Below are 142,492 nucleotides of genomic sequence, written 5' to 3' on the forward strand. Positions count from 1 at the left end.
AATAAAAATCTAAATAAGAATAAAAACAAGTTGGATTATGAGCTCACTCGACTCACTTCAATTTCAACACATTTACACATTTAGCCTATCGAGTTAGGTGAGTCGAGCCAAATAACTCATAAATATGAACCTCTATTTTCCAACCCGACCGACCCTAAAAGTGGTTTGAGCCAAGCTTGCTCATAGGCCAGAGCCTATTTTAACAAACCTACTAGGAGGTAGTTGTAGTAATTATAGTAGTGTTTTTAGTGAAGACCGTGTAAAACAAGCCAACCCAACCAGTTTCACCCGACTACCAACCCGCATGAAACAAGGCAGGACAAATTGACCTACTAATAAAATATAAATCGACTCGCCCCGTTTTGAGGTGTTGACTTGCGGCTAACCCGCTTCGCTCCGTTTTCAGCCCATTTCCTTGTTTGGTCATGCAAAATGAATTGCTGGGTTCCAAACTCTAAGTCGCCCGTCTCATTTGGTAGATTGGTAGATTAAGAGAGTTTTGACCCGACGAGTCAAACTCATTTTCCCCTGCTAAAGAAGCCAAGTATCTGCAATCCTACATCCTCACTAATGGAAAGCTCTCCTTTTGGTTTTCACGAGTACTTTGCAGATGTCGCAAATAAAAGACAAACATAAAGCACATATATAATCAACAATTTTCTAATATGATTAAGATTAAATATACAAGACAATGTTCTTCAGCAAAGCACGAATGACTTTGCACTACCATTAATTTCCCAGGCTCTACTTCTAGTCCCCACTTAAAAAAAAGGCCTAAATGCAATCCTTCAGTTATTTTTTGAACACACTAGCCACTTCACCTTTTTCATACATGGAGGTCAATATATCACAACCCCCAACCAGTTCACCATCCACAAATATCTGGGGGAATGTGGGCCAGTTGCTGTACTTTTTAAGTGTCTCCCTCAATCCGTAGTTGTAATCCTCGTCGAGCACATTTACACTCTCATAATCCACTCCTTCACTTTCAAGAATGCCTATGACCCTCTGTGAGAATCCACACATTGGTGCACTTCTAGAGCCCTTAATGAATGCAACTACCTTGTTATCTTTTACCAACTTGTCGATGAGGTCCTCTAGAGGGACAGTTAATTGCACATGCCGACCAGGCGTTAACCGAAGATCAGGCTTCTTCTTAGGCTGCTGCCGAACCCAAGTGGTGTTTCCTGATTCATTACCGGGTGGAACTTTTCCATTAACTTTGATGTATTCTTCCATCCAAGACTTCCATGCTTGGGTTAGAGCTTCTCTGTCAGGTTCATCCACTATCCCAACCTATAACAGACAATTTCATCATGAAAAAACAACAATAGGAAAGTAGTATCACGGGAAACAGTGTGAGTAACAGAGGATACTACTATGATATATTTAAAGAGGAGGGGGGGGGGGGGGGGGTGAGCAAAAAACTTCTCAGCAGACTACAATATTACTTCTAATACTGTTTGTTTGCACATTACATCTGTGCTTTTAAATTACTTGATTGTTTTAAATCATTTCAAGAGCATGATAAAGGAAAATCCGTTGGGTTACTATGACTAGGAAGATTACTCAGTCAACTTGATAGATTCAAGAGTGAAAAAGTAAATTGTATCGTATTATTTACAAACTAAAAGAGAAGAACCCCTCTAACAGAAGGAAATTCCCTGGGTTAGAGCTGCACAAAAAGGAAGCACAACCAGAGGAATAAACCTCCTACCCAGAGTAATAAGCTCCGAATTCCCAAAACAACAAGCAAAACATAAAAATAAGTGCCATATATACAGTTTTTCTTTTCCTATTTTGTCAAAGTTCTCAAGACTGTCTTTTAACTAACACTAATGTTTAAAACAAAATTTTAAGAATTTCAATTTTCATCCATCAAGAATAAGAAGGTAACAACTAACAAGTTAAGAGTCATTTGCAAAAGCTCTTACCTTTCTACTCTGTTATTATGTTCCTAAAACCACAAGTCTTATCTTTCCTTCCCTCATGGAATACCATCTAAGAAAGGATCAACAAATCATTATACTTCCCATTTGTTCCTTGGTACTGCCATTTTGACCATCATATTTTCTTTAGGGTGAAGTTTGATTTCAATGCTAGCATACCACCCTTGGTGGGAAGTTACCACTTACCACAGATAATCAATGTCCACCGCAGCACGTTGATTCCCTCTTACTAGCAAGGCCCTTAACTACTCTTTCTTCACTTAGTTAAACTTGAGCATCATCATAAATGAGCCTAATTCACCCCCCATTGTTATGTTCTAGGCATGGGAAACTCAAGGCACCCCACTATAATTTATTTGTATCAAGCAGAAGTCCAAAACTTCTTTGTAGATCAAAAGTCCTATCCAAACATTCTCTCCATGACTTCAACCTTAAAAATATAGATTCCCTTAGTTGTAGTCCAAACCTTCAATTATGCTTTGAGAAGACAGTGATCCATATTCCATACCATAAGGCTTAACAATTGAAACCAGATAAAATCAACCATTCTCTAAACTATTTTTTCCCCAATCAAAACCATATAAAACAATGAGAATAAACAATTCAAATTTCAATGAATCCAATTGTAAAATTGCATTTAATTTAGCCATCTATATCTCAACACTTCAATTCAAAGCTCAGAGTATTGATTGAGCCTCACCTTAAAGGAGCCACATAGCTCCGGCACCGATTTCCGGTGCGTCGAAACGCTCGCCGCAACATTGCGCGATATACCGATGAACTGAAGCTCACCATCCTTGTCATACACGGCGTAGACACCGGCGCCCGGATGAAATTCTCCGGCGGGCCCATCGTTTTCCGGCGACACCGCCACCGCCTCCGTCTCACCGAGGGTTTTCACGGCGAGAGACACCGTCCATTTACGAGGGTTGTCTGAATTGTAGGGTTTTAGGGAAATTGGGCGTGGGTTGAAAGAGGGCTTGGAGTGTAAATTGAACGAAAGGGTACGGGTATTTTGGGGGTGAGAAGAGGATAAACGATGAAAGGAGAGAGCTTGCATTGAAGAGAGGTTGATGGTAGCCATGGCTCACAAATGTGTATGATAACTCTGAGAAGAACAGGATTAGAAGCATATGCTATCTGTTTTTTTTAACATGTTTTTGCCAATTAATGAAATATTCAGTTTGCCCCTAAAAAAAAAAGACCACTGTGGACATGATCTGTGATTTTAGGGTCACGTTTGGGAAAACAACTTATTTAAGGACTTATGGTTATAAGCGCTTATGACATAAGCTCATATTCATAAGCTATTTTTAAAAAATTATTGAAATAAATTGAAAATAAGCTATATATAAGTATAAACTCTTTATCATAGGTCATAAGTTATTTGCATAAGCTCTCTGAAACGGAACCTAATTCCAACCTGTGACCTTGTATGGATAGACTTTCAAATATTTGGATGCTCTGAATTTAAATAAAGTAAGTTATCACGATTATTAATAGTGATTACTTGCTTTAAATAGTAGATATGACTTATTTTACTCTCACTTTAGAGAACTCTGACCTTACTTTCAACATACATGAACACCCTTCAATGCGAAAAATTCATTTTTTAAAGAAACAAAATAATTCAATTGAACGAAATGACATTTACATCTAACTTAACTTTAATATAAACATATTGTTGGCCCAAGAATGTTTGGCCCAAAACGCAATGGCTTGTCGAAAATAAGACCAGGAAAATCAAGGAAAAGGCTAAGTTCAAACGCTAGCAAAAGTCGACAAAAGATGTCGTTGCTACTAACACGGGCATATTTACCACGTGCGGCTTTGAATGAATCAGTTGAAGGAACGTGTGCCTCCCCCCACGATGGCCACCCACGTGGCAAGTGAACGGTTAGGAGGCACCACCCTCCCCACTACGCATGAAGGTACCAGTGCATGCAGGAGATCGTGGAAGAGCCAAGCCCACTAACTCACCCAGCAAAGGGAAAAAACCGTCAAAGACATGCGAGACAGTGGAGTGCTATAAATAGGAGAAGATTATGCAGAAGAAAAGGTTCCCAACTCAACTCTTAAAAACTCACTAAAAGCTCACATGTCCGCATCAAAGAGACTCAACGAGCCTAACGTGATCATGGAGGAGTATGTTGCTGAACCAGCCGTTTATGTTTCATGCCTTTGAGCGCTTCAAGCTTGTTATTTTGTTACTTTGTATTTCTGTTGATTTCTTTTCAGTTGATGTAATTACGCGTTTTCGACTTATTTGATGTACTTTTCAGTTTGTTCAGAGTAATTCGAATTTCAGCACCTTTAAACTTGCAGTTTATTCACTTATTGGGTTTACCCTTGGCACGTGGGTGTCGAGATTTCTAAGTTGCACACACAACGTTTTGGCAAGACATTTTCCCAAAAGAACCCTTAATTCGCAAAATTCTTAATTTCTTAAACTTTTTCCAGTCGAATTTGGAGAATGTTTGTTTACTAAATATCACTGTAAACAAATTGGCACGCCCAGTGGGACCATTTTTGTGAAAACTAAGTTATATAGAAGTGTTTTGTGTGTTGTGTTTATCGTATGCTACCTGCTACTTGTTCTTTAGTTACGTGACTTGGTTTTATGCACTTGAGAAGTGGTAGAACAGTAAGTATGACGAACAATCGAGGCAGAACCTCCCCCCAGGGATCCAACGTGGTGAATCAAGGAAGTCCTGGTGGAAGTAGTGGTAACAGCCATGAGGAACCACCTCATGGAACGAGTTCTGGCGTCCCTACGCCACCTCAGGGAGTGGTAGTGTCTACTGTGGCGGAAATGCCTATTTCCACGACGGTTCAGGCAGTTACGCTGCCTACGGTAACGAGAGGGGTGGCCAACGTAGGCCAGGCCTCATTTATGCCAAACTTCTCCTTGCGTGCAAGGGATATGCCATTTGGCATGCCTACATCGTTGATGCAAGGCTTGCATGGCAATTATTCGACGTTCTTTGAAAACGTCCCACCGTTTGGGATGCCCCCTTTTGGGGCAAATGGGACCATGTTGAACTTGGGAAGTCGTATGAGCCCACCAGTCTTTACCGCAGGCCAGAGATCGCAATTGTATTTGCCAACGGGTATCAACTCATGCTCACTTCAGGCCATTAGACAACAAGTCGATGACAGTAATCACGAAATGGTCAACATGTTATCTCGACAGATGGGGAAATCATAAATCCCTTGATCCAAAATACTAATGCCAATAATCAACAATTGGCCCATCAAATGGGACGTTTGGCCACAGTGTTAGGAGGCCAAGTCGAAGTTGCGCCATTACCAGGGATTGAACCGATCCCGCCAGTCGCGGTCCCTGCTCGTAGGCCTGCACAATTTCACCCGAATATGGAGCAAAATCCTTTGTTCGAAGAAAATAGAGGGGTACAACCTGCACCACAGAATCCATATGTGGTAAATAGGAATGAGCATGCTGATGGGATATTGGAGAGAATTCGACACCAGAATCCTGAGGGGCAACAAAATGTTGCTGCCGTTGTTGAACAATTGTTGAACCAACATGGCTTTAATGTGGGTTTTGCGAACAGGCCCCATTTTATCTCAGCCTTCACTGAGGAAGTTCTCGAAGCAGAGCTCCCTCGAGGTTGGAAAGTCCCAAAGTTTACTAAGTTTTCCGGGGACTCAGGAGAGTCCAATGTAGAACACGTGGCGAGATACCAGATTGAAGCTGGAGACTTGGCCATCAATGAAAATTTGAAAATGAAGTATTTTCCTAGCTCTTTGACGAAAAATGCATTTACATGGTTCACGACTCTTGCCCCAAGGTCAGTCCATACTTGGACGCAATTGGAAAGGATTTTTCATGAACAGTTCTTTAGAGGGGAATGTAAGGTGAGCTTGAAGGACTTAGCTAGCGTCACAAGAAAGAACGCAGAGTCCATCGATGATTACTTGAACAGGTTCAGGATGTTGAAATCTCGATGTTTCACCCATGTCCCAGAACATGAGTTGGTTATTTTGGCCGCAAGTGGTTTAGAGTACTCGATCAGGAAGAAACTCGACACACAGTATATTCGAGATATGTCACAGCTCGCGGATAAAGTAAGACATGTCGAATTACTCAAAGCGGAAAAGAACGACGAGAAAGCTAAGACAACCCACAGGTGGCCTAAAAAAGAGAAAGTGACCTACATAGATACGGAATCTGTATGTCCAACCCAGTGTGTGTATCATGAGGTCACCCCCGAGGTCGACATTAACGACATCAACTTGGCTGAACTTCAGCCAGGGGACCCTTATGTTTGCAAGGCGCTAAAGCCTTATGAAAACAAGGCGGGGGAAGAATCTTCCAAAGACAGTGTTCCTACTGTTAAAACTTATACGTTTGATGTGACTAAATGTGATGCAATTTATGATATACTCGTGTCTGATGGCTTAATTGTGGTCCCTAAAGACCAAAAATTTCCTTCTCCTGAACAGAAGAAAGGCAAGAAATACTGTAAGTATCATAACTTTTTTGGCCATTGGACCTCACAGTGTGTTCGTTTCAGGGACCTTGTTCAAGGAGCGCTGGATTCTGGCAGGCTCAAGTATGGCGAAAAGACTAAAGGTCAAGCGAAAGTCGACTCAGATCCATTGAAGAAAGTCGAAGCCAATTACGTGGAGCCCCTCCACATTTGCATGGTGAATATTGCTGAGAAACTCGATTTGGGTTTGACTCTTGGAGAGTCAGAGGCCAAAGAAGCAGCAGTCGAAGAGTCCGCTGAAAATGTAAGTCTGGAGGAAGTTTACCCCAAGGCCGGAGAAACCCTTGTCGAATTCCTATCTCAAAGCCAAGACGGAGAGAAGGAAGTTATGTTGTGCCTTAGATGCAGCGCTGTCTTTGACAAGTCAACCGCAAAGGCCTATCAAGACTCTGAAATGAAGAAGCATTACCAACAGAAGGCACCTGTAGCCAGAAGATTGACTTATCCTCATGAAGAGATGGCCAGCCAGGAGCACTATGGTCGTAGGGGCCAAGACCAAAAAGGGAAAAGCAAGACTTACCTCCCCAATGTTGAAGTACCCAAAAACCAATGGTTTAGGTCAGCACCCCCTAAACCAAAGCCAAGGCAGAGGTGGCAGAAAATCGACTTAGGCCAAGGATCCTCGTATGTTAACAACTCTCAGGTATCGAGGAGCTATTCCTATGGTTCGAGGAACTACTATGGGCCAGAGCAGATGACCCGGACCCAGTTTCGACGGTTCTTAAGGAAAAGGAAAGCGGAACGAGAAAGAGGTGGCAAATTTCGATCTCTGTGGGATATCAAGCCATCAGATGCTCCAGAAGACAAGCCAAGCGTGGCTTCCATCATCAATCATCTGGACCAAGCCATGAAACAAGGAATGACCCTGCCGAACCCCACCAAGGAAAAGGTAAAGGTGGCTGCTGAGGATGAAGATGAAGATGAAGACATGCTAGAAGACTTCGACGAGAGTGATGAAGAAGACCTCAACATCTTCTGCATAGTATCCTTTCTCCCGACAGATTTCGACAGAATATCCGAGGTCACCGAAGGCGACGAAGATTATTATGTCGAAGAAGAGGCTGATGATAACCCTTTATGTTATTATGTCATGCAGAGAGGAGTTGTTGAAGATGAGAGGGCCATTTTCCAAAGGCCTTTAGAGCATATGAAAAGCCACTTAAAGCCCTTTTTTGTGTGGGCCAAAGTGGAAGAAAAAGGAGTCAACAAGGTGCTAGTCGATGGTGGTGCTGCGATTAACCTAATGCCTAGGTTCATGTTGAAGAAGTTGGGCAAGACGGAGGCAGATCTAATTCCCCATGACATGGTCCTGTCGGACTATGAAGGCAAGACCAACACCTCCATGGGTGCAATCATGTTGAATATAACTGTGGGAACAGTGAGCAGATCTACACTGTTCATTGTTGTGCCCTCGAAGGCCAACTATAATTTGCTATTGGGAAGAGAGTGGATCCATGGAGTAGGGGCAGTGCCTTCTACCTTACATAAGAGAATATCCATTTGGAAAGTAGATGGAGTTGTCGAGAATGTACAAGCTGATCAAAGCTACTACTTGGCAGAAGCGGGCTATGTCGACAAAAAAAACTTTGAGAAGAATTTGGCTACAATCGCTCCACTTGATACGGTAGCAAATCAGTATTTCAACCCTTACTCAGAATACTCAATGACACTAGACCCAGTTCGAGGATTGCATCTCAATGAGTCCTGCAAAGTGGATGCCATGAGCGGTTGGCATAGTGAAGAAGACGAGTGTGCCGCCAAGGAAGTGGCAAGTGATGAAACTGCCACCAATGTGGCAACACCACATAATGATGATTCATTCAAGCTTGGCTCGAATTTCGGCTTACGTAGCCGAAAACAAGATAAGAACGGCTCTAAAGGCCGACGAAGTGGCCGAAAACCTGGCCATCAAAGGAGAAATTGAAGCTTCAGTTTTTCCTGTCGAAATGTCAGCTCGAAACGAAAAAGATAGCTCGTGATTAGATGAGCCAAGCGAGAAGGCAATAGAGGACGTGTGTGATTTGAGGGTAGATTGCATCTATGATGATGGCCCTCTAGGATTCGAAAAACCCCTAAAGGATGCTAAGAAGATGGAGGCTCAAGACCCTTTGGAGGAAGTAGACCTGGGAGATGGATCGAAGAAGATGCCAACCTACATAAGTTCCTTGATCGACCAAGAACTTAGAGGCAAAATGATAGAGTTACTGAAAGAATTCAAAGATTGTTTCGCTTGGGATTACGACGAGATGCCTGGTTTAAGTCGAGACTTGGTGGAGTTACAATTGCCCATCAAAGAAGATAAAAAAACCCGTGAAACAATTGCCCAGGAGATTCCATCCAGACGTCCTGGTAAAGATCAAAGAAGAAATCGAAAGATTACTAAGATGCAAGTTCATTAGAACGGCCAGATATGTCGAGTGGCTAGCTAATGTGGTCCCAGTAATCAAGAAAAATGGTAAGATGAGAGTATGCATAGATTTTCGAGACCTAAATGCTGCCACACCCAAAGACGAGTACCACATGCCCATAGCCGAAATGATGGTGGATTCAGCAGCGGGTCACGAATACCTAAGTTTACTGGATGGATATTCTGGCTATAATCAGATTTTCATTTCCAAGGAAGATGTGTCAAAAACAGCTTTTCGATGTCCTGGCGCCTTAGGGACATATGAATGGGTGGTCATGCTATTTGGTTTGAAAAACGCTGGCGCGACCTATCAAAGGGTAATGAACACCATCTTCCATGACTTTATTGAAACTTTCATGCAGGTTTATATCGATGACATAGTGGTGAAGTCCCCGTCCAGGGAAGAACACCTGTCGCATTTGAGGAAGTCATTTGAAAGAATGAGAATGCATGGCTTAAAAATGAACCCCTTTAGTTTGGTGTGATTGCAGGTGATTTTTTGGGTTTTGTCGTGCACAAGAAAGGCATCAAAATTAACAAGAACAAATCCAAAGCTATTCTCGACACAAGTCCACCAGCTAGCAAGAAACAACTGCAGTCGCTATTGGGAAAGGTCAATTTCCTTAGAAGATGTATCGCTAATCTTAGTGACAAAACAAATCCCTTCTCATCACTTCTTCGACTAAAGAAAGAAGACACTTTTCACTGGGAAGCAGAACACCAAAAAGCATTTGAGGAGCTCAAAGATTATTTGGCAAGTCCCCCAGTGATGATTCTTCCCATAAAAGGAAAACCAATGAGGTTGTACATTTCAGCAATAGACGAAACCATTGGAAGCATGTTGGCACAGTAAGATGAAGATGGCGTCGAAAGAGCCATATTTTATTTGAGCCGCGTGTTAAACGATGCTGAAACTCGATACACTATGATCGAGAAACTGTGTTTATGTTTATATTTCTCTTGTACCAAGCTGAAATATTATATAAAGTCAATTGATGTAATGGTTTTCTCTCATTTTGATATAATAAAACACATGTTATCCAAGCCTATTTTGCATAGTCGAATTGGTAAATGGTCTTTAGCCTTAACCAAATATTTGCTCACGTATGCCCCATTGAAAGCAATTAAGGGGCAAACAGTAGCTGATTTCTTAGCAGATCATACTTTGCCTAAAGAAATAAATTATGTAGGATTACAGCCTTGGAAGTTGTTTTTCGATGGCTCAAACCATAAGGAAGGATCAGGAATTGGAATGTTTATAGTATCCCCACAAGGCATCCCAACCAAATTCATGTTTCGAATTCAAGAAAGTTGTTCTAATAACGAAACTGAATATGAAGCCTTAGTCTCTGGCCTCGAGATACTGTTGGCCTTGGGGGCAAAAAGCGTCGAGATTAAAGGCGATTCAGAATTGGTAGTAAAACAGCTTACCAAAGAGTATAAATGCGTTAGTGAAAACTTGGCAAAATATTACGTGAAAGCTATGGGTTTACTAGCCAATTTCGACAAAGCAGGAGTCAGCTACGTACCTAGGGTGAGCAATCAAGAGGCCAATGAGTTAGCACAAATCGCTTCTGGGTACATGGTAGATAAGAAGAAGTTGAAGGAATTGATCAAGATCAAGGAAAAACTGAGTCCTTTGGATCTCGACATTATGGCTATCGATAGCCTCACGCCTGTTGATTGGAGGAAACCTATTGTCGAGTATTTGCAAAACCCCGTAGGATCAACCGACAGAAAAATTAAGTACAGGGCCCTAAATTACACCATCATAGGCAATGAATTGTTTAAGAAGAATGTCGATGGAACATTACTAAAATGCTTAAGCGAGGATGATGCGTTTGTAGCCATTTATGCTGTGCATGATGGTTTATGTGGGGCACACCAAGCGGGAGTAAAAATGAAATGGATTATTTTCAGACAAGGAATGTACTGGCCAACCATTATGAAGGGCTGCATCGAATATGTAAAAGGTTGCCAGGATTGCCATAAGCACTCAGGAATCCAACATGTGCTAGCTAGTGAATTACACTCCATTATCAAGCCATGGCCATTTAGGGGTTGGGCTATAGATCTAATTGGCGAGATACATCCTGCCTCATCGAGGCAACACAAGTATATAATTGTGGCAATAGATTATTTTACCAAATGGGTCGAAGCCATTCCACTGCAAAATGTGACCCAGGAAACAGTAATCGAATTCGTACAAAATCACATTGTGTATCGATTTGGGTTGCCTGAATCGCTTACAACATACCAAGGGACGGTGTTCGTAGGACGAAAAGTAGCAGCTTTCGCAGAATCTTGGGGCATAAAGCTTCTAACCTCGACTCCCTACTACGCACAAGCAAACGGTCAAGTGGAGGCTGCCAACAAGACCTTGATCAGCTTGATCAAAAAACATGTAGGTCGGAAACCGAAAAGTTGGCATGAGTCTTTAAGCCAAGTCATATGGGCCTACAGGAATTCACCAAAAGAAGCTACGGGAGCGACACCTTTTCGACTAGCGTACGGCCAAGAAGCAGTGTTTCCGGCAGAAGTATACTTGCAATCATGTAGGATTCAAAGACAGGAAGAGATTCCTACTGAAGACTACTGGAACATAATGCTTGACGAACTGGTGAATCTCGACGAAGAAAGAATCCTAGCGTTAGACGTTTTGATCAGACAAAGGGATCGCATAGTCAAAGCCTACAATAAGAAGGTTAGAAATCGATCTTTTGTCACGGGAGATTACGTTTGGAAGGTTATTTTGCCAATGGATAAAAAAGATAGAGCTTACGGAAAGTGGGCTCCCAATTGGGAAGGACCATTCGAAGTCGAAAGGCCGCTATCTAATAATGCTTATTTGATTAAAGAATTAAGCGGTCAATGTCAACATGTGACAATAAATGGCAAATACCTAAAAGCGTATAAACCAATGTTGCATGAAGTCGAAATCAAATGAGCAAAAAAGATAAAAGATGGCCAAATCAAATGTTTTAATAATTATGATGGGACATTACAATCATGGCGAAAAACAAAAAAATACAAAGAGGTCGAAACTCAAAAAGGGAGATTGGCCCTATAGGCATCATATCTAGCCTGTAGAGGACCTATTTGGCCCACTAGCGCCACCATTTGGCCCTCAAGCCGAGCCTTCTCCTGACGAGCGCGGAGATCTTCAGAAGAGACTGCAACAATCTCGACAGCCAGTCTAACAAGACCTGTCGGATCTTGCTGGTCCAAGGAGGCCTGGAGGGAGTCAAACCTCTCCTTCAACTCACCAATCTAGTGCTCTTGAAAGAACGCCATCAAGGAAAGCTCCCTATACTCCTCGTACAAAGGTTTGGCTTCGACGAGTAGCTCTTGGAACTCCTGGAGAGGAACCCTGACGCGCGTGATTATTGGCCTTTGAAGTAGTTGGTGGATGAGCCCCAAAAGGTCATCGAGGCCAGCGGGGGACGCAAACATGTCATCAAAGAGATCATGCTGGAAGGCCAGGTTGCGGATACGTTGGAGAATGACTCTACTATCCATGAGTGGGGATTGGATGAACAAAGCCGGGAAGAAGGTTACTAGCAAAAGAAGAAGTTACTAATGAAAAGAGTAAAAACGTCTTTATTTCTAATGAAGTGAAACAAACAGTTGCATTAATGCATGGCAAACAGTTACTGATGGTTACCCAAGCGCGGTCAGCCACGTAAGCCACTATCGTAAGTGGAGGGAGTTGTTTCGTCAGAACAAGAACGTGGTAAAAGAACATCATAAATTACTCTATTTTCAAGACATTGAGTAATGGCGTGGAAGATAGAAGGTTAGATCGCCGTGAAAGTTACCAAGTTAAATGGTATGGAAATCAAAAGGCAATGCAAGAGGGAGTAAACTGACAAATCGTGTTAATTCGACAATAAAAGGACGCCAGACAAATTATGTCGACATCATCAACACGAATTAATCAATAAAGTCATTGTCGAGACAGGTACTTAAAGGGTAAAAGTACAAACATTGGCAACAAAGGCCATACAGGTACAGAGTTATTACAAACCCAAGATAATGAATGAAGTAAGCATAAAAGTCCTAAAACCTCGACTTAAAGGTTTCGAGTTGAGCGCCGGCAGCAACGATCCTAGCATCCAAGTCTTGCTTAACACGCTGTTCTGCCGCAACCTCTTTGGACAGCTGAGATGTCGACAACATCACACTTGTGCATTCAGCAGCTAGAGTAGTCAGCCGTGCATTCACAACATGACCTTCTTCGACCAACGTTGTCTTCTCCTTCTCAAGCTTTGCCATCTCCCTCCGAAGCTCGTCCAGCCGAGTGTTAACACTCGACAGGTCAGTTGCTATAAGAGTCTTTCTGGCAGTCAACTTAAGAACCTCATCCTTCAAAGTTAAGAGCCCTTGGGTTCTAGAAGTCACATGCGCCTCCTTAGTCTTGATGAGCTGCTCCACAGTGTTGGCTTTATCAAGCGTGGCCAAAAGATCAACCAGGAAAGTCTGGAACTCAACAAGAGCATCGGCCTGAACTTGGTCGAGACGCTGGCCCAGCAGGAAAGTGAGCAACTCCTTGACATCATGGCCTGATTGAGGGTTATCCTGGACTTTATCGACGAATCCTTCATCGAAAACTAGGCCCTTCAATTTAGCCAAGGCTTCTTCAATCTGGCCAGAACTGGCTACCCCGCTAGACTGAGCAGTCTCAATAGTTTCAGCATGATGTGGCGGAGAGTCAAGGTTCAGAGTGCCATCGAGAAAACTTTGAATAGTGGCAAGCAGATCTTGGACCAAAAGGGAATTAAGCCTTTCACCGGAAGCATGAAATGAAGTTGTTGTCCTTGAAGAAGCAGAACCTCCTTTGGCATGCGGAGAAAGCAAAGCAGCTCCAAAATCTTGTTGAGGCTTGGGAGAAGGGCCAGCTTGTGTCGAGTTTAGAGCATCAGCACTAGCGTCCACAAGATGCTTTGGAGGAGGCATGACACCAATCACTTGTTCAGGCTGAGTGACTGGGGACATTTGGTATTCGCCATGTTGAACATCGACATGTGGCATGCTTTGTTCATCGGCTAGAGGAGAAGTGTTTGGAGTATCCTGCGGGGGGAAATTAGAAAGATTATCTCGACACTCCTTGGTATAATAAGGTGCACATCCAGGATGTTGCCAAGCAATTAGTTTCGAATTGAAATAGAAGTTCAACTTATCCCATATAGGGTCTAACTCGCTAGAATCTAAACTCGAACTCGAGGACCCCAGACTGCTCAAAGGACTCGACAGAACAACTCGTGGAGGATTACGAGGTAACAATTTGGCTCGGGGCACAACCATTTTAGACATGACAACCCTCTGAAGAATGAAAAGCAAAATATTTGAGGGAGGAAAAGGAAAGCAAATCAGATTAAGCCATAGCTAATGATAAGTTACCTTGGGAGCAGACTTTTTGTGAGGACTTGAACTTGCCGAACTCTTGGAAAGAGGAGAAGAATGGTTGCCAGATTTGCGACCAGACTTAGATCTCTTCTTGGAAATCTTCTTGGCTGAGGCCTTCTCATCAGTCGTGTGCTTGGCAGGGTCAGGGATAGGCACGTCCTCGTGAGAAGGAGGGCTGGAAGTAGAATGTTCTTGTGTTCCTACCTGAGCAAGAGATAAAACAACAGTAAATCTGCAAAACATATGGAAAGGTTGAACGCAAGCAGGGGATTTCGAACCTGATCAACAGCCTGGGCTCCACCTCCTTTGACCTCCTCAGGACGACTAGTAGACTTAGCCGGGGAAGGTTTGCTAACGGCTGAACCACCGACCCCTTTTACCTTCTTCTGGGTTGCAGAGGTAGTAGGCGTAGCCCCTCGTTTTCGACTCTGAAATGAAAACAAAGGATTACGCAATACATATATACCAAGGAAAGAACAAAGTTTCACCGCCTAGATATTAGCTTCAGTGCTTTAAGCTTGTCGGCCAAGATAACATTGTCATCATCATCATCATCAATCTCAATGGTAGTAGAGGTCACTCGAGGAGAGGCTTGAGGAGTTGGTCGAGGAATTGGTTCAGCTGTAAGGAGAAAAGAAAGGAGAGTTAAGCCATAAATATCACGAGAAAGCCAGGTCGAAATAATTACCTTGACCAATAAGCGTTCTTATCGATATGTGGTTGAAGATTTCGACCGGCACATGGAAAGGAAGATTCAATAGATAGTATTTATTCCAGGTCACCCGCTTCCGAAGAGGCAACACACTTTGGTAAAAGTTCTTGATACTTACGTGGTCAACCCATTTAGGAAGGACCAATGGAAGAGCCAAAGCATACTTACAAGTAGGCAACGGTGGGAATTTAAAGCCAGTTTTTCAAATAATAAAAGAGAGACCATCCTCATCAGGAGGGACGATCAACCGAGTTTTCTCGGCTTTAGACTCCCACATTTGCCTAAGAACTTGAGCTGCTTTAGCAACAGTTTCTCGAAGTCGAGGACCCGGAAAATACACTACACCGAAGAATTGCTGGAAAGCGTTGATCTCGGACGAATGCATACCTTTGGTCTTCATATGCGCTGAAAACAATCTTCGATCGGCACCGAGATGTCGCTCCAATAAGTAGACCACGAAGTCTTAAATTCCTTGGTGACCTAAAAAGACGGGACAAAGTGAAAAGGATTGAGGTTAATCAGCTATTTGTTGTAGTAGTCAACGGTGGTGTCGAAAACGCTGAGTTTGGTCACGGCGCCAGGATAGAGAACAAGAGAGTGGTCGAACAATGTGTTAGGCAAACCCTGACTTAGCCCAAATTGTCGAGAAACCATATGGGGGTTATAACCACACAGGGTATAGTCATTACTGACAAAACCTATGGTCAACACTCGAGGGGATAATATGGTTTGCCAGAGTTCAAGCTGATGTGGCGAGAGATCTTATGAACCGGGAAGGTTGGGGTAGGAAGTTTTCAGCCAACGCGGGCCATAAGTGGGCTTGCAGTATGGGGCAAAACTGGAGCGGTAATATTTCAGTTCAAAGAGCATGGTGAAATACTTCTTGAAATCAGCCTCAAAGTTAGAAGAACTATAAGGAGGGGTTAAAGCCTCGAGCCTATGAGCATCAATCCTTGTGTTAGACACCGCAGGAGGGGTTTGTTTAGCCGGAAGAAAAGATTCGAAAACTGCATTCAACCAAAGTTGAAGCAGCCATAACGGACTGGCTGCATTTAAAGACATGACCTTGGGATCTCGAATATCGGTCACTGCTTCATTAATCATCTGACAAAGGTTACCAAGAACGAGCCTGGCCAAAGCGATTCTTCGGCCCTCATGAAGCAAATTGGCCAAAGGAAGAAGCTTGGCGGGGATCCTCAGAGATTTAGTGCAAAATACGTAAGCAGAAAGCCAATACAAGAGAAATGCAACATGCTCAGCATCAGAAACTTCACCGTCTTCGACATAGTGATCCTTGATAAATCGGCTAAAGGTTGCATTGTCTGTCGAAATGGCGATAGGTTTAACTGGGGCAGCAGTAGAATGATAATCATCACCCATGACCCAGAGGCCAGTAATTGCAGCGACGTCGAGAAGTGTAGGGGTAATCATGCCAAAGGGAACATGGAAGTTGTTGGTAGATCTCTCCCAGAAATAGAATGAGCTCAAAAGCATAGCAGGATGATAGGAGATAGGTGATCTCGACAGCTGAATTAAGTAAAAAATTCCAATGACCTTCCAATGCCCAGACTTACTGGCTTCTACCCTATCAAGCCATTTCAAATAAGCTCTGTCACTAGCGGTCGGATTGGGTGGGGCAGATCGAAACGCCCTCTTAGGGTCATTCAAAAAGGGTAAGCGGTAAGAGGATCGAAAAGCAAGGATAAGCTCTTCCCCTCGAATACTAGGGTGAAATGTCTCATGACCATCAGGAAGGCTAGTAAGTCTACCCTTTCTCGCTTTCTTCAGAGGTCCTAAAATGGCGCGCAATGTACCATTAACAGAGATAGGAATGAGTACCTGAGATTTCCAGATAGCCCTCTTTTCCGCTTCATACGGTGGGTCTGGAATGGGAACGCGTTTGGCTTCCCCCATTTCAAGACCAGCAGCCAGTGGTATAACGTTGTCGGAATCATAAGCCATGAAAGTGATCGGAGGGCGCACCAGAGAAAAATGAAGAAACAAAGGGTTAAGCAATTTCAAATGAAACTTGGAAGATTTGAAAAGTGTAAAGCTTACAAGGAAGTAACAATGGTGTATTTATAGACGGAAGGGGAAACGGACGTGAAGCTGCATTGCACAGCATTGCATAAAATTTGAAATCCCAACGGTTATTTGATTATTATAACCGTAGCTTCCTAGTATATAGGATGAAAAGGAGCAATGATGACTCTAGTGAGGAGACTGCAAATTAGCAGGCGGAAGTCAGACGCTATGACTTCTAATTGGACCTGAAGATGAAAGGTTGAAATTGCAATAACGTTGGAAAGGATGGTAGTTCCACTCGAAATTTCAGGCTCAAAAAATGCTTGCTCTCTCCAAGGTCTGGTAGTAGAGAATCAACATTTTTGGGGGGCATTTGTTGGCCCAAGAATGTTTGGCCCAAAACACATGGGCTTGTCGAAAATAAGACCAGGAAAATCAAGGAAAAGGCTAAGTTCAAACGCTAGCAAAAGTCGACAAAAGATGTCGTTGCTATTAACACGGGCATATTTACCACGTGCGGCTTTGAATGAATCAGTTGAAGGAACGTGTGCCTCCCCCCACGGTGGCCACCCACGTGGCAAGTGAATGGTTAAGAGGCACCACCCTCCCCACTACGCATGAAGGTACCAGTGCAAGCAGGAGATCGTGGAGGAGCCAAGCCCACTAACTCACCCAGCAAAGGGAAAAAACCGTCAAAGACATGCGAGACAATGGAGTGCTATAAATAGGAGAAGATTATGCAGAAGGAAAGGTTCCCAACTCAACTCTTAAAAACTCACTAAAAGCTCACATGTCCGCATCAAAGAGACTCAACGAGCCTAACGTGATCATGGAGGAGTATGTTGCTGAACCAGCCGTTTATGTTTCATGCCTTTGAGCGCTTCAAGCTTGTTATTTTGTTACTTTGTATTTCTGTTGATTTCTTTTCTGTTGATGTAATTACGCGTTTTCGACTTATTTAATGTACTTTTCAGTTTGTTCAGAGTAATTCGAATTTCAGCACCTTTAAACTTGCAGTTTATTCACTTATTGGGTTTACCCTTGGCACGTGGGTGTCGAGATTTCTAAGTTGCACACACAACGCTTTGGCAAGACGTTTTCCCAAAAGAACCCTTAATTCGCAAAATTCTTAATTTCTTAAACTTTTTCCAGTCAAATTTGGAGAATGTTTGTTTACTAAATATCACTGTAAACACATACCCTTACTGTGTTGATTAATACATTTGAAATTTGAAAACGATAAAAATATAGGCAGAGACTATTCGCGCCTCCTATTTTGCTAAGTGAGCCACCCCCAAAACTGCAAAAAGACCAAAATACCCTTCAGTAATTTTAATTTAAAAAAAAACTACCTTATCTCTACAAACCATCCCCCCTCTTTCAACCGTATAACCCCTCTTCCTCTCCAACCCAATTTCAAAATTTTAAACCCTCACAAAATCAAGTCTCTCAAACCCACATTAACCCACAACCAAGTCAAGAAGAGGAAGAGAAAGGAGGACAACCAGTAAGAAGAAGAAGTTGAAGTAGAAGAGGAAGAAGGAGACCAAGTCAAGAAGGAGAAACCCACAAAATACAACAACAACCCATAACCCACAAGAAGAACAACAATGTAAGTTATTTCTTACAAGTTTTCGAGGCTTAGGTTGTATTTTGTATCTTCATTAAGTCCCTCTATTTGATTCTGCCATGGGAGGATGTATCGTGACTTGCCCGCACTCTAAACCGCGGACAGGTTTTATGACTACCGCATGTTTAAGTGTGGTTAGCCTGTCAAATTTTTTATGACTACCGCATGTTTAAGTGCGGTTTGCCTGTCAAATTTTTTATGACTACCGCATGTTTAAGTGCGGTTTGCCTGTCAAATTTTTTATGACTACCGCATGTTTAGCCTGTCAAATTTTTTTAATTCTCTCTGAATTCTCTCTGAATGTTTATAAATTCTTTTTTATGTTAACAAACTGTTGTTTATGTTAATAAACTGTTGTTTATGTTAATAAATTGTTGTGTATGAGTATAAATTTTTGTATTTTTAATTTTCAGGCCTCCTAGGAAAACTGCCCGTGTTGTTGGTCCTTCTGCTGAACCTACTGCTTCACGGGATCGTAGCTCCACTCATGCTTCTAACCGCAAACGATCAGAAGAGGCTAATAGAGGAAGGGGTAGGAATGCTGAACAAGAGCCTGCTGTACAGGATCAGCAGGATGATGAGATTATGGCTGATCAGCAGGAAGATGACATTGAGGCGGAGGAGACTAGTGGTGAGGAGGAGGAAGAGGAGGCTGAGGAGGATGTCGGTGCTGACATTGAGGCGGAGTTTGAGGAGGAGTCTGGTGATGAGGACGATGAGAACAGGTTGTGGTATCAGGGAGGTCCGTTTGACCTTTGCTTGTTGACTAAGTATGGCGAACATATAGCTCGTGACATATGGAGGTCATACAAACGGCGAAATTATGAGACTAGAGGCGTGCTCAAGACCTATAATCATGGGAGGATGTGTCATCATGTAGTTCATCATGCTCGGTACATAAGGGGGGCGGTGCATGATGCAGGTTTGCGGTGGGTGATGAAATGCACAAGCCTAAGTGTTGACCAGAGCATTATTTCTGCTTTTGTTGAGCGATGGCATCCTGAGACGTCGTCTTTCCACTTACCCTGGGGGAAATGACGATCACACTTGAAGATGTCTCAACATTACTCTACTTGCCTGTAGAGGGTGAGTTCTTCTCGTTTGGTAACCCGACTAGGGAAGAGGCGGCTCCTGAGGTTGCTCAGTTACTTGATGTGGACATTGAGCTTGTGATGGAGGAGTTTGATGCTTGTAGAGGTCCATCTCTTCGCTTTAGCTTTCTCCATGATATTGTGGAGAAACACGTAGCGGCCAACAATGAAGTTCCTGCATGCCGAGCTTACATGCTGCGGTTGATTGGCATGACCATTTTCTGTGACAAGAGCAACATATATATTGGTGCTGTGTATTTGTCTCTGTTTGAAGATGTTAAGAATGCATCAAGATGGAACTGGGGAGCTGCCACTTTGGCTTACTTGTATGGTCAGCTCGGGGAGGCCAGCAGGAACGGTGCTAAGTCTGTTGCTGGTTATTTATCTCTTCTGCAGGTATTGTTATTTCTTTGTAATTATCGTTAAAACGTTTGTTGTCATTGTTTTTTTAATAATTAGCATCATACTTTGGCATTTTCTCTTTTGCAGTCATGGGTGTTTGCCCACTTTCCCGGATCCTTGTTTGAGCGCAGGGACAACCCTGCCTACACGCCAGACAGGCTCGTTGCACTAACTTGGGAGGCGCTTCGAGGGACTACTGAGGTTGCGCAGAAGAGGATGAACCTGGACACGTTTCTGGCCAGTTCTGATATTTGGAGACCTAATGTAGAGCATTATGCTCACTGGCCCTTCCCTCAGGTTGCCTTGTATAGGGGATTTATCAGGCATGCCGGGATGATATTCTCATACCTCCCAGATCGAGTCATCAGGCAGTTTGGCAGGATCCAGTATGTGCCATATGCCCCACCATCGTCAGTTACGTGCCGGTAGTGTGATCGTCGATTTGCGCACTGGAATGATCACATTTGCCATCTGTCGGAAGAAGCTGCTTTCCCTTTTCAGACCACTGGCGAATACACTCCTTGGTATATCAAGGTCTCACACCCTTACATGGTCAAAGATGAGTACAAAGCCGACCGCTTCGCATTTCTAGAGGTACTGACACTTGTTTTCGCTATGTGGCTTACATTACGATTATGTGTATGTCTATGTGTATATTGACCTTATATATTGTCATTTCAGAGCCAGTTTGCGGAGCTTGCGTTGTACTCTGGCATTGCGGTTGATCCGACGACAGTTGGATCGCCCTCGCTGGGTTCACTGATGTGGGATGCGGTGCACAGTATGCATACCATCATCGAGGGAGCAGTGCACGGAAGGGGAAGAAAGATCAGGGGACGGGACTCGGGACTCGGGACCTAGGCCTTCAAATTCTGGGCGTTAGATTTAGGGACCTTTGTACTTTTATATTTATTTTGTTGGATAATGTTGTTTAATGTTGTTGGATAATTTCGGATCTTTTGTTATGTTTTGTTGGATAATGCAACTATGTGTGTTTGTTGGATAATTTCGGATCTTTTGTTATGTTTTGTTGGATAATTTGTTTAGCATCATACTTTCATGTTATATGAACCAAATGTTATGGTCAGAAATATAGTGAGATACATTCATGTTATATGAACCAAATGTTTTTCTGCCAAGAAATCACCTTCCTCACTTATAACTGCGGACAGGTTGAAAATTTAAACACATCCGCAGTTATAACTGTGGGAAATTGGTGCTATTAAAGAGGCTTACAGTAACCTCTTACACAGGGCTCATAACCTACCGCAGTTATAAGTGAGGAAACTATATTTTTTATGAACCTACCGCTGTTATATCTGCGGAAAGGTTGAAAATTATAACACATCCGTAGTTATAACTGTGGGAAATTGGTGCTATTAAAGAGGCTTACATTAACCTCTTACAGAAGCCTCATGTTTTATGAACCAACCGCTGTTATAACTGCGGACAGGTTGAAAAGTTTAACACATCCGCAGTTATAACTGTGGGAAATTGGTGCTATTAAAGAGGCTTACAGTAACCTCTTACAGATGTCTCATAACCTACCGCAGTTATAAGTGCGGACAAGTTAAATTTACTGGCAGTTATTACAGAGGCATGCACAGTCTAATTTCCTGTCAGTTATAATAATCCAGAGGCATCACAAGCTATTTAATGAGACAGTTATAAAGTTCAAAGTAATCATCCATTACACGCATATAAATTACAAGCAATTCGTTACAAAACAACTTAATGATCCAACATAATTAATCATCACTAAGGTCAATAATATCACTACATCCACCATTTTTTTGTTTTAGATAAGCCGCGTATTCTTCAATGCGCTCTTTGTAAGGCTCTTCCCATTTTTTTGCTTCCGGGTGACAGTTGCATGCCCACAAGTGAGCTGTGGTCGGCATTGGATGCCCTTCACGAAGAGTAACCTACAAACAAAGAAGAGTATAAGCATAAAGTATAAGGTTTTACATATACGTATTATGAAGGGCAATGTTGGAATTTTCAAAAAAGGAGATGGCAGACTTAGCAAAATGGGGAGGCGCAAATAGTCTCTGCCAAAAATATATTGAAGAAAAGTAAATGATAAGTAACTATTCATGTGATGATCCAAGATACCGAACTAGGGAGAGTTAGATTTGGCACCCAAGTCATTAGAAATGTCACCCCACTTTCGAAAACTTAGTTTCCGAAATATTTCGGAAATAAGGTTTCCGAAGTATTTTTTCACTCAAAAGTGGGGTGTTACATGTATTTTGCACTACAAATCATGAATTAATTTCAGAATATAAGATTCCGAAATAATTCAGAACCCGAAAATCCGAAAATTGGGGGTGTGAAATCTAAGGGTTGGGGTGCCAAATCCAGCTCTCCGAACTAGGTCAATCAAATACTTATCTTTTACTACAAAGATAAGCGTGCTTCACCTCTATCATTTTATACATCAAACTTGAGCTTATTCCATTAATAAGACATGAATTCTCCCCGCTTTTCTCCCTCATTCTTGTTATTATTTTCTTACCTTAAGAAAAGATTTCTTTCAAATATAACAAGGGATTTTAATAGATCATTGGACAAATAAGTATCTAATCCCAAAGAGTCTTTCTCAACCCATAGATTATCAAAAAATGAAAGTGCAAACTTTAACTTTAATATGAAATCAGCAGCCCAACTCCTCAAAACATTGAGAAATTCTTTGGTACATCTATAGTACCGAACACTCAATACTCCCTCCCCTAGTACCAAATTAGTGTTTACTGCCCATTTTGAAAAAAAAAATTAAAAGTATGAATAACTAACCATACATGGGTAGGTGACATTATTTGAATGATTTATATAATGATTTAAAGTTATAAATCTATTTAGAAATAAATATATGACATATTTAAATGCCTTAACATAAAGTATAATTTTAAATTGGCTCTCACTCTAAGAAATCAACATAATCTTGTTTAGTTTCATCTCTACCTAGTAGCGTATAATATTATAAGTATGATTGTTAAAAAAATTATTTTAGTGTAATTTAACCCGTTAGCTTATAAGGTTGATAGCTTCTTTACAAATAAGTTTGTGAAACAGACCTTTAAATAGGCTACCAGGCCAAGCCAGGCTCTCGGGAAGGTCATACCAGACTCGAAAAAAAGTCTTTGATAGGTCACAGGCCAGGCTCAGGCCTTAAGATTTTTAAACAGGTTATGTCTATTTACGCAAAGCCTACATGAGCCTTGCCTATTCCCAACCCTAACCTCGACATCCTCCATAGTTTTTCACTAGCCTCCCTGACACTTATTCTTAAAAGGTGAAGTATGCTTTTAAGTTGTATTCATCATCTTGGTAGATTTACATCAATCGACCCGTTGAGGAAATTAATTAATATGTTAAAATCACCATGCAACCTTGATGGTACTCAAAATTAAGTTTTTAAGGCTTGACTTTTTTTGCAAGCAGCATTAACTTGGTGTTAATGCTTGAAAGAAATTCACCCGTGCCTTCATCATCAGAAATAACACCATTTTAATTCTTGACTTCTTTTGTAATTCAAATTAACACCATTTTAATGCTTGAAATAACACCATTCCAATTGTAAAGCTGTTATATTTGACTTTTTTTTTTTCAATTTGAATTACAACATTTTTAATGAATATTAGGTTTTATTTTTTTTTATTTTCCACCCACGCAAATTATGTTTAATTATTTTGAGTTTTTAGACAGTTAATGGATGTAATTATGGAAATAAAACTTACTTGGATTACTTATTTTAGAATCATTAATCACCTTAATTTTTGATATTAAAATTGGAACCATTAATTCTAAATAAAGTTAATAACATAATTTTGGCTGTACATTAATTGCTTGACTATTTGAATTTTTGACCTAGTATTGATGTATAATAAAATATTTTTAGTTAAATTCAATTACATTTATGTTTAAAAAGGAAAATTAATAACGTATGTAATGAAGATTCAAATTCAAAATTTTTAAAATTTTGACAACTTTTTAATCAATAATTTATTAAACGTTAGTCACAAAATTTCATTACACCATTAAAAAATCATGAAATGGTGCAATGTAATTAGATCATTTGAGTTTTTAAAAAAAAAGTCATTTGAAAAACCTACGTATTTCAAAAAAAAATCATGATCGAGTCCATGGCCCGACATAATGAGTAATTATAGGAAATGACTAATTATAGCAAATGAATAAGTATTTCGAATTATTTTGAAAAATGATAATCAATGGTATATGCATTCAACCTTTATGTTAACAATTAATGAGAGGTTAAAAAAAATAAAAACAAAATCATCATTCAAATGGATTTGAATAATGAGCCTCCATAAAAAACTTGAAATCAAAATGGGCTTTGACTATTTTGGTCCAAAGCAATAAGAAGGTGACACTTGTCAGGCAAAGAAGGGGGGTGGGTGAGAGTCATTCTTGGAGTGTCAAATCATCGAGGTGAGGCTCATAACCTTCCTCTTTTCTAAAGTATATAGAATATAGATGATATTGAAGATCATGTAACCTTATGATATGATACACCTACTGTGAAGTCCCTTCTTGAAAATGAAAGTACATCGACCAGGCTCCCTAGGTATTCACGCAAGAACTTCACCCTTGTCAAATCATCTAATGATGAATTCCTCCGTTGTGTTTGCTGACCTAAAATGTGAGAAGATTTATCATAGCAATACACAGAACAAGTAGATTTTGTGGATAAAAGGATTTGGAGCCTTACACAACATTGATCTCAGTCAAGCACACCATTCTCGCGAATGTAAACTGGAAAATTGCCATATTCTTTCTTCAGTGACTTAAGTAACCCATTCAAAGACCAGGGGGTAATTGGAATCTACACCAATCAGATAGTTAGTAGAATACATGGAACCTTCACTGCCTAAATAATAAGAGAACATTCAAACTCTACTCTCACCTCATATGTAGACGTACCATTTTCATGAACGTCTACAACAAGAAAAAAACATAGTTAGATGAAAAATCTTCAAAGTTGGATGAAAAAGGATAACACACGAATATTAGAGTAAATATAAGAGTCAAGATGAGTGTTGTCAAAATTTGATACTGTTGGTGATGTTAGGAAAGTTGGACTTGGATCCTCTCATGTTACATGACGATGTCAAGTGAAACATTGTGCCCATCTATCTCTTCATAAATATATATAAGGAGAGAGATAGACTCAAAATTTCAACATGAAGAAACATGAGAGAGTTTTCACATGAAAGGATCTTGATCCTAGGAAAGTCAGAAGAATAAAAGGAAATGGTTGCAGTTTACAAAATTCAGTCTTCCAACAGTTTGGATTTCTATACTAACAATTATTTATGTATGAGATATGACATGTTTGCTTCTAAAGGAATTTCCTTCAGGGTGAGTCCATGAATGGCAAGAGATGGTCTATATGACTACGAAGTATTATCAAGTACCAACAGAGGCAAGAGGCATTATCAAGTACCCATACCTTGACCAAAATTAAAGAAAAAAAAATCATTAGTGTTGAAATACAATCTCATTAGATCTTCTGTTGCAACATGTAAAACAGTGCGAAAACATATCCATTAAAAAAAGAACTCAATTCATAAAATTGAGGATGAGATATCATAGAATAAAGAGATATTTATATGAAAATTACTTGTTTACGCTCAAACCACACATTTAACATAAACATAAATATAAATTTAAGCTCTGCAGCCATATCAGAACTAACACAGTAAATAAATGGTAACATAAACATACATTGAAGCTCTGCGGCAATATCTGCTGTGAAACTTTTATCCTCTGAGTGCAGGCTGTCTGGGTTGTTCTTAACTAGATATGTGAAGTAGATATTTATTCCTAGGAAGTCCATTGAGCCCTTGACTAAACTTGATTCCCTTTTGGTGAAGACAGGAAGTCTTGAGCCAACATTCTCTTTCATGCTGTCAGGATATTGTCCAAAAATAAAGGGGTTCAAAAACCTGCAAAAACAAACCATAAACGAAATCATCTCTAGTAATTCATTAGGGTATAAAGAAACAGCTAAGCCTGTCAAATTGTTAGTATCACTTACCACCCCGTATAGAAGTCTTTGGCCCTTTGAGTGGCATTTATATCTTCACTAGTATTTGTTAGAGGAACAAAACCATAGGTAAGAAGATTAAACCCAATAAATCCATGTTGTGTGTCCTGCATACACCAGAGGTAGTTTTCAAGACAAACTATAGTTCGATTATTGTCGTCAAAATGATATCCATAAGTCATAACTATCACCTTATACGACATCCTTCACAATTATGCTAATGTAAAAAGAAGTCCCAGATTACAAAGAAGAGAGGTTCACCGTGCATGTAACATAAATTGGTTTACCAGATACTTCTTCCGGTACAGTCTAGCAGCTGATGCATGTGCTAACAAAACATGATGGGCTACCAAATACGGCTCAGTTGAGGAATTTCCCCTGGAGCAGTTATATGTAGAGGAAGGAGAACAGTGTTGAGGTGGTACAAATCCTGCACTATAACCCCCAATTGCGAGCGCATTTCCCTCGTTTATTGTGGTCCAATATTTAACTCTATCGCCAAACTCTCTGAAGCACACATCAGCATATGCTGTGAAGTCTTTTCTGGAAGTGAACGTATATGAATAGGTAAACGTTAATCATAGAAAGACAATATTATTTTTATTGAGCTAAATGCAGTATGATTGAACTCCTATCTGCTAAAAGATTTTTTTTGGTACATCCTATCTGCTAAAAGATGGTCATGGTATTAGGCACTTAAAGTTTGGGAACCATACACTACTCTTCGGCTAACCCATCCTTCATATTCATCTTCAAGTGCTTGTGGTAGGTCCCAATGATGCAATGTAACATGTGGTTGAATTCCTACGAAGAAGAACAAATGTATAACTTGGAAAGGATTTCTTTGAAGTGTTAGTTAAACTTGAAAAAGTAATTCTAGTTTGCAAAAGAACCTTTGCTTGTTAGTTCATTGATGAGGTTGTTGTAATACTGCAACCCCTTGGGATTAATTGGTCCTTTCCCATCTGGTAATACAAGAGATCAAGGTCAGAATTACAAATAACATAACAGTTTCATACAAGAAACTATAGTTGCATACATGCTCATAGAGTAGCAAAATTCATTCATGGCACCAGAATCAAACCAAGTGTATGTCAATTACAGACAGCTTGGCTCTAGTCTTGATCATAATGCTAAAATAGTTACTTCTCTTACTCCATGATCATAATAGAATCTATCATTTGCAACATTTGCGTAATAATACCTGGAATAAGCCTTGACCAAGATATGAAAAATCTGTAGGCATCTAAGCTTGTTTTCACCATGAGCTGGACATCTTCCTACAAGATAAGATAGGCATGTATACTAATAAGATATGTATATGTGTATGGAGGATGCTTTATGGTACACTACAAATAATTTCTTAGGTAGGAAGGTTAATGTAAAACCGGTCTCTGGTGAGTTAAAGATGAGTGTGCTGCTAATCTCTTGGTGGAATATATATGCATTGCTTCTTGTGCATATATATGCCACATCTACTGACCTTATATTTGTGATATTGATTGCATCCAATGTCATCGTCTCCCCTGCTTATCCTTGCTGAAAATTTAAGAGAAATGAATAATTTCATTATTGTAAGTTTGTAACTAGGAAATTTTAACAAGATTCTATGGTTATGACTTTATTATCATCAAACATTACTAAATTAAATTATCCTATTAAAATCCAAAAAACAAGCACACAAAAATTGAAGTAATGAATTATATAAGAGAGCACTAATAATGAATTATCACCATTGTCATGTACGAAGGTATCCCATATGCTAGGCTTCCTGCCATCTTCATTTGCAGCATCTTCAACCTTCTTTGACATCCCTCTTTCTTTTTCCTTTGAACTGTTTTTGAAACATCAAGCATATTAGAATTAGATAACTTAATAAGAATCCGCCTCTCCCACGGCAGTGAAATAAGTCTCAGCCACATAAAATAACTTTGACAAATTGTGAAAAGATAATAGACATATAATTCATACGGTGTTGACTAAGGTGCAATATGCCTAGGTCTTGCACCGGTGCACGAGGCATTATTAGCCACAGAAATAGAATATGCTATAAAGATGCCTTATTGGTAACCTAGTGATACGTGTAATTTATTTTAGTTATTTTTTCCCTTTGACACTAATGCCCTCATCCCTTTCCCTCTCCTCCCTTCTCTGGAAGCCCATCACGACAAGCACATACTCAACCTCCACAACCACCACGACCTGCCGCCTCTGACGGCCGCAACCCCGTCGTCCAAGATCCACCATAATCTCAGGCAACAAAAACCCATGCCCATAGGTCTTGACCACCATCAATTCAGCCATTGATTTCATTTTCCCAAATACCAGATCTGCTGAAATCCACCCTCCCACCCCAAAAGTTAAAGAGCAGATCCCGTTCTCTCTGCTCCTCTCGTCAGAATCCAGAAAAAATTCAACCATGAACCCAGAAAAATTGAACTCAGGACCCAGAAAAAATTGCTGATTTCGTGAGTCTTTAAAATTGTTAATCGCAACCTGCAAGCATTAATCGATGATTAATTGAATTGATTCAATTGCAATTGAATTGGAAGGAAATGAGTGTGTGATGAGAGAGAGACTGACGGGAATGGAGCTCAGGCGAACTTTAAAGTGAGGCCTAAGTGATGCATTTTTGTCTAAAAAACTTTCTTTATTAAATTTTTTATTTAAATTTTATTTTTCAAGCTTTTTGAGATTCAAAATCATTTATTAAATTATCATAATCAATTTGTATTGCATCCAATTCCAATTTGTTAGTACTTTACGGTCCTTTTATATTGTAGAAAAAGAAATTTTTATTGTATCAAAACTCAACATAACCATGAAACCATCACAGCAAAGAGGTTAGAGCGTAACTACTTACAATAAAAGGGAGTTTTATCTTCCTATTGATCTTCTCTAGTTCTTCTCAATGGCTAATCAAAGAAAAAATAAATTATGGAAGAGGATTCTTTTATAAAGGATATGAGAGTTTGAGAGACAAAGGCTCTATTTTATCCCTTTGAGGCTTGGAGAGACTAAGAGAGTGGCAGGGAGTGTAGAAACGTTATTAGGATTTAATTGAGAGAAAATGGGAGGTTAGAGAATAAAAGGTGAAGAAAAAGAATAGGTAACATCAATTAATTGTTAATGAAGATTGCTAATTTCTAATAATTGTTAATTAAGATTTTTTGAGAAAAATTAGGGAAGAAACAACTAACAAAGTGGCAGGTAATGGTGAGTAATAGTATTTTTTTTATTTGAGGCCTTATTTGTAAAAATATGAGGTCTTTTTTACTTTGAAAAAAATATTTTTTTTTGAGGCCTAAAGCCCTTGCTTGGGTCGCTTGACCCTTGGGCCGGCCCTGATGGAGCCACCGCATTCGCCGGGGATTCGATCGAGGAAGGAGGAATCGACGCGAGCGACGTTGTCAACGAGTGCAGATGGTTGGAGTCCCAGAACGAAGGGAGCGGCGTCTTCACCTTGCTGTAGGTTCTCACCATCACACGGCGTTTTCGCTCCCATTCTCGCCGGAACAGAATCGGAGGAATTGAGTTCGGATTTCTTTTGTTCTGTTTCTGCTTGGCCTAAAATTTCTCTCACTCCGGCTCAAATGCACATTTTGAAGCAAAGATTGGTGCTTTAGGCTTTTGCAGGTTCATCTTTTGTTCTTGTTTGTTTTTCCCTTTTTGCTTTGTTCATTCAGATCAGGTGAGGGTTGAGCAAAAGTGAAAGCCTTTAATTTTATGATTCCATCCATGGAAGAAGCTCAAGACCTATTATTGTGAGTTGCCAGACGGGGATAAGATAATCATAGGTGGGAAGAGCAGAGAGAAAATAAAAGGATATTATTGTAATCTCAATTTTTTATTTTTTTTAATCAACAAGTCAACTTACCTATTATTATGGGTAATTTTTGCTCTTGCATGGTGCAAGACCTAAGATGCACTTGCACCCTAACCGCCACCAATTCATATATGTAGGTTTGAACCATTGGATTACACACTTACCCTACCTTTCCATCCAATTTTCACTTTTCCTTATAACATCATTTGTCATTGTCATGTCTCATATATCTCTTTTTTTCTATTTCTAACAATCTGGTGCAGGTGAAATTCAGGTGTTTATAAATTACTTTTCGTAAAGATATATCAAACTAGAAAAATTGTTTGTTTACACCCCCAAAACCCACACTTATAAGAGAGATATATGAATAAAATAGAGGAGTGAGAGATATGATAGATAATGTGAGGAAAAAAAAGAGAGACATGAAGAAAAAACAACATGGGTCTCTGGGCTCATATTCTCGGAAGCTCTTTATCGTAAATTCTTGACCATTAATTTTTATATTAAATGATTCAGATTAATTCGTACAATGTTTTTTTTAACGTAATTCGTACCATGTTAAATTTGTCAAAACTTTCTTCAAAATAATCTTTTTGTAAGAAAGGCTGGGATATCCGAATTCTATGAAAAAAAAGTTGTAGAAATGAGATGAGACAAAATATTAATATTAGGGCATGTTTGCTCTCAAAATATTTTGATACTAAATTGATGGGACTTAGAATTCGAATTGTTCAAAAAAAACAAAATTGCACCCCAAGCACTAGATATGCCACCCCACTTAATAGTGGGGAAATACTTAAATGCCCCTCCGTGTTTTTTTTTAGGATATACAATGTCGGACGGAGCTGGGTATGCGGTTAGACCGCCCCGCGTAGGCCCGCATTTAAACGGGCCTCTATTACGCTGGTCCGCCCCCGCCCCGCGGATAAGCGGGCTGGCCCGCGGGCCACAAGCCAAATTAAAAAATAATAAAAATGCAATTTAAAACTAAATTAAAAATATTTTTTTCATTAAAAACCTTATAAATGTAAGCAATGGAAAAGTTGAGTTCTAAACTAAGTTACAAGTAAACAGAAAGAATGTAAGCAACACAAGATATCAAATTTTCATTTCTCCATTGCAGTAATAGGTAAAATAATAAATAAATAAAAACACGATTGAAGATATAATCATAATTATACAAAACACTAGCAGAAAGTAAGGTTAATTGTGTGCTGTGTTATTAAAGTACCAAACAATACATAACATTGAAATTATAGGCTTTAGGTAGACAAGGGGAAAGAGATAAGAGAGGAGGAGCAAACCTGGCTGATGCGGCGGGAGGTGCGGTGGCGTGGTGGGCGAGTGGCTGCTGGCGCTGGGACTTGAGGAAGAGAGGGAGCGTACGTGTTTTTGAGAGAGAGAGGAACCAAAGTAATTTAGGGTTTGTTAATTTAGGAATGAAATCATATTTTAGAGAGAGGAATAGGTTGGACTTTTGTCTTTTGGTGTTTTAAACTTTTTTTTTTTTTTTCTGTTGGGTCAGTTCTTCAATTCAAGACTTATATTTTTTTTCTTTTGTAATGCGGTCCACCCGCAAAATTGCGGTTCAACCCGCCTGAACTCGTGGGTTGAGCGGGCCAGACCGCATAGACCCGATTTTAAACGGGCAGCCAATCACCGGGCCACAGCCCGCGTGGGCTACGGGTTAAGCGGGCCGGCCCACGGGCACGGGCCATTTCGCCCAGCTCGGACCGTTCCGAAAGTTAATTTCCCGAATCGTTTCATTATTAGAACATAACACGGGGTTCGCCCCCTTCACTTTCATTTTGAAACTCTCAAATTAAACTCTCGAACTGATTCGAAACTTAAAGTCTCGAACTAAGAGAATCAGAATCTCAGACCAAACTCTCATTTGAAACTCTCAAATTAAACTATTGAACTAATTCGATACTTAAACTCTCGAACTGATTCGAAACTTAAAATCTCAAACCAAGGGCACTTCAGACATTTTTTTAAAATGGTTGGGGTGCCAGTGGGGTGCGAGTTCTAAATCCCTAAATTGATGATTTTTGCTAAAACAAAGGAAAAAATACAACTCACCCCCTAAAATATTTTGATATTATATTGATGATTTTTGCCCCTAATTAAAACGAAAAAAGATGCGCTGCGTCCGTCTCACCATCCCTCTGCTTCATCTCTCTGCAGTTTCCAACGCTGCTAATAAGCTTCCATTGTTATCCTTTTTCCAACCTTATTCATACAACACACGGAAACGGTAATTCCTGTTTCTTCATATTTTTATTCATTCATTACAATAATATTTTCTTTCATTTACTGTTTGTTACTTTTATTACTTTAGAATGGATTCTCAGATGCATAAAAATCAACCAGGAGGAGCTTCATCAACATTTTGCACTATGAGCAACAAAGATCTGTCAACAAAGAAATGTGTACCTTGCAATACAAAGGACTTGCAACCAATGACTGAGGATGCAGCACATGCTCTAATTCCACAGGTTCATTTATCTTGTTTTTCTTAAAATTAAATAAATAATCAATATAATCACCTTTTTAATTTCTGTCTATTAAGGTTATGGAATTATATATTACTGAATGACAGGTTTCCGAGTGGAATTTGGTAAAAGAAGGCACTACACTGAAACTGAGGAGGTCATGGAAAGTAAAAACTTTTACTAAAGGATTGGAATTTTTCAAGATAATAGCTGAGATTGCTGAAGCAGAAGGTCATCATCCTGATCTTCACCTTGTTGGCTGGAATAATGTTACTATTGAGATTTGGACTCATTCTGCTGGTATGAATTATATTCATTATTCAATCAAAATGTAGATTTTATGAAGATTTCCTATTGATTTAATAAGTTTAACTATGATGGAAGAAATTGTATAACATTTCCAACTACTGTGTCAGGCCTCCTAGCTAATATGCATTTGTATTCAAATTATTTGCATTTGTTATAGTCGTAGTGTGTATATTGTATATTGTATAGTACATTTTACAAATACAGGTTTAACATACAATATGTCATGGACAAACCTTATTGCCTCTTTCCAAATTCCAACTATGTGTAATTTTATTTTTCTTCACTTATTTGCTTATATCACATTTGCGCATTCTTTGAAGTGATCCGTGTAACCGTGTTCGTGTAGGTGGGCTGACAGAGAATGACTTCATACTTGCTGCTAAGATCAATGAGCTGAATTTGCATGACTTACTAAGACGGAAAGCTTCTGACTGAATTATCGGGGTGAAGAGGACATCTTAGACATCCTAGTGTTAATTAAGACTTTTTTTTCTTAAACAAGTTTTGGCAAGACTTTATCATCTCTAGATTTGGTGATATTATTGTTTTTCATGCTAGTAGAACCTCATCACATGCATCCGTGTTAAGCAGAGTTTAAGTTTGTATAATAATCCACTGGAGTGAAAAGCCCACTGGATTAGAGAATGACTCTATATGTATTGTTTGGGATTTCGGGATATACGAAAGAAATGCATTCTTTGAACTTTTGAAACTTAATTTAAAGTAGTTCTGCATACATTGTTATATGCAAATGAAAAATGATATTATTAATAAATTAGTATGACATTAGCCATGAACTACCTGCGAGGATTAGCTTTTAAATGCAACAATTTAAATTACTCAATAGCTGCAAATTAGCTTTTAAATTGCTAGACTGGTTAGAACTATTTTTCTGCATTAGCTCCAAATTTTCCTAGTTAGAGAACGAGGTAAATGAAAATGTTGTAATGTTTTTTCTGCAGGTTAGTTCCTAAATAGCTGTGAATTTTTTAAAATGTGCTACCATGTTGTAGCCAAATATTTGAAAGCCAATCAGCCACGCATATCATGCAACAACATTTGAAAGCTAAATGGCAGTGCTTTATTAGCTAAACACGCTTTGCTAGGAATTTGCGCAAAGTTGCTAGCATATATTTGGAGGCTAATCTTCATTTTTCTTGTTCTGGAAATCGCCTCCAAAATGCAAGTTGCGAACAATGGCAGTATGGCAAATGAGTTGGTATTGATGTTGGATTACATTGGGACTGGGAGCAATTATATTGAACAGTGATTTGTTTTGTGGTTGCTTTTCCAAGTTGTCAACTTCCATACACTTGCTCAATCAGTTTTGTCAGCTTGATCAAGGATTATATAGCGGTATTTAATATTTGAATTAGTATTAATATAATGATTTTATTTTATAATTTTTCTCTTGAGTTGTTAGGTGGCTGTTTGTGAGTTGTTTAACAAGAAATGATGTATCAGAACCATTTCTCCTAACAAACATCTACCAGCTGGTCTGAACAGATTTACAATGATGCTGAATTTTGGTACATAATATTGAAAGCTTAGTGGTTGAATAACCAATGTATAGCTTCCATTACATGGACATAACCTTTTCAAGTCATTTCTTAACTTCCACTATCCTTTAGCATAGTTTATCCATAACAAAAGCATTCTATGCTTTCACTTCACTCATACTCACCCTCACTCAAAAAAAAAGGACTCACAAGTCACAACAATGTCATCAATCATCATCACTCTGTTGCTATGTGTGCATTAATTTATACTCTTTCTTCCCATCTGGCTACCTTTAAGCTTCTGCCACCTCCATACCCATGAACCCTTCAGGAACAATGAAGTTTCTCAGAGGAAAGCTTCCTCTGCCCATCATTATCACCACAACCTGTGCTCTATTCTTCATAGCAGTGTTGTATGCAGAGAGACTCAGCTTCCTATCTTCAAGCTCTATTTTCAAGTTCAAAACATGTCCTAGAAAGCACAATAAACCAAAATCTAGTAAGTTATAACTTCACCAATGCCATAACTATCGTTGTTTCTTACTAATTTGGCTCTAATGCAGTGATCTCCCATAATGTGGTTGACCAACAGATGAGAGAAAAGTAGAGGATGTGCTTGTAAATGCCTCATGGAATGATGATAGGTTTGATTTTGATCCAGAGGAGTGTAATCTTGCTAATGGAAAATGGGTTTTTAACCATTCAATAAGGCCTTTGTACTCAGATACTAGCTGTCCTTACATAGATAGACAATACTCTTGTGTCAAGAATGGAAGGGAAGATTCTGACTACCTCCATTGGGAGTGGCAGCCAGAAGATTGTACCTTTCCCCAGTGAGTCTCACCCTTCAACATGTTCTATTCATCTTTCTATTTTTACCATTGAGGTCTGTCTAAATTTACTATGTGCATGTTTGGTTCTCCAGTGGGAACCCCAGAATCAATTCTCAGTGAATAAAATCACTTTTGTATGACAATATAGATCCTTGAGAGTCATCTCTCATAGAAGCCGGAGAGAGTAGCTTATGTGTTAACATAATCAATTATGAGATTTTACAACTGGATTTCACAACATTATTCCTACAAAAATCACTTTTTTTCATAAATGTATCAAAACATAAACCACTTCACTTTTAACTCGTTTCAATTCATTTTGAGCATAATCAATTTTACCGAAATCAACTCTATTCAAAATCAATTCTCACAACACTGATGCAATCAAACACGCATTATATATTTGGTAGATTTAATCCAGAGCTAGCCCTCAAGAAGCTTCAAGGAAAGAGGCTGCTATTTGTAGGGGATTCACTGCAAAGAAACCAATGGGAATCTTTTGTCTGTTTGGTCCAAAGTATCATACCTGAAAAGGAAAAGTCAATGAAACGAGGGCGTATTCATTCAGTCTTCAAAGCCAAGGTAAATGATATATTGAGTAAATGGTCAAAATATTCAAGCATTTCAAACTCTAATAGATGCTCTTATGGTTCTGAATATAATTGCCAAAAAACACACAAGAATAGTTCCTAGGAACTTTTTTTTGAGTTGAACATATTGCTTAACTCTTTGATATCAGGACACTGAGCTGAAAAGCAAAGCTAATTCTTGTAGGAATATAATGCTACCATAGAATTCTATTGGGCCCCATTTCTTGTTGAGTCCAACACTGACATTCGTATCATAGGAGATCCCAAGAAGAGGATAATCAAAGTGGATGAAATCACTGAGCGTGCCAAAAACTGGACAGGAGTGGACATCCTTGTTTTCAACACCTATGTTTGGTGGATGAGTGGTCTCAGGGTTAACGCACTGTAAGTACTCTTTGAGTCTAGCATTACTTGAAAGAAATGATTCATAGACATTTGTATAGTGCAGACATCTAACAGGTATTCAAAGTGAGAAAAGAAAACAACCAAGAAATAATGGATGTGATAAGACGAGCAAAATAGAAAGAAAAATAGTGTGTTTGTGATTCTGTTGGTCATCTGCGCTATTTGGTGTCTAAGTATCATTACTCACTTTTTTTACAAGATTTGATCTTTAACCACAGGGTTGAAATGCTGTCTAATGTATAGTTTAATTGCAGATGGGGTTCATTTGCCAATGGAGAACAAGGGTATGAAGAACTGGATACACCAGTTGCTTACAAGCTAGGTTTGAGAACATGGGCCAATTGGGTAGACTCCACAATCAATCCAAACAAAACCCGGGTGTTCTTCACTACTATGTCCCCTGCACACACAAAGTATCTTTCTGTCTCTCTTTCTTTACCAAACTTCAAGTTTCAGCTTTCTATAACAACTTATGTTTTATTAGCATTTGGATCAATTTCTCTTTCTTCAGTCTTCAGAATCCATTCTGACACCTGAAGCTACTAACAAAAGCTTCTCACCAGAATTGATTTTAGCTTTAGAATCAATTCTACAAGTATTTACAAACATTCACTTGTCAAGCAAGATTAGAAAGAAAAAAACTGAAATTTAGTGAAATCTAGACATAAGAAGATGATGATTCTAATTTTCTAACAATTTAAATGTGATATGTTTTCAGAAGTGCAGACTGGGGCAACAAGGATGGTGTTAAATGTTTCAATGAGACAATGCCTGTAAAGAAGAAGAATCACTGGGGAAGTGGTTCTAATAAGGGTATGATGAGTGTGCTGGCCAAAGTGGTGAAGAAAATGAAAGTTCCTGTGACTGTCATCAACATCACACAAATCTCAGAGTACAGGATTGATGGTCATTCATCAGTTTACACTGAAACTGGGGGTAAGATGTTAACTCAGGAGGAAAGGGCTAACCCACTAAATGCAGATTGCATACACTGGTGTTTGCCTGGAGTTCCAGATACATGGAATCAAATATTTTTGGCAATGTTGTAATAAATATAAATGGACAAAGTCCAGTTCTTTTTATTTTTTTATTTTTTATGTGACATGAAGATGTCAAATATGTAAGTAAAGCTATGTGTCCAAGTTCATACTTCGGCATTTGTGTGATAAATATACATATAAATCACAAGTGCATGCGTGTAAATTCAATACAAGCAAATAAAAACGCCAAACCATCTATCAAAGAGATTGCACAGATAATGGACATTGCCCCTGCAACCACAAAAACTCCATTTCAGCATCCTTTATGATAGCACCAAATCCCCTGTCACTCTTTTTTTTTTTAGTTTAATTCTATGCACTAACCGTGTAAAATTTCAACTAATAAGATTTCAAGGATATGAAAAAATCTACTTTTTTATTTGATTTCATTAATTGACGTGACACATCTTACAATCTAATTGGTTAACGGTGTAAAAAACTTTACACAATCAGTACATCATCTTTTTATCTTCTTTTTTTCTTTAGAAATGTCTATTTTTATCATATTTTTATATTTTAGTTACCTTTGTTTATAGAACTTTATTATCCTTTAGAGCACAAGTTTTTTTTTTTTCCAATCTTGCACAAGGGTCATTTGAACTCCTACCACATGTTAACCGATTTTTAAAATTATTTAAAGCTTAAATATGATTTTAGTGTCAGATTCAGATTGTAAAGGGAATTAAATAGAATCTTTGGAAAAAATAATTTAAATTTTAATCCCTGAAATAATTTCAGTTGTGAGCCTAGTCAGCAGATGGTGTCCACGTGGATTTTTTTTTAAATCAATTTTGGTCCTTGTAAAAATTTTAAATTATATTTTCAGTCCCTCCTTCCCACCACTCTACCCAAAATTTTTCCAGACCACAACTTTTATCTCATAATTATTTTCCCGCACTCCTCAACCTAGCTCCTTCATTCCCTTCCTCTTCCTCCTCCTCCTCAGTCTATAACCAGCAATTTTTATCCTTTGCTTGACGAAGTACATGTATGATTACAATAATCATATAAATAAGGCTTAAAGGGTCAAATGACCCCTGAGATTACAAAGGGAATCAGTTTCAGGACCTAAAAAAAATTTGCATCAAATTGGGTCCCTAGAAAAAAAAGTTCATTCAATTAAGGCCAAATGTTACCAGCCTTCAATTTTTTCCTAGTCAGCAATTCCACGTAGCTTTTTAATTTTTTTTTTAATTAGAAAAAATATTAAAAATTATTTTTTAATTCCAACTCATGGATTAATTTCTTTTTCAATTTTTTTAATTCTCCTCCCACCACCACCACATCAAAACTGCAACTTCCAGTCTTCCACCACCTCTCTCATAACCATTGCTCCATCGATGGAAACTACTGCACCCACCACCCTGGTTCCAACAAGCTTCATCGAAGGCGATGATGTCGTGCTTCCACCGGGATCGGCGAGCTTCATCATTCTTCTCCTTTCCATTCGTCGTTTTCTTTCTCCGGTTCTCCCCTACCAGCGCCGTCGTCATGTCATAAGCCTATCACCGCGTCTGCACCCACTGTAACAACCACCACACTTCGCCGCCGCCGATCAAACCCACATGCAAAGCGCCGGACACAGATGTGTTTCAGATCTGAGCTATGGTGTTGTTGATCGGCTAAAAAGAGAAGAAAGGAAGAGGTGGAGGAGGTAAGATTCTCTTGAAACGAGAGGAAAAGAAAGTGAAGTGGCGGTGAAGAAGATTTAGTGGCGGCGGCGGGGTGGTGGAGGAGGAGGGATTGGGGGAAAGAAAGAGGAATAAGTGGGGAGAGGAAGGGATTAGTCTAATTCTGTTTTGGTTTGGGTTTGCAAGTCCATGATTGTGTTTTCTTTCATCTTCATTTTCTGATTAGGGAAGGTTTGATTGGGGGTGGAAGTGAAGTGGTTCTGATGGTGGAGAGGTGGCTATTTGGGTCGATGTGGTGGCTGGGGGTCATGGTGAAGGGTTGTAATTGTGGTGGTTTGAGTTGTTGGTAGGGAAGAAGAAGGTTGAGTTTATGGGAGGTGGTATTGTTGTTGAGTGTGGGTTCTGGTGGTGGTGTGGTTGGGTTCTACTTGTAGGAGAAGAAGGGGAAGAGAAAGAAGGGGCTTGCTGAAGAACAAGGTGAATTTCTGGTTTGGATTTGGGATTAGTATTGATTTGATTAGGGATTAGTATTGATTTGATTAGGTTTTTTTAGAGATTACATTAAAGTTATATTTTTAAGTTATGACTTGGAATAAAAAATTTAAGTTTTTGAATTAATTATTTAAAAAAAAATTAAATGTCATGTGGAAAAGCTGAGTAGGCTAAAATTGAAGCCACATCACCATCTGACACCATTTGTCCTAACTGAATTAAAAAAAAAAATTCTTAGGGACCCTATTTGATGTAAAAAAAAATTAGGTCTTGGAACTGATTCCCTTTGTAATTTCAGGGTCATTTGACCCTTTAAGCCTATAAATAAATTGTGTTTTAAGTCCATGGGAATTAAATTCCACTACAGTACATCAATTGATTTCTCAATCTTACTCTCATCATAATCTCTCATTTCTCGAGCATTCTCTCTTCCTATCACCACTATAGATTGTTCTTCTTTCCTCACAAAATAACAGCATCTACCATCATCTTGTTAAGTTCAAACGCTAGATACATCGTTTATCATATTTTGAGTAATAATAATTTTCAAGAGTATAAGTGTAATGATTAAAAACTCATATGAATTATATTTCAGGAAACAACACTTATGACTCACATCTCTTATCGTCTGATGTCCAAAGTGCAAGACAATGCAAGAAGATGTTCAATTTACAAGAAGAAAAGTTCAAGCTACAAGACAGACTGTACAAGCAAAAGAAAGTCAAATCTGCTAGATCGTCTAACGAAAGAGAAGACTACACTCAATGAAGATTCTCATCGTCTATCTCAAAGCTGATCAATGAAGACAATGTCTAGAGAAAAAGTGTCATGTTCAAATTGAAGATATCTCTCTGACATTCTTGAGGAGAAAGTCAAGTGCAAAGAATCACGTGATACTATACAAAGCACACTGATCAAGGAAACAAGTACAACGTTGTCAAAATCAAGTTTCCTCTTTCTCTCACAAAGGACTGGAACGATGTTGCATGTGCTACCAACCAACTAACAAGTTACATTTTGTAGCCACCTGCCTCAGCAAAAGGATACAGTGCATTTAATGCACCTGGCGAGAAGACCGTTTGATCCAATGCCTAGAACTCAAAGTGCTCTACACGCTCCAACGGCTATCAACAAACCCTAGAAGCACTTGAAGTATAAAAGGAGGACCTGGAGATTTTCAGAAGTAAGAAATTGAGTTTCACCGTTGATCAACTTTCTTTCTTTGAAGCAAACATCTTCATCAAGCAAGCAAGAAAGAAAAGCCCTCACATTGTCTGAGAGTAATTCCTAAGAGTCAAATCAATATACTCAAATCTCTCTAGATTTTGAACTCAAAGTATACACCAGAGTCAAATCCTATCAAACACTTTGTAGTTCTTGAGCTTAGCATTTTCTACTATCCCTCTTGTGATAAGAGAACCTTGTTGAGCCAAATGATCTTGACAAAGAACTTAGGAGAAGTCCCGAACAATACTTTGTAATGGAGGAGTCCTTAGAATACTTGTTTGGAAGAAGTCTTGTCTAACACTTGGTTAGGAGAAATTCTGCAGAATACTTGGTTGGGAGAAGTCTTGTCTAATACTTGGTGTTGGAGAAGTCGTTGATACTTGTTTAGTGAAATCTTAGTTAAGCCAAGAACTGGACGTAGCCCCATCGTTTATGAGTGAACCAGGATATATTTTTTGTATTTCATCGTTTATTATTTTACACACTTATCCGCTGCACCAAACGATTGCGAAAACATTTTGAATACTTATAATCGTTTGAAAACTCAAGTTTTACAAGAACAAAATCCAAACCTCCCCATTTCTTGTGTTGTATTATTGCATTTCACATCTTCCTCTCTCTGCTGGTTTCAAATATGAGCTCCATGAGCAGAGCCTTTGGCAACATTGTGAAGAAGGCAAGGAGGCTGCAAGTTCCAATCTTTTTCCCCATTTTTCCCGACGAGCACCGCATCTAGCCACCAGCCCACCGCCGCTATTCTCGAGCTAGACAGTCTACAAAACAATCGATCTCGAGCATGAAGGTGGAAGAGAAAGGAGATGGTGGTGAAAGAGGAAGACGATGGTGGTGGAAGAAGAGGGATTAGAAATATGATTTAAAATTTTTACAAGGACTAAAATTGATGCAAAAAAATTTCACGTGGACACCATCTACTGACTTGGCTCACCACTGGACTGTTAATTCGATCAAAGTGGAACAATTTTTTTTTTGGAAAGCAAAGTAGAACAAAATGACTTAATTTGATTAAAAAAATATTTCAGTAATTACATTTCAAAAAAAAATTATGACCCAATTTGATTCCCTTTACAATTTCAAGGACCAAAAATATACTGAGATCTTATTTAAATTTAAAAAATTAGTGTTTACATTGTTGGCCCAAATCTATCCTTTATAGTATTAGGACCTAACCCCACCACTTCTCTAATGTCAACCTCCTCCACCTCCACCTCCCCATACCATACCACCACTACCTCTCTCCATCCCTTGTGCTTGATTGCACACAAAAAAAAGTTGTGTTACTCCTCTACCCTTTATACTATTCGTTACTTATTCCAAAATGTGTTTTTTCACTTTCACATATTTTTAGCTAAAAATTGTTTTGCATTGGTTTGTAGGAATTCATTATTTTCATTAAAAAAAATGAATAACATTCACAACTTAAAATTTTGGAAGAAAAAAATTTACACTTCCATTTCCAGAAATGAAATAAATAGCACGAAATATTAAATAGTTTGTGAAACTTGAACTTTTGATAGCAAATATTTTACAATTTGTGAAATAAAAGTATTAGCTTTAGCAACTTAAACTTTTGAAAATATAATTATTTTTTATTTATTTTTTACATCGGAAAAATATATTATACCCTCCAGGAATTGATCTTTGAACCTTGCTCTCCCCTCCCCAACTCATATGTCCCCTAAATATATATTTTTTATTGATACACCTTTAGAAATTTAGGGCAAATTGCACTGACGTCCCCTGAAGTTTATCATTATTGCACTGACCTCCCTCTATTATTTAACAAGATATTAACCACCCTTATTTTATTAGAAACATTGCACTAACCTCCATTTAGGTTTATTATTATTGCGCTGACCTCCCCTAAGATTTATCATTATAACACTAACTGTCCCTCTATTATTCAAAATGATCTATAATTTCCCCTAGAATTTAACCTTCCAGCAACTAAAAGTTTACACTTTTGAAAATAACAATTAGCTTCCAAAACTCGAACTCTCAAAAGTGAAAAAAATCTAAAAAATTACTTTATCAATTTTTTTTTAAACTTTATCGAAACTTGAACTCACAACGACATAAATTTTACACTTCTAGAATTTGAAATTTGAAAACGAAAAAATTATAGCTACAAGGATTTGAAGTTCTAGAAACATTTTTTTAAAAAAATTTAAAAGTTGAAATTCTGAAAGTATAAAAACCAAATTTTTTTTTGAAAAAATTATAAGTTTAATTTTTTATAGAGTTGTATAGATATTTTGGAAAGAAATTTTTCAGGATGTGCAAATTCTTTTGGGTCTGAAGCAAATAATCCCAGCCCATGTAGCTCAACATATGGGCCTCTTTGAATCTTAAATTACTATTTTACCACCAGAACGAAACCCTCGATCTCCTTTCGATTCGCCTATTTAACCAAACAAATGCAACAGCAGCAGCTTCTCTTGTCGAAAGTTTTGTTTTCTCTTGTCTCTCACATAGTCACATTCATTCTTTATGCTTTTGTTCTTAAATTCATGTAATTCTGTTTCGTCAAATATTTTGCTTTTTCTATTGATTACTATTATCACGTTCAGGTTTATTTTGTTTCACATCCGTTTGATTTTGATGTTTAAGTTTATGTTCTGTTTGAATGTATTTAGTTTTAACTCTTATCAATGTGTCGTTATTCATCACATTTTTTATTTTATATTTTGTGAAATTTGATTTGGCCAATGATGATTAACGTAGGCTTGCAATGATCTCTGAAATGATTGGAAGGATTAACTTCCGAACAGAGTGTCTGAGGCTTTGTTTAATTTTACTATTACTCGGTTTTGGTTAAGGTTGTTTTTATTCCTTTCTATTGGGTTTTTGATAAAAATGTTTAACGCAAGTGAGTGCAGATACAGATTCGTAGCTAATGATAATGTTAACACTTAACACACATGCTATCAACCTACTTAACACTGTTCTTATTTGAGTTTTATCGTCCGAAAGCCAAAACATATCACCAATGGATCAAAAAATACCGGGTATAAATACTTGCGTTTCCGTTGCTCAGCTCAGGTCGTGGTTTCATTTATTCAATTCATTCACCCACACTTTTAATTTACGGGCCTTTGAGGTATGATTTTCATGTCTTGTAATATGAATAAAGTCTTAATTTTCTAATTGTAAATTCACTCCGATTCATTTAATATGAGGATTGTCAAATGGGTGGTTGCATTATGCACACATCGAGTTTACGATCATGAATTTAGGATTTTTCATGTTATAAGGAAAATTGATCTTAGATGAACGAAAATACTCATTTTTAAACAAAGGAAACCCAAGTGTAACACCAAGGACTAAAAATACAATTAAACCAATTTTATTAGATGATTAGTTTTCTTTTCATTCTATTCAACCAAAATTTTAAAAGAAACAATACCGAGGTAAAATAATGGGATATGATGGAGCTTGGGCCATTATTTACCATTGGGTTACACTTAGGTTTCCTTTGTTTAAAATGAGTATTTTCGTTCATCTAAGATCAATTTTTGCTGATTGGGTCCTATAATTAGGTTGTTGTCTAATTTGCACAAATTGTTTTTTTTTGGTTCAAAATTGCTTATTTTAAACAAAGACCCAAATAACATGAATGTGTTACATTATGGACTAAAAGTGAAATTAAGCTAACAAAATTTTAAAATATATTATATAATATTAACCTGATAGTATAAGGTCAGATAAAAATTTAATATTATGCGTTTGTCATACATTTTATAACTCATTATATCGTTTAAATTGGTACACATATTTGGTAGGCAATAGTGGTAGTAGTAGAGATGATGGTGGATGATGGAGGGTGGTCGTGGCAATAGTAGTGGTGGTGGTGGTAGAGAGTTTGTGGTGGAGGCGATGGTGAAGGTCGTGGTGGTGGTGGCTGCAGTGTTGTAGGGTGATAGTGGCGGTGGCGAAGGATGGTTGTGACAATGACCGGTGGTGATGATGGCAATGGAGTTAGTTGGTGGTGGTGGTGATGGCGACAACGACAATGGTAGTTGTGATGATGATGACAATAGCAATGGTAGAAGTGACCGTGATGATAGTGATGGAAGGTGGTGTTCAAGGATTAACACATTAAAAGGTGGGGGCAATTGCCCCCACTTAATTTTCCAAAAACATTATAAGACTAATATTATGCATGAGTAATATACATGTCTTTTCCCATGATTTATGCTCTGTTTGGATGCAGAGTTGAATATGAGAGGAATGGATATAAGAGGAAAGAATATAAAGGAAAAATGAAATGATTTTAAAGTTGTTTGGATTGAGAGAAAAAGGAGAGGGAATGAAATGAAAAGTGAGAGTCATAAAAGAGTGTATATATAGTTACTCTTTTGCCCTTTATATATATTTTCATAACTAATTCAAAAAAAATTAAAATGCAATAATATAAATTTTATATGAAACTATAATTAAATTATGACATTTTATATTAGAACGTTAATTTATTATTATTTTTTAAAACAAAATGAATCATTCCTTATTAAAGTAAAATGAGGGTTTCCCGAATCATAGATATGAGTTGGGAGGGGAAGGGGAAGATCCAGAGTTCAATCACTGGCGTGTACAATTTAAATTCCGATGTTAAAAAAAATGTAAAATGAGGGTATTATTTTAATTAAAACAACAAGAATTATCTATCTACCAAAAAAATTGAAACATTTTCCACTATACCCTCAATCACTCCTTTTTGGTATGGTAGAGTAATACCAAGATACGCTGTAATCGGTTACATATTTATCTTTGGAATATAATGATTATATTATATGGTATGGTATGCATAATTGGATTGGGACTGATTGGGTTTACATTAATTCGAATTGGTTTTCTGCATAAGAACCCTTGATTTTTGGAACAGTTTTCCTTCTGAGTCTAATGACTGCCAAAATCAGTGCATAAGGTCAGGTTAGCTAGGTCTACGCGTTACTCACGCCCTTTCTAAAACCTCAGGTTCTTCATCATCATTAGTATATAAAGGGTAGCAGTGACCCTCTCCTTACTCACCCATTACTCTATTATAAATTATAATACTGATTATCCATCAACGTTTACGTTAGTATTGCTACAATGGCCTCAGTTTCGACTTGGACGTCAAAGGAAAATAAAGATTTTGAGAATGCTTTGGCCATTTTTGACGAGAAAACCCCAGATCGGTGGGAGAAAATAGCCAGTGCAGTGGGAGGAGGGAAAACTGTGGACGAAATAAAAATTCACTATGAGAAGCTGGTGGAAGATTTGAAGATGATCGATGAAGGTCATGTTCCCCTTCCTAATTACAGAAATATTGTACGTAGTCGTAGGAGGAATCATCCCAGGTCACAATCACAGAGATGAAGAAAATAAGGTTCTGACTTTGATTTAATTTAATTTAATTAATCAATCATTACTGATTCTGCGTACGTGATTTACCATTTATGTTCATATTATTTAATTAATATGCAAACAATCATATATTTATTCATATTTCATACCTGTTGAAGTATATAATTAGTAATAAATATATTATCTTATTTTATTTGATTTTTGTTGTTGTGATTTCCGGCCTGAGTCTAATTTTATTTATCATCATAATGCAGGATGAAGGTTCTGAATCTTGAGGAATCACATAATCAGTGAAGAGTGATTCAGTCTTTTTTTTTCTTACATTTTTTTTTGTTACAAGAGTGATTCAGTCTGATTCTATCAAATGTTTTATTTGCATTTATTGTATTTGGATTTTGATTTTTTCATATTTTTCTTCCCTTCAGCTTTTCTTTTGCCATTTGTTTGGGGAAGATGAAGAATTACGGTGGTGTTAAAACCCACTGATTTCTTGATCCAATTTTTTTTTTCCAAAATCTGGGGAATGAAGAAGATGGATGATGAAGATGAATTTCTGGAAGTGAAGAATTGTTACCACACCCACTTAACTATAATCATTCACTATCTATTTCCCTAATTATACCATAATATATTAAATATTTGTATTTTAAAAAAATGGGAATTACCTGCAAAACCTGCTACCATAGGTCAAAAGTGCTTGGTGCAACCTTGCACAAGTTTTTAGATGACCATAATAAACTCCTCCCAAATAAAAAATACCCATTTTCTTGCAAATTTTACTTCGGATTTAATTTCGTGCGGATTTTTCTTGAAAATTTTACTTCAGATTTAATTTCATCGAATATAGTACTTTTCTGCGGATTTTCTTACAAACTTTTCTTTCGAATATTTCCAAAGAAAAATCCGGAGCAAAATGTGAAGGAAAATCCGCACAAAAGGTGTTTTTTTTATGTCCTTACTGTAGGAGTGTTTATGAATCATTATTTTGTAATTTCTGCAAAATCTAAAAGCCCTTAAAAGAAAGGAAATGGAATTAAGTTGCAGACTTGCAATTTTTCGATATATCAATAAAAGTTGCAGACTTGCAGTTTTATTCTAACATGGAATTAGGAAAACCTGTATAACTTTAGCTTCTAATTAAGATACCACTCATTCAATTAAAAAAATCTAATATGTTGCAACTATATATATGTTGCAGTTTTTCTAATTTGGAATCTGGAAAGTTGCTGTCAAATTTCAATTCATGGGATTTTGGGGATTAAAGGTCAATGCTTTTTAATTTATCATTGCTATTTCTTATTACACCTCAACTAAAACAAACCAACTCTATGTCATATAATGATTAATGGAGGCAATATAGTGGTGTACAAAATAACAGAACTATGACTCACAAAACACAACCCTAAAAACACAATCCTTGGGTGCCCAACGCACACTTAGCAACTAGTGTTAAGCCTTCTTAAATAGTCGTTCTTCAGGTCTTGATCTTCAATGAGCTTGCACGAAAATAGAGTCCACAAAACAGATTTGGAACAAATTTTTTAAACTAGTAACAAATCTGCTTATCAAATAAGATTTGAACAAAAGATAACCACTTTCACAATTTAAACAAATTAAATCCTCTTCAGCAGATTTGATTACACTTTAATATATTTCAGATAGCACACGGAAACTTTTTCAAAATCTCTAGCTTGTTGATCACGTAAAACAATCCAAAGCTTCTAGAATAAACACGCAACAGCTCCGCATGGACAAATGTTACATCCACAATGTTACAACATCTGGTCCCACATCTTGTCACAGACAAATATACCTTAACTAAAATGTAGACTACCATCAACAACAACACTTATTATTACCACAAGTGGAGAAAAAGATGCTGTGAGGGTGCTGGAGCTTGCCCAGCTAAGGGCTTGGAATTGGTTGAGGGCCAAGTCAAGCAAGTTTCAATTCTCAATGTGTGAATGGCATGCTAACCCAGTTTACTGCCTTGGCTGCCTATGAGAATCTTTTATGCAGGTATTTGTGGAGACTGGGTTTTAGTTGTGACTAGTGCCTGATGATTATCTCCAACCCGTTCTGGAGCAATACTAGCCGAGAGATACAGTCACACGTTTCTTTGTTGTACCCTTTTTTACCTTTGAGCATTAGATTATGTCTTTAAAGTTTGTCTTGTGTTGAGTATACTTTTGTGATCTTTGGATTGAGATACCCCTAGTATCTCTATAAATATGCTTATTTGCTTATCAAAAGAAAAGAAAAAAACCACAAGATGAATTGAAGACATTGCTTGGGAAGCTTGTTGAGAGTCTTATTACCACAAGCTCTGACCTAGAGAGTGATTCAGTTCTTGATAGAAGTTACAAGTTTGACAACTCTTATGCTTGGCATGGCATTATAAAAACAAGGGTACAAATATGAAAATGGTCCCTGAACTCTAAGTGAAAGTTGGTTTTGGTCCCTCGTCGGCGTAACTTCCAGAAATAGTCCCTCTTGTGAGGCAAACCATCGTGCCGGAAATGGCCGGACCAAATCTCAAGAACGGTGGTTCGCCTCACTAGAGCAATGTTAGTTAGTATCTAAGGGATTAGGTAAGAAATATAAGAATCTTAAAAGAAAAAGACGGATGGTTGCCTCAAATATGATGAAATTTCCCACCAATAATAGTAATTCGTTTGCATTTGTATATAAACTGTTCGAACCACCAAGCATTTTCCAAAATTAAAAGAAAAAGAAAAAAATGGAGTTATTTTTAAAAGAAAAATATGACACGGAATCTTGTAGCACACATTATCAAATTCATGTCATTGAACTCCACATAGGTTACCTGTTGGTAATTGGATAAAAAATTAACCGTTGGGCCCAATTTGCATGAATTAAAAATTCATGGGCTAAAATAACACGTTTTATACATTAGAGAGTCAAATCACATAATTATCATATTTCAGAGACTAAAAATACAATTAAGTCTTACATATTTCAATGATACCTTCGAACAACCCTAAATGATCATCAATTCATCATATTCTAACCTTATCTTCTTAATAATCCCCATAAATAAACCACTCAATATTAACAATCATACACTCATTTTTAAAACTACAATCATACACTTTATTTTTTTTTTATTTCTTTATTATAGATATTCAGCAAACACTTCTGTATTCTCTTAACGGCCGTCTTCTAAACAATATATATAGTTGTTGTTGAAATTCAAGGATCTAAAATTAAAGAGATCGTTTTATGTGTAGGCAAGATCGTCATCTGGCTTAATGCTAGCTAGGCATATAAAAACTTCAAAACTATGGTTTTGAGCATCTACTACATCTTATTCTTCAACTACTATTCATAAGAAACAGTAAATGAGCTTCCGCCATCTGGCTTTCTATTCATTATTTTTTTCACTAATCGACTTTGGGATACGACGTGGTTTTCGCTTACGCTTTCATCCCTTTCTCAAACCAACCCTAGCTGGCAATGGCGTGTTGGCTCTTCATCTCTACCCACTATGTTCCTCTCTCAAATCTACCCTAGCTGGCAATGGCGTGTTGCCTTACCCTCTCTCCCCTTGCTTGGATTTCCTTCTATTTTCCTTAGTCAGAACCCTAGATTTCTTCCCGTGTTGAACTTCGTTTTTACCCACTATTGACCAATCTATCACGTCATTTTTTCAGATTGATCTGATGATTCATTTATCTTCGCCGAAGTCTACTGTTCCTTCGCCATGCTTTCTCCTTAGTTGGACAAGTCTTGGGTTTGAATGCATCTTCAAAGGTTGATCTGTGTTCAAATGGTCAGTATCAATCCAATTCTCAATTAATTTTCGTACTACTTTTACACTTTTGTATTCTGATTACCTACATGTGCTATTGGTATGGTTCTGTCAATGTAGTTGATAATTTTTGCTATAAATACCCCCTTGCTGTGAACTTCCAATCACGACATTTCCTCTCTCAGTCTGTTTGAAAATATCTCCTTTATTATTTGCACTGATTTCACCGATCTCTCTGGTTTCATTGCACCATGTCTGGACTCATGAGTTCCATTCAAAGTTTATGCCCTGGTAGAGTAGCCTGGAAGATTAAAGCAGGGGTTATTAGGAAGTAGGAGATGTCCCCTACTGCTGAACCTTCCAAGCCATATCCAGGGAAGGTTTACAAAATCACATATTTTGCTTTTGTCACAACACTGGAAGTTTCAGAGCTTCTTCACATGAGTTTAAGATCCTTTTCACTAGAAGAAGGCAGATGTTGAGAAGTCTACTAAGCAATTAAGGTTATCCATGTTGAAGATTGAGCTATAGACATCATCTCTGAAGTGTATTTTGTATTAATCTATTATTATGTCTATTTGTAAGTCGTTTTGATGTATGAATTGGTATATGTTACTGTGCTCCTAACACTATCTATATATATATCAAATGGCTTTCATGCTCCTTCATCATCATCTTTTGTGATTCATTTCTCTTTCAGCTTTGGATTTAGGTGATAGAAATGAGCTCCTGTTATTATAAGTTGTAAGTTATGTTCTTCCTGCTGGTCTAAATAGCTGGATTTAGGACTCTTCTCTCAAATGTTGGGTGTCATATGCATGCTCAGTGTTTAAGAGGGGTGGGCTTCACCGCCTATTCTTCTTTTGAATTGTTTCTAATTTTTCACTGCATTTAATCTTTTATAGGCTACTTAGTTAAGCGATTTTCTCCTTCATTTTTCCCTTTTATTAAGTTATTTCTTTTTTAGACTGTTAAATATGTTGTGAAGTATGTTTCTTATTCCATATTAAGATGTTGGGCATTTATTCACCTATCTCTTATCAGTATCTAATCTGACTTTGGTTTAAGATTTTCTGACACTGTTATTAATTTTTCTTCTTTTGCAACTTAATAGGCAGTAAAAAGGTGAATGAACACGAGAGATTAAAAGCAATGCGTTGTGATGTTATCCATGAAGCTTGTGAACGCATGTAGTATGCTTTGGCTGTTCAAGATTATGGAAATGCTCTGGATGCTTGTGCTGTTTTTTTATGTTGATAGACATACTAATGAGTTGGTATATTATTGTCTTTTTAGGAAGCAAACAGCAATGCAGGTCATTTTTGCCAAGTCAGGGATTAAAATGATTTATCTTATTTGGGCTCTCTTTCAAGAGAGTGTTAAATTCAGATAGTATATTACTATTATGAGGGAAGGAAGTTGCACAGCTTTGACTCGCGGGTGCTGTCCTCTGGTTTTTATCATGGCTTGAGATGCTGTGGTGATGTGTGCTGTAGAGTTTTTTTTCGACTGGGATCGTGGTAACACAAGGAGTATATACTGCACACTGAACCTAGGCTTCTTAATCCATTTTGTCTCCTTTTCTTTTTCTGCTTTTCTTTTGTTCTATTCTGTTTTTGTTCAAGTACTGTATCTTTTTCATTTTTGTCATGTTGAACCTTTTAACTTACTTGGAGAGTTTGTACCCAAAATTTATTCCATATCAATGAATTTCTTTTCTTAAAAAAAAAGGTGAATGGTGAAGATTTTGTACATGATTATTACTTCAATTCCTCATAAATTGTTTACATCTAAACCATTTACTCTGCATGTTTACCTTTCCAACCTTATTTTTTTCACATGGTAAGTGATTTGAAACTTTATTTTTGTTTAGTTTCCGTTGCAGCCTTCCTAATCTACTTCTCTTCTTGTGAGGTTCTGCATTTAAAGAAACTCTTATATTTGATTGTTTGATTTTACAGCAATTTGCCTACTTTTCTCGGTGGTGACTGCACATGTTTTGAATATGGAGGTTGCCTTATGAGCGATCAGGGCCTTGGAAAAACAAGAACTTTTAGAAATGATTCAGGTTTGGCAGTACTGTGAAATAACACTTCTAATTTTCATTTTGTCAAGTGAAGTCTCCACCCACCAAGCCGTTATTAGCTTTAGTTACAACTTACAATTAGTGAGCAAGTTAGAAGTTTGTTATTGTAATTAGATGCTTAGGTACGTAGTTTGCCTCCTAACTCTGTTATTGCTCTCATTATCTATATATTTTACAGTTACCATTGAATCAATAAAAATCAGATTACAATCTACATTTCACCATCTCATTTCTATAATACATCTAGAAATAGTTGACAATGATTTCTCATCCTGATATTGTGAATACAATTAGGAATTAGAGTTCAAAAATAAAGTTTCAAACAATTGTAAATTTTCAAACTGCATACATTCCATTATCTGTTGCTACATCAATGAAAGGTTGCATAATTTTGACACTAACCAAAATCATGTTGCTATGGGGCACCTGTTGTGGTTAATTTTTCCAGTTTATTTGATTTTTTATTAGTATATTTGATTTTTGTATTACTATGGGGCACCTGTTGTGGGTAAATTCCACTGCCACAGACCCCATTGTTCCTGAGAGTTATGAGGAGCACATGATGCTAGCTATGACTGTCTCTTTAGCTGATGGTTGAACCATGTCAAGTGGACACATTGCTTCTTGGCAGTAGTTTTCGGTTGAGGGGTTGGTTTTATCTTCTTAAATAGGTGAAGCTTTTCTTGGCTGTTTGACTAGCCAAGTTCTGAGTTGGGAGTCTAAGCAAAATTCACATGTGTGCAATTTATTCAAGGATCAGGTAGTGATTCTCTTCTCACACGAATTTATATATATATATATATATATATATATATATATATATATATATGTCAAAGGAAAACATGATTCAAGTTAGTGAAAGGTTGTTGCTTAGTGCCATTTTTAGTCATGTTTGATGTCAAAAAAGAAGTTATTATGGTGGGTAAGTTCTGATGAGTTACATGAATAGTTATGGCACACTTCTGATTTATTGTTCGAACATGTGTTGCAACTGATTCAAAATAAGATGTATGTGAAACTGGAAAGTTTGGTTTGTTTTCAGTTATTGTGATGTAAAGACACCATTTTTGGACTGTTTGAAATTTGAAATAACTAATTGCTTATTTATTGTTGTTCTTGAAGTTATGTTGCTTAATGGCTGCAGGTATCTGAGTGGATGAATAAGAATGGTGTGTGCATATTTTCTCCTACTGAACATGCGGTGCACTTGGACCTCATTGGCAAGGTTCATGGGTTTTCTTCTGCAGAAAGCTATTTTAACAGCTTGAAGGAACAAGACAAAACTGAGAAGGCATATGGTGCTCTCTTTAATTGCTATGTTCCACAGTGCCTAATTGATAAGTCCCTCTCCCATTTTTCAGAAAATTAAGGAGCTGGTCTACACGTGCTTTTGAACAAGACAATTAACTGGGTGTAGAAAATAATGTTGTTTCTGCTATGTTGTTTGGGGAAATGGTCAGATGTAGATAGTGGATGTATAATAGGATCAAAAGAGAGAAAAGGCAGGGGGGTGGGGGTGTATTGAATTGGTCTTTAGCCATGGAACTGTCATTTATGTTTTGCTCTATTATTTTCCTATATTCAGAAATTGTTGCTTCTGGGCTTTGAGTTAGCTAAGTAGCTTGGTTGCTTTTTCTGCTTTTCCTATTTGTATTTGGGTTTAGCACATCTTATGCTCCTTATATGAATTGTTTGCCTTCCAAAAAAGAACTAACTGAGCTAATGAGACCTATAGTTCCTAATCAATTAGAAGAAAGCAGAAGTTTAGTACTTGCAAAGTATTGCAACTTAATGATATATTATTCTAGACTGAATAATTTGCATTATAGTGCAAGTGCAAACATTCAAGCTTATGTCTTTTTTTTTGGACAAATTCAAGCTTATGTCTTTAAATGATAAGTTTGTTTGTTGGCTTTTTTTGTTTTTTGGCCCAATGTAAATTCTGCAATCTCTATCCAAAAACCATCTCCTATCAGTCATCCCTAATCGGCCCAATAACTTTTATTTCATATGTTATATTTTTGTGTGACTTTACTTGTCATTTACATCCAATATTGTGCATACCAGCAATCATATAGAGGGTGTAGCCATTACAAACTGGAAAACTATCCAATTAATCTCCACACCGAAAATGATATGCATAAATATCAATAGAAAATAATTACAATTAGTAATTATGTCATTATAGTATTTCATATATATCAATACTCATATAAACTCAATCATAATAATTAATAGTTAATTCAAATGAAAATTCTCTGTGCATCGCACGGGTAAACGGGCTAAATACTAGTGACTCAAAATTGATAACATTTTACACAGAGAATATCTTATAAGAACTTATTAATTATTATCGAAAGGTAAATTAATATTGGCATAATTTCACCACTTATCCTTCCAAGTTAACAAATTATCATTTGCATGCAATAGCAATTAGCATTAGTGAGTGAAAGAACCGCGCTAGATATCTCACAACCGATCGCGCTGGTTCACTATGCAGTATGCACTACGTGTCATTTGGATAGTTCCGCAACCTGCGTGTCTTGTTTCTGCTTTGGCCGCGTCTGTGTTCCACGTGTCAGTGCATGGCCACACTTACTGTATCTCATTCACCTGTTGTCAGCTTCTGGTTATTTCTCAAATTTCACCACCCTATGGATATATGCATAATATCCCACATTTCACTCTCTATATAAAGACCCTAGCTCAAACCCTTTTCTTCCAGCATAGCATTGAGCAAACTCAAGTTAACTAACACTACAACAATCATCAAACATACGCGTAATTCTGCATCCGAAGAGAGAAAAGAGGTACAATGGCAACTCGTCAGCAAGAGCGACAAGAGCTTGATGAGAGGGCAAAGCAGGGAGAGACTGTTGTTCCTGGAGGCACTGGTGGCAAGAGCCTTCAAGCTCAGGAACATCTTGCTCAAGGTTATAAACATTATTACAGTTATGATACATAAACATTCAAACAGTGTGCAGACTACACATATACATATCATTTTTTTATTTGATACTCAGATAGATATACAAATAGTGTATATTTATATTTTATATTTAACTGACATTTCATTTTTAATAGATATTTCATTTTTCTTTCTTTATTTTTTTAATCATTTTTTTTATACTTTGGCTGTCTGCATTCTTGTGTGTGGTCTTTTGTGTTTGGATTACAAAATATAACACTGACTTTGTGTTTTGTATGATTTGGTTTGTTGAAGGGAGGAGCAAGGGAGGGCAGACAAGGAAGGAACAGCTGGGTGCAGAAGGGTACCAGGAAATGGGGCGCAAGGGAGGGCTGAGCACTATGGACAAGTCAGGAGGAGAGCGTGCTGAAGAGGAAGGTATTGAGATTGACGAGTCCAAGTTCGCCACTAAGAATCAGAACAAGTGATCAGTGATCATGTAACATGTGTGATGTGTGTACATATATGCTAGCTGAAATGTGTGTCAACTGTCAAGTGTACGTTCTATGAAGTTAGTGTTTCATCTAGTAGTTTAGAATAGGTCGCTGAGTGTCTTGTGTTTCTGTTCAGTTTGTCTAATAATTAGCTAGCATATGGTAGTAGTCTTAGTCTGATGTGTTTTAGGTTTAGTTATAGGGTGGGTGTCTTTTGTGGAAACGACTTTGGCAGTGCATGGATATAGAGGTCGTACCTCCATGCCTATGGAATATGCAACTGACAACGTTTAATATAATGCAAGTCATCCTATGTTAACTTAACCTTAATTACATGACTATCATCCTATGTTAACTTAACCTTAATTACATGACTAATCAGTTGGCAAATCAAACATCAATCAAGTATTTATGCAATTATCCTAATACAATTTCTAAAGTGGATGGTGGCTCGGGTATGAGTTAAGTTATGTTTTGCCAAGTACTTGTTTAATACTGATGCATTAAATAAACAAGGAGCTCCTAGAATTTGTAAGCATGACAGGTTTTTTAGCTCGAATTGCTCCATTAAATATCAAAACACGGTAATAGTGTAATTGATGTTTAATGATTTACTCCAGTTTTTTGTCCCCTTTTTTTTTGTTTTCATCTAAAATTTCTGAGTTTTACTTTTCTTTACTTGTCAAACCTCCTTCGATCACTTTGACTAATGATGTGAAGCGCGTGTAGGTTTTTATAGATGTGTTTTCTTTCCTCTCTTCTCTTTCACGCAAACTCTTACTCTCTCTTCTTCACTCCTTGGAAGAAGATGAAAAATGTGAACTTTATGTCTTGACATAGAGAGCTCTTAACACTCAAACCCCAATAATTGTGTGTGAACTGGAAACATAGGGTTATCCGAGACCAGAACACTTCCACCTAAACTCTTACTCTCTCTTGTTCACTCTTTGGAAGAGATGAAAAATGTGAACTTTGTGTTTATAAATTGTGACAATAGAGAGCTCTTAACACTCAAACCCCATAATTGTGTGTGAATTGGAAACATAATTGTTCGTGAATTGGAAACATAGGGTTAATCGGTTCTGTGATTGGTGTAATATGTATTGTTAAAAAAAAGGATGGGAAAGATAAATTTCTTAGTTTTAAAGGTTAGGCGCGCGACTAAGGATAGAAGATGATTAAGGAAAAAGAAGAATGATGATTTTTACTTTATATTTTAGCCTTTCTGTAGAGCATTATTATTAAAAAAAATTCTAGATCAGGTTAAGCTACATCTAAATTGAAAGGTTTAAGGAGTTAAACAGGCCCTTCAAGACGACAATGATGCAATCATGTGCATTAAAATCACCACTCTCACCTTATGATAATTTAAATGAACAATCATAATTGTTCATGTTTTCATAAAAGTAAATTCATTTGTGACCAGAGACATCATTACCGTATCCCGAGCCAAATTAGTCACGTGGGAGACTGGTGGCCAAAGAAGGAAAAAAAAAAAAAAAGTAAATTAATTTAGATATACATCCGATTTCTATCAACAATTGAAAGCCTTGTGAGAGATTCAAAAGTTATTAAAGCCATGCCAACCCTGATAATTTTATGATTCAATTTTGATGTTTGTCCATGTTATTTAGTGCCTAATTTCACAGTTTGCACCTAGAAGTGCCATGACATCTTGAACAAGCACGTAAAATTTAAAAGGGCTCCTCGTCTTTCAATTAAAAGGCACTATATTATAAGTCAAAATTTTGAGAGAATTTCTCTCCCTTATGTTCATTCTAGCAGCAACAGACATCACCGCATCAACAGTTGCTCAATGCATGCAATTATTGCTAACCTTCTCATTGAAATTCTGGCCCATATAAATAAAAGAAAACACTTTCTCAGGGCTAGGTTGATCTTCAACTGTAAACCTTGCTCAACGATAAGCTCTATGATCCTCTGAGTTCTGCATACTACTATGCATCGGATTCACAAAACCGAAGCAGCGTTATAATTTATAACATCTTCAGCTCATCTCTGATGCTGGATGGGTTTGAGGAATTAATATTACCTACATATGTACACGTCCAGTCAACATCAGAACAAGCCGGGTTTGCCAAAATTCTAATACGAAAACACGAACGAACACCACATATTACAAAAAAGGAAGAAGAGGAAATAAGAAAAAGAACCTATTCACAATCTCCCTGGTTCATGTATATTGAATTTGTGCATGCCCCCGACAATTTATCTCTCTATTTCATCAGGAATGATGGGTTTGCCCAAATAAACCTGTCGCATCTCCTCTCTCCAGATCTGCAAGGAGCAAAATATATTTAGGTTTACAGTAGATTTTGGTTCTAATAATATTTTGTTCGGTTCCTTAATCCTTTGCCTATTTAGTTTTAGGTCCAATACTTAATTGAAATCCGCAAACGTGTATACTCCTTAGAACAATGTTCAGGTATCAGTAATAAAAAGCACTATCAGTAGACATAGCATTTATATTTACTTGGTTAAGTAATTAAAATAATTTAATTAAAAGTAATATTTTTAACTCTGATTCCCTAACCATCCAAATTAATCCAGTATAAATTATCAAATACAGTACTAAAAGAAAAACTAACATTGACCAAGGAAAAAAAAACCAACAGAGAAAGCATATTGATCATTACTAGTAAACACATACCGTTTCACGGAATTCCAGCCTAATGTGAGGAACGTTTGTTTTGTGAATGTCATTTCCATCTGGTCCTCTCTTGTAGTATTCCTTACCAATCCAATGTGTCTGAAATAAGAAACCAATCAATTGAGCACAATGTAATGAAGTTTGCATCTATATATTGTAAACAGGAGTTATAGGGTGGACTAATTTTGAAGTTATCAATGTAACTTCTAAATTCCAAAAACATAGCTGTAACTTCTAAATTCCGACTACTTATAACTTATCAATATAATTTGTTAACCGCGCTGAATTTCACTCAATATTGGAGGAGGTTGCAGAAAATAATTTTTCTCTTTCCATACAAATGGTTGAGTTTGTGACAAAATTCTGAGTTCAAAATAATGAAAATATTGAACAAGAAAAATAAGGTAATTGATATTGCATAGGGTCATGCTCGTGTAAGGCAGCAACTCTGAGTACAAGGGGAGAGGCAGAAAAGAAATGTACCTTTAAGGCATGTGAGAAACCTGATTGATAAACTGAATTATGAGCAATCTCACATAAATCACATGAGCTCAACTTCCACACCTGTAAAGGAAGAATTTGTGTCCCCAAATGTAAGTGTTGTCTGTTTATATGCAAATTGCAGTGTGTGTATGTGCACAAGTGCCTGCTCACAGGCACACATGGAGAGAGAGAGAGAGAGAGAGAGAGAGAGAGAGATCTCACAGAAGCAGCTATGCTATATTCTTCAACCAATGGTTCCTTTGTTAAGTGAATTTGGAGCGGATCATCAGTAGAAAGTGATACATTCAAGCCCCTTAAGAAGAACACTGGAAAAGGATTCCGATGGTAGTCTAAGAATAGGGAGTTATTGCTCAAAGGAGACATCGCGAGACCAATCTGATAAATAAATAGTCCACGAGAGATAGTTAGCCACTGCATATATCACAACCAAGTAATAAGTTGATAAAAGGGCCATACCTGAGCCAGATAATACAAATATTGAAGCACAGGCGATTTTCTCAAATTGATTCCATGTGCGATATTATGAGTTGTAAGAAAGGTTGCAGCAAGGTGGTCAATATCACCAGCCTAAACCAATAATATGCATAAGGTTCCTGTTCCGCAATTATGAAATAGACAGAAAATACACTCCAATACATACCTCTCCAGCATGTGGACGGAATTTGATTGTAGTCATTCCCTTTGATTCGCGAAGCTGGGAAACATTTATACATATTAATGTCAGTGTCAAATCAAAGGAACTTCAAATGCTTGTGCAATATTCGTGAAGTTAAGGCAGAAAATCTTGACATGCATATCTAAGGTAGTGTTTAGTCACTAGAGAAAAGAATATGAATAGATCATATGGACAGTCTATGATTTGAGAAACATTTGAGCCCTAAATAAGCTATCTAGTCATTATTACAGACCAGAGGCCCTACCCTTGTTAATTCTCTTTCTTGTTCTTTCAAATTTATCAATAAAAACCTGATTGTTTTCTTTGTGATAGAGTGAATAGCTAAGCACCCAAAACTTGACACAAATCTAAAGTTATTCTGGAGTAAAATTACATACCTTGTTCAAGGTATAAAGGTTTGCATAACAGTAATACACATAGTACGAAAATGCCGGATTGAATACATTAGTCCATTGAGCAGGCGTAGGCATGTGTTTTGTTGGTCGTCTTTCAGGTTTGCTTTCATCGTCAACCAAATCCAGTCCTACAACCTAAAAATGTAAAAACAAGAAATAAATAAATAGCTGAAGAATTAATACTACAATATAAAAAGTAAATGTGTGCAATGCATAATTGAGTTCATTAAGATTCTTTTGGATATTTGATTAGTCTAAAGGTAATAGAACACAGTTCTACAATCAGCAGTCAATAAGCAACCATGAAGGCAGAATTCCTACAATATAAAAAGTAGATTTAACACCATTTCACTGCTCCAGAAATAGTGTCATCAGTTTGATCCTCGAATGATACAAAGAACAATATGGTCCTTCAATGTAAATCATTTACATCAAAATATCAAATTGGTCCCAACCAGAAGATCGATTTGATGTCAAAAGTGAAATGAAAGACCCTTTTAGAATATTAATGATTGGGGAACCAAACTGACGATGCTAGTATCTTTCACAGAACTAAAAAGTTTGAATGTTTACACTAAAAAGTAATTTTCAAATGTAAATAATACCGTACCTGTTTCAAGAAAACATGCAGCTGGGGATGTGAATCAGGATCAACAGTAACCTCAAAAAGTGGAATGAAGATATTGTCAAGCATGTTCTGGAATGAGGTCACAATTCCCATTTCTTTGTACACATTGTACAATCGTGGAAGCTGTAAAACAGATATCATAAGAACTCCCATCAATTGCCAACAATTACAAACTCTCGAGCAAAGTAAGCCATGAAATGGAAAGTTTCTGATATACTATTAGATACTTATGGTGTGTTCGATCACTGTTTTTAGTAATAAAAAAAAGATTATAAAAAAACTTGTCTGACATACTATTTTAGTATAATCTATTTTGAAAACACAGGACCAATTTATTGTTTTTCAAATAAGAAACACAGAGCAACATGGACTTATTTTTGTTCTCAGTTTCTAGTTTTTATTTTACAAATTCATAGAAACACAACTGCTTCGAAAAACACGGGTGAGATTGCACAAATTATAATATGAAGATTAAAACAGTGAAATATTTACAATATCCTTGCATGAAACAACTAGATAATACCTGAATCAACCAAACAACATTCTCACTGTACAATTCATTATTCACTATCCAACTGGCTAGTTGGTCCCACTCACTCTGCTTCCTTCCATATATTGATATTCTATATTCAGCCATCTGTGAATACATTAGATACAGAAAGACACAAGTTAAGAAACATCTAGGAGGGAATAAGTACAATATAAAAATCAGGCAATGGTAAATTATTGTTGACAACAAGAAGATTTATACCATTAGGTGGAGAATGGAAATCATTAACATTATAAAAACAAATATAAATGACTACCAAATTCTATAGCTTTTTAGTTGTACAAGCAAATAAAGTATGCCTAATCTGATTACTACTAGTTTCTTAAATGTTTAAAAACATGAATAAAATATTGTTATAATATGGACCTCCCAAAATTTTAAATGCTTCTGAATCTAACCAGAATAACATAACAACTAACAAGTATTAGGAGAACAAATTTTAAGCCGTAAGACAGGTTTCAACAATAACAATTGAAAAATAAAATGCAAATAGATATTTTCTTAATATAATTTAAACAAAATTGACTTTTGAAAATAATTGGACACACCCACCAAAAAAAATCTCTCCATCATGTGCCATAATTGGAACTGAACCAAAACAAAGATGTATAAATGCTAATGGTAAAGACAAGTTGAGGCGTTGAGTAAAATGGAAAAGTAACAAACTAGTATATATTGATTGATAACTTCTGAAGATAAGAAGCAAAAGATGGGACACAAACACCCTAAAAATATATATTTCTTAAGACACCAGTTAATCAAATGGATTTAATGTTTGTACACCATCAGTGTGTACATTCTTTACAGAGACACTCAATTGTTTTCTGCCACATCAGAAATTATAACTTAAATTTAATTTAAATAAAAATGAAATGTAACCGTTAGTCCTAAGTGGCACAAAGTTGTTGGATGTCAGTGACAGTGCAAATCCATTAAACTCTAATCAAATTATCTCTTAATTGGTTATTCAAATAAATTAATGGTTAATCAAATTATATTTTTTTCTTAAGACACATGTTATTAACTTAAAAAATCATTTAATACCATGAAACTTTTAAAATTAGAAAAATAGATAGCTAAAGAGAAGTGGTAAATATTGGTTTTTCTTTAACCTTAACATATGGCCTTCAAGAGTTCATTATAAAAATAAAATTTTCTATGTGAAATTACTTCTACACCTATCAAGTAACGTTATATCCTAAGTTAGTTTATTTAAACTACATTATAATCTTAATCTTAATAGTTTCTGGCCCCACAGAAATATATGTATCAGTACATAATTACACACATATATAGGCAAGGATTGAGGAAAGCACCTGATATTTACTGGCATCAAGATCAGAAAACACTTGCTTTGTCAGCTCACCAAGAAAACGACCTATTCAATATGAGAGCATAGTATGAGTATATGTAAGTAAAGATGCTTAGGAATTGAAGAAATCAACAAAACTCAGCAATTAGCTAAAAAAACTGTGCATCACGAATTTTCAATAACAACTAGAAGCTATTTGTAATAGAGATAATAAAGTGGTGACTCAAAGAAGTCCCACATTGCCTATATTAGCAAGTGCACAAGTGCATATATAATAAAGAACACACACATCCATTGCCTTAAGCCTAAGGTTTTGTGGTGTTGTGTGGTTCTAACTTAGGATTTCTAACATGGTATCAGAGCTGGTCTGATCCAAGCCATGACTTCCGCTTCAAAAAAAAAAAAACCGAAAAAAAAAGTAAAAAAAAAAAAAGCAAAAATGGCAGTCCCATTTGCGCAAGCCAAGACCTCAGACTCAGACGAAGGAGCACAAGTCCTAGGAACTCCGATGTTCCCGCTAGAGTACTAGCCCAGACAAAGAAAGTCGAAAGGCAGACTCAGACGAAGGAGCACAAGTCCGACGACCACTGAGTTCAAGGCACAGGCAAAAAAAAAAAAAATGGAGTCCCAATTGAGGGGGAGTAATAGAGATAATAAAGTGGTGACTCAAAGAAGTCCCACATTGCCTATATTAGCAAGGGCACAAGTGCATATATAATAAAGAACACACATCCATTGCCTTAAGCCTAAGGTTTTGTGGTGTTGTGTTGTTCTAACTTAGGATTTCTAACAATTTGTTTGAAGTCTTTTCATGTTTGCTTCTTTCACTACTTCATTAACCCACATGTGGCAGTTGCATTTGAAAAACCAAGTTAAAATTATTTCCCAAGGATGACCATGGTAGTTTGAAATTCAAATCCAGTTATTAAATACAACTTTCAAGCAATCTCACCCTCCTACAAGAGTAATCTATTATAACTGGATTCAGCCCGACTCAATCCCAAAAGCTAGCATGTAAGATAAGGATTGTCCAAGCCTTCATAAGGACTATTTTAGTGATATGCCCAAAACTAGACATTTAGAGGATAGAGATTATAGGACTTCTTTTCTGAAAAATCGCAAGGCCAGGTTGATGCAATCACCAATATCGAATATAGGATAGACTCTAATACCACCGCAGAATTTGGGTGAGTCTAACACAACCCTAAGAGATAACTTGTCATGTGAGGGTTGCCTCAGCCTTTACAGGATTATTTTCACCATATCTCTAGTAGATGTAACCCATCTCTATTCTCTGTTTCCTTCTACAAGAGCCATCCATCTATTCAAATTTGGCCATTTACGCCCTACTTTACACTTCATTTTACAAAAAACAAATGGAAGATATAATACAGCCGAACACAAAATTGATGTGCATCCACCTTAAGAAAAATCTAATGAGATATTATATGACCAATGACTACAGGTATAAATAGCATTATACAATCCAACCTTTTGTCATTAACAGCCAAAATAATGCAAATAAATACAGCAGATCATAGGTGATGGGATGTTATCATGAACCAACTATTCCAAAAGCTTCTGTTGAAGGAAAACACATTAATGGCTTTATATTATACTTCTAGCAGATCGTTTAACTTATGTAGCTGACCCGATTCTAGCAAAAAGAAGGCTATTTTTGTGACGATAGAATATCATATACACAGGGACCGAAAAATATATTCATCAAACTTGTAAGAACATAGAATATATAAAATAAATCATAAATCAATATTGTGACTTGAATATTTTAGACTATCTTAGGTGATCTCCTAGGACTGGCTTCCATTTTTTATATTATACATCATTTAATGTCAAGTAAATACCAATTAGGTACTTAGTCATTACTCTCCTTTTCACCCTCTATACCTAAAAGGCTAACTTTATAATTCCAAGTACGGTATCAAAGTTATCTTCCAACACTCCCTAAAGTTTAGATGTCAACTTTAATTACATGATTATTGTCCTCCTTATTAGCCATCTTTGTTGACATGTTATTTTTTAGGCATCCTCTTTCTAGTCTATATTTGTCAATAGGCCTTTGAGTCCACTACCACCATCCCGGTGTTGCCCCATGGTCTCAGGTGTATTGTTTAACAATTCTACCATGTCACCATCATGTATTAACTATTTGTTGGCCGTTCTGCGTCACTACCCATTGCAATCCAACAACTATCTCCAAGCAAGCTTTCTGAAAGATGATCAAGCCATCAGACTTGTCTCATCCAGATTGGTCCACCCATGGTGGTTTCAACCAAAACCAAGCTCATGTGGCCATCAAGCCATCATATCTGCCCTACTCTCTCGCAACCAGCAATGTTCAATAGTGGGCTGTTGATATCCTCCTTTAAGTCAACCTTGTTAACAACTTACACGTCACTTCCCCAAACGCATCTATCATACCTCTTGTGCCAGACTCTTCTACAACACCTATCTTAAATGTAGTCAAGCCCTAAATTTTCAAGCAAATGGAGTCCCCTTTCCCCTAAGCAAAAATCTGTCACATTTGACCCCCTCTTCCTTCATGAAATGTAGTTTGGCACCATCAGTTCAAACCTAAGTATCATCTCCATATCTCCATCCCCAAACAGACATTCCATGACTTCTTTCTTGATGAGTCCACAGAGATGAATTGGTAGGCTATTCATACCTATTTTGAATCATACTTGTGATTGTTCCTCCTTTCTCACTTCAGAGTCATGCTGGTAGTGATGCTGCTCTTGACAAGTTCGGTCTGTTATTGCCATAGATTATTCATTGAGCCCATATTCCCGACGAAATATTGTCTTTTTTAGTCATGCAACATTTTTTAGTCGTTTTTAGGTATGCAATATCATCTCTTCATGATGATGACATTCCAACTATATTGTTGAGTTGCCTATTTAAGTATCTAAGAAAGCTCATATTTTCAACACCTCCAATATCTCAGTTAGCTTTCCAAACATGTTTATGGGCCCAGATTATATCATTAGGATTATGAGCCTCATACAAATACAAACACGGATTTGTTATGTATCTCACAAATACAAACATATCATCTCATATGAAGTATCTATTCAGAGTATTTAATAACCATTCTTTCTTTTCCTCCTCTAAACCTAACCATCTAAAACCCTATAATTTCAAGATTGTATAGCAACACAAATGCAATCCATAAAACTAACATATAGCCATTGTTCAACAATATACATGATACGAGAAACCCCCTCCAAATTTGGGGTCATACGCAAAAATGTGCTTTGAAAGTTGAAACTGGCCAACAGAACTCCTTGAACCAAGTGCATGTTTATATTACTATTAATCAACAGCTTCATGGGAGATTTTGAAAAATGAGTGATTTTTTCCCAAAATAGTTGTTTCTCAAGTAGCAGTGCATATTGACCCCTTCATGTGTGTACATAAAACCCCTATAGGGAATTTATATGCACAGTTCAGTGTATTCAAGGAGTCATTATGATGAGTTTCAAAGCACACAGAATTTTCTACACATGAACCATAGTGGAGGTTTTTTGAATTTTAACCTGTGATAAAAAAACTCATTTGAATAATTTAAGTAGCCATACATCATATTTGGCACATTGGCTATGGTTAAAAGCAAACATATAGGTGTGATAGGACTTCAAATGTGTTATACTTGTAAAAAAAAATATACCTTGAATAAGATTATCCTGCTTCAAGAAAATCTCCCTGAGCCTACTTTGACCACAAGGATTGTATTTAAGATTGAACTTGTCAAAGCGATGAAATGTACTCTTGTCTGCGTGAACGTCCAAAAGGTCAACATTGAGATCATATCTGTTGAAAAAAGTTCAAAAACATTATTAATTACTCAATCTTATTGCTAGCAAATTTCAACTATAATTACAATTATAATAAAAATTACATATGTTCATTACCCAGTTAAATCCAGACTCTCAAAAACCTCTTTCAAGGTCAGATATGTCCCATCTCGAAATATTACAACCTGAAAAAAGTTAAAATACACATAGTAAGACTGTGCAGTACGTGTCACTTCCTAAAATATAATTCACATAATATCCGTGTGATATATATTTTTGCATTTAACGAAAGTAAACCAATCCTTTTAAGCATCCCTGTTACATTTCCCATTCTATTCATAGGTAATAATATACTATAAAGTGTCTGATGACATTCAACAACCTAAATAAATGCTTAATTCATGATAGTGTGCCAAGAAGATTCCAACAGCTCAATGACAACATCCAGGAAAGAAATTAGAGTTAAAGCAAAATATGACACAGCGTAGCGACAAATAGAATCAAAATATCACCTCATCTGGTTCTTTCCTTAGCTTTGACTTTATGAATCTTAAAAGATGTTTCTGATTCATGCATGCTGAATGGTGGACATGTGTATCAACTTTTCTAACATTATAGAAGTCTCGGTGTGGCGCACTTTTCTGGGCGAGAAATTCCCTATCCGCATTTAGCATCAAATGAAGATTGAATTTCTGAATACATACAAAATTGGTCAAACATGAAACAACTACTTGATTCTTATCTGTAACTAAAATACAAGCATAGACTGCAGTTTATTTTATATTCAGTGAAATTATTCAGCAATTTAGACTTGTATTTACTTGTTCTAGAAGATTAAGCCTATGATGGCATAAAGTTCTGATATTCCCTGCTGCTATAACTCTAAGTATCTGATGGAGGTCAGTGAAAAACGTAGTTGCATCGGCAACAGGAAAAAGCTCTTCTTTGGCTGCAAAGAGATAGGCAAACATAAGAAACGCCGCAGGAGTAGTAATTACAAAGTTTAAGATTTGTCCCTTAGTTACTTACAGCCTCTATTCGGATATACATGAATAACCCCGTCCTGCATTTCAAAGTAATGCTGCAGAACAACAAAGATAATACTCTTATAATCACATGAGGATAAAGTCGGGAGATCCAAGTTTTCACAAGTGGAAAAATATAAATAAAATAAAGATAACTCACATCAGACTTTTCTTCACGAGTGTAAAAGAATGGCTCTAGGTTAGGCTTTGGAGTACTGGGGTCAGATATAATTTCTTTCTCCCATGGAGCAACCGCTTCTCTAAAAATATATCTTTTCCTCAATTCAAGGCATTCTTGAAGAACAACAAAGGCTTCAACTTCATCAGGTGATGGAGTCTCTATACCGAAAAAATAACATTTAGAGTTTGATAAATGATTTTCAAGATTGTAACTGTTGTTAGCAAGTTTTTAAAGGAAGGGGAATCTATGCATGACATGAGAGAGCCCGTTTGGAGCAATTTATTGGCATTCAAGAGAATAAGCTATATTTCCTAGTTCATACCAATAGGCGTAATTTTCAATCGAGCAAAAGTTTCATGCTCTGGCTCTTTCCTCAAAATGTCAGCTGCTATTGGGTCGGGCTGAACACCATGCAGATCACCAGAAACACTATGAGAACGGATCATACTTGAAGCAGTGATTGCCATCTGCTCTCCATTAGTATTAACATGATTAGGCAAAGTCTCATATGGATTTTTACCTTCAGCCCCCTGCATGCATTTCAAAATCAATCTTAAAAGGTAATTCAATTTGTTTACCTTAGTGAATATAGAACACTGCATCATATTAGCACAGCTAAAAAGTATTGAGAGAAAAGCTAGAGTGATTGCAAGCCCAGCAGGAGAGGGAAGGGCAAGGAGGAAAAAAAAAGCGGAGAAACAAAGGCCAAGTTACTTATCATCTCAAAACTAAACTTTCTTCTTATATAGAAAATCAAACGAAAAGTAAACTTAATTGAACAAATGCATTGCTTACAACATCTCCATTCGAGTGCAGATATGTAGTATCTAAATTAGCGCTTTCTGATATAATATCTTCGTCATCTGATCCCTCTACGCTTTCAAAGGCACTAGCACTTGCAACTGGAGATTTGGGAGAAGTTGGTCTTAAAATATTCCTCTTTAAGGAACCAGAATTCGTAGATTTTCCTGCGAGACACATATCTTAGTCTGGATAAAAATGTTGAGACTAACCCAAATTATAGTCTTCTATAACATCTTCTATCATGTTAACATCATAGAACAGAACCGAAACAACAAAAAACAGAGCCAATAATAAAAATACAAAAGAAAAAACAACAGAATCAATTCATTCCAACCCGTTTGAAATTGACTTCAATGTCTCTAATTACACTAAAAATGTGAAGTGAAAAACCCACACTCCTTAAGTGAGAAATCACAACTTGATACACATTCCAAGCTGCGGAAACAGATCAAAAAGAGATTAACACACAGCTGAACCAATTGAACACCAAAAATTTGCCAGATTATAGCTCAAGCTCAATACACAGTCACTGAGATAATCATTGATTCAACTCAATATCATTATAAAAGCCTCAGCATAACCGTACCTTCACGGAGCGTGTGCAACCGCGGAAGCCCAGCCGGAATCCCCTCAACGTGCATCAGCCCGTTCCTCTTCTCCTCCCCATCCAGCCCGCCGTCGATCGTCGTAACATCCGGCAGCGACGCAGAGCTGCGCCGGTAACCGTTGCTCCCCCTCCTCCTCGCGCCGCCATGGCGCCTCTTCGAAACCAGCGGCGAATCTCCGCCGTCGGAGCCAGCATCCCGGTCGACCGCCCGAGCAAACTCCAGAAGCTGCGCCAGCGTCTTGCGGTGCATGTAGTACGCCGACACGGCCACAACGGAGGCTCCAACGAGCGCCGCCAAGGCCAAATGCGCCGTGCGCATCCATGATGATCGCTCTCACTCTCGCTCACACTCTCTCTCTCTAGATTACTTTCTCTCTCTATAACTGAAATCGGTTACTGTTGTTGTTGTTGTTGCGATGAAGATAAGAAGAGAGAAAGAGGAAGAAGAAGAAGAAAGGGGATAAAGAAAAACCCTACTAAACTGAAGAGTGAGAGAGAAGAAGAATAAAGTTAAATTAAAATTAAAATTATTATTATGATTAAAACACTGAGCTCTGTGTTAAAATGGAGACAAGGGTGGCTCGCTCTCTGCTATTTATACACAAACGACGCTGAGATAGATAGAGTACGTGTATTATTGGAATTTGGAATTATCTCTTATTATTATTGGCAATTTTTATAACTTGTATGTTTTCCTTTTGCTCTAAGCTTTCTCTATCAGCTTTTTGATGGTGTGGAAGTGGAAGGATAAAAAGGGGAGATGGGAAAATAAAATATAGATAAGGGAAGGATGACCTAACCTATAAACTAGTATTATTATTGGTTAGTCCTCTTTTTCGTAGGATTTAGCTCCTTTAAATACAAAATAGTGAAAAATCACTTTATAAATAAAATAAACCATCAAATGTGAAATTAATTATTACAAATTTTAAGACATATATAATTGTGTCTTCAAATGATAGCTAAATGGTAAAAGTTAGAGGACGTATAGTTGGGGAGGGGAATGTCTAGGATCAATTCCTAGAGAGTGTAATTATATTTTCAATGTACCAAAAAAGATACATAATTATTGCACAATATGTTTCAGGTTCCAAGTTCAACTCTCACGGCCTCCTCATAAGTCGAGGGTTTGAATCCTCCTAGGATCAGTAAAATCTCAGTTGGTCGATAAACCCTCCTTGGGAAGATTCTTCAACACTCCTACTTATGAGTGAGTTTTTCCTGGCCTTCCTAGCATGTCATTAGCGATTGTAAAACTTTCTAAACCATCTTTACTTTAGATAAGTCAAAAATTTATTTATTTATTATAACAAAAATTGTTGAGTGGAGAGAAAACATTTCTAAACTACCGAACAAAGCGTTGGGTGCATGTTTGAGAGACCAGTAGAGACTCTCTTCGAGAAAGGAGTGTCACGAGATCTTCCTAATAAGAGTTCCCACCTACTAAGATTTTACTTAACACGGGATTGTTTAATGAGTTGATTTTTTCGTACTAAACCTTTCAATACTTTTATTAGATATAAAATGAATTTGTTAACTTATTTCATACATTAATCCTCATCTAAAATAAATTAATGCAATTAAGATAAATATATGAAATGATTATATATATTTATATCTTTGTCAAGTGTGTGTTTAAAAATATGGTAAATTTTTTTATTTGACTTAGTAGGGATTTTAAAAGAAGTTATTAGAAGTGATTTTTATACGAAAGTATTGATCATGGAAAAATTAAAAGTGAATTGTAATATGCTATTCAATTTTTTTGGAAAATTATTAATTTACTTATAATGAAATTTTTTAATTTCTCAAGGATAAGTTGCCTGATTCAAAACGAAGTGAAAAGGAAAGAGAAGAGATAGAAAAATGTTTTAAATTATTTAAACTCGTAAAAGTGGGAAATGAGTAAGAAAAATGGGAAAAAAAATTGAAAAAGAAAAATGGGAAATTTGAGTTAGAAAAGAAAAGTGACGTATAAAAATATTCCTTTACTTTTATGAAATCATCATCGATATACTATTTCGTTTTTTAAAGAATATACGCTATGATAGCTTTCTCAGCTTATTCCCTTGGCATCGGAGCGAATATCTCATTTTATAGTGGGAAATTTTCATTTCATGGTGGCTCCCACTATCCACCTATTTTATTTTGCAACTCTTTATTTGCAATTTCCGTAAAAAAAACTTAATTTGCAATTTTAACTAGGGAAAATTTTACCACCAATGGATCTGCAACTCACTTAGTTTTATTTTAACTGCAACTCACTTTCAAAAAAAAAAACCTGCAACTCTGTTTAAAAAAAAACTAACTTAATGGATCAATAGAATTTTGTATAAGTAAATTAATAAATATAAAATATAGAAATTCTAACCCATTTATTTTTCAATGTAATTAGATGATTGATTATTTAACTTAAACTTTCTCATATGTCATTTAATAAATATTCATACCAACATGTTTAATTCCCCTTAAGTAAGGTATCGGATTTGAGTCTTGTGGGTGGAAAAAACTTCCACTAGAAAAGTTAGTTCCACCATAATGCACATATATAGAAATAAAAAGAAATAAAAATTAATATTATTTGTTTTCTTATTTCACCTTTTTGAAATGCATTTTACTTTTTCTCATTTATTATTTCTGCAACGGCATTTCTTGAAAAATATCATTTAATGTTTTCTTGAAATTAATCTTATTAAGATGTAAATGAATCGGGACCGAGTGGATTAACTATTAAGTGTCATTTTCATTATCCATGCGAATGCAAAACGTGCCAAAATGAATCGACAATTGACATTGCAATTTTTGCACCACATATTCAAAAGGTTGATTTTTCATTAATTTTTTTTTTGTACAAGGCTAAAAGAACAAAAAGAAAAACAAACAGAGCAAGAAAACAACAAAGGTACACAGCCAGATTTTTCATTAATCTAAATCAACTATTGTTCTTTACCCGTGCGTTGCACGACAATTAAATTTATTGTAAAGATGAATCAGTAGAAATATGTTTTAACTTAGTTTAGGCTTTTTTTAGTAAGTAGAATAGATATGGAACCGAACATATGTTACAAAGATGAAGATGAATGAACCACAATAAATATATTAATTTGATGAGGTTGTATAGACCTCACAATGACAATACTTGAATAGTAATAAGAACCCAGTTTTTAAGGAATACATTACATTGAAATTGAAATAAGTTAAACATAACAATGACAACAACATGAACCCTTATTAGAAGTTGTAGTCCATGATTAATGATAAAAACTTCATAACCAATCATGTTGTCAATCAAGCATATTTGAGCTATAGAACCTACAAAGGAAAAAATTTATATAAGAGTAATAATCAACAACCAATACAAATATAAATTGTGTATAATTTGAAAATGTTAAACAAACCTTATAGAAACGCCAATAACCTTCAAATTAGATGATCAATAAATTGCTTGAAATATTTTTATACTGTTAACAATAAAAAGAAGGTTTAAGGGTCATATTAGTCACTGTTTGGTAAAAGTGTTTGATTTTGGTCCCTTAGCCAAAAAATGATGTTTGACTTGTGAAAAAATGGAGAACATGTTAGGTGGAGTACGTTTTCCTTTGATTTCTCAACCTATGATTGGATCTCCATCCCAAGATACTGTTTAGAGCACCTTTGATTTCTTAGAGATTAGTTCCTTGTAGACTTGGTTTTGAATTCAATTAATGATTGGTGGTAGATTAATGTTGATCGAGGTTCTTTGACTATGCACGAGATGGTGGAGGGACACTAATTTAGAAAGGAAATTTGTAATTCCCTTTATCTTTGTAATTAAATATATTTATTATTTGGGTTGAAGTACTCATAGTGCTCTCTGTCAATATATTTTGCTAATTCAAAACAAAAAATATTTAAGAGCATACAAAATATATACGCAAATTTCAAGATACCGTCTATAATTAAGCGACATACTATGAGCGTGATATAAAGCCTAGTAAATTTTTATGTATTTCCATTCTGATTATTTTTGTGCACAAAAGTTCTGTTATCTTGTAGTTAATGATCATACTTTAAAAAAATATAAGAAAATAATTATTTTTTTTCATTTGTGTAGCCCATTAAGTTATTGAACGAAGAAAAAACATTCACCTAAATGTAAACCTGTATTTTTCCAATTGAACCCACCCCATAAGTGGGTTGTGCCGAGCACACTCAGAACCTGAGTCCATTTTGGTCGACCTAATTATTACTCCACCTCAATTATAAGATTTCTCATTACTACTTAAATTTCCATGCATTAAATTATTACTTAAATTTCTAAAAGTAACTTAACATCACAGAATTGATTATTGGAATTGGGTCACAACCTACCCAAAGAATTAACAAACAAAACAACTTTTCATAATATAAATGAAAAAGGAATTATGTCTTCCATATTTCAGACCATGCAACCTAAATATCTCCACAGATACTTCATGGAGATGATGCTACCGTGCATTTGTCGAGATTTATTAACAAAATAAGTGCAGTTATTTTGTTCATGTTCAGACGATAGCTATGAGCGTTACTTGATCATGAGAGGTTCTTCAAAGAGTTGGTGATACAAAATTCTAGTTGGGTCCATTCCAACACATATATATCTATTGGAATTTCCTACACCAGTAAAAAAAACAACATTACAAAATAGACTAAAAAAATTTCTCATAAAAAAAAATATTTTACCGTTGAACAATTTTAGTGGTCGAGGTACCTGGGTAATTTTACCCTGCTGCAGAAAGGTCGATCAATTCGGACGACCTTCTCAATCTTTCTAAGGATTGTGAACTCTTGTACTCGTCCAACCTTACTCAAAACACCGATTATATCTAAAATTTCCAGATATCAGAAATTGTTAATATAGTGTGAATAATATAACTACAAAATAATTAACAAAGACTCGCCGATAGTGGATGTATCCTCCCAGAAGTTGAGTTCAAAAAGATGAGTGTTTGATGTGTAATATTCAGAATTTTCAAAGCTAATAGTTGGTGGGAAAATGGAAGCACTGATAAAGTTGAAGAATAGCATGAGGTGATTTATATAGAAATTTCAGAATTAGGGTTACTTCTCAATGCAAGTTGAAAAAGGAAGGAAAATTAGGGTAATATTATGCTTGGTATTTGAAATTAGTCGGCGCTATTTATTTTTCAACCAAAATTTCAATCGTACGCTTATAGTGACTTTTACTACTCAAAAAAGGAAATTCAATTAATTTCAGGGTAATTTTTTCTTCATAAGAACGGAATGTATCAACTTAAAATATTACCCCGTGCGTTACAAATCATGATATTTGATAGTGATTCCATTTATTAAAATATTACAAACACACGGTTCACTTATAATTATTATGAATGATAGGACAATATTTCTCATTTATGGAAATGATTAATTCTAGGAAATGCGTTATTTAACTGAGAAACGCGTTGTCGACGGTCCTCGCACAAGTAATGAGTAATTATAGAAAATTCGAAACTATTCCAAATATTTTTGAAAAATGGTAATTCTATTTAAACACGTGGATCTTGTGGTGCAAAACAAAAATTATTTGTAATTAAATAGTTGAAATAGTCAAAATGTTAATTAGCCATTAATGTAGATATTTTTATGTTGGCAATTAATGAATGGCTAAAAAAAAAATCAGCATTCAATAATGGGCCTCCATTCAAAATTGAAATGAAAATGGGCTTTGTAATGTTTTGGTCCAAAACAATAAGACGGTGACACTTGTCAGGCAAAGAGGAAGGTTAGGTGAGAGTAATTTTTTGAGTGTCAAATCAGTAAAGTAAGTCTTATAACCTTCCTCTTTTTTAAAGTATATAGATAGATATAGATAGGACTAGACCATTGTGTTACCAGTACGACCTCTCTGGTGATATTAATAATGGAGAGATATTTTGGATGGCTCAAATCTCTTTAAGGATTATGTCAATTATGTTGGATGATAAAAAGAAAAAATTCAATTGTTATATTACTAGGGAGGATCCAATCGGGTATCAGTATGGACATGGATTCGGTATGAGACAATAAAGACATCTATATAAGATGGTTGATGATTTCGTGCATGTGTTTCTTTTTACATCGGAAAGATAAATTACATTTTCAAAAATTTATCATTGGATCTCCCCCACCTAATTTATATGTCATGCATGTAACTCTCTTACCACTTGAGCTATCATTCGAGAACTTCGTGCATGTATTGAAAATGAGAAGTGATAGTAAGTAGCAACACACTCTTTTAAATATACTTCTAGTAAGTTATAATATTCATTCAATAAAATATTAAAAATAATATGAATAGTTATTTGTCTAGCACGGCCTGGCCAACCAGACATAGTGATGGATATATATTGTGGAGTTGTGATTTCATGTGAGTTTTGGTTAGCGATAGAGAAATTATTATGTATAATCGACAAGTTCATTACCAGCTACAACTACAGATAAACAAATATATAGTTGCTAGAAAGGATAAGGGACCATATATCCTTATTATATTATATCTCATAGATCAAAAGATCTTCACCATTACAGATACAGTGCATGGTACGTGTAGCAATGAGATCTTAATTATTAGCCTAGCTATTCAGACTTTTTGAATTATTGTGGTTCCAGTTGTTTATTAACATGGAAATTTAAGAAGCATGAAAATGTGATAAAACGTTATGGTTGTTTATTTTGTGGAAAATAATGATTTAGAAAGCATAGACGACAGTATTTCCAACTATCGGATACTAATTTGGTTGTTTAAATACTATTTTGATGGACCTAAGCTGCACATATATAGAATTTAAGCAACTTATAAGTAATTTATGCAGATTTCACTTTAGTCACGTTTTCTTATTTTACTTTGGTTGAGTCTCACTATATATCTCATATATTTACATTATTTCAAGATATTCAAGGTTATGAATGGAAAATAAAACATAAATTTTTAGTCAAAACGTAAGCAGAAAGATAATAAGCCGTTACTTAAATAAGCAACGTTGCAACATGACATGTTGCTCTAATGATACTTCTAAATAAGCAACGTTGCTTAAGTGCTCCAACTGAATTAAACGACTTGTATTAAAAATGCTCTAAGGGATAGATGAGTAGGGCCGGAATGTTAATGACTAAGAACGTTCATAGGGGTCCGCCAAAGACAGACAAGCCTATGACTCGTTTGGTATGTTGTATTAGGCATGATTATATAAGCATATACAATACATTATAGGTTTATCCATTGTTTGGTGCTAACATTGCGTTGTATAAGCTTATCATCAACCCACCCTTATACATCAAAATGATGTATTATTTAATCCACCATGTTGGTGATGAATAAGGCTGGATAAGATTTGACGTATAAGCCACCATCATCACCACTCTCCACTGCATCCACCATCCACCCTCCACCACCATTACCGCGACCGCCACCATTCTCCACCGTCGCTGCCACCACCTTACGACCACCACAACCACTGCTCTCCACTACCACCACCATCGCCACTCTTCACCACCACTACCATCGTTGGCGCCACCACCGACACCTCCACCACCACCCAACCGTCACCACAACCACCGTCCTCCTCCACCGCTGACACCGCCACCATCACCAACGCCATCACCACCCTACTGCCACCGACACCACCATCACCACCCTACCGCCACCAACTACACTACCATCAACACCCTACTGCCACCACAACCATCGTCCACCTCCACTACCATCACCACCACCACCCTACCGTCGCCGTCACCACCACCAACACCACCGCCACCGACACCTTATCACCACCACAACCACCGTTCTCTTCCACCACCACCACCACCCTACCGACACCAACACCCTATTGTCACCACAACCACCGTCCTCCTCCCCTACCATCACGCCGTCGACACCATCACCACTACCCCACATTCAGTACTATCACTGTCACCACCGTTTAACTACATTTATTATCTATCATTATTGGATACTTCACCAAATATAAGATTGCATGAATTTAAACGATATGGTAAGTTATACAGTGTCTGAGCAAACGTTGTATAGTATAAGAAACTTATCGGGACTTATACTACCAGGTCTAATACTATCAGGCCTTATACTATACGCCACACCAAACAGGTCTCTAGTTAATAAAAAAATAAACAAGGAATTATGTTCTTCTAAAATGACTAAGCTCAAAGCACTAAAAAAAAAACTAGTAAACTTAATACGCTAACTCCTGGAAGGAGCGCCGAGGGATCTCCCCGAGGAGGGTTTCCCACCAACTGAGGTTTTACTGACCCTAGGGGGATTCGAACCCTCGACCTATGTGAAGGTGAGAGTTAAACCCGGAACCTAAAGCCAGTTGTGCCAACCCATGTTGGCTATGAAGTATGATTTTAAACACACACCCGGACTCTAAAAATCGACATAATCTAGTTTATTTTTGTCTTTACCTAGTAGCTTATAATCTCACTTGCATGTTCATAGAAAGATTTATTTTAGTATACTTTAACCACATTAGTATATGAGTTTATTAGTCTCTTTACAAGTAAATTTGTGGGCAGATGTAAAAATCTTATTATTTTTTTTGGTAGATTACGAAAATAACAACAAAAGAAGGAAGAAACTAGTCAAACTACCTCAACTGAGCAACCTCAGGAGGAGGGGAATCCCAAGTAGTCAAGTTTCACTTCTCTTTCAAACCAAGTTTAGTCAAATGATCCACAACCATATTATTCTCTCAACACATGCTAAAAAATCACCTCTCATTCTTGAATCAACAGACACCTTATATCTCGGTGAGTAACACAATGCAAGAATGAAGGTTGATAGACTTGTTTGTAGCCAAACTCTGGATCACACTTAAGTAATATGATTCACAAATCATCATGTCGAACCCATAGTACCAAGCTAGCTGGAGACCCCTAACAGCTCCGCCATGTAAGCACGCATCACAACACCCCTCAAAGCAAGAGAACCCGTGAAAAAAAAAACCTGATGATAACATCAGCTTAGAGTATCTCCAATGTTAGTTTTTATAGGTGAGTTCGTAAGCATTATTCATGTGGCTGATACTGCCACATGTGGTTAGCCAACTCTCAAACAATTTTTGCAGATTTCGCTTCAATCACGAGTTCTTAGTTCTTAACACTATTCATCTGGTCCCACAATACCACATTATTTATACTTTTTTATTTTCATAAAGCAATAAAATAAAACTCATAAAGTAATAAAGCAATTTGGATGAAAGAGAAAAATGTTTTTGTATGCTAAGAACTCATAAAACAAAATTGCTTATTTAGAGCATCCCAATGCTAGTTCTTAGATGTGAGTTCTTAAGTTAAGAACTAAGAACCAGCTTCTTAAGCATTGAAGATGGATGACGTAGAGTTCTTAGTTCTTAAAAATAAGAACTAATTCTTGTATGACCATATGAATAGTGCTAATAACTAAGAAATTGTGATTGGAGCGTAATCTACAAAAGATGCTTGAGAGTTGCTTAAGCACATGTGACAATACAGGCTCACATGCAAAGTGCTTAAGAACTCACCTATAAGAACTAACATTGGAGATGCTCTAAGAACTAATTCTTATTTTTAAGAACTAATTAAGAACTCTACGTCAGTCATCTCCAATGCTTAAGAACCTAGTTCTTAGTTCTTAACTTAAGAATTCACCTCTAAGAGCATCTCCAATGCAAGGTTCTTAGTTCTTATTTCTGAGTTAAGAACTGAGTTCTTAACCATTGGAGGGGGCTGACGTGGAGTTCTTAATTCTTAAAATAAGAACTAGTTCTTATATAAGAAGTTTTACTTTTTGAGGTCTTATTATTTAAAATTAATTTTTATTCTCTCATTCATCAACTCTTTTTTTTTTTTTCGTTACATTCATCAACTCATTTAATTCAACTATTGAAGTAACATTTAAATTGAAATCAAAATTATATGAAAATAAAAAATATCACTAATATAATGGTATTGTGAGACCAGATGAATATGACTAAGAATTAAAAACTCATGGTTGGAGTAAAATCTGCAAAGAGTTGCTTAAGCACATGTCGCAGTACGGGCCTACATGAATAGTGCTAAGAATTAAGAACTAAGAGCATTTCCAATGGTAGTATCTAATGTTAAATACATACTCATATGAGTATCTATTACCATTGGTGTACATATTCAATTCCAACATGGCAGAGATGATGAGTATGTGGGAATAGATACTCTACACTAAACTTAAAAAATGAACTTTTATTTATTACAAGCACTTACCATTAATATAGTTGTATATAAATAATAAAATATAGAAATGTGATGTTGATGATGGGATTCACTATAGAAACTTTTAAGATTTGAAATTTATTTTGTTGGGTCCTTTTGGAGGCTTTGTTTTAGACTTTAGACAAAATTGTACTCTTTTTCCTCACTAGGTTTTTACCCAAGGGGGTTTTTACTAGTAAGGTTTTAATGAGGCATTTTGTCTATAGTCTTGCTTTCAAGAGGGAGTTTATGGGGTTTGGTTGAGATGTAAACTTATATTGTATTAGTGTCTCTTATAATTTGTTTTCTTCTCACTTGTATTGGGTTGAAGTACCCCTTGTACTTCTATTTAATAAATTTCATTGCTTATCAAAAAAAAAACTATAGAAACTTTTAAGAGTTGTTGGGTTGAAGTAAAAAGTTAGTAAAGTGGTATAGATGATGTGACATTATGGAGAATTGTAAAAAATGAAGTGTAGATATTTTAGTGAGTATGATGGATGTAGATGCTCTTAGAGCATCTTCAATGAGAGTATGTAATGTCAAATACATATTCCCACCAATATCTATTACTTGGAGCATATTTTTAATTTCAACATGGCTAGTGAGGGTATGTGAGAGTAGATACTCAATTTAGTCATGAAAAGTGTGTTTGCATTTATTGTTACTTAATGTAAAATGTTTAAATAAAACTTGCAATTAATAAAATAATTTTTTATATAAACTTCTAAGAGTTGTTGGGTTGAAGTAAAAATTAATAAAATGATGTAGATGATGTGACATTATTGAAAGTTGTAAAAAGTAAAATTTAAATACTTTAGTAAATATCATGGTTAAAGATACTCTTAGGCTGTACCATTGCTTATAAAAAAAAAAAAAACTTAGGCTACACCTAAAAAATGTAGTCGGACCGCCGGATTTCCACCTTGTATATATATGACTGTCTCAAATTCCCAATTAATTCTTTTTTTTTTCTTTGATAGAATGTCTACGTGGGGTACTTAGCTAGTTAAATGGCGATGCACCAAAAAAAAAAATGTACCAAAAGCTAGTTAAATGGCACGTGAGATAAACATGACAGAAACCTAATTTTTTCAATTAAAGTATTTTTCTTATTCACAAAAAAAATTATTTTTCTTAGCAAAGAATTATACCGTAACAATCCCTTCAAAAGAGGGTTTTATTGCCAATTAACTCGAATAAGATCGAGTCTGATCATTGGTATATTCTTTTCACCAATCTCCAAAGTCCATTTGTTGGTTTGATCAGGATATCTATGGATGTCCTTAATTTGTGTGCAGTGGCCTCAAAGGTAGGAAAAGAAAGATTGTTGGTGGAGTCAGGAATTGAATCCCATTCTCTTCTTCAAAGAAAAGAACTACTAGGTCCGAGTATTTTACAGGAACGTTGGAGCATAATTCTTCTGCGGGGACAAGTGCACTTTCTAATACCATATGTTTGACGAATAATGATATATATATATTTCATTTTTTAAACACTCAATTTTCACCTCTTTTTATTTTTATATCTCTCCTCTTATCATCTATCACATCTCATATTTTCTCTCTTACTTTTTCTTTTTTTCCTATCTCTTTCATCATTCCACCTCTTTCCACCTCAAAAGAGGTGTGAATGAAACATTATTCTATATTTGACATCATAATTATGTAGTTTTTGAATTTCTTGAAGCTATCTATTCGAAATTGGTAATGATTTTAGGACTAAAGAGAGGAAATTATTTGAAGGAACTATGGAATTTGGAGAGATCTTAAAAGATAAAAAGAATATTATTTGGTAATCATGAAATCAATAAATAATAAACTACCCAAAATTCCTTTAATAGAACCTAGCTATCCAAAAAGAAAGTAAGGGTTAGTGGAATAAAGAAAAACTTTTCAAGGTTTGGTAGTGAGAAAGAGAGTCAAGAAAGTTAGAAAAGAGAGATGAGATGTAACCTTATTTGGTAGGGGTGAGAAGGGGAGGGAGAGAGGTTTTATGGTTGCTCCCACCATTTTTTTGGGTTTCGCCAAAATAAAGACAAACAAAACTTGCTTGACTTCTTTTTTTGAAGTTAACACTTTACCGGTGGTCATGGATGACAAGAAATGACTTTTTACCGCCAGTAATGCTTAAAATGAAAATAATAATTTTTTGTCTTTTTGTCACCTCATTCTTTCTCTTCTATCTCTTTTTTTTCTACCATGTCAAACAAACTACCAAATATACTATATTTCTCACTTATTTCTCTATACTCATTGGTCTGATATGGGCGCACCAGTTTATTTGACAACTGGGCTACCAAAACTATGTACCAAATGGGTCGGGCAACTCACGGTTCATTCGGACTAAAACCCAAGTTATAAATAACAGACACCACCCAAGCGATAGGGGAACCTATCATTTCACGCATTTTTACTTGTCTTGTTACTTTCGCTTGCTCTCAAACTAGTTAGCATAAGTCTGTCGGTTCTATATCGGAACATTGGCGCCCGTCGTGGGGCCCTCGAAAAATTTTCCTAGGCTTCATTTTCATCAGTGATGGTGACACGATCTGGGGCGAACGGAGAGAGGAATGTATTCCCTCCAGACAATGTTCCTCCCGACGTTCTTCAGCGGATCATGAACGATCTCAATGATCTTCGTCAACATAATCAGCAGTTACAAACTCAACTTACTGATCTCAATCAGACTCAAGGGCTACGAGAGGGCGATCGAAGAATGGCTGAGACGGTGGTGGATTTCCAACCCTTCACAGAGGAAATAGCAAACACTACCGTCCCGAACAAATTGAAAACACTTGTTTTGGATTATTACTACGGAGACACCGATCCAAAGGACCATTTGGTGTATTTTAATACAAAGATGGTTATTGTGGGCGCATCTGATGCACTCAAATGCAAAATGCTCTCATCAACTTTCAAGAAATCTGTTATGACTTGGTTCACAACATTACCTTCGCGTTCGATTGTCAATTTCACTGAATTGTCTATGAAGTTCCTATCATAATTTTCAGCAAGCCGCGCACAGAAGGTAACTCCAACAACGCTGTTCAATGTTCCCCAAGGACAATATGAGTCTTTGCGGTTATATATGGGGCGGTTCAATCAGTTGTCGGTGCATTTGGAAGACAAAATGCCAGAAATTTGCATAGCCGCTTTTGAATTAGGCTTGAGGCCTGGGAATTTGAATAGTAATTTAAGCTGGAAGTCGGTGACAACAATGGCGCAATTGCGCCTCAGAGTTCAGGGTTTCATCAGGGAGGAGCAAAGCGATCAAGTCAAGAAGAATCGCCCAAACGCGGCGGTTACTGGGCAGCAGTAGCAGTTCGAGTGGAAGAAAGGGGCGGTTAACGATCAACGTTCGAAGGGAGCGGTTGAACATGGAGACAAGGGGTACAATAATCAGAACCGTTATGACAATCGCTATGATAACCGTTCCAATTTCAAACATCGTGCTCAACTGTATGGCGCTCGTGGGTATGGACATTCTATGAGTGGACTCGAGACCAAAATGATCGTGCGATGCCTTTGGCGGTTAATTTAACTGAGGCTTTACACACGTGCTTGGAGGGGAATGTAATTTGTTTCCCAAGACAACCAAAACCGCCAACAGACCACGTGGATAAAACAAAGTGGTGTGAGTACCATAGGATTTCCGGACACAACACCGATGATTGTTTCACTTTGCGAAAGGAGATAGAAGCATTAATAAAGGCTGGATGCATGAAGCACTTATCGGGGAGAAATAATTCAGATGATGCTGAAACTTCAGTAAAGTGCAATGATGAAGGAAAAGAAATTGAGAATGAAGAGCAGAAGAAGCAGTCGGAAGGAAAAGCAAAAGGGCAGATCCATTCCATCTTTGGCGGATTCCGTGGTGGAGGAACAACTAATTCAGCTCGAAAGAGGTACATTCATTCTATTAATGCAGTTTATTCTAATGATTGGGGAAGTTGGGGAGTTAATCAGCCAGACATTACTTTCACTATGAGAGATTTTGAGGGGGTTCAACCTCATGAGGACGATCCAATTGTGGTAATGTTGAAGATTGCCGAGTATGAAATTGAGAGAGTATTGCTGGACCAAGGGAGTTCAACTGATTTGATTTATGGTGATGCTTTTGAGAAGTTGGGGCTAACCGAATAAGATTTACTACCTTACGACGGCTCATTAGTGGGTTTATCTGGGGAAAAAATGTTTGTCAGAGGATATGTAGAGCTTAACACTGTTTTTGGAGAAGGAAAAAATGCGGAGGCCTTCGCTATCAAGTTCTTGGTAGTGAAGTGTACTTCGCATTACAATGTGCTTATTGGGAGGTCGTCATTGAATAGGCTTGGGGCGATCATCTCCACAAGACATTTAACAGCTAAATATCCGTTAAGTAAGGGTGGCATTGGAATTTTGAAGGCCGATCAAATTGTGGCTCGAAAATGTTATTCAGAGAGCTTCAAACAATATGGTCATATGGGAAAGAAAGTTGTGAAGGAAGGACATCAAGTTTATGAGGTAAATGTGGATCAGGCAGAGATGAGTTTGGATCCTCGTGATGGATTTCTGGAGCATAAGATGACTTCATAGGAAGAAACTAAAGCAATGGCGATTGGCGAACGGACTTTGAAAGTGGGTATCAGTTTAACTGCAAGTCGGGACGACAGGTTAGTCAAGCTATTGTCTGAAAACATTGATTTGTTTGCATGGAGTGCAAAGGATCTTCCTGGGATTGATCCGGAGTTCATTTGTCATAAGTTAGCTCTCAATCCCGGGGCGAAACCAATTGTTCAGTTTAAAAGAAAAATGGGCGAAGAGAAAGCAGGAGTTGTGCGAGTGGAAACTAGTAAACTGTTAGAAGCTGGATTCATCAGAGAGGTCAAGTATCTGACTTGGTTGGCGAATGTAGTGATGGTGAAGAAGGCTAACGGAAAGTGGCAGATGTGCACTAACTACACATATTTGAATAAGCATTGTCCAAAAGACTCTTATCCTTTGCCAAACATTGATAAACTTGTGGATATGGCGTCTGGATTTGGTATGCTTAGTTTAATGGATGCATATTTAGGATATCATCATATCAGAATGTATCATCCCGATGAGGAGAAAAAAGCTTTCATGACAAATCAGGCGAACTATTGTTACCAAACCATGCCATTTGTGCTAAAAAATGCAGGAGCAGTCTATCAGAGACTGATGGACAAAGTGTTTGACAGGAAAGTGGGGCGAAATATGGAGATTTATGTGGATGACATGGTGGTCAAGTCAGAGGAAATGCTAGCACATTGTTCAGATTTGATGGAAGCTTTTGGTGAACTCAAAAAGCATAATATGCGACTCAATCCAGAGAAGTGCTCATTTGGAATTCAAAGTGGAAAGTTTTTGGACTTTATGATTACAAGGAAGAGAATTGAAGCAAATCCTGATAAGTGTAAGGCGATTCTTGAGATGCAAAGTCCCACTTCAGTAAAGGATGTGCAGAAATTGACTAGAAGAATAGCAGCTTTGTCAAGGTTCCTGCCATGTTCTGGAAATAAGTCAGCTCCATTTTTCCAATGCTTGAGGAAGAACAAAGCGTTTCATTGGACTGAAGAATGTGAGAAGGCGTTTCAAAGTTTGAAAGAACACTTATCCAGTCCACCAATTTTGTCAAAACCAATGCCAGGTATTTCATTGTCAATGTTTATTTCTGTATCTAATAATGTTGTTAGTTCAGTCTTATTGCAAGAAATTAAAGATGATTTGAGAATCGTATATTTTGTGAGCCATGCCCTTCAAGGGGCAGAGGTGAGATACCAGAAAATAGAAAAGGCTAGCTTAGCCTTGATCATATCCGCCAGGAAATTAAGACCTTATTTTCAAGGCTTTCCAGTTGTAGTCAAAACTGACTTACCACTTCTCCAAGTGTTGCAAAAGCCTGATCTGGCATGAAGAATGGATTCATGGGCTGTTGAGTTATCAAAATTTGGAATTACCTTTGAGAGAAAAGGGTTGATTAAAGCACAAGCTTTAGTGGACTTTGTTAATGAAATGTCTTCGGAAGAGAAAAGTGTTGAACCAGGTGAGTGGAGTTTGTCAGTTGATGGATCGTCTAATGTCAAGGGCAGTGGTGCTGGAATAATTTTAGAGGGGCCAGGAGGCGTAACAATTGAGCAGTCACTCAAGTTTGATTTTAAAGCAAGTAACAATCAAGCAGAATACGAGGCTATAATTGCAAGATTGAGATTGGCGATTGAAATGGGCGTCAAGAGCATTACGATAAAAACTAATTCACAGATAGTTTCCAGGTAGATTCAAGAGGAGTATCAGGCGAAGGATGCACAGTTGACTAAGTACTTGGTGAAGGCTCAAAATTTGATAAAGTAGGTGGACAAAGTGCAAATCAATTATGTTCAACGAGATGAAAATACAAGGGCTGATATATTGTCAAAGTTAGCAAGCACTAAAAAGCCAGGGAACAACAAATCAGTGATCCAGGAAGTTTTGAACAGCCCAAGTATTGAAGATGATGAGGTTATGATGGTCTCAACAGTAACAGATCAAAATTGGATGGGGCGAATCAAGATGTGTCTTGAAGCAGAGGGAACAGATTTGTTGATGTTTACCAAGGATCAGGTTCGTGAAGCAAGTCACTATACTTTTCTGGGCGATCAATTGTACAGAAGGGGAGTAGGGATTCCATTGTTGAGATGTGTTTCAAAGGAGGAAGCTGAAAGAATTATGTTCGAGGTACATGAAGGGGTTTGTGCAAGTCATGTGGGTGGAAGATCTTTGGCAGCAAAAGTGTTAAGAGCAGGGTATTATTGGCCAACGTTGAGGACATACTATATGGAGAATGCAAATAAGTGTGAAAAGTGTCAGATGTATGCAGACTTGCATAGAGCACCGCCTGAATTCTGAGTTCAATGAGTTCATCATGGCCATTTGCAATGTGGGGCGTGGATATCTTGGGACCGTTCACTCCAGCAGGATCGCAAATTAGATTCGTTCTGGTTGCAGTTGATTACTTTACTAAGTGGATTGAAGCAGAGTCAATGGCGAAGATAACTGCAGAGAAAGTCAAGAAGTTTTATGGAGAAAGTTGATTTGTAGGTTTGGCGTACCAGCTACAATCATCTCAGATAATGGAACACAATTCACTAGCAGGAGTGTGAAGAATTTTTGTGCTGAAATGGGTATTGAGATGTGTTTCGCCTCAGTTCAGCATCCACAGTCAAATGGACAAGTGGAATCTGCTAATAAAGTTATTCTCAATGGAATCAAGAAGCGGCTGGGCGAAGCGAAGGGGTTATGGGCTGATGAGTTGATCACAGTAATTTGGGCGTACTATACTACACCTCAGTCCACCACTGGCGAATCACCTTTCATGTTAACCTATGGAGTAGATGAAATGATTCCGATGGAATTGCAAGATGTGACCTTCAGAGTGGCAACTTACAGTGAAGAGCAGAATGACATGAATAGGTTGGTTGATTTGAACTTAGTAGCGGAAACACAAGCAGAGGTTCGTTTGAGACAAGCTATTGTGAAACAAAGATCCGAGAGGCGTTACAACTCAAGAATGGTACCAAGGCAGATGGAAGTTGGCGATCTGGTGCTGAAAAGGAAAGCAAAGGGACCTGATGATTCAAAGTTGTCACCAAATTGGGAAGGACCTTATAGAATTCTGCGAGAATTGGGCCAAGGGGCGTATCACTTGGAGGAACTGTCCGGGCGAAGGGTGCCAAGAGCTTGGAACGCACATCATCTCCGCTACTACTACAGTTGATTCGCCGCATGTCACTTTCAGTTTGTTGGTTGTTGTTTAAGTTTGTTGTAGTATCTGTGTTGAAGACTATGTTTATTCTCCATGTTGTTTAAGACTATGTTTAAGTATGTAAGACTTAATGTGATGCACTCTTTTCTCTACCCGAAAGGGAGAGTTTTTAACGAGGCATCACATACTAATGAATAACAGGTATGCACTCTTTTCTCTACCCCAGGCGGGAGAGTTTTTAACGAGGCATAACCTTTTAAAAATGTTCCAGTGTGCAACATTTTATTTTGTTTTCATGATTGGAAACATTTCAACTTAGGTCTATCAATTGGGTGATGTCAGACAATTGAGAAAGAGTAAGTCTCTTAAAACTAGAGCGTTTGGCCACGAATTCATAAGCACGGCCTTAAGTTGGATTAAGCTTGTCCAAATTAAGCACAAGTCTCCACGCGAGCAAATAATTGAATTGGATAGTGTGACTCTGATTCTACATATGACTAAGTTCAAAATGGAAATTTTGACTAAGTTAAATATTGCTTAGGCAACGTTCTACTATATACAGTAGTTTTTAGGCGAAACGAAATCGCAATATTTTCAAAGTGAAGGATCTACTATATACAGTAACCTTGGGACAAAATGAAATTGCAATGGTTTAAAGGTGAAGGTTAGTAAATTGCAATTTTGTTAGATATTCTGAAATGTTGATATTTGTCTTGAGAAGTATGCTAGATAGGTTAGGATATTTATATTTCCTTTACATACATTTGCTATGTTGGGCGAAACAGCTCAGAGAAAGATAGGAATTAATGTTTTAAGTTTAGACTTTGGTGAGAAATTTGGAATCTCTTACATAAATAGAGAAAACTTGAGGTTTTGATGGACAAAAGAAATTAGACATTTTTCATTCATAAAATGGAAATGCATTACATGATTGAAGCAAGGGGAAAGCAGGAAAACAAAAGAGACTAGGAATCATTAAAGCGATAAAGTAAAGCTTGGAGAAGGTCTAGTTGTTCTCTCCTTTGCCTTCCTTGTTGTTGACATGGTCTTCTTCATTCTTTTCTTCTTCTTCTTCTTCTTGTTCACCTTCCTCTTCTTCTCCTTCAGCGTTGTCAGGGCTAATCAACTTACCATCCACGATCCGAGCATAGGGATCAGAGCCTTCAAAGTTGATAGCCAGTTCAGGATTGAGGAAAGAAATTTGTTCTTTCGCCTTGGCGAAACCAGCTTCCAATTGTTCCAGAACATAGCACTTTAACTCTTTTACTTCAGAGTTTAACTTAGAATTTTCTTCAAGAAATTTGTTGTGAGCAGCAGTCATTTCGGAAACTTCAGTCTTCAGCTTCTCATGTTCCTCTGTCAATGCCTTATGAGAGGCATTGTTTACATCAAGGGTCTTCTTTAAATTTGAATTTTCCAAAGCCAGGTCCGCAACTTTCTTTTCATTTGCTTTGTTGGAATCATCCAACAGCTTCATTGTGGCTTTCATCTTTCCAATTTCTTTTTCTTTCTCTTCAAGTAACTTTGCGTTTGCAAATCCGTCAAAACCGGCAGCTTCTAAATCCACCATCTTTGAGATAGCAGCAATCTCCAAGCCACTGGTCATAAAGGCTTGACAAGCCTCTTTAAGTCTAATCCTCTTCATATTTTCGCGGTCAGTCTAAAAAACTAAATTTGTTTCCACCAGAGAGTTGAAATCAATCTTAGAGTCCCATGAGGAAGTAACTTCATCAGAAGTCAGTTCCTCGAACTCCTTCAGCACATTCTTCCAAGATGGTGGCAGAGCACTTGAGGAACCACCTTTGTTCACCTCACCAGCCATTCCTTTAATCATGAACTTTCCCATGGACGGCTGACTTGAGCCTTTACCCTTAACTGACTCGGGAGTTTCATTCCTTTTCTTTGTCTTGGCGGGACGACCAGCTTCGGTACCAGAATGACTGGTATCCTTCTCGGTGAGGAACTTGGCTGGATTTCTTTTCTCTCGGGCGGCCTGTTGCTCGCTGCGGAAGCAGAGGATATCCTCATCAGACATGCGAGTCATTGTTCCTGAAGCAACGAAGAAGTATAAGCATAGAGTTAAAGAAAAACTTATCACATGTAAATTCACTTGACAATTTATTTAAAATTCTACTTCATAGTAGAATATTTAAATATGTCATAAGTCTAGTTTTACATAGACTTATATGCCTAAATAATTATATAGTCATTAGTCAACTTGTTCAAATCACAAGAAAATACTGTATTATCAATGACATGAAAACTATCATAAAATCTTACTTTTACTGATGGTCAGGCTGATAGTGATGGTAAAGGGTTTTCTATAGAAAAAGTTACTCACTGTATGGACCTTTGGTAATTTGGTTGTAAATAACTTCCGTGGCGGGATTAGTCAACGTCAAATTACCGACAACTCTTTCAAAATTCAAAACTTTCGTTGACTGATAACTTTGCGGGCTTTAAAAAAATTGTAAACAATTACCGACAACTTTACTAGCGGCCAAATTTGTCGGTAATTTAAAAAATTGAAATTTTCATCAGCTGATAACTTGACCGTCTTTTAAAACTGCCAGTAACCTGTAAATATCTTGAAACTAGACGTTTGCATATCCCGTCTTTTAAATGCACAAAATAGACGTTTGCATATCCCGACTAAGAGCTAACTTAGAAACAAACACTTATTTCTAACTGGATTAGCCGTTTAGATGATTGTTTACCCAATTTTGCTTGCATTACATCTCGGACTAACCATTTTATTTAGAAAAGCTCCATTACATTTGGCATGAGCTTGTCAAACATAATTGACATTGCATTATATTACATGTCAAGCTGAGAGAGCTACTGTTCTGGCCAACCCAAATTTAAATGACCATATAGATTAATATTGTTTTGGTCGGTGTAGAGGATTCACAACCAAGTGAACGTCGTGTTGTCAGCCAAGACATCCAAAGAGAGACCTTCAACAAGTAAGCCGAGAAAAAAGAAGGCCTACACAATTAATGACTTAAAGGCTAGCAAAGCGTGACCATTATCTCGGAAGTTATTCACGATGACTTCACTAAGGTTAACTACTTCAACTACACTTCATCTCATATTTTATAAATACATGTTTAATTATTTAATTACAAAAATATGATTCATTTCTTCATTATATTCTGCTTGAACACTAAGTTCTCTCTCTACTCCTAAATTGACTTGATCATTGGAGTGTTTTATACATATACATTTGTCGTCATGCTCCACCGAGAACAACTAGCTCACCACCATGTCCTAAAGCTTGAGATAACCACAAAGAGACCAAAGAGATCCACAACTCAGTGTTTCATGAAGAACACTTCTTACGAAAAAATGACAAATTGGAGGGGTGGCATTACTTAATTTCATGTTAGAAAGCTAATAAGTTGTTGGAGGGGCGACATTACTTAATTTTATGTTAGAAATCTTATAAGAAAGGGGTGGTAATTGGTAAGCCTAGACGCTATGCAATGAAGTTGCGTGAACATGTGTTGCATTCTCACTTTCCACTTACGAGTTACGTGCAGGGGCGGATCCAGACCTTATATATCAGTGTGGCTAAACATAAAAGAAATTATAGACTAAAATATATTGAAAATATTTTCTTTTATGAAAAAGAGAAATATTATAGATAAAACTATTAGAGAAATTTTCTCATGGAAATAGACGAGTTTACAGTCCAAGAAGGGACTAGGCTTACAACGAAATATAACAAAAGAAACAAAGTGAAAACAACAGTACAGTAAAGAAACAAGAACAATAAAACAGGGAAAATGTATTTTATTGGATGACATGATGAGCATAATAATTTGAGTGAACATTAATTTCATGATGGATATGAACAATAGACATAGTATCAAATACATTCAGGAAGAGAATAAAATGAAAGGAACACACAATTGTGAGAGACTTGGTTTTTTTTTATCAACTAAGGTAAGATGTATTAAAATGGGAGTACTAGGTGTACTCCAAACCCACTTACAACAAGAGAGCACAGAACCGTGAAAAGCAAAAGGACATAGCAACAATTATGTTTTGCTTACACATATCTGTTACCTACAAAAGCCAAACTCAAACAAAACTAGCTATACAAGAAAAGAAAAATAGAAGAAAACCAACGAACACAAGTTTCGGTACAGATACAATTGCCTCACAAACTGGGGTAAAATCTTACACGCATAAAATTGTGAATTGGATAACACAAGTTTCAACTCATAAACTAACACGCCTCACCTCAAATCTTACACAACCACAGAGAGAGCGTGCGTGAGAGGGTTTTTCTTTTGTCATATTATTTTTTAGTAATGTTTTGTCAAGTACAACAGCCCTTTTACAGCGGTTCACGTTGCAGCCGCTGTAAAAAAAACACGGAGCGGATTATAGGCTTGTTAAACAATGAACCGCTGTAAAAGAGTTTGATATTAACAGCGATTGGGTATCTGAACCACTGTTAATAACAAGGTTCCACTATATATGTTTTTTTTTAAATAATAAAAAAACTGGTGTGGCTAAAGCCACACCCTGCCTTAATGTGGGTCCGCCCATGGTTACGTGACCCATATCATTCAAAAATTATACATGATTCATTTATGTACTTAATTAATAAAGTTCATAATGACAAGATGTAAACAACAATATTTAACTTTCGGCTAATCAGTGTAAAAAATGGGTGTGCCATTCTAATTGAGTTAGTAACTTCCAATTGTTGTTTCCAAATGGAACCAAAAAAGTAACTTCCAAATGAGAAGAAATAAACAAAGCACGAAAATTATGAACTAGATCTTGATTAGCCTATTCATTTTAACTTAAAATATATTTAAAAGTTAAAATCGGAGGAAAGTAGTCTTTTTTTTTTGAACTCGGAGGAAAGTGGTCTAGTTTGATCTAATCCAAAATGTAGCTGACTTAGATCAGCGGAAAGATAACGCATGAAGTTATAATAGTCTATAACTCCATTCCATGATTTTATTTGGAAAATAATAAAAAAGTGTTTGTAATTTTATAAATTTATATTATATGACATGTGCATGGTGTTATCAAATGCAACTTTGGAAGGAGGGGGTTAGCGTAGCGAGGAACGAGCGTGGGGAGGTAATGGCAGCAGCCACTTCACACCTGGTGGCGTGTCTCTCGAGTTTGCTTGCGGAGGCAGCGACGTTCAAGTGGTCCCTTCGCTTGGCGATGGAGCTTGGCTTTAGGCGGGTTTGTTTTGAGACATTGTTTATCTTTGTTTCTATGGTGGAAGAGAGGCTCGCAAGATGCTCTTATTTAGACTCTATTATAAGGGATTGTTCTAGCTTTTTTTTCCTGCTTTTGTTTCTTTTGATTTTAAGTTCATTGCGTGTTTGGGTAATTCATAGGCTGATTTCCTACCCAGGAACGCTTCTACCTACTCCGATCAGATGTGGGTAGAGGAAGTTCCATTAGCAGTGACCCATTTAGTTAACATTGATGTACTAACTTCTTTGCCTTCTTTTGCTTAATATATTATGCAGTTGTTTTCAAAAAAGATTATGGTATATTCTTTGTTATTGGAGATAATACCCCTAGGGTATTGTTGTGATAATTAGGGATCTAGAATTGGCTCAAGTTATCTTCTATTTTACTCCTCTATATAAGAATGAGTGGCAGTTGTTCTCTGTAACAGAATATTGATAATAATAGAATATGTTCGCTCAGTTACCTCTCTCTCTATGAATTCAACATGGTATCAAGAGCTTAATAACCGAAGGTTATGGCTCGCAGTGTCGGCGGTCCTCCTTCACCGGAGCATGGTGCTCCTTCTCTATCGCGAGCACCTCTTGCGCAACCAGCTCATACGACCTATGTTTCTGATGCGTCATCTTCTCCATTGGTCACTTTCACGCATTCGATCAAAGAGAAATTGTATAAGAAGAATTTCCTTTTCTGGAAACAACAGGTAGATCCAGTTATTACGTCGCACATGCTTCATCGTTTTCTTGTTAATTCGTAAATCCCGCTAAAGTTTCTCACCACTATAGATCTGAAATCAGAGATTTACTCTCATGCGTACCTTGTTTGGGAACAACAAGATGCGCATATGCTCTTGTGGCTTCAATCGACATTGTCTAGTTCAGTTTTGGTGAAGATGATTGGTAGCAAGCATTTTCATCAATTGTGGAATCGACTTCACAATGGTTTCTTCCCTCATACAAACGTCAAAGCTCGACAGTTGCAAATAGAACTTCGCACTACTAAGCTCTTTCGAAAATTTGTTTATGATTTTCAGAATATCAAATCTATCTTTGATTCACTAAGTGTTATTGGTGATCCTGTCTCACATAAGGAACAACTTGATGATATACTTGAAGGTTTACTAAGAGAGTTTGAGTCACTTGTAAATTTGGTTTCTATAAGCAATAGGTTCCCATCTCTATCTATTGATAAGCTTGAGGCTCTCCTTCATTCTTAAGAAGCAATAGTTGAAAAGAGTAACAAGAGTTTTGTAACTGAATTTTCAGTGATCACAATTCACAACCACTATTAAGCCTTTTGAGGCTTCTTCTAGTTTTGTTCCTCCTCTTATAGTCAATTACCTGCAGATTCAGACTCACAAACCAGGAATCAAAACTCCTTTACTCATGATGGAAGACTCAATGGTTGTAATGGGAAATATAGAGGTCGTGGTTATGTTGAGTTCCAAATGTGTTTTAAACTAGTCACGTTGTTGTTGTGTGTTACCAAAGGTTCAATCAACAATATGTGCCTCACTTTCCTAATCAATAACATGCACCCCAGAGTTAACAATATGTGCCTCGGCTTCCTAATCAATAGCTTGCACCTCAGAATCAATAGTATGTGCTTCAGCTCCCTTTTAGTTATCTCCTAGAGTCTCTGTTTTCTACTCAGCAATATAAGCCTCAAGTTTAGCACTCTAGGCAACAATTTGCATCCCAACATTCTTTATACTATGCTAGAACTTTTGGTCATGTGTATAATCATATGGGTCTTAGACCTCCTACCGACCATGTTGCTTCTGTTTTCCAGCCTCTCTCACACAGCCTTCAATGCCTCAACATTTATTTTCAGTGACTTCTTAGTTTAGGCTCATGACATGACCACTGACTCTACTTCATCCTCTAATGCAATTTGGTACCTAGACTTAGGTGCAACTCATCATGTTACACCTCATGAGTAGAACATACAGACTAGTCAACCTTTTGCAGGGTCACAATATGTCTTTGTTGGAAATGGACAAAGTCTTTCCATTACTTCTCATGGTTCAACTTGGTTTAATTTTCCCATTCATACATCTATTACTTTTGTTCTTTCCCATGGTTTATTGTTTTATGTGATAACATAAGTATTGTTCTACTAGCACATAATCCAATCCAACACTTTTGCACTGAAATATGGAGTTTGATTTATTCTCTTTTCATGAGAAGGTGTTAGCTAAGCAGTTAAGTGTGCAACATGTTCCAGCTGCAACACAATTGGCAGATGCACTCACTAAAGCTTTTCCTTCCTCTCAATTTATGGATTTCAAGTCCAAGCTCACAATCTGAGGGTATTGTTGTAATAGTTAGGGAGCTATAATTAGCTTAAGTTATCTTCTATTGTGTTCCTATATATAAGTGTGAGTGACAGTTATTCTCCATAACAGAATATTGACAAAAATAGAATATGTTTATTTAGTTACTTATTGAGGAAAACCACATGTACAAAAAAATTGGGGTTTGATTGTGTCTCTGGAATTCGATCGCGATTGACGAGATCTCTCATGATTTCTACTAACAGCTTTAGATGAATGCATCGTCTAAAGAAATGCAATGCAAACAGTATAGATGGTTTAGAGGATAGTAGACAATGTATACGTACAAATTTTATCTTGGTTCAACCATATTGAGAGGGATATGTCCAGTCCTTGGTATATCCACCAAGCTTTTCACTAACAAGTTTCAAGGACTTCTCATTACAAGTATTCTTAGGACTTCTCCTTACAGATATTCTTGTACCATGCCTCTTCAAGCACACACAATTGTTCTTTCCCATGCATCTTCAGGCACTCACAAGTATCATTTCTCAAGCCTCTGTAAGAACTAACAAGTATTCTTAGGACTTCTCCTTACATGTATTGTTGTACAAGCCTCACTATGCTTCCACGAATTATATTTGGGTTACTTGAGGTGTGGTTCATGCATACTTAAGAGATGCTTACAGATCTTGCAAAAACATTCATCTCTAGTTGTATAGGATACAGTTGATGGGTTCAAGGTGCTCTCAATCCTAGACTTGATCAGCCAGTAGAGTAGACGTTGAAGACTCATGATCATAATCACTTTCTGCTTTTCACTCTAAGGCTTAGAACTCGTATATTTTCTTTTGAGCCTTTTTCTTTTTTCACTCTTGCTCTTTCTAGCACAAGCATAAACATTGTATCTATTTCAATTGAGCCTTGCTTCTCTTCTACACCATTCTTGCTCTTTTATTGAGGTTTTCAAATATATAATCTTGCTTAAGTAGAACACGGTGTGTCTTTCATTGTTTCAATCTTCTTTCTTCATCTTCTCTCATTCACCCTATTTCACACACAATCTTTCTCATTACTTTATATCTTTATCTTTTTCTCTAGTTATATCTCCTTCATTGTCTCACTCACAACTCTATCGATCTTTTTCTCATCATTTCATTTATACTCAGTCTTCAGCATATGACCGTTGCAAAGCTTGTATCTATCTGAGTAGTTTGCAGATGGTATTCTTGTAGACATTAGAGTGTGGAAAAGAATCGTTCTGAATACAAGTACTATAACAACAGTTGTTCAGGCTTGTGTTAGATAGATGAAGACTTAGTAGTGAAGTTGATCAAAGTAGCACAAGAAAGAGGGGGGGTTGAATTGTGCCCCACTTAAAACTTGATTATCCAAACGATATAAAGATTAATCATCTTCGTTGGTATCGTTTGGTGCAGCGGAAGTGTAAGAGCAGAGGAGTAGACGATGCACACACGCAGACAATTTTATCCTGGTTCAACCCCAGAACGATAGGGCTATGTCGAGTCCTTGGCAGCACCAAGATTTCAATTGGCTCAAGTATCAATGACTTCTCCTTACAAGTATTTGACAGAACTTCTCCCAATGAGTATTCTTGTACATTCCTCTCCAAGCATAGTGAGTATTCTTGTACATGCCTCTCCAAGCATAGTGAGTATTATTGTGCATGCCTCTCCAGGGATAACGAGTATTCTTTTGCCATTGCCTCTCCAGGCAAAACATAAGTATTATTTTCCCACTGTCTCTCCAGGCATTAGTGAGTATTCTTTCAGTACTGCCTCTCCAGGCATTGTGTATTAGACATGACTCCCCGCAACAAGTATTATTGTACATGTCTCTCAGGCATAACAAGTATTCTTGTCCATGCCTCTCCAAGAATAATGAGTATTATTTTACCACTGCCTCTCCTGGCATTGCGTATTCTTTTACCACTGCCTCTCCAGGCATTGAGTATTAGAAATGACTCCTCCATTACAAGTACTATACAAGACTTCTCCCAAAACAATCTTTCTCAAGATTGCTTTCTTCTACTCTAAAATCTCTTCTTAAAGAAGGGATAATAGATCAATTAAGTTCATGAATAATAAAGTATTAAGGTTTGACTCTTAAGTGAATACTTTTTCAGTTACATGATAGAGGTAGAAAAGAATTTGACTCTAAAGAATATCTACTCTACATGTTGAAGCAGATGATGATAAATGATATGATCAATTGAGGTTCATCATCGATCTCTGATTGTTGAGCTCTAAGGATTCTTTTCACACTTAAGTGATTTGATGGGCTTTACATCCCACCTCATGACACTTAACATCGCATCCCCTTTTGGACTCTATGCTATAAGGAAATAAAGTTGCGCCTTCAGTAACAACAGTTGCTTTTGCGTAGTGGTAAACGCTTGATCCAATAAGTGATATCAGAGAAAGGTCATGGGTTCGAATACCCCGGCTAACACTGGGGGGGGGATGTTGGATTTATTAATCCAACGTCACCCTTAGGATTCGATGGGCTTTACATCCCACCCCATGGCGCTTAACATTGCAGCCCCTTTAAGACTTTTTGATATAAGGAAATAAAGTTGCGGCCTCACTAACAACAATTGCTTTTGGCGTAGTGGTAAGCGCTTGATCCATTACCTTACACTTCTCTCTCTATCCCTGCTAAAAATTCAACATTTGCTAAGTATATCCTTCATTTTATTTAAGTAAGAGTGAAAAATCATTATTACCAAGAAGAGTGCTAGCAACGTTCTTTCCAACACTTGCTTATTAATTTGTTGAAATTCATGTGAGTACTATGTTTTTAGTGGACCTCATTTAAATTTTAACTTATCAATTAGAGAGTGTTAAAGAGAGCATTGCTAGCAATTTTCTTATTACAAATCACACATTGTGGCGTAAAAACCATTATGATTGAATGCAATCATAGCTTGTACGGAATAGTTGGGTCTGAGGATTTGAGCATAGTTTATCAACCCAATCTGACTAATCCAGATCATATAAAAAACTCACTAGGAGCCAAGATTGACTGGAAAATAATTGAGTTGTGTTGACTGGGGTCGTTATTCTTGCTTTTTTTTCCATTTTGTGACTTGTACCAGAAAAAAAATATAGCACATTTAAATGTGCATTGTCCATATTAATGATCGTCATCCAATCTCATGACCTAGATATTAATATGTTATGATTATATAAAATTAAAGGAGCAACTTATTGCATCAATACACCAAATCGTACAATTATGTTTTTCTCTTCTCGAGTTCTATTGAGAGAAAAAAAAAACTTATTCTCGCTAGTTATGCGACCTAGTTCCAGCCAGGGAAGTTGTTTAATCATAGGGAGTGTATAGATATCCACCAAATAAAACTCTTGAAAACAAAAATTCCAATTCACAACTTAATTTGTGACATTGTCTACTTATTTTTTTCATTGTTCATTCATTTTCATACAACACTCTTCACATATGGCATTTTTATGTGATATCTCTTTTCTTTGCTGGGTTGGTGACATTGTTTTTTTTTTTTTGAAAGTAACATAATATCATTAAATCAAGCTGGAATAGATGACAAACGATCATCCAACAACAAAGGAATTAAACCCGGCGGTCCTTCCTCAACCCAAACCTCATTGGTAAAGGTAGAGGTGCTCCGCGCTATATAGTCATCCCCATAATTGCCCTCACGAAAAACAAAAGAAAGATCAACAAAGTAAAAAAAAATTACAAAATTGAAAGCAATCCTGAATAACAGTAAATAAATAAGAGCCACCAGAAGCCTTCTTCCAAGCTTGAAACAAATGAAGACAATCGGTTTCAAATATAACCCGTCGAAAACCCAACTGAGTAACCAACTCCATAGCTCATCGCAGTGAAAGAGCCTCTCTAATTGTTGGCGACAACACCATAATCGGGTACATAGAAGCAGAAGCCATAATCTCACCATTGTTGTCCCTTTCCACCATTCCATAACCTGCTAACTTATCTCTACCAACTTCTGCGTCCACATTTATTTTAACAATACCTCTTGCTGGCCGCACCCATCTTCTCACCGTAGCAGCACTTGCCACCATCGTTTGTGCCTCCTCAACCGTTGGAACTCGAAAGGAGGCCACGTGAGCAAGCACCTCTCGCCAATCCACCCTCCGCTCGTCAAATACAGCCCGATTCCTTGCCTCCCACACTGCATACAACAAACTCTGCACCTCTGCCACACCCTCATCATCCAAGTCACGTAACAGCAACTGCAAAAACAATGGAAAACGTTGCTGTGAATCCACCCGCACCCCCAACCGTGAGTCAAACCAGCAAGCTTTGACAACGTCGCACCTCATTAGCAAATGATCAATTGATTCATCCTTTAACCTGCAAATAGGACAGCCTGGATCGACATCCACCGCGCGCTGGTGAAGCTTCTGACAAACAGGAACAACACCATGATATAGCCTCCATGAGAGCTCCTTACATCTGGAAGAGATGGCGATGTCCAGAATTTTTTCCACAACCCTTCCTCCATTGAATCTGTCGTTTAAGAGGAAGTTGCACCTTGTCCATCAACCTGTTGCAAAAATAAATATCCAGTCTTGGCATTGTACACACCATCATTGGCCCCCATCCAAAAAAGCACATCCTCCATTGGTGACATTGTTATTGGAGATTAATATTAGTACTTTACATAAAGCCTCTTATGTAAAGTACTAACACTATACATACCTTAAACTTTTAGATATTTGCAACATATACGCTTAATTTTTTAATCAGGATTTATCATTAAACTACTACATTTCTTGTAATTGATAATACTATTCACTTCCATTTAAATAATGAACAATACATTAATTTGAATCATTTGTTTAAATTGAATCCTAATCATTGATAATGTATTTAACACCGCTGCATACCACAAACGGTTAAAAGATGAAAACACTTGAAAAAAATAACAACTTATGAAATTGCAAGATATTGGTCAAATGACCATACCCCAAAGTTCAGGTGAAGTTTGAATATCGTTCCTCGTCGGAGCAAAGTTTGAATATCCCCAGTGTTTTGGAGATACTCCAATTTGGTCCTCGTCAGTGACAGTGTCTGGTGGACTTACCAAGTGGCCTCGCTAGAGTTTTTTAGGTAAGCCAAATTTTGTATTGAAATGGAAGTACAAGGGGTACTTCAAACCCAATACAATAGAGGAAACAAGACAGAAAATAAAACAAAGATAAAAGAAAGCTGCCAACCAAACATAAACTAAAAACTGCAGCTACCCAACACGTTGCAGATTGAAGGCAGTATACCAACTACTAATACCACAAAAACCCAACAGAAGCTACACAGAATGAATGCAAGTTATAGGCTCTGCACACCATTCATACAATGAATATGAAAACCCCTTCAAATTAGCAGAGTTCCACTGCCATGCCCTCCATCTCACTAGTTCCAAAATTGTTGTCATGCAAAATCCCTCTTCCCTGAAAACAATTCCATTCCGCATCACCCAAATGGACCAAATACATGCCAACCAAACCGTGGTCAAGCCACCACGGTGCTTCTGAGAACCTCCAAAATCAAACTGAAGTAGATGATCTTTAGGTGTAATTGGCAAAGCTGTACAAAAACCTAACCATCGGTAACAGGCAAGCCAAATGTCCAAGGAAACAGAACAAGAAAACAAGAGATGAAAAGTTGTTTCTAAGGCTCCACCACAAAGCCTACAAACCGCAACACCCTCATCTAGGGCCACACCTCGCCTAATCAAATTATCACAGGAAGGAACACGGTCCAGCAAGCAACGCCAAGCGAAAGCCTTGACGTTTGAAGGTGCATGAGAATGCCAGATAAGCTCAAAAACAGGTTCAGCTGGGCCAAGTGAAGGTTCCTGTAGAAATAAATAAGCAGAATGTACTGAATAAACCCCATCTGGACTTGGTTGCCAAACCCACAAATCCGGAACACTTTCTTGTAAGTTGCAGCTAGAAATTAGTTGGAACATATCAGCTAACCACCCTTGTTCCCGCCCTAGCAATTGTCTGCGCCACAGTAAATTCCAGTTCCACTGATGTTGAACCCAGACACCACAATCAGAAATATTCCTATGCTTCAACTTTGATAAATTATACAGCCTAGGAAATTGCTCACGAAGAACTCCACTGTCTCCACCCCCGCTCCAATTATCCAACCAGAACTTTGTGCTATCGCCACCACGAATTGAATTCTGAATTCCTTCCTGAAACCAGTCAATCTCATCAAAACAACAAGCCTCATGAACACTGCGCCACCATGGGGACAACTTTACAGTTGGATCCTCCCCATATTTTGCAAAAATCACTCGGCACCAAAGAGCCTGCTTGTCTGTACGCCATCGCCAAAGCCATTTGCCCAATAGCGATCTATTAAAGAGGTCAAGATCTTTTATACCCAATCCTCCCACGTCTTTGGGTTGGCAAACATCAATCCATTTTACCCAAGCAATCCGTCTTCCCCCTTCAGTTGCACCCCAAAGAAAATCCCGCATAATCCTGTTGCAAACCTTCACAACACAAACAGGTATCCTAAAAAAAGATAGGAAAAAAAGAGGCAGCGCCGATAAAACACTCTGAATCAGGCAAATCCGACCACCAAAAGAAATCAACTTTTGTTTCCACAAAGCTAGCCTGTTTCGCATCTTTTTAATTACTGGCTCCCAAGTCTTTAGACAGCTTGCCCGAGCACCTACCGGAATACCCAGGTAAATAAAAGGAATAGTCATAACCTTGCAGTTAAGATAAGAAGCAAACTGGTATGCTACCCCTGTCTCAATTGCAATAGTTGCCAGCTTACTTTTATTAAAATTAACCTTCAAACCAGAAACAAGCTCAAAGCAGCGTAAAATGCATTTCAAAGAAACTAAATTCTGAATTGTTGCTTCTCCCAGAAAAACAGTATCGTCTGCAAACTGCAATAATGACACCTCAAGGCCTGAACCCGAACCCACTTTGATACCTGTGAACTTGCCTAAAGTGACTGTATTCTGGAACAAACCATTCAGACCCTCAGCTACAATCAGAAACAGGAATGGTGCTAAAGGATCCCCTTGCCGGAGACCCCTCTCCATATGGAACTCACCAGTGGGACTACCATTAACAAGCACTGAAACAGAAGCTGACCTCAGACATCCCATAATCCAAGCAATCCATTTAGAACAAAAATTCAATCTACCCATCATATACTCCAAGAATCCCCAATCTACAGTATCATAAGCTTTCTCATAATCAACTTTAAAAATTATGCTTGGTCGTTTTTTCCGTTTAGCATCATGAATTACCTCATTGAGCACCACCACACTGTCCAACATATTCCGCTTCCCAACAAATGCAAACTGACGCTCATCAATAACCTTCCCAATGACGGTACTCAATCTAGTTGCCAGGAGTTTAGAAATCACTTTATAGATGCAACCAATGAGAGAAATAGGCCTAAACTCATTAAGAGCTTGGGGAGAATTCACCTTCGGAATTAGCACAATGAAGGAAGCATTACAACCACGGGACCAAGCTCCCCTACGCCAAAACTCTCTCACAGCCTTGATCACATCTCCCTTTAACACATCCCAGAATTTCTTAAGAAACTTGAAATTAAATCCATCCGGGCCGGGGCTTTTGTTCCCACCACAATCCCAAACAGCAGCCTTGATTTCCACCTCATCCATAGAAGCAATCAGAATAGAATTATCATTATCAGACAAGGTTTTGAATTGAACCCCCTCAAGCTTCGGCCTATTCCACACATCTGCCTTAAATTTGGACTCAAAAAAGGTTTTTACTGCTTCTTTGACCCGTGTCGGTTCTTCCTCCCACAGACCCTCAACCCATAAACCAACAATAGAATTTGTTCTGCGCTTCCAGTTTATAGTAGAATGAAAAAAACCCGAATTCTGATCCCCTTCTGCCAACCACCTGGACCGAGCCTTCTGGCAAAGAAGTGACTCATGATGTCGCAGAACAGACCAAAATTCTAAAAGAAGAGTCTCTCTTGTCACCATCTCTTCTTGAGACAACCCTGTTTCTTCCTCTTTAACATCAAGGATATTGATCTTTTTCACAATCTCCTCACGCCGAGTTGCAAGATCACCAAACACAGTTTTGTTCCATCCTTTAAGGCGCCCTCTTAAACCTTTAAATTTCTCTTTAAGCACATATGAACCCCAGCCTTTGACCTTCAACTCCTTCCATGTGCTTGCAACAACTTCAGTAATCCTTGGATCGTCCAGCCAACAGTTGAGGACTCTAAAAGGTTTAGGTCCCCAATCAACCACTAACTGTCTCATCAACAAGGGGCAATGGTCTGAAATATTGCGGTCCAACACTAACTGGGAACAGTTTGGCCAAACCTGACACCACTCATCAGAAATCAAAAATCTGTCAATTCTACTCTGTGCTTGATTATTAGGTCTCCTCCATGTGAACTTCCTTCCTGCCAAAGGAATATCTACCAATCCCATATTGGAAATAAAAAGATTGAACTCATTCATCTCACGGCGTTGCGAGTAACTGACCCCTGAAACACCCCTCCTCTCATCATCAGATCTAACAGCATTGAAATCCCCAGCAAGGCACCAAGCCGTAATCGGACAATTACGACGCCAAGAGCAGAGAGCCTCCCACATGGCCCTTTTACTGTGGCAGTGAAATGTGAAGCTGAAGTTGAATTTTAAATTATTATTTTTTAGTTTTTTGTCAACTTGAATAAAAATCATAATAAAATTTAATTAAAATTATTAATTACAAAAAATATTAAATTATTTAGAATCTAAAAATTTATTAATAATAAATATCTTCATCTCACTCCCAGAAATAAAAAAAAATCTTTAACCTAAAATCCATTTTTCAACATTTATCATCTCTCCAACTACCGACAATCAAACCTGGAAAAAAACCCCAAGAACCTTTAGTCTCTGCTTTTCTCCTTCCTTTTCTTCCTCCTTTGAGTCCTTTCTCTCTTTCATGTGCACTCCCTCCTCCATTTCCCAACCTAAAACCCAATCTCCTAACCCTCAACCTTTTTGTGCTCATCCAACAATAAAAGTAGAGAGACCCAGAACTTCATAAAAGGAGAAGGGGAAGAACAAATGAAGAAAAGAAACCCAACAAAAAAAATCTCTAAAATAAGGGGAAGAACAAATGGTGAAAAGAAACTCGTAAAAGGAGAATGGGAAGAAGAAACGAAGAATAGAGAAGAAGAAATGGAGGAAAGAAATCAAGAAACTCCAATCAATGTTCTCTTTCTCCGAACTATTGAGATTTGAAGGAAAGGGGAAGGAGAAATGGAGAAATCATGGAGATTTGAAAGAATCCCTCAAAGGAAACGACGTCGGAGCAAAAATCGACACAGTACCAAGCATCATGCTTTTGGGCCACAAAGTTCTAAAATAAAATAAAAAATTTAAAATTGAATTTTTTGAATTAAGAAACAGAGAACTTCATCACCTAAACCTAACATCCACATTATAACTTTACTATCTACGATTGGTTTGCTTACATCACACTTTATCTTCTTCTCATTCTAACTCAGTTGCATATTTATCTACTTGTAACCCATCGTTGCACACTTCATATGAAGTTCTCATTGACTGTTCAATATATTATGTTGCAGAAATAGTGGGCTCTCACGAATTTTACACCTATGCTGAACGCAATGGAAATTGTGGTGTGTATCTAAAAGTGAGCAAATGTACCTCGTTTATGTTTCAAAACCTCAATCAATGTCTCGTATTTAATATAAAAAACAAAGTCTCATATCCAGTCCCACTGTCATGTGAGCGTTATTGGATTGACTCATGTGACAGATACTTGTGCTCCAAAAATTAAATTGTTTTTGCAATTCTAAAATAAGTTTGTTGAAAGGAAAATATTTGTCTCGGCTCCTAAAGATTGAAACCTTTGACTAAAGGATTTAAAGAAACACTTTTAACCAATGCTCTGCATTCATTGAGTAACGATAGTTTTATTTTGGTACATAAGCTAAAAAGCAAGAAAAGCCTAAAACCTCGCAGAAGGAACCCCTAAGACATCATTAGCAATCAATTCTAACAAACCCAAAGATGGAGAGGACAGAACCACTTTCTCAAAAGAGCTCTGAATACCAATCCTTGTAAGAGCATTTGCAACAACGTTGCCTTTTCACGATGAATGTGGGCAAGCAAACGAACAGGGGCTTTCACCTCCAACAACAACAACACACAGTACTGATGCATCGTATCTACATCCTCTAAAATAAGCCGAATAACACAACCTACCGAGAAAGACAAACAACGACTTTCATCTCCAACAACAACACACAGTACTAGTACTGATGCATCGTATCCACATCCTCTGAAATCGGCCGAATAGCCACCTGCGAATCAAACTAAACAACAAGAGTAACCATAGTTAAATGTAATGAAAAACTAGCCTTTTTTTTTCTTGATAAGAAATGAAAAACTAACTAATTGAATAATTTCTTTTGTGACATTGTGTGTGGGCTAAGGGTTTGCCTGCTTAGTAGCCATAAACGGTAAGAAAGCAAAAACCCTGGAAAAGTCCTATATAAACCGATAACCCTAATTAGCGGCACCGCAACTGCACCAGCCACACCAGCACCGTTTTCACTCTCTCTGTTGCTGCAACTCTCCCCTTCACCTTCTCAATTCTCATTCCTTCGCTGATTCTTCCGCACTCAATCCAACCCTTCAAGGTGAGTAACGCTTTAAGGAGATTCAGTTCCTGAAAGCTCTATATGAGTTTCATTTTTTTTTTTCGGTTTTTGATGCCATGTTCAGATACCCATTTGGATTAAGTTTTGATTTTTGGTTTCCATTTCTTGTGGGGTGTTTTCAGAATCAGAAGTCACAGGGGGTTCATTTGGCGGAGCTACCATGTCGGACGATGAGAGGGAGGAGAAGGAGTTGGATCTTACCTCTCCTGAAGTTGTCACCAAATACAAGAGCGCCGCAGAGATCGTTAACAGTGTGTTCCATTTCCTCTCTTGTCTCAAATTCTATATGGGTTTTTGTTTTTGAACACATTGGTTTTACTAATTTGATTTTGATGGGTTTTGATTGAAGCTCACTGTTTAATTTGATTTTTTAGTGGTTTTTCTCATTGGTTTTACAAATTTGATTTTGATGGGTACAAATGATAAATAATGCCATTTTCTGTGTGGTGTTTTGAAAATTAAACAGAGGCTTTGCAGTTAGTTATTTCGGAATGTAAACCGAAGGCGAAGGTTGTGGACATTTGTGAGAAAGGGGATTCATATATTAGAGAGTAAGCCTTATACTACTTAATCATGCCTCAGTTGGTTTTTATAGGCTTGTATAATCTCTGTTCTATTTTGTTTGTTTGTGGTTTTAGCTTATGGGGTGTGGTGTGTTTTTTAATATAGGCAAACTGGTAGCATGTACAAGAATGTGAAGAAGAAGATTGAGAGAGGTGTTGCCTTCCCAACATGCTTATCTATTAACAACACTGTTTGTCACTTCTCTCCGCTGGCCAGCGATGAAACAGTGTTGGAAGAAGGTGATCTGCTGAAAATGTAAGACTTTTTTCGAAGCGTGTTTTTTGTGATAAATAGTGACAGTATGGTCATTACATTTTTTCTGGCTGTTATTGGTCATCAGATAGTAATGGTGTATTTGGTTGTTTACAGTGATATGGCTTGTCATATTGATGGGTTCATTGCTGCCGTCGCGCACACTCACCTTGTTCAGGAAGGGCCAGTTACAGGACGGGCCGCTGATGTCATTGCGGCAGCAAACACTGCTGCTGAAGTGGCCTTGAGGCTTATAAGGCCTGGGAAGAATGTAAGAAGTTTCTTCCTGTATCTGCTTTTGTATGACTTTAGTTGTTTTGGACTTTCACTTGTAATCTTTTTTTGTGTACCTTTAGGTTGATTCTATGACATTGATCTTATATTTGGCTTCAGTGTGTGTGATGAATGATAACATGGTTCGATTTCTCACCATAGTGGATCCATTTTTTTTCCAAAAAGAGCTAGTTGATTGGTTTATTTGCGTGTTTACTTGCATTTCGTTGATACATACTTGTAGCTTTGATATGGGTATCAATATCCATGTATACATGGTCTAGGTATGGATTTAATACGTGAAACAACTCTAACGGTGAATCATCCTAGTTTTGAAAATGGCATTAATGTGAAAAGTTTCAGTGAGTTTCGTCTTTTAAACACTTAAGGTCTCCTCTTCTGTCTTTGACTTGATATCATGTTATGTATTCTTACTGGATACCTGGTGTTCTTTGCCGAACTAATGTACTTATTGCCTGTATGAAGTTGTGTGCTGAGTTACTCTTTTTCTTTTGGTATTTTCCTTTTCTCTGTTGAATTTCTGTAGTTACTTAATATTTGACATCTGCAGAAATTCCCATAATTTCTTACTTTCTGCCAATTTTCATTGGGTTGCCTACTATATACTGCCTATAGTGGTCCTTTATCTTCCTTGTTCACTTTGGTCTCTAAATGATGAAAACTATTTTCAGCTCAGGATAACCTCCCGTGAAGCTTTGTTGTCATAGTTACACTGATAGAGATCTCCCTCTCCTAAAATATTTTGTTTTTTATCTTAACATCCATGTTTTCTACTTTTTCCTTTTCTCTGTTGAATTTCTGTAGTCCCTTAATATGCGACATCTGCAGAAATTTCCTTCATTTCTTTCTTTCTGCCAAATTTCATTGGGTTGCTTACTATATACTGACTATAGTTATCCTCTATCTTCCTTGTTCACTTTGGTCTCTAAATGATGAAAACTATCTTCAGCTCAGGATAATCTCCAGTGATGCTTTATTGTCATAGTTACACTGATAGAGATCTCCCTCTCTTCTAAAATATATTTTTTTTATCTTAACATCCATGTTTTCTACTTTTTCCTTTTCTCTGTTGAATTTATGTAGTTCCTTAATGTGTGACATCTGCAGGAATTTCCTTCATTTCTTTCTTTCTGCCAAATTTCATTGGGTTGCTTACTATATACTGCCTATAGTTATCCTCTTTCTTCCTTGTTCACTTTGGTCTCTAAATGATGAAAACTATATTCAGCTCAGGATAATCTCCAGTGAAGCATTATTGTCATAGTTACACTGATAGAGATCTTCCTCTCTGCTAAAATATTTTGTTTCTCATCTAAACATTCATGTTTTCTATATTTTCCTCTTCTCCGTTGAATTGCTTTCGTTTCTTAATATGTTACATCTGCAGGAATTCGCTTTGTTTCTTTCTTCCTGTGAAATTGTACTGGTTGCTTCGTATATTCTGCCTATAGTAATCCTTTTCCTTCTTCACTTTGGTCTCTAAATGATGAAAACTATCTTCAGCTCAGGATAATCTCCAGTGAAGCTTTATTGTCATAGTTACACTGATAGAGATCTCCCTCTCCAAAAATATTTTGTTTCTTACCTTAATTAATAACATTCATGTTTTTTTTTTTTTCCTGTTCTCTGTTGTATTTCTGTAGTTACTTAATGTGACATCTGCAGGAATTCCCTTTGTTTCTTTCTTCCTGCCAAATTTCATTAGGTTGCTTTGTATATACTGCCTACAGTGATCCTCTTGTGCACTTTTGATCTCTAAATGATGAAAACTAACTTCAGCCCAGGATAATCTCCAGTGAAGCTTTATTGTCATAGTTACACTGATAGAGATCTCTCACTCTGCTAAAATATTTTGTTTCTTATCTTATTATCCATGTTTTCTATTTCTTACTCTAATCAGTTTTAATTCATGCCAGTTGGGTTCTATTTCTCTTATGGAATGCTTTCTGTTATGCATGGTTATTTTACTTTTGAGTTCCTTTCACTTTTTTTTGAAATTGTATGAAAAATAATTATAGGATATATCTCATTTTTATTTCCATTTTCCCGCTACCTCTTTGACTTATCTTTACAATTTTGATGAACTGATCTCCATATGATGAAGACATCATAGGCTATGGATGAACACCAATGTTGCCTATATGATGAAACGCTTACGAAAAGCTAAGGACATTGTCCAGTGAAGCTTATGCCATTGTTACTCGGGCAGGTCATGCCATTGGTTTCCTCTTCTTCTCCCTGTTGCCAAAACTAAGATTTTGCTTAAATAATAGTACCATGATTGTGCTGATTTCAGTGTCAGTACAGTACTTAATTAATGTGATTTAGAAATGGCAACTTTGCCAGGTTATCAATTCCATATTGTTATCCTCTTTTCCCTGTTGCCTAAAGAGATTTGGCTTAAGTAATAGTACCATTGTTGTGCTGATTGCAGTGTCAGTACAGTTATCTATTGTGGCCAACATAGTATACTATTGAATGATTGTGCTATTTAACTTGTAAAATGTGATGTGATTTAGAAATGGCAACTTTGCCAGGTTATCAATTCTATATTGTTATCCTCTTTTCCCTGTTGCCTAAAATGATTTGGCTTAAGTAATAATACCATGATTGTGCTGATCTCACAGTGTCGGTAGAGTTATTTATTGTGGCCAACATAGTATAATATTGAATGATTGTGTTATTTATCTTGCAAAATGTGATTTAGAAATGGCAACTTTGCCAGGTTATCAATGCCATATTGTTATCCTCTTTTCCCTGTTGCCTAAAGAGATTTGGCTTATGTAATAGTACCATGATTGTGCTGATCTCACAGTGTCAGGACGTTATTTATTGTGGCCAACATAGTATAATATTGAATGATTGTGCTATTTATCTTGTAAAATGTGATTTAGAAATGGCAACTTTGCCAGGTTATCAATTCTATATTGTTATCCTCTTTTCCCTGTTGCCTAAAATGATTTGGCTTAAGTAATGGTACCATGATTGTGCTGATCTCAGTGTCAGTACAGTTATCTATTGTGGCCAACATAGTATAATATTGAATAATTGTGCTATTTATCTTAGAAAATGTGATTTAGAAATGGCAACTTTGCCAGGTTATCAATTGCATATTGTTATCCTCTTTTCCCTGTTGCCTAAAGAGATTTGGCTTATGTAATAGTACCATGATTGTGCTGATTTCACAGTGTCAGTACAGTTATCTATTGTGGCCAACATAGTGTACTATTGAATGATTGTGCTATTTATCTTGCAAAATGTGATTTAGAAGTTATTTATTCTTTGCTGCATCATAGTAGTTGAATGGTTAGTGCATGTTTTGCTTTTATTGTGTTATTCCTTGTTTTAACAAAATTTATTGCAACAGTTTTAGATGAGATTATTATTTGGGTGTTGCAAAGCTAATTAACTGTTTTTTTTTGTAGTCATGTAACTTAATAGGTGGCAACAATTTTTTTTATTAATGTTGTTATTTTTATATTTGACAGAACAAGGACGTAACTGATGCAATTCAGAAGGTTGCTGCTGCCTATGATTGTAAGATTGTTGAGGGTGTTCTTAGCCACCAAATGAAGCAGTTTGTGATTGATGGGAATAAGGTTGTGCTAAGTGTATCGAATCCAGACACGAGGGTTGATGATGCCGAGTTTGAGGAGAATGAAGTTTATGCAATTGATATTGTAACGAGCACTGGGGAAGGCAAGGTAATTTGTTTTAATATGTGTGTGTGTATATATATATATATATATATATATATATATTTATCAATATGGCGGCTTCTGAACCATTGTTAAGTAAAATTTCTATCATTTGCAGCCTAAGCTGTTGGATGAAAAGCAGACTACTATCTATAAGAGGGCTGTTGACAAGAGCTATCACTTGAAGATGAAAGCATCTAGGTTCATTTTCAGTGAAATTAACCAAAAGTTCCCTATCATGCCATTCTCTGCTAGGTATTTTGATCGCTGGCATGTTTATATTATGATATTCAAACTCTACTGTCTGAGCTTTGAATCTCTTTGTTACGACAAATGAACTCTTTCATTATAGGGCTTTGGAAGAGAAGAGAGCTCGCCTGGGTTTGGTGGAATGTGTGAATCATGAGCTCCTTCAGCCTTACCCTGTTCTGCATGAAAAGCCTGGTAATTTTGTATTAATGTATTTCGCTAGTAAAATTATTAGATCCCCATTATCATACTTGTGTGAGCCCTTGTATGACTTACATTATTGGTTATTTCTCAGGTGATTACGTTGCACACATCAAATTTACAGTCTTGCTAATGCCCAACGGATCAGACCGTATCACATCTCATCCACTCCAGGAATTGCAGACCACTAAAACAGTTGAAGATCCTGAAATTAAGGCCTGGCTAGCATTGGGCACCAAGTCAAAGAAGAAAGGTGGTGGAAAGAAGAAGAAAGGTAGGCCTGAAACCTGAATCTAGCATGATCTATTCATTCATGTCCTGTCGAAGCACTCTTGGGCCGTGGACTATTTATGCTATGCCATCATGCCTTTTATTTATTTATCCAGATTTTCTGTCCCTAAATGATCTCAATTTTGTTCCACCAATGAAATCTTGCATTGTCAATTTTAAAGTAGAGGAATGGCTTTTAATTGACATGTCAAAATGTTATTGGTGAGACAGTTTGGGGAATGAAGATTTCAATCCTGTGTTGCCTTTTGCATCAACTGCATCGTTTATGTGGTGATTTAAATATATTATTCATGGAGGCTCAAGAATTGCTTGGTTGTTTGCAGGTAAGAAGGGGGCTGAAGCTGAGCCTGTGGAGGCAACAAATGGTGCCACTCCACAAGAGCAAGATTGAGTGTCTCAAAAAAAAATCTTTGATTTCTCTTTTGGTCCCTTTCAATTTTGGTACATTTTTCACCTAGTTGTATCTGTTTGAATGTGAATTAAGTATACCATTTGGACGTCCAATGTTAATAGGAATCTCCATCTGCTGATTCCAGCGCTACCTGTCTTGAATGCTGCAGGCCTGATTAATCATGAATCACAAATGCCTGCTTTGTTGAGGGATTTATTTAATAGGAAAAAAAAAACAAATTTTAGAACTTTATTTAATGTCTCGTTTGAAATAGGTATAACTATTTACCTTGAGGTTAGTGAAGCTAATGTTTTGTATGTACCCATAATTTTAGACTGGTATATAGGAGCCATGGATACTAATTGATGAACAATGGGCGCTCTTTCTCTAGGCTCTGAACCTAACCCTGCAGCACTTTCAAACACCTCACCACCCGGCCATGTCGTTTTGTGTTATTTCACCCATCAGAAGCAGCGGGCTTCATCCGCCTCATGGTTTCATCACCATGATTTGAATACTCTATGAAATCATCAAAGCACCCGTGCCCTCAAACCCATAAATCCCAGTTCCTAAACACAACTCCAACCCAGAACTATATGTCCTCAACAATGGCAATCATGTTCCTCACACAAGAATCCCAAACCCTAAAACCTCTAATCTTGAAAGCTCAATCTTGAAATTAGTTTGTAATGGAAAGCCGTAGGGTATTGGCAAAGAGAACAAGGACGAGGTTGAGGGAATCAAAAGAGTCCAGTATGGGAACAAACAAGGGTAAAGGAGTGTGCACAATGTTAGGAGGGAGTGGATTGGAGCAAACAAGAGTAAAGGAGTGTGTGCAATGTGGGAGCCCTTGGGAGTGATTTAGAGCATGGGAGTGTAGGAGGGAGGAAGAGGGTTGAATCAGTGGCCCTGGAGTGGAGAAGTTGTTGATGAATTAATAGGATAGATTTTTTTTTACATGGCGGGCCAAAGCCTAAAAAAAGAACTAGGGAGAAGAAAAGACATGCTTCCCAAGAAGGAGAGATAAGGTTGCACTAGCGAACCAATTGGCAAATGTGTTACACTCCCTATTAGTAAAGGTGAATAAGACACCCCCATGGAAAGCAACACCCTGAGCAATCTGGTCAATAATATCAGCATAAGGGTGGTTTCGAGCTTGTAGAGAGGAGACCAAGCGAATTGCTTCTAAGGAGTCGCTCTCAACGATGACCAGTTAAGATACCGAATAACTCAGTCAAAAGCGAATTGGATAGATCAACATCCGAGATCTGCCCATGAGACAAGAGAATGGACATATGATCCAACTTCAATTGTGGCTCAAAAAAAGGGTTCAACCAGGAAGACTTAAAGACAACTCTATCTAGCCGCTCCCTAACTCGCCACCACTCCTAAGTAAAGGCGGGCCTTGGAAGTTAATATCAATCATTGAGCAAACCTGCATGAAGTCCCTAAATTTTTTCATAGAGAAATATTTGGTCGTGCCCCTCCCTTTTTCTCCAAGGCTAGAAGGTATGCATTAAAATCACCAAGCACCACCGACATAAATCCTTCTAATATTGTCCCAAAGGACATTCCTCGAGACCAAATTCGAGCTACCATAGACAAAAGTCGCTAGAAAGGTACCATGGCTTCGCTTCGGCGTAATATGGGCATGAACGAACTAAAAGTGAGACTCCAAGACCTACACTTCTACTTCCTAATTGTTCCTCAAGACCTAGATGCCACCCGAGAAACCCACGACCTACACAACAAAATACTTATCAAACCCCATTTTTTTTATGATATTATGAACCCTAGACCAGCTGACTTGAGTCTCAAACATAACAACACGTCTAAGATAGTGTCTAAAAATCATATCCTTGAGAAGGAGGGGAACTCCTTTAGTAGCAGCACCCCTAATATTCCAACACATTGTGTTCATCATTAAAACAAGATAAATAAAGAAACATAAGTTACTGAGAACTCTTTGGGAACGTAGGAGATAAACTTTTTTCTTTATCCCTGCAACCCTCCCTATGGTACATTCCGGAGGAACGAGAAGTACTCTGTGCGCTGGGAATTCTACGCCCTGGATAATCGACATATGCATAGGATGTGGGAGAATATGAGCCTGTTTGATTGCAGTTTTAGTTTTTAGTTTTTAAAACAATTTTTAGAAATAGTTTTTAAAAAGCTGTTTTGTTTTTTAGTTTTAAAAACTGAAAATAAGAACGGTTTTCAAAAACAGTTTTTGAAAATAAGTCGTATCAAACAAGTTTTCAGTTTTTAAAAACTGCAAACAAACAGGCCTTATGTCTCTCCTGAGAGTCAGGGCTGGCCCAAGGGTCAAGCGACCCAAGCAAGGGCTTTAGGCCTCCAAAAAAAAATTAAAGTAAAAAAAGGCCTCATATTTTTGTAAACAAAGCCTCAAAAAAAAAAACTTTTGTTACTCACTGTTATATGTTAGTTGTTTCTTCCCTAATTTTTCTCAAAAAACATAATTGATAATTACTAGAAATTAGCAAACTTAATTGACAGTTAATTGACCTTACCTATTCTTTTTCTTCACCATTCATTCTTTGACTTTTCATTTTCTCTCAACTTGGAAATAGTTCAGTTTAGTACAACTTTTCATGTAACCTTTCTTTTCCACCTTTTCACCTTTCATTCTTAATTGAGACTCAAATCCTAATCTCGTTCTCTACCTTCCCTGCCATTCTCTCTCAGTCTCTCAAAAATATTCTCTTAAGTCTTCAATCTTTGTCTCTCATTTGTCAAACAATAAGAACCGTAAGACGTAAGTAGTAGTACTAAATTGCTTATTTTTATTTTACTGTTGATTTTTATGATTGTTCGTGTGGGAGGAAGAAAATATATAACCTGACTTTGTTTTGATTTGTCCTATTGCTACTGCTATTGCCTATTGGTTCCCTTTTTTCTTGCTTACTATTGTCTCTTTTCATCCTTCGCTTGGTCCTTTTTGTGTTTCTGGCTTATTTAGTTTATTGTTTTTTTTTCCTTTGTTCTTGTATCTTGGTTACTTTGTTGTGGCTGTACTTTAACTTGGGAAAGTTTCTTTATTTCCAAGACCTTTTTTTATCTCTATATAATTTCTCTTTCAAAAAAAAATTATTGGTTCTTGTTGCAGTTTGATTCTTCAAATGACACCCCTTTTGGTTTGATTCTGCGGGATACTTGCCCTTGTTGTTTTCTGCTCAGCTTGCTGGTAATCTCTTGCGGCTAGTTTTGCAATTGCACTTTTGGTTCTCAACACCAGGTTTTATTTTTCTAGTTCTTTCCCTAATTGATTTAGCATACTAATTGATTTAGTTGAACAATTTATTTTAGTTTTTTTTATTTTGAAATATATAAATGTCAACTAGAAAATTTGAATCAGGTTATTCAAAACTTATTCAAAACTGAAAAAAAAAGAAAAGACTTGAAGCTTTGGTCACAAAAAGGGGCTTTAGATAAATTTGTTAAAAAAAGTAAATTTGAAAATACAAGTGGTAGCTCATTGAATGAACAAGTGAACAATATAGGCGCAAATGAAAATATGGAAGAAGAAATGGTTAATGAACAAGTCACTTCAAATGAAAATAGAGATGATGTCTTTGTTTTAGAGCAAGGTAATACTATAGGCACGAATGAAAGTGCAAATGAAAATATGGAAGAAGAAATGGTTAATGAACAAGTCACTTCAAATGAAAATAGAGATGATGTCTTTGTTTTAGAGCAAGATAATACTATAGGCACAAATGAAAGTGAAAATAGAGAAGTATTGATTAATGAACAAGATTGCATTGATTTGCAAACTCACAATGAAGATATAGAAGAAGTATTAGAACAATCCAATTCTAAAAATATATATGACCCGAGTCAATGGACAAATATTGATACAAATTTGACAGATTTTCTAGTAACCAATGGTCCTACTAAAGTTATTGATATTGATTTTCCTAAGGATGAATTTGCTAGACACTTTTCTCCATCATTTTACTTTCAAAAATTGCCCAACGGAGAAAAGCTTGAAAGAAGATGGTTGATTTATTCTCAAGATTTAGATAAAGTATTTTGCTTTTGTTGTAAATTATTTAATACTCTTACTAGTACTAGTAAATTAGCAAATGAAGGTAGTCGGGATTGGAGAAATATCAGTTCTAAGTTGAAAGATCATGAGAAAAGCAGTGAGCACATTATTAATATGAGTTCATGGATTGAATTAGAAATAAGATTATTGAAAAATAAAACAATTGACAAACATGTTCAAGAAAAAATTAATATAGAAAAATAACATTGGAGAAATGTGTTGTTTAGAATCATTGCAGTTGTTAAAACTCTTGGAAAAAATAACTTAGCCTTTCGTGGAACAAACGAAAATATTTACCAAGAAAATAATGGAATTTTTTTAAGTCTAATTGAAATGATTGCAGAATTTGATCCCGTAATGAAAGAACACATTCGTCGTGTAAAAGATAATGAAATTCATAACCATTATCTTGGACATAGAATACAAAATGAATTAATAAATTTGCTTGCAAATGAGATTAAAACAAAAATTATAACAAAAGTTGTTAATGCAAAGTATTTTTCAATCATACTTGATTGTACTCCTGATGTAAGTCATAAAGAGCAAATGTCTATCATATTAAGGTTTGTGGATTTTTCTTCAACCCCAATACAAGTAAATGAATATTTTTTAGAATTTTTAATAGTAGATGATACAACTGGCAAAGGTCTTTTTGATGTTTTTATGAATGAACTAAATACTATTGGACTTGATATTAGTAACTTAAGAGGACAAAGTTATGACAATGGATCTAATATGAAAGGAAAACATCAAGGAGTTCAAAAAAGGTTTTTAGACATTAATCCTAGATCATTTTATACACCATGTGGTTGTCATAGTCTAAACTTGGTACTTTGTGATATGGCTAATTGTTGTTCTAAAGCTACATCATTTTTTGGAGTAGTGCAACGTATATATACAATATTTTCTTCTTCTACCAAAAGATGGAAAATTCTACAAGATCATATTCCTAGCCTAACTCTTAAATCATTGTCACAGACACGTTGGGAAAGTCGAATTGAAAGTGTAAAAGCTTTAAGATTTTAAACGTCACAAGTAAGGGATGCTTTATTGAAATTAGCCAAAGTTAGTGATGAAACTAAAATAAAGAGTGAAGCTGAATGTTTGGCAACTTATGAGCTTGAAAATTTTGAATTTTTGTTAGGTATGACTATTTGGTATGAGATTTTGTTTGCGGTAAACTCAATTAGTAAAAATTTGCAATCAAAAGATATGTGTATTGATGTTGCTATAGAGCAATTGAAAGGACTTATTTCTTATTTTAAAAAATATAGGGAAGATGGATTTGAAACTGCCATAATTTCTGCTAAAGAAATTGCTATTGAAATGGATATAGAACCCAAATTTCGTGAAAAACATATTATTCGTAGAAAAAAACAATTTGATGAAATTGCTGATAATGAAGTTCTAAAATCTCCTGAAGAATCATTTAAATCTGACTACTTTTTGTACATAGTAGATCAAGCAATTACTTCATTTCAAAGTAGATTTGAACAATTTAAAATATATCAAGATATTTATGGTTTTCTATTTAGTATTAAGAAGTTAAAGTCTTTAGAAATTGATAGTTTAAAAAAATCTTGTCTTAACCTTGAACATTCATTAAAACACAATGAAAATTCTGATATTGATGGATTAGACTTATTTTCAGAATTGAAAATTTTAAGAGAAATCATACTAGTTGAAAATGATACTCCAATTGACATACTTAATTATATTATTAAACTTGATTCTTTTCCAAATGCTTTTATTGTTTGTAGAATAATGTTGACAATTCTTGTAATCGTTGAGTCAGCGGAAAGAAGTTTTTCAAAATTAAAATTAATAAAATCTTATCTTAGATCAATTATGTCTCAACAAAGATTAAATGGATTAGCTTTGTTATCAATTGAAAAAGACATGTTAAATCAAATTGATTATGAAAATTTAATAAATGATTTTGCATCTAAAAAAGCTCGAAAAATAAATTTTAAATGACAAAAATTGAACGTAATTATTTTTTTAAATAAAAATGCATCAGTTTAAAGTTCGCTTTAGGCCTCATTTTGTGTTGGGCCGGCCCTGCTGAGAGTTGAGAGAATTAAATTTGTATTAAAGGTATTTATACCTTGTGTCGTACCCCTTAGCATGGCTAATCGCTTCCAATTTAAATTTTGACGTTGACCAGTAGCCTTTGGCTTCGAGTCGGCATTAGAAATGAGCCTCGCTCACTTTGTCGGCCCAAAATTTGTGCCTCCAATGATGACTTGGTTGATTGCATCATTAAAGCCATCATAACTCCCTTCCACGTCAGCCCCATCAATTTGGAATTCCATCCTTGTTTCAGCTGTAACCCTCATGAGAATATTCCTCTTTAAATGCTCATCAATCTCAGGTGCCTCATCATTGGCAATGTTATGCTATTCATTGTGTTGTCTACCATTCTGAACGTCTCCTCATTCAGGGCGTTACTCATGTCACCACCATTGCCATGTTTCTCACCTGAATCTCGAGCCCCTTTATGCACAATAATTACCTCATTAAATCCCTCCATATTCAATTTTATATGGCAAGTCTTCTTAAGGTTGATGCCATATGTCGGCATTGAAAACGAGAAGCGGATTTTCAACCGGTGGTTGTGCCATCTTGCGAAGCGGCTTCTTGCTCCTCTCCTCCTAGAAGTTGGCTTCCATTATGGGGTGACTAATTCGGTACTTTAACATGGGGACATTGGTCCCTTTATGCCCAAAACAACTGCATTGGAAACAAATTAGGATCAGGCCCTCATATGTACTCCAGTTCATTCATCTCAGACTTAGACATATGAGTATTCCGAAGATCAACTTCACAATCTTGCAAACCTCACTCCTCACTCTCTCGGCATATTCAGAGGCCCCTATTGGACGAGCCCCCTCCTTCAGAGTGTGAGCACCAATCTTAATCAATTTCTCAATCCCCTTTGCAATCTTACAAAGTAAAATCTTCTCATAGTACTCCATCGGTAGTTTCGGAATCCGGATCCACACTAAGACCCTGTTCACCTCCCCTTCTGTTGGAATTAACTCCGACTTCACTCTAGATGACCAAATAGTGACCCATAATCACCTAAGGGTCGTCGTCAAAGACCGTACTTCAGTCCTCCCAATTCGTGAAGCGAATGACGACGAAGTCACACTCAAGGTCCATCACCTCTAGCTCCCCATCAATCTGCTAGAGTCTCGAGAGCCTAGATTGCAACAACTTAAGCCTGATTTCCTAAGGATTTTGACGAAAATGGCTTTTTCCCACTGCTTACAAGCTTCCCTTCTTTCCCCTCGGGTAATCTCAATCACAGAACATAAAAAGGGTTGTGTGCCTTCTTTTAGTGACCCTTTGGACTCTCTTCCTCTTTTGACCAGCAGTTGCTCTCCTCTGACTCTGAGCCAAAGCAATCCTCAAGAGCTTCATCTTCCTCATCCAGGTTCCCACTATCATTCACCCCTACACAAATGTCCTTGTAGGAGACAATTTTCTGCTTTGGAGGAGGGGACTACCCTCCTACGACCTTTGCCCTGAAAGTGTTGCTCCTTAGTTGATCACTTTCTTCTTGTGACAGGCTGCCGTTTCCACCTTCCCTAGTAAAGCGTCAAGAGGAACTCATTTTTCAGCAAAAGGATTAGGAATTTTTGTAATTTTAATTTTAAAATATTAATATTACTATAATAATTTAATTAAAAATTACGTGACATGTCATGTCAACTTCATTAAACACGTCAGAAATTTTATTCGTAATGCACACATTTTAAACCCAAAGTAATTAAAAATCATCGGGCATGTCACGTGAACTTCATAAAGCGTCAATTTATATGAAAATCAATATATATCGAAAGATCATAATTTGTAACATGTTAGATTATTCTTAAAAATAAAACACGTGTATATATTTGAGAAAGACTTTTATTTTCACGTGATTATCTTAGTGAACATAACATGTGATCCTATTCTAACATTTGAAAAAAAAGGGACATATTCACACATCGAACCTAAAAACTGAGTTAGGTCATAATGTTACTCTCTTTCAGTCTTAGAGTACAAAAGTGCACATATATTTGAATGAGATTCTTCCTCTTATACATATTACACATTTAATCAGTATAGAGCCATTTCTATTTTTTTGCCTCTATACAATTAATGTCTAAATTGTTTCATTCCTAATATCCAGGTCATTCATGATATTAGACCTATAGCGTTAGCCATTGTTTCCATGAGGATGGTCCGTTAGCATTTTTGGGTGACAACAATGTTTCGTGATATCTCGATGTGACTTATATATTAAGATATTATTTTTATATAAAAGGAGCAACTCATTTCACTATCAATACATCATAAATCATACTCCCTCCTATTTATAAGCAACAAAAAAAAAATTCACATAGTTTAAGAAATGTAGTTAAACTAGATAAAATGCATTAAATTTGTCTTGAATTAAAATAAACTTCCAAAATTACCCTTTGTTATTAGTGTTGGAAAGTGAGAAAGAGAGAGAATAATTAATGAGACACATTTTACAAGTTAGAATTAATAAGGGCATCATTGGAAAAAAATAATTAATATAGCTCAAACTTTCATTTGGTTCTTATAAAAAGGACCAAGATTTTTCTTCTCTTTCATGCTTATAAATAGGACCGGAGGGAGTACAACTCTCTTATCTTCTTCTCAAGTTCTATCATGAGAAAAAAAAACTTATTCTCAGTAGGTCTATGATCTAGTTCACATTGAAAGAAGTTTTTTAATCTCGTAAAATATCTAGATATCCACCAAATAAAAGTATTCCATGAAATTGCAAGGTCTTGGTTAAGTGACCATGCCTCAAAGGTTTGAACAATTATAATTTATCAGATTTCAATTCTCGCTATCGAGCATCATGCTTTTGGGCGACACAAAAATATTTTATATGTAATATTTCTAAACTTAATTAAAAGTTGCTAAAACAATTTTTTAATAGAAAAACAAAGAACCTCATCACCTAAACCTAATATCCGCATTATAATTTTGTCATCTATGAATTGTATACTCACATCACACTTTATTTTCTTCTTCTCGTTCTAACTCAGTTGCATCTTTATCTCTTTTTGACTGATTGTTGCATACTTGAAATTACGTTCTCATTGTCTGTCCATTGTGTTTTGTTGTGTAGATAATATTCTCACGAATTCTACACTTATTGTGGAAGTAGTAGTGAGTATATAAAAGTGAGTAAATGTACCTTACATGTTTCAAAACCAGTGTTATCAAATATCTGTCATGGCGGTTTTTTGGCTTTCCACCATGACCGATATCCCGCTTTATGACCGCTATTTTCGTTATATTCCATCATATTCTGTCATTATTTGCCATGTATAACATGATTTTGGCTTGACGCGATAACCCATCATCCGCAATTAATAACATTATTCAAAATCTCTAATAATATCTCATATTCTCACATTGAAGTATTTTGTATAGAAAAATCTATTAAAAGAGCCGATCGCACTAAAAATATAAATGTTATCGGATCAAAATTGACTCAGATACCAAATACTTATGGTCGAAAAACTAAATCGCTTCTAATTTCCAATAAAACTTTGTTGAAAGCCAAATATTTGTCTCCTAAAGGTTGAAACCTTCCACTTAAGGCTCTGCATCCTATGAGTAACTATAGTTTAACTTTAATGTATTAATTAGTATTGATTGATAAAATGAAAACTTGATTGAATAATTTATGCTGTAACATTGTGTGTGGGTAAGAAAGCAAAAACCCTACAACCCAGAAAAGTCCTATATAAACTGATAACCCTAATTAGCGCCACCGCTACTGAGCAACACCAGCACCGTTTTTACACTCTCTGTTGTTGCAACTTTCCCCTTAACCTTCTCATTCATTCACTGATTCTTCCGCACTCAATCGAACCTTGCAAGGTGAGCAACGCCTGTAGAAGATTCAGCTCCTCAAAGCTCTATACAAGCTTCATTTTTCCGGTTTTTGATGCTATAATCTGATACCCAATAAGTCTTCAATTTTTTTTTCCGGTTTTTGATGCTATAATCCGATACCCATTTGGATAAAGTTTTGATTTTTGGTTTCCATTTCTTGTGGGGTGTTTTCAGAATCAGAAGTCACAGGGGGTTCATTTGGCGGAGCTACCATGTCGGACGATGAAAGGGAGGAGAAGGAGTTGGATCTTACCTCTCCTGAAGTTGTCACTAAATACAAGAGCGCCGCAGAGATTGTTAACAGTGTGTTCCATTTCCTCTCTTGTCTCAAATTCTACATGGTTTTTTGTTTCTGATGGGTTCTGATTAAAGCTCACTGTTTAATTTGATTTTAGAGTGCTTTTGTAGTGATAAATAATGCCATTTTCTCTTTGGTTTTTTTTTTTGAAAATTGAACAGAGGCTTTGCAGTTAGTTATTTCGGAATGTAAACCGAAGGCCAAGGTTGTGGACATTTGCGAGAAAGGGGATTCATATATTAGAGAGTAAGGATTATACTACTTAATGATATTCCAGTCTATGTTATTATCTTTTACAAGTTATTTTGGTGTTTTTATAGACTTGTATAAATCTCTGTGTTTTTTTGTGGTTTTAGCTTATGGGGTGTGGTGTGTTTTTTAATAAAGGCAAACTGGTAACATGTACAAGAATGTGAAGAAGAAGATTGAGAGAGGTGTTGCCTTTCCAACATGCTTATCTATCAACAACACTGTTTGTCACTTCTCTCCGCTCGCCAGTGATGAAACAGTGTTGGAAGAAGGTGATCTGCTGAAAATGTAAGACTATGTTTTCAAAGCATGTTTTGTGATAATTAATGGAAGAATGAACACTACATTTTTTTCTGGCTGTTATTGGTCATCAGATGGTAATGGTGTATTTGGTTGGTTACAGTGATATGGCTTGTCATATTGATGGGTTCATTGCGGCTGTGGCTCACACTCACCTTGTTCAAGAAGGGCCAGTTACAGGACGGGCAGCTGATGTCATTGCGGCAGCAAACACTGCTGCTGAAGTGGCCTTGAGGCTTGTAAGGCCAGGAAAGAATGTAAGAAGTTTCTTCCTATAGATGATTTGGATTTTCACTTGTAATCTGTTTTCTTGCATCTTTAGGTTGATTCTATGACTTAGATCTTTTTTTTGTGCTTCAGTTTGTGTGATGACTGATAACGTGGTTGGCTTCAGTTGCTAATTGATTTGTTTATTTGCGTTTTTACTTGCATTTCGTTGATGCATACTTGTACCTTTGATAAGGGTAACGATATAGCGGCTATAGCGCTGCGACACTGCTATAGAGCAGCAGATTCTTGCTTTGCCGCGACTGCGACGTCAGGGCAAATGCGATAAACGTGATGACGGCCGCAAGCGCAATAGCATGTAGATAGCGGAAACAGGGGAAGTGAGAGGGAACACATGCTTTTTAGGGTGTGTTTGTTCCGGGTTTTTATGTTACTTACGTACAAGTGAGAAACCTCTTCTGTTCTGCCTTCTTGCTTCCTCTCATGTTGGACCTTCTCCCCATCATCTCGGCAACTCTGAGTTGCTTCCCCGACGATTTTATGGTGAGTTTCAGCTAGAGTTGTCAATATCGCTTGTCAATAGGGCGTTATTGCGGCGCAATAGCGGCGTAGCGTGGCGGACCGGTGGTTGGCCATGATGCTGGAGGCCATAGCAGACGCAATTGCGGCATCGCGTCTCGAGTGGCGCGAGGAAGAAAGGAGGAAAAACCCCAATCTTCAAAGGAAAAACCCCAAATTGCCCCCAGATTTGAACATTAGGTTAAACTTTTAAAGGGCATTTTGGGGTTTTTGTTATGTTCAATTAAACGCTGCGTTTCACTCCCTGGGGCCTGTGTGATAAAAACCCTACTCAACCGAGGGAAAACCCTAATTCCCCCAGTTTTGAACATCAGGTCAAACTTTTAAAGGGTTTTTTTTGGTGTTTTTGATCAATTTAATGGAACACCCTGTTTTATTCTTCTTCAACCTACAACCTCTGCGATCTTATTCTTTTTTTTCTCGATGAAAAGCTGCAACCTACAACCTTCTTCAACCTACAACCTTTGCCTTGAATGTCTCACATTTTTGAGTTAAGAATGACCATTTTATGCGTTTCATTTTTATTTTTATTTTTATGCAGTTGATTTTTATTTGCACATACAGCTTGTGACACGCTGTTTCTTTGTACAATTTTTTTTACTTATTTTAAGCCTTTAGCTTCCGCTATTTGGCCGCGACGCTATCTGCTATAAGAATTAGCGGATTTTTGGCTTCTCGTGATTTTCCGCGATTAACAACACTACAACACTGCGATTTTTGGCTTCTCGCGATTTTATTATGTGACATCTGTAGGAATTCCCTTTGTTTCTTTCTTCCTACCAAATTTCATTTTGTTGCTTACTAAATACTGCTTATAGTGATCCTCTCTCTTGTTCTCTTTGGTCTCTAAATGATGAAAACTATCTTCAGCTCAGGATAATCTCCAGTGAAGCTTTATTGTCATAGTTACACTGATAGAGATCTACCTCTGCCAAATTATTTTGTTTCTTATCTTAACATCCATGTTTTCTATTTTTTCCTTTTCTCTGTTGAATTTCTTTAGTTACTGACATCTGCAGGATTCCCTTTGTTTCTTTCTTCCTGCCCAATTTCATTGGGTTGCTTCCTATATACTGCCTATAGTGATCCTCTATTTTCCTTGTTCACTTTGGTCTCTAAATGATGAAAACTATCTTCAGCTCAGGACATTCTCCAGTGAAGCTTTAATGTCATAGTTACACTGAGAGATCTCCCTCTCCTAAATTATTTTGTTTCTTACCTTAATAACATTCATGTTTTCCATTTTTTCCTTTTCTCTGTAGTAACTTAATATGTGACATATGCCGGAATTCTCTTTGTTTCTTTCTTCCTGCCAATTTTTATTGGGTTGCTTCGTATATACTGCATACAGTGATCCTCTTGTGCACTTCGATCTCTAAATGATGAAAACTATCTTCAGCTCAGGATATTCTCCAGTGAAGCTTTATTGTCATAGTTACACTGATAGAGATCTCCCTCTCTGCTAAAATATTTTCTTCCTTATCTTATTATCCATGTTTTCTATTTCTTAATCTAATCAGTTTTAATTCATGCCAGTTGGGTGCTATTTCTCTTATGGAATGCTTTCTATTATGAATGGTTATTTCACTTCAGTTCCTTTCACTTTTGGCTGAAATTGTAGAAAAAATAATTATAGGATGTCTCTTTTTTATTTCCAGTTTCCTGCTACCTCTTTGACATATCTTTACAGTTTTGATAAACTGATCTCCATATGATGAAGATGTCATATGAACACCGATGAAGCCTATTTTGGTCATAGTTACACTGATGGATAATCAGTTATCTTCTATCCTATATACCTGAACAACTCTTAAATAACATGCAAGGGCAGTTTACATGGAAAACAATACAGTCAACATCGTCCTTCTTAATGTGATATCTTTAGTTGTTGTAAATAAAACTCTTGTAGAGGGCCTTGCTATATTGCAGTGGATTTGAAATTCATAAGGGACATACTTTCCCTGCTTGTTATTAGCAATTCAATAGGTTTTTATTTAGTTTCAGTTGCAGAGTGCAGTGAGGATTACATTGTTACTTCTCAGTAGATTGATTGGAATTGTTTCTGTGATATAGAATAAGTTTGTTGGCATTGGAATACATTTTTAACTTTGCATTTTCAGTTACCTTAAACACTAATTCATTTGTTTTTGTTTCATACTCCATCAACATGAACTGTACTATTTAGTGTCTGCCAGCAAACTCAATCTTTTTGTTACAACTCTTAATCCTATACGATGAAACACTTTCGAAAAGCTAAGAACATTTGTCCAGTGAAGCTTATGTCATAGTTACTTTGGTAGGTCATGCAATTTATCTTGCAAAATGCAATCTAGAAATGGCAACTTTGCTAGGCTATCAATTACATATTGGTTTCCTCTTTTCCCTGTTGCCTAAACTAAAATTTGGCTTAAACAGTAGTATCATGATTGTGCTGAATTCATAGTCAGGACAGTTGTCTATTGTGGCCAACACAGTGTACTATTGAATGAGTGTGCTATTTATCTTTCAAAATGCAATCTAGAAATGGCAACTTTGCCAGGTTATGAATTCAATATTTGTTTCCTCTTTTCCCTGTTGCCTAAATTAAGACTTGGCTTAAGTAATAGTATCATGATTGTGCTGATTTCATAGTCAGGACAGTTATCTGTTGTGGCCAACATAGTGTACTGATTGTGCTATTTATCTTGCAAAATGCAATCTAGAAATGGCAACTTTGCCAGGTTATTGATTTCATATTGGTTTCCGCCAGTTATCTGTTGCCTAAATGTTAGTACCATGATCGTGCTGATTTCGTAGTCAGAGTACAATTGTCTATTGTGGCCAACATAGTACTTTTCAATGAATTTGTATTATTCCTTGTATAGAGAATAAATGCGTAAATGTAAACGTATGACATCTTAGTAGGTTCCGTATATCTTTGAAGTTTAACTTTAACAACTTGAGTTCTATAAACATATATCTGGAATAATCAGTGTATGTGAAAGCTGTTAATTGCAACTTTGCTGAGACTATATTTACCATATTAATTTTCCTCTTCTCCTTGATGCCTAGCCTAGTACTGGGTGGAAGTTTAGTTTAATTTTGTGCTTATTTTATAACCATTACACTTGTCATGTCTATTACAACCAATATAATTCAAAATTTAAATCACTGTTGTCTAATGTCTAGGTGGATAATTTATAGAAATGGAAACTTTGCCAGGTTATCAATTCTATATTGGTTTCCTCTTTTCCCTGTTGCCTAAACCAATATTCGGCTTAAACTATAGTTTCATGATTGTGCTGATTTTGTAATGAGTACAGTTTTCTATTGTGGCCAACATAGTACATTATTCAATGAATTTGTATAAATCTTTGTATGGAGAAGATAATCATTTTTTTTTTCAATTTAATGGGGAATCTGATACAGAATATGTATTAAGACTCTAGTGATGGCATTGATATTGACTGGAAATTTAGTTTCATATTTATGCTGATTTATATATTTTCTGTTTGTCTATCGTAGGCAACATAGTAACCTATGATAATGTTCTATTTAATACACATGATTGACTTATCCTTTGCTGCATAGTAGACATAGAGTGGTCAGTGCATGTATTGTTTTTATCGTGGTATTCCCTGTTCACATAAATTTTTTATTGCAACAGTCTTAGATGAAATTATTATTTGGGTGTTGGAAAGCTAATTAACTTTTTTTGTTGTAGTCATGTAACTTAGTAGGTGGCAACAACTTTTTTTATTAATGTTGTTATTTTTACACTTGACAGAACAAAGATGTAACTGATGCAATTCAGAAGGTTGCTGCTGCCTATGATTCTAAGATTGTTGAGGGTGTTCTTAGCCACCAAATGAAGCAGTTTGTGATTGATGGGAATAAGGTTGTGCTAAGTGCATCTAATCCAGACACGAGGGTTGATGATGCCGAGTTTGAGGAGAATGAAGTTTATGCAATTGATATTGTAGCAAGCACTGGGGAAGGCAAGGTAATTTAGTTATTTTAATATATGTATATATATATATATATATATATATATATATATATACATATTTATCAGCATGGCGGCTTCTGAACAATTATTAAGTAAAATTTCTATCATTTGCAGCCTAAGCTGTTGGATGAGAAGCAGACTACTATTTATAAGAGGGCTGTTGACAAGAGCTATCACTTGAAGATGAAAGCATCTAGGTTCATTTTCAGCGAAATAAACCAGAAGTTCCCTATTATGCCATTTTCTGCTAGGTAACTTGATCACAGGCATGTTTATATTATGATATTCAAACTAGACAGTCTGAAATTGGAGTCTCTTTGTTACACTTTAAATTATAGGGCTTTGGAAGAGAAGAGAGCTCGTCTGGGTTTGGTCGAATGTGTGAATCATGAGCTCCTACAGCCTTATCCTGTTCTGCATGAAAAGCCTGGTAATATTGTATTAATGTGTTTTGCGAGTGACATCATTAGATCCCCATTATCATACTTGTGTGAGCACTTTCATGACTCAAATTATTGGTTATTTTTCAGGTGATTACGTTGCACACATCAAATTCACGGTCTTGCTAATGCCAAATGGATCAGATCGTATCACATCACATCCACTCCAGGAATTGCAGCCTACAAAAACAGTTGAAGATCCTGAGATTAAGGCCTGGCTAGCACTGGGCACAAAGACGAAGAAGAAAGGTGGTGGAAAGAAGAAGAAAGGTAGGCCTGAAACCTGAATCTAGCATGCTCTTTTCATTCATGCCCTTGTGGAAGCACTCTTGGTCCTTTGACTATTTATGCTATGCCATCATGCCTTGTATTAACCGGATCAAAATCTTCTGTCCCCAAATGGCCACATGAAATCTTGCCCCATGATTTTTAATTGACATGTCATTGTTATTGGCGAGACTGGGAATGTGACAGTTTGGGGAATGGAGATTTCAATCCTGTTTTGCCTAGTGCATAATTTATATGCCGACTTAAATATGTTATTCATGGAATCTTGAGAAATACTTTGTTGTTTGCGCAGGTAAGAAGGGGGCTGAAGCTGAGCCTGTGGAGTCAACAAATGGTGCAACTCCACAAGAGCAAGATTGAGTGTCCCTAAAAATCTTTGATTTCTCTTTTGGTCCCTTTCAATTTTGGTACATTTTTCACCTAGTTGTTGTATCTGTTTGGATGTGAATTAACTATACCATTTGGAAGTCCAATGTTAATAGGAATCTCCATCTGCCGATTACAATGATACTTGACCTGAATGCTGCAGGCCTGATTAATCATGAATCACAAGGTGCCTGTTTTGTTGAGGGATTTATTTAAAAGGAAAAAAAAAATCAAATTTTAGAACTTTATTTTATGTTTGGTTTGAAATAGGTATATAACTATTGCAATGTTTTCTATGTGCACATAGTTTTTACTAGGAATGGATACTTTTTTGCCATAACAGTCTAGTTGAAGAAAAACAAACTGTAAATGGTGTGGCAGACTCTATACATTGGGGCTTGGTAACGGTCACCCACCAGTTTTGTCCTCATTGCCTTAGAGCAACCACTCAAGTCACAATACTAATCTCTTCCTTGAAACCCTCAAACATAGAAACACCACAAACAAAACACAACTACAACCAAAAACTTACCCGCTCATGATCCCTCAGTAATAACAACAACGATCCTCACAAACAAGAATTTCAAACCCAAAAACTTTAACCCAGAAATTAGTTTGTAATGGAGTTTGGGGTTTAACTAGTGTTGTTTATGCTAAGGCGGTTGTAGAGTATGACAGAGATACAAAGAGCACAAGGACTAGAATGAAGGAGCCCTTGTTCTTTTTCACCTATTGGTGTTTGAAAACGCGACAAGTGAATCAGACATGGGAACTAGGATGAGGGGTGAAGGTGACTGCAGCGTGGGAACTAGGAGGAAGTGAGTGGGAGCGTGGAAGGAAGAGGGGTGGGAACTAGGAGGAAGTGAGTGGGAGCGTGGAAGGAAGAGGGGTGGATCGGTGGCCCTGAAGTGGAGAACATTTAGATGAATTTCTGGGTAAGATGATGAATGTGTGAAATTAGCAAAATGATTAGGAATTAGGAATTTTTGTAATTTTAATTTTAAATGAATAATTTTTCTTATACAATTAAAATTATGTGGCATGCCATATAAGCTTCTATGAGATGGTATGTTAGCATTTACCAGGAAATAACACCGTCTCCTAACATTATCAATGCGGTTACCCAAATCACGAAGACATAGCAGGGACGGATCCAGACCTTATATATCATTGTGGCTAAACATAAAAGAAATTATACACTAAAATATACTTCCTCCGTCCCCTATTATAAGTCACTTTTAACCATTTCTTTAGGATTAAGAAAAATTGTTAAAATTAGTTAAGAGCAATAATTTGTAGCTTTCTAAAAAAACTTTCCAAAATCACCCTCATATGAAATTCTCTCTCTATATTAATATTCCACTACCTTTAAACTATAAGGGTCTTGGAAATCAAACAAAATTTTGGGAACCATAAAAATTCTTTGAATGTGGAGTATTGAATATGAGGGTAAACATGGAAAAGTATAATTAATGCTTCATAAATAATGTAAAGTGACTTATATTATGAGACAAGAAAAACTCAAAAAAAGTGACTTATAATAGGGGACAGAGGGAGTATTTGTTCCGTATTAAGAGTCTATTAGAGGTATAAAGGAATATTCTAACAAACTCTAGCAGAGCATAAAGATAATAAATGTTGTCAAAATAGGATATTCTCTCATTAATGATAAAAAAATGTGTCTAGTACAATGAGGGAACCCCCTTTTATGGTGGGTGTTGTCGTTATCTAGAATATTCTTGGGTTTGGGCCTCACAAACGAGGCTCAAGCCCCAATGCAAATAAGACAAAACGGGTAAACAAGACAAAATCGGCGCGGGACCACATATTGGGCGAGTGTCTCTTTGCTTCCTTAATGGTAGCCGAGCCTTCCAATGTTCTTTTTCCCGCCATATCAATGAGTATTTGGGCGGGTATGTGCTACAGAAAGACCCGCCCAGTCCAATATTGAAAATATTTTTTTTCGAAAAAGTGAAATATTATAGATAAAACCATGAGAGGAAATTTCTCATGCAAATAGAAGAGTTTACGGTCCAAGGGTGATTAGATCACAAACACCCTCTGTCACAAAGTGATCTCCCCCGTATTTAGAGACATTCTTAAACAAAAAACATGGCAGACAAAATGCTAGGTCCTTAGATTCACTATAATCAATCCAATCATACAAATCAAACTAATTTTTGCAAAATCTACGTCTTTGATTACCTTGTTCAGTCCAAGGGTAAACAAAATTGTGAGGTGTGTCAACACCCAATTTTGTCCTACCTTCAATAAAATTAATTTAATATAACTTATATATCAAAAATTTAAAAATCAGCGCTCAAAATTATATTAAATAGAGGGGGGGGGGGTTTGGTGGTAGAGAGAGGTTCAAAAAGAGAAAGAAAACTCACTTGTGATTTGTGGTTCCATCTTTGAACCACAATTCCAAAACTAAAACTAAGTCGTACCGAGTTGAGTGAGAGTTTCACTATCGTTTGAGTTCGTTTGCGCCAAAGGGAGCAAGTAGGAGGAGAGGAGTAGCGGTAACAAGCTAACAATGATTCATTTTTGCATCATCCGCGTAACTCCTCTCCATTTTATGAATTTTATATCTACCTACTTATATATGTGTATTGCGTTTCGATCAAATAACATGTTAATTACATTACCTTTTCCCTTAGTTGTCCTGACTTGATCACGAGTATGCTATGGATACGAATTACGTTAGAATTTAATACTTGGTTCTGTATCTAACTCGTTGCAAATTGTTTAAACAAATTTAATAATCAATTATCAACTATGTAATATATTAACACAACCCAAAATTATATACAAGGTATCCACAAATAACAATCCTTATTTACTCTCATTCTTGTCATCCCTATCTCTGACTTTATGACTATTACTATGTTTTAAGAGTTACTACTAATAATATACAATTAAAAAAAACTAGTGTGGCTAAAGCCACACCTAGCCTTAGAGCGGGTCCGCCCATGAGACATAGTTAGTCTTTTTTTTTTGAAAAAGCAAAACCAATTATTCAAGTGAACACTCAAAACACAGTAATGCACCCGTCTAACGTTATCACTGGCCTGTGGAAAACACCACAAGCATAATGACATGTCTATGATCGAGAGAACAGAGACAAATACAAAGAGCTTATCAGTACATGCTAAATCAAACTTATGAGAATACAAAGTAATAATATCTCAGAACGAAAACAGCGAATGGTACAGAAGCTAAAGGCAGCATTATATCTTTAGTAGCACTTATTCCTCCTCTTCCATCCTTGTATCAACGTAGGTTGAAAGTACAAGGACTATTAATCGTGAAAAAAATTTATCACTAAGAGAATTTGTAAACGTGAGTTAAAATGACGTGATTAAATTTGAATATATTTACCAGAAACATGATATATGTAAGAGAATTTTGTTTGAATAACTTTGATTAAAATTGTTTTTGCATATGTAATGACGAAAATGAAAATGAACATTACGGTTGGGATTTGAACTTTTTTTTATGAATTAATTTAATTTTATATGAATGATTGTTAAATTGATTTCATTAAGTTTTTTTTAACGTAATTCATTAAGTTAATAATAATATATGAATTATACTACCAGAATCATTTATGAAATTAACATACAATCAATTTTTAGTTTTTTTGTTGTTACAATATGAAAAGAATGTAGTAATTTTTGAAATAAAATGCAGTTATCTAATTTTGAAAATGCAGGTCCAGTATTTTTACATCTGCTGAGTAAAACGTTATTCAGTTAACGTGAGAGAGAGAGAGAGAAACTCGCCGGCGATAGGGTAGAGAGATTGAGCTCGCGACGGAGCTGCTTTTCACGGAGGCACTTCAACGGTCAAGCCTCAGCCAAACCCACTCTAAGTCGTGCAGAACCCTCATCCACCACCACCGTCATCGTCGGCTGAAGCTCGATCCCGCCACCGCGAGATGGCATCGAGGCAAATGGAAGAGATTCAGAAGAAACTGGGAATCCTAAATTACCCGAGAGCCAATGCACCTGCTCAGTCCCTCCTTTTCGCCGGCATGGAACGCTATTCCCTTCTCGAATGGCTCTTCTTTCGGTATCCCCATTCTCACTTTTCTCTCATCTATTCATTCTTATTCTTTTGGGTACTTGTAAATTGTAATTCATCAATTACAGGCTCTTAGGTGATAAATCACCATTTTCTCAACAAAACTTACAAGGAGATGCCCTTGATCGTGATGACGAGACCCCTCGAATTCAGTGTATGAGTTCTAATTTTCCTTCTTTTTAAAGTTCCTAATTAGCTTTTGTTAGAAGTCCCACATTGGCTAGAGATGTGGCCAAACACGCGTTTATATAGGGTAGAGTAACCCTCAACTCTTGAGCTAGCTTTTGGGTTGAGTTAGGCCTCCCGAATTCTAATAGCTTTGTTTGTGACTAAGTAACTGTTTTAACTGTTTGTGACTAAGTATGTTTCTTATAGTATGATTCATACACATGGAATATTCTTTGTATGTGCTGCATCCGAACTGAATGCATTTGTACTCTGCTATTCCACATTTATTAACGCATTGCAATTTGTTCTTTTATTCTTTTGTTTTTCTTTAAACACTGATGAAAGACTCAATTTTGCCCCGCTCTTTAAGCATCCGAACTGAATGCATTTGAGTGACTATTTACTTGCCAATTGCTCTCTGTCTACTTCACTTTTGTCATACATCATGCACCCTGTGTCTGTGTTTAGTGGCTTATAATTTTGAAACAAGTTTGCCTCTCTTGCACCCTTTGATTGTCTCTTCTTGTAGTGACTTTGCTTCCTATGACTGATAAATTTGCAGATTTGGCAGAGATTGCAAAGTTTTTGGGGATTACGACAACTGTAGATATAGAAGCCATTCAAGTGAGTCATTTTGATTTTCTCGTATTGCTATTTTACCAAATTCATAAACGTAGCTATAGGAAGCATAGATGACTAGCTGCTGGATACATGTTTTTATGGTTAAGTTTTAATTCCTATTGTTTTCTCTGTTTTTTTAAGCTTGAGTTGTTGAATTGTTCTAATTTTCCATAATATTTTCTTTTTCATTGTATTTCTTTCTTATATATATACAATTTGGCATGTGGTCTTGCTCTAACAGTAGTTAGCAATATACTTATTGCTCTTATCTTTACAACTCTCTCAACTACATCCTTCTGTCTTCATATGAGCATACCTTCTGAATTGTTTTGTAGTTGTCCCTTTCTTTGTGGGCTTTGTTTAATGATTTTGATTTCCTGCAATATCTGATCTCAATGTGGGAAGGACTATTAGAATATTTTAGCCTGACATTGTTGTTGGGGAAAAGTTGCTTATAAGTTTACTAATTTATTTCTGAATTATATGTACTGTTTTTAGTCATATCTGTGGAAAACTATTTTTAAAAGAGGCCTTTAAAGTGGTACTGGGTATGGCATCACTACGAACTAGAATGCTTGGAAGCAGTAACTACCTGCATTAAGTTTTAAGCGTATTTTAGCTATCTTCCTGGCCCCTTGTCTTGGTTTTCATAGACAGATAGTTGTTATGATTTAAGGGCTTAATGCCAAAAGAGCCACAAGCAATCAGGTGAATTGGGAAAAACCAGTGCACAGAAGAAGATTGAGCTGGTTCTGTCTTATTTGTGTCTAACCAACATGTGCTATTTGTGATTTATAGCTAACCCGTTGAAAACTTTCCTTAAAAAACCTATCTAGTTATGGTTTAACAAGAAGAGAAAAATATTCTTTGCATTTCAAGAATGCGAGGAGGTTATTGATAGCTTGCTTCTAGATTTGATATTTTCCCCTTGGATGCAGTGGTCACTCTGTTTATTAGAGAAAAATGAAAAATTAGTGTTTTATGTCCAAATTTGATGTGCCATGCATCATAGCAAGATTCATAATTTCGTACACATTTTGTCTAGAATTTACCTGGAAAGCTAGATAATACTAAGCAAATATGTGACAGGGACATGGAAGCTATGAAGACCGAACTGAAATGCTTCGTCTTATAGTAGATCTAGTGGAGGCAACCATTTATGCTGATAATCCGGAATGGAGGTTGTCTATATATATATATATATATTTCTTAGTGGTGCTATCTCTTTTTATATTAGTATGACTATGCACAGATGGAATTGACATAAATTTGTTTGTACTCTTATTTCTGTAGTGTTGACGAACAGGTAGTAAAGGACATCCAATTGATAGATTCAATTGCAGAAAAACAAGCTCAAATATTTTCTGAAGAATGTAAATTGTTTCCTGCAGATGTTCAGATTCAGTCCATATATCCATTGTAAATGTTTCTTGCTTCCTTTTCTTATAATTTTTTTTCCCATTCTTGAATTATTGAATTGAGAATAGTGAAATTATAGGGTTTTAGCCTTTTAGTTATAGACGGAGAAAAAGGAGAGAAAGAGACGTTGAAAGATCTTATTAAAAGCGACCTCAGGGTCAATAATATCGCACAAATTTGGTTTTGATCAAGCGCAATGGGGTTGGGTGATCCATATAGCCGACCTCAGTTAGTGGGATAAGACTTTTGTTGTTTGTTTGTTTGTTTGTTTATTTGAGATTACTGTGTTTCCTTGTCTTAAGTATTACACAAACATATCTTACTAACACTTTGAATTTGACAGTTGAATATTATGCAATCAGTTTATATAAATGATTAAAAATTAGAAGTTCATTTGATGGAAATGGTTTATTTTTTACTTGGAAAAGAACTTTCTATCACGAAAGATGTAGTAACATTCTGTTTCTTCAATCTAACTATTTTCAGGCCAGAGGTATCCGAGCTGGAGTCAAAGCTTTCTGAACAATCAAAAATATTGTTGAATCTTCAACAAAAAGTTGATGACTTGGCATCTAAGGTTAACACACTTCTTGTCCTCTGATCTGATGGTGACATGTATCTGTAAGATCTGCTGGAAAATATTCAGCAGCTTGATATTATTTCTCCTATATATATACATATATTTTTCAAGCCATATTGTTTCACCTAGTTAATATCCTGTATTTTCCTATATTTTGTTATTACCAAAATAAGCCTATGATTGTTCTATTTTGTGTTTCTTGGTAAATGTTTAGAAATTTCAAGTTTCTGGTTAATTATTTTCCTCAATCATCTTTCTTAGCCTGTCTTGTTCTTGCTTTTTCAATGCCTTCCAAGGATTTACTAAATGGGGACATAAAACCAGATTTCTCATTGACAAACATCATGTTTTGCCCCCCCCCCCCCTGTTTGCTGATTCTTTGCAATTTTAGCTTTTGGGCAGCTGTCAGCCATTTCTTATTGAAAGCTAAATTTTGCTAGTAATGTTGTGGCTTGGATTAATTTTTGCAGCAAGTCTTAGACTAATCTACCAAAAGCTTGGAAAAAATATCACTATTTGTTTGCTTCATTCAATTTTATTCATGTTAGAGTTCGCTTGGAAGAGTCTATCTTATAGAATAAATAAACACTCAGGTGGGTGTTTGGTTAAGCATATGAGAATAGTTTATTACCTGCTTATAAAATCTTGAGCTTATTTCTCATTTTAGTTTATGAATAAGTGCTTATAGATAGACTCTTTGAGCTTATTTCATTAAGCTTTTCAAATAATCTTATGGTTAAGCGCTTACGTGATTAGTACTTTTTGACATAAGCACTTAATTAAGTTGTTAACCCAAACACACCCATAGGGCCTATTTGGTTTGAGAAAAATAATGTTTTCACGATTCCGTATACAAAATTGTGTGTAATTTTTTTTTTTCCAGTTTTTTAAGCTCTTGTTCTCTTATGATCTAGTTTCTTCTTCTTTTTCCTTTAATGAAGAGATTATAACGTAAATATGCTTCTAATTATTTTTCTTGTTCTTATTTTTATCCTTTTTGTAGCATGCTTACAATCCTGATGAGGAGTATACTGAGGTGGAATCCCAGCTGCGGGCACATTTGGAATCTTTCCTAGAAACAGCTAGAACATTCAATTTGATTTATACCAAGGTTTGACCAGGATTTTCCCTATTGTGTTTTGAAAATCCTATTACCCGATTTGTTCAAACCTACTCAAATTAGGAGTTAGTATATTATAAGTGTAAGAAAAAAATATGGGGATAAATTAGACTATCATTGCAATTTGTGAAGTTTTGGTTGCAGTTAGTTAGAGACATTATATACTTCTAACTATCTCATAATTTGAGTACCTAGACCAGAATAGTTGGTTCATATGGAATTATGGATCAATGGATTTGGCCACTGTATTGCCAGGGGTGAAACTTGTAATTGTAATTGGCCCTTCTTAAAAAACCGGATACCTCTGCTTGTAATCGGTACATGATAAACCTGGTCTCATCATTGAGTAAGGCTTGGCTGATTTTAGTGTGTGACTGGGTAGCTATGAAAGGCATCAAGGCCCTTTAATAAATTAGAGAGGGTCATAGAAGTAGAATGTTTATCCACTGATTATAACAAACTAATTTGTCTTAAACTTAGCCGATTGTGATGTATTTTATTGACTATTAAATGTTGATAGTAAATGTATGCTTACCAATGATTGTACTATTGTGTTTTTCTTTATTTATAAACTTTGTTTAATTTTTTTTGGTTTTGATAAAAGGCTATAATCATCATTTTGTTAATATTCTGTACTTAATCTAATGGTATTATTATACTAATTTTTACGGTGCTGATACTCATTCCTATGCACCAGCACAAGCAATAGGATTGGAAGATGGACCAACTTGGGAGCTTGCTCGCAACTTGGTTTATTAACATCTTAATTTGCTGTGTGTGAGGTTATGAGCTTTCATATGTCGACTCATTAGCTGGTGAGCTGGTTCAATATATGAACAAATGAACATTTTTAAATGAATATATGTAAAAATTATAGAATATCTAAATTATACCAAGCTCAGTATTAGCTCTTAAGTTTGAGAAGCTCAGGAGCTTAAGGTGACCCATGTTTGAGCCAAGAGGCTTGACAATTCCTTCCTCCATTATTAACAGTATACCCAAAATCGTTTAGTGGGAGTCGACCATAAATTGTTCTGAGGAAGCTAGGACACACCTATGTAGCAGCAGACTATTTTTGAATGATATGATGAGGCTATCGTGGTGTTTCATGTACACTTGTATTCCTTGGAATTAATGATCTATCATTTCCATGGATAAATATTGAAGGAGTCCTTAAACAGTCACCCGAAAGTTAATAACATGACATTTAAGTAGTTTTTAATCTTAACCATCCATGGGAGATTGAATGATCAGTGTTTGCTTTTAATAACAATGCTCTCACTTTACATGTAACTTGCAATAGCTGACTTTTGTATAGGAAATTCGTCCATGGACGCATATGATGGAGGTTCCACAGCTTCATGGATTCGGACCAGCTGCCAATCGTTTATTGGAGGCATACAAAATGCTTTTGAAGGTAACCTACCTATGATGGCATATATATTTTCCTTAAACCTATGACACTGACTGAATTATTAGAAACTTAAAATCAAGGATTGATGCTAGGTTTCTAAATTCATCTATTAATGGTTAGTTACAAAAGTATTTAAACAAATATGGAATACCTTTTATTGCTTAAGCTAATCATTCTTGTCATGAACCAACTATTCCAAAAGCTTAAACCACTTTGTCGTAGAGGTTCTGAACTTACCATATTATGAAGAAGCTATCCTAAACTTTTTGGTGAAGACACAAATTATTTAATACTATATTTCTAACAATTCTGATACATGATTTCATTTGTGTGTATATTAGATTATTAGATTAGTTTATGTATGAGTGAAATTCTTACTGTTTGTTTTTCTTCAATCCTTCAGTTTTCCTTCTCATGTTGAACTTGCTCATTTGCATTAGTTCATTATTCTCATCCTCCCTCCCTCCTTCAATGGTGTCTGGTCTTAACCTTTTACCCCTATTTCCTTATGGACTTCACATTTATTTTGTTTGAGACTAAACTAAACATCATGTCAGAATTTCAAATCTCTGTGTGGAAGGGATAAAAAGGTGGCAAACAGAGTATATGATTATCCCATCTTGCTGTTTAAGATGATTAAAAGTTATTATGATTCATATAACAAATATAATCGATTCCTCGTTGCAGTTTAATGGCTTGATATGTTTGCACCAAATTGTTAAGGGTTCTAGACTTTGTACTGAACAAGACCTGTGAAGCTTGCAATTTTATTGGTGCTTGAGCGCCTCTATTGGGGGCTCTGCTATTTTATTACACACTATACAGCTACCTGACTAAAAATTATCAATGGGTTGAGATTCTACTTCCTTAATCAGTTCATCCAAGGTTTGGGATATCAATATTAAATGCTAAATTGTTAACTTGGGCTCTTTATTCATTTTTCTACAATTACTCTGGTAAAATCTGATGAAACTAGTCAAAGATGATTCACTGTAAATTATTGAAGTGCATGATTTAATTTAATTCACCCCATTGTAAACGTATTCTAAACTGGAAGTTTACATGATGAATGCATTTGTGCTCAAATAATGCCTTATTAATATAGTTGAGTAAAAGTACTGCATGTTGGTCTCCATAATAAATTGCTCAATTTCTTATCATTGATTGCATTTATAAAATCCTTTTTATTTGTATCTGTTTGTTTTCAACAGTTTTTGGGTAACCTGCGGAATCTTAGAGACTCTCATGCAGCTCTTGCTTTTGGATCTTCCGAGACTTCTGAAGGGCCTTCTTCTGTCACAAGAATAATCTCTGAATGTGAATCTTCATTGACTGATTTAAACCACGATCTAGGAATTCTCGCTGCTTCCATTGCTCGTGAGCAGGGAGAGAAGAGCATTTGACGAAAGAGTATGAGAAGTAAAAGATTAATTCTTGAAGTCTTCTTCTGGACTTTGTGATCTTTTTGTGCATAGTATTCATATTTCTGACACGAGATGTGATAATGTGTGACATTGTATTATCCAGGCTTAAATTTATATATTGCAGTTTCTTTTGTTGAAAAACACCAGCTGAGGTTGGCTGTAAATTTGGAATATTTTGATCTACAAGAGGTTAAAATTGGTTTGGGGATGTTTGTACTGTATAAATTATACACTTCTGAAAATTACAGGAACACTTAACTACTAGAACTAAGTTGTTAACTTCAACTGAATGGTGCGAGAGACATAAAGATGAATCTGCCTGAATTACATTACAGGATGAATTATATATAATACACGTAAATACAAGATCTATAGTTTCTCCAATCATGTTGATTTTGAAATAATGTACAAGCCATAATTTATTTATTTACATTATTTCTAACACGCCCATCAAGTTGCAGTATATGAATTATATGCACCAAGCTTGTTGCAAAAGTAACTGATTCGAGGACTTCATGAATGACGTTTCCACACATTGAGATGAGATTTTATTTGCTATTTCATTTAACACAAGGACTAATAGAATTTAATTTATCCCAAAATATTGAGGAGGAAAATGTTAGTTCCTTCATTTTCAATTACCGTAGCTATAAGTGCTTATTTGAATTTCAGTTGGCAGCCTGTTCCATGGTCTTGGAATGATGAATACAGTGTCGAACGTGAAAGTAAGAGTCGGCCTCCATTGGGATGAACGTACTTTCAGTCGAAAGCTAACTTAAATTAAATCCAAACAAAGCCTAAGCAGTTACTTTTTGTTGCTTTTTACTTATCAGTCCCAATTCGTAAACCATTAATAATAACAACACTTTCCATGCATCCCATTTTTGTACTCCCTCCGGTCCTATTTATAAGCATGAAAGAGAAGAAAAACCTTGGTCCTTTTTATAAGAACCAAATGAAAGTTTGAGCTATATTAATTAATTTTTTCCAATGATGCCCTTATTAATTCTAACTTGTAAAATGTGTCTCATTAATTATTCTCTCTCTTTCCCACTTTCCAACACTAATAACAAAGGGTAATTTTAGAAGTTTATTTTGATTTAAGACAAATTTAATGCATTTTATCTAGTTTAACTACATTTCTTAAACTATGTGAATTTTTTTTTTGTTGCTTATAAATAGGACCGGAGGGAGTATGTTTCTTTATCTTTCTCTTTTTATCACATTATATTTTACGTATATCATTATTTATATTTTATCTCTTCCCATCTTGCTCTAGGGAGTGTTCATCAATCATTTTCATTTATTTATGATGTGTCCAACTAATAGAGTCACATGAGTCACCATGCCGACATATTACTGTGTTTAAATTTGTACTTATGTCAGTGCACATTTCATGGCAATTTCAATGTGTTTTTAGCTAATTCTGGACTCTTGTGCCGCTAAGGTCAATGTGCTTTTGGCAAGTTGAACATCATTACAAACACTTGCTCTCATTGATAAGATAATTTCGTTGACGGGTTCGACCCATCTAAAATGAAAGACTTATTTTATAGGGTAAAATAAGTATTAGATTTTAGGTGACCCCTAATGTGGACCAATTTTTAAGTGGTCTAATTTTAGACCATTTTTTTTAACCTGCTATAACAGGTCAACACATCTTTTTTTAAAGAAATTTAATATATGACAAATTTTTAATGATATTTTTTCTTAAAAAAAATAATGTGTTGACCTGCTATACCCCGTCAAAGTAGGTGGTGTAAAATTACACCACCTAAAAATGGTCCATATTAGGTTCACCTTAGATTTTATAGAGGATTAAGTTTGCAAGTAACAATTTTTTATTATGAGAAAAAACCCAACTCTCCCTACTTTAAACCAATCATGGCGGATGTTCCCTCTTGGATTCTTCCCATCGATGGAGCCACATGACAAGAGAGACAACGCGCTCCACTTTCATGCAATTCACATGCACCTTCGATCTTCAATTCCAACCTTTTCAATCAATGGATCTAAAACCAGCAGAGTTTATTACGAACATTGGTTTTGTTCAATTACCAGCAGCAGCTATCTTAACTACTTAATCGGTTTCACACCTTCCAAACCAATGATCGTGGGACTCAATTTAATAGCTTTCTTTATTCTTTCCTAGGACGAAGCAAAGTGACAAATCCACCTCTTTTCCCAGTTCCCTTACAACTACTACTACTACATGTGTTTCTGATATTTTATTTTTTAAAGTTAGGTTATAGTTTAAAAGCTTTTTAATTAATACTCCCTCCGTTCTTATATATAAGTCAATTTTACCTAATTTTCTTAGATTAAGAAAAGTAGTTACAAACAATAAATTTGTAAAAGAATTTATTCACTTTCCTACATTACCCTTATTTAATTTTTTATAAATTTCTCTCTCCAAGTTATTATTTCAAAATCCCATTGTCTCTTTCATATTAAATATGAGGATAGTTTTGGAAAAAAAATAATTAATGCTCCATTGATATTGTAAATGGACTTGTATTTAGGAACAAGAAAAACACTAAAAAATAACCTTATAATAAGGAACGGAAGGAGTACATATTTTCACTCAAATACTCTTATGGAAAAAGTGACTTGTGTTAAAGAGAATGAATGATTGAGTAATATGTGAGAATGGTGATAAGTGAAAAGTACAATTATACTAATCAAATGAGTATTTATAAGTATAATTATTAAATAATGGTTTCTAGAACAATACAAGTTTTAGGAAATCAAAGAAAGAAAATACTGGAAACCGTGGTAGTAATTAAAAATTTAAGTATCTCAAAATAATGGTAATATTTGTTTTGTTTAAATATGTTTTTTTTGGTTCTTCTTTATTTTTTCATTTGACTTCAATCTTTATATTTTTGAAATAATTAGGTTTGAGTATTGAGAGAATCAATACAAAAAGAAAAGACAAACATTACCTTCACACTTTAAATTTACTTACACTTAATGATATATAAGAAGAGAAGAGAAAGAAATGGAAGATACAATAAGTGATAGAAAAAGATAAGAGCGGTAGAAAGAAAAATGAGATAGATAATAAAGTGAACTATGAGTGAATCAAAACTGAGAATTTTTTTTTTGAAATTTCTTTTTTATTTTATTTTTTGAAAGAGAATATTCTTTAAACAAGAAGTAAGATTAAGTAAAAAAACAAAAAAAAGTTTTTAATACAGACAACCAAAAATATCTTCGATCATTCTTTTTTTAATCACATGTCTGCGTATAATTAACGAACCAAACCAGGTGTTGGTTTTGTTTGTTTTATACTACTAGGTATGTTTTGTTTCGCCCGTGGATTCTTAACTTTGAAAGACCTATCACTGACTCTATCAAATTCTACCAAATGCAATCTAGTTTGACTCACCAATTGAGTATTGACTCTCTTTTCTTTGTAACCACGAAGCTGGTCAAACAATGACACTTGGTTAATGCCGCAGCAATTTTTCATCGAATATTGTGTTCCAGCTTCGCATCAGGTTGCCGTACAGGTCAACAATATAGTTTTTATTTTTTTAATATATTTCTTTTGTATTTTCTTTCAATATGAGTGTCATGCTTTTTCACAATTGTTAAGACTTGGAATTGTTTGTCTAAAGGAATTTCTTTTCAACTTCTAATTTTCCATTTTTAAAACATTTTTAGTAAATCATTTTTCATTATTAAGTTCCATAATATAAGCTTATATATATAATTATACATTGTTTATTTATTTTTGACACATTATATTGTATATCCTTTACCATAATCCGTTATTACACATTAAAATTATTATGAATTATTTAATTCAGAAATGTGAGATAAAGTTTGATAAAATTACAACGTATAAACTATTTAAAAATATTTAATCCACCGTCACAACTATAATCACCACCCACCACCACAACTACTACCCCAAAGCTACCACTACCCTCTTGACCGCCACCCTCAATCACGACCACCATTGCTACCATCATCACCACCCTCCACCATTGCTATTACCACAATTTGATAAGATCAACTTTTTTTTTTCTTAAACAATTTTTCAAAATTGTATTTTTAAGATTGTTTGGAACTTTATGAAATAGTAATTCTTATATTTTTTTTTGCTGAGTTTCTATGAGTTATTCTAAAAACTATTTCTTTCGTTGGTAAATATATATATATTACTTTATATAAAATTAATATATATTTTGATATATAAATTAATACATAAAAATAAAAAAATAATGAATTTTTAATTAAAGAGAATTTTTATTAAATTATTTGATTTTTATATTATTTAATATTTCACCAAATATATAATTATATTAATTTAAAAAATATGATACATTAAACAATGCATAAGTAAATTGAAACCAAATGTTATATTGACCAGTATATAAATTTTCATATATTCAATCTCAT

The 142,492-nt window shown here is 36.4% G+C and overlaps 13 protein-coding genes across 20 annotated transcripts; 9 read left to right on the forward strand and 4 right to left on the reverse strand.

Annotated features, from left to right (window-relative positions):
• Positions 1–644: 644 nt before the first annotated feature.
• Positions 645–3,093, reverse strand: LOC130749090 (bifunctional monothiol glutaredoxin-S16, chloroplastic). Its single transcript, XM_057602377.1, has 2 exons — positions 2,650–3,093; positions 645–1,296 (listed from the first exon to the last, which is right to left on the reverse strand). Exons 1-2 carry the CDS (start codon positions 3,031–3,033, stop codon positions 793–795), a joined length of 888 nt encoding a protein of 295 aa, XP_057458360.1. The 5' UTR covers positions 3,034–3,093; the 3' UTR covers positions 645–792.
• Positions 3,094–17,842: 14,749 nt separating this feature from the next.
• On the forward strand, positions 17,843–19,681 carry LOC130743887 (uncharacterized). Its single transcript, XM_057596105.1, has 2 exons — positions 17,843–17,850; positions 19,057–19,681. The coding sequence occupies exons 1-2, from the start codon at positions 17,843–17,845 to the stop codon at positions 19,679–19,681; spliced, it is 633 nt and encodes a 210-aa protein (XP_057452088.1).
• Positions 19,678–20,565, forward strand: LOC130743888 (protein MAIN-LIKE 1-like). The gene is made up of 2 exons (XM_057596106.1): positions 19,678–20,130; positions 20,224–20,565. Exons 1-2 carry the CDS (start codon positions 19,678–19,680, stop codon positions 20,563–20,565), a joined length of 795 nt encoding a protein of 264 aa, XP_057452089.1.
• Positions 20,566–24,421: 3,856 nt separating this feature from the next.
• Positions 24,422–28,718, reverse strand: LOC130748822 (beta-glucosidase 11-like). 4 transcript variants are annotated; one of them, XR_009022784.1, is made up of 11 exons: positions 27,940–28,718; positions 27,690–27,745; positions 27,411–27,486; positions 27,100–27,171; positions 26,923–27,010; positions 26,494–26,749; positions 26,198–26,313; positions 25,885–26,105; positions 25,081–25,095; positions 24,869–24,982; positions 24,422–24,787 (listed from the first exon to the last, which is right to left on the reverse strand). XR_009022784.1 is itself a non-coding variant. In XM_057602067.1 (11 exons), exons 1-10 carry the CDS (start codon positions 28,016–28,018, stop codon positions 24,881–24,883), a joined length of 1,098 nt encoding a protein of 365 aa, XP_057458050.1. In that variant the 5' UTR covers positions 28,019–28,713; the 3' UTR covers positions 24,422–24,787; positions 24,869–24,880. The 4 variants fall into 4 exon arrangements, 2 of the variants coding, with proteins under 2 accessions (XP_057458050.1, XP_057458049.1); XR_009022783.1 differs by having other exon boundaries at positions 24,422–24,792; positions 27,940–28,717; XM_057602067.1 differs by having other exon boundaries at positions 25,064–25,095; positions 27,940–28,713.
• Positions 28,719–32,131: 3,413 nt separating this feature from the next.
• Positions 32,132–33,539, forward strand: LOC130748825 (pterin-4-alpha-carbinolamine dehydratase 2, mitochondrial). The gene is made up of 4 exons (XM_057602069.1): positions 32,132–32,289; positions 32,374–32,530; positions 32,635–32,827; positions 33,183–33,539. The coding sequence occupies exons 1-4, from the start codon at positions 32,174–32,176 to the stop codon at positions 33,269–33,271; spliced, it is 555 nt and encodes a 184-aa protein (XP_057458052.1). The 5' UTR covers positions 32,132–32,173; the 3' UTR covers positions 33,272–33,539.
• Positions 33,540–33,657: 118 nt separating this feature from the next.
• LOC130748824 (protein trichome birefringence-like 3) lies at positions 33,658–37,472 on the forward strand. Its single transcript, XM_057602068.1, has 6 exons — positions 33,658–34,834; positions 34,928–35,168; positions 35,579–35,750; positions 35,943–36,142; positions 36,418–36,576; positions 36,882–37,472. The coding sequence occupies exons 1-6, from the start codon at positions 34,654–34,656 to the stop codon at positions 37,210–37,212; spliced, it is 1,284 nt and encodes a 427-aa protein (XP_057458051.1). The 5' UTR covers positions 33,658–34,653; the 3' UTR covers positions 37,213–37,472.
• An 11,715-nt stretch (positions 37,473–49,187) lies between these two features.
• On the forward strand, positions 49,188–53,373 carry LOC130709478 (pentatricopeptide repeat-containing protein At4g21705, mitochondrial-like). Of its 2 annotated transcripts, XR_009010008.1 has the most exons (3): positions 49,188–49,710; positions 50,804–51,757; positions 52,920–53,373. XR_009010008.1 is itself a non-coding variant. In XM_057558847.1 (2 exons), exons 1-2 carry the CDS (start codon positions 51,749–51,751, stop codon positions 53,142–53,144), a joined length of 234 nt encoding a protein of 77 aa, XP_057414830.1. In that variant the 5' UTR covers positions 51,738–51,748; the 3' UTR covers positions 53,145–53,373. The 2 variants fall into 2 exon arrangements, 1 of the variants encoding a protein (XP_057414830.1); XM_057558847.1 differs by lacking the exon at positions 49,188–49,710 and having other exon boundaries at positions 51,738–51,757.
• Positions 53,374–54,465: 1,092 nt separating this feature from the next.
• On the forward strand, positions 54,466–55,392 carry LOC130748829 (protein SLE2-like). Its single transcript, XM_057602073.1, has 2 exons — positions 54,466–54,708; positions 54,999–55,392. The coding sequence occupies exons 1-2, from the start codon at positions 54,591–54,593 to the stop codon at positions 55,169–55,171; spliced, it is 291 nt and encodes a 96-aa protein (XP_057458056.1). The 5' UTR covers positions 54,466–54,590; the 3' UTR covers positions 55,172–55,392.
• Positions 55,393–56,865: 1,473 nt separating this feature from the next.
• LOC130748828 (AMP deaminase) lies at positions 56,866–68,916 on the reverse strand. The gene is made up of 20 exons (XM_057602072.1): positions 68,328–68,916; positions 67,733–67,905; positions 67,260–67,467; positions 66,917–67,095; positions 66,761–66,812; positions 66,553–66,680; positions 66,244–66,423; positions 65,849–65,916; positions 65,605–65,747; positions 61,918–61,979; positions 60,575–60,688; positions 60,034–60,174; positions 59,406–59,558; positions 58,993–59,046; positions 58,809–58,919; positions 58,554–58,727; positions 58,332–58,412; positions 57,849–57,947; positions 57,352–57,475; positions 56,866–57,230 (listed from the first exon to the last, which is right to left on the reverse strand). Exons 1-19 carry the CDS (start codon positions 68,665–68,667, stop codon positions 57,407–57,409), a joined length of 2,529 nt encoding a protein of 842 aa, XP_057458055.1. The 5' UTR covers positions 68,668–68,916; the 3' UTR covers positions 56,866–57,230; positions 57,352–57,406.
• Positions 68,917–97,712: 28,796 nt separating this feature from the next.
• LOC130743889 (uncharacterized) lies at positions 97,713–98,494 on the reverse strand. Its single transcript, XM_057596107.1, has 2 exons — positions 98,408–98,494; positions 97,713–98,264 (listed from the first exon to the last, which is right to left on the reverse strand). The coding sequence occupies exons 1-2, from the start codon at positions 98,492–98,494 to the stop codon at positions 97,713–97,715; spliced, it is 639 nt and encodes a 212-aa protein (XP_057452090.1).
• A 5,916-nt stretch (positions 98,495–104,410) lies between these two features.
• On the forward strand, positions 104,411–127,500 carry LOC130748832 (ERBB-3 BINDING PROTEIN 1). 3 transcript variants are annotated; one of them, XM_057602078.1, is made up of 11 exons: positions 104,411–104,550; positions 104,694–104,710; positions 120,715–120,814; positions 120,971–121,055; positions 121,197–121,346; positions 121,462–121,615; positions 125,932–126,147; positions 126,268–126,404; positions 126,492–126,583; positions 126,684–126,863; positions 127,174–127,500. In XM_057602078.1, the coding sequence occupies exons 3-11, from the start codon at positions 120,724–120,726 to the stop codon at positions 127,239–127,241; spliced, it is 1,173 nt and encodes a 390-aa protein (XP_057458061.1). In that variant the 5' UTR covers positions 104,411–104,550; positions 104,694–104,710; positions 120,715–120,723; the 3' UTR covers positions 127,242–127,500. The 3 variants fall into 3 exon arrangements, with proteins under 3 accessions (XP_057458061.1, XP_057458060.1, XP_057458059.1); XM_057602077.1 differs by lacking the exons at positions 104,411–104,550; positions 104,694–104,710 and adding an exon at positions 120,324–120,556 and having other exon boundaries at positions 120,686–120,814; XM_057602076.1 differs by lacking the exons at positions 104,411–104,550; positions 104,694–104,710 and adding an exon at positions 120,324–120,496 and having other exon boundaries at positions 120,686–120,814.
• On the forward strand, positions 104,700–110,763 carry LOC130748831 (ERBB-3 BINDING PROTEIN 1-like). The gene is made up of 9 exons (XM_057602075.1): positions 104,700–104,822; positions 105,038–105,122; positions 105,241–105,390; positions 105,505–105,658; positions 109,170–109,385; positions 109,498–109,634; positions 109,732–109,823; positions 109,924–110,103; positions 110,444–110,763. Exons 1-9 carry the CDS (start codon positions 104,732–104,734, stop codon positions 110,509–110,511), a joined length of 1,173 nt encoding a protein of 390 aa, XP_057458058.1. The 5' UTR covers positions 104,700–104,731; the 3' UTR covers positions 110,512–110,763.
• Positions 127,501–130,959: 3,459 nt separating the features above from the next.
• Positions 130,960–138,290, forward strand: LOC130748835 (AUGMIN subunit 7). 2 transcript variants are annotated; one of them, XM_057602079.1, is made up of 9 exons: positions 130,963–131,324; positions 131,405–131,490; positions 132,067–132,128; positions 133,215–133,306; positions 133,419–133,544; positions 134,031–134,121; positions 135,128–135,235; positions 136,563–136,661; positions 137,870–138,290. In XM_057602079.1, the coding sequence occupies exons 1-9, from the start codon at positions 131,191–131,193 to the stop codon at positions 138,059–138,061; spliced, it is 990 nt and encodes a 329-aa protein (XP_057458062.1). In that variant the 5' UTR covers positions 130,963–131,190; the 3' UTR covers positions 138,062–138,290. The 2 variants fall into 2 exon arrangements, with proteins under 2 accessions (XP_057458063.1, XP_057458062.1); XM_057602080.1 differs by lacking the exons at positions 136,563–136,661; positions 137,870–138,290 and adding an exon at positions 135,942–136,536 and having other exon boundaries at positions 130,960–131,324.
• Positions 138,291–142,492: the final 4,202 nt, after the last annotated feature.

This window comes from Lotus japonicus, chromosome 3 (assembly GCF_012489685.1).
Source record: "Lotus japonicus ecotype B-129 chromosome 3, LjGifu_v1.2".
NCBI classification, from domain to species: domain Eukaryota; kingdom Viridiplantae; phylum Streptophyta; class Magnoliopsida; order Fabales; family Fabaceae; genus Lotus; species Lotus japonicus.

Coding starts and splice junctions, on each gene's coding strand:
- LOC130749090 (XM_057602377.1), bottom strand. CDS start 3,033: ATGGCTACCATCAACCTCTCTTCAATGCAAGCTCTCTCCTTTCATCGT. Junction 1,297..2,649: donor AGCTATGTGGCTCCTTTAAG/GTGAGGCTCAAT, acceptor TGTCTGTTATAG/GTTGGGATAGTGGATGAACC.
- LOC130743888 (XM_057596106.1), top strand. CDS start 19,678: ATGACGATCACACTTGAAGATGTCTCAACATTACTCTACTTGCCTGTA. Junction 20,131..20,223: donor GTTATTTATCTCTTCTGCAG/GTATTGTTATTT, acceptor TCTCTTTTGCAG/TCATGGGTGTTTGCCCACTT.
- LOC130748822 (XM_057602067.1), bottom strand. CDS start 28,018: ATGTCAAAGAAGGTTGAAGATGCTGCAAATGAAGATGGCAGGAAGCCT. Junction 26,314..26,493: donor TGTACCGGAAGAAGTATCTG/GTAAACCAATTT, acceptor TGGTGTATGCAG/GACACACAACATGGATTTAT. Junction 26,106..26,197: donor AAAGACTTCTATACGGGGTG/GTAAGTGATACT, acceptor TTGTTTTTGCAG/GTTTTTGAACCCCTTTATTT.
- LOC130748825 (XM_057602069.1), top strand. CDS start 32,174: ATGCGCTGCGTCCGTCTCACCATCCCTCTGCTTCATCTCTCTGCAGTT. Junction 32,290..32,373: donor TCATACAACACACGGAAACG/GTAATTCCTGTT, acceptor TTATTACTTTAG/AATGGATTCTCAGATGCATA. Junction 32,531..32,634: donor CACATGCTCTAATTCCACAG/GTTCATTTATCT, acceptor ACTGAATGACAG/GTTTCCGAGTGGAATTTGGT.
- LOC130748824 (XM_057602068.1), top strand. CDS start 34,654: ATGAACCCTTCAGGAACAATGAAGTTTCTCAGAGGAAAGCTTCCTCTG. Junction 35,751..35,942: donor ATTCAGTCTTCAAAGCCAAG/GTAAATGATATA, acceptor TAATTCTTGTAG/GAATATAATGCTACCATAGA. Junction 36,143..36,417: donor GGTCTCAGGGTTAACGCACT/GTAAGTACTCTT, acceptor GTTTAATTGCAG/ATGGGGTTCATTTGCCAATG.
- LOC130748829 (XM_057602073.1), top strand. CDS start 54,591: ATGGCAACTCGTCAGCAAGAGCGACAAGAGCTTGATGAGAGGGCAAAG. Junction 54,709..54,998: donor TCAGGAACATCTTGCTCAAG/GTTATAAACATT, acceptor GGTTTGTTGAAG/GGAGGAGCAAGGGAGGGCAG.
- LOC130748828 (XM_057602072.1), bottom strand. CDS start 68,667: ATGCGCACGGCGCATTTGGCCTTGGCGGCGCTCGTTGGAGCCTCCGTT. Junction 66,813..66,916: donor CTCGTGAAGAAAAGTCTGAT/GTGAGTTATCTT, acceptor GTTGTTCTGCAG/CATTACTTTGAAATGCAGGA. Junction 58,920..58,992: donor TCCGTCCACATGCTGGAGAG/GTATGTATTGGA, acceptor TTATTGGTTTAG/GCTGGTGATATTGACCACCT.
- LOC130743889 (XM_057596107.1), bottom strand. CDS start 98,494: ATGTCACCAATGGAGGATGTGCTTTTTTGGATGGGGGCCAATGATGGT. Junction 98,265..98,407: donor GATATTTATTTTTGCAACAG/GTTGATGGACAA, acceptor CCTGTTTGTCAG/AAGCTTCACCAGCGCGCGGT.
- LOC130748831 (XM_057602075.1), top strand. CDS start 104,732: ATGTCGGACGATGAGAGGGAGGAGAAGGAGTTGGATCTTACCTCTCCT. Junction 105,659..109,169: donor TTATAAGGCCTGGGAAGAAT/GTAAGAAGTTTC, acceptor TATATTTGACAG/AACAAGGACGTAACTGATGC. Junction 109,635..109,731: donor ATCATGCCATTCTCTGCTAG/GTATTTTGATCG, acceptor CTTTCATTATAG/GGCTTTGGAAGAGAAGAGAG.
- LOC130748832 (XM_057602078.1), top strand. CDS start 120,724: ATGTCGGACGATGAAAGGGAGGAGAAGGAGTTGGATCTTACCTCTCCT. Junction 121,056..121,196: donor GGGGATTCATATATTAGAGA/GTAAGGATTATA, acceptor TTTTTAATAAAG/GCAAACTGGTAACATGTACA. Junction 126,864..127,173: donor TGGTGGAAAGAAGAAGAAAG/GTAGGCCTGAAA, acceptor TTGTTTGCGCAG/GTAAGAAGGGGGCTGAAGCT.
- LOC130748835 (XM_057602079.1), top strand. CDS start 131,191: ATGGCATCGAGGCAAATGGAAGAGATTCAGAAGAAACTGGGAATCCTA. Junction 133,545..134,030: donor ATTCAGTCCATATATCCATT/GTAAATGTTTCT, acceptor AACTATTTTCAG/GCCAGAGGTATCCGAGCTGG. Junction 135,236..136,562: donor TCAATTTGATTTATACCAAG/GTTTGACCAGGA, acceptor ACTTTTGTATAG/GAAATTCGTCCATGGACGCA.